This window comes from Canis lupus, chromosome 37, assembly GCF_048164855.1.
Source record: "Canis lupus baileyi chromosome 37, mCanLup2.hap1, whole genome shotgun sequence".
Taxonomy (NCBI): Eukaryota; Metazoa; Chordata; class Mammalia; order Carnivora; family Canidae; genus Canis; species Canis lupus.
Window position 1 is genome coordinate 18,977,108 of NC_132874.1, and position 144,179 is coordinate 19,121,286.

The following is a 144,179-nucleotide window of genomic DNA, read 5'->3' on the forward strand; positions in this document are numbered from 1 at the left end:
CAGAGGCAATCTTAGGAGTGGTCTAGGAGATTGCTGGATTGTAAAAATCGCATTCTGAAAGTTTTCTAAAATGATCGCACAATTACACAGTCCCGCCTAGCAATAAACGAGAATTCTAGTTGTTTGGCATCCTCGTCAACACTTGGTACTATCAGTCTTTTAATTTCAGCCATTCTGGGATGTGTGGAGTTACTTCATTGTGGTTTCATTTCCCTTCATGATGACGTGGAGTGTCTCTTTCTTGTGCTTATTTACCATTCATATTATCTTCCTTTGTCAAGTGTCAGATCTTTTGTCCATTTTGGGGCGGTTAAGAGTTCTTTATAGATTCTAGATACGTCCTTGGTCTGCTATATACTTGTAAATACTTACTCCCATTCTGTGGTCTCCCTTAACAGTGTCTTGTAAAGAGCAAAAGTTCAATGTGATGAAATCCAACCTAGTGGTTTCCTGCTTTCTCTGTGATGTGTCTTTTTTTTTTTTTTTAAAGATTTGATTCGTTTATTCATGAGAAACACAAAGAAGAGGCAGAGACACAGGCAGAGGGAGAAGCAGGCTCCATGCAGGGAACCTGATACAGGACTCGATCCCAGAACTCCAGGATCATGCCCTGAGTCAAAGGCAGACGCTCAACCACTGAGCCACCCAGGTGCCCCTCTATATAATTTTTAAAATCAATTTGCCAATGAAAGAATGGAAGTAGGTCTAGGTAATTTATGTATTTCAAGGAATTTATTCATTTTCTTGAAGTTGTATTTAATTTATTGTGTTGCATAGTATTATAACACTCCCCTCCCACCCTAAGCTCATCCATATGATTAACTTTGGCCAATGCTATGTCAGTGGACTTTTTTTTTTTTTTTTAGGTTTTATTTATTTGAGTGGAAGAAAGAGCACACAAGCAGGGGGGGAGGGGCAGAGGGAGAATTTTATTTATTTATTTGCAGTATCAAGAATATCTTATTTAAATTTACAGCTTAATGTGATGATGTCTTCTGTAAGCAATTTGGGCAACTTTTTTCCCCCTTCCCCATTGGTAAAAATAATTTCTTTTGGGTTTTAGGATGGATGTCATTAGTTTCTAGGACTTCCTCTTCGAACAGATGATCGGGTCTCAGGTTATTTGGTAGCCTCCTCTTTTTCAACTGTTGGCAAACTGATTTTATGATATTCCTCCTGCTACCCTTTTAAAAATATATATTAACTCAAGTCCATTTTAAAAATGTACTGGAAGCATGATGATGTAAAGGAAAAGACATGGGCCTCAGAACCAAGTCAGGTAAGATTTTGAACCTAAGTTCTATAGATGAGATTCGATCCATCTGTCTAGATAGAAGCTTGTCAATTTTATCCATCATTAAAAAAATTTTTTTTAAAGATTTATTTATTTGAGAGAGAGAGAGAGAGCAAGCATGGGTGGAAGGGGCAGAGAGAGGAGAGAGAAACTTTAGCACTAAGCGTGGAACCTGATGCAGGGCTCCATCCCAGGACCCTGAGATCATGATCTGAGCCAAAACCAAGAGTTGGATGCCTAACCGACTGTGCATGAAGGCGCCCCTCATTTTTTAAAAATCTGCTTTTGGTTTCATTTACTTTCTCAGGCTTTTCAGTTTTCTATTTCATTGGTTTCTGTTACTGTTTCCTTCGTTCTGTTTAGTTTGATCTTTCTCTACTGTTTCAGGGTGGGAGCTTAGATGATTAATGTGACACCTCCATCTTTTCTTAGTCAAGCATTTAATATCATAAATGTCCTAAGCACTGCATTAGCTACATCCCACAGATTTTAATATGCTATTTATGTTGATTCAGTTTAAAATACTAACTTGCCTTATTATTTGGACCTGAATCATTTAGAAGTAGGCTGTTTAACTCCTAAATACTTGAGGATTCTTCAGATATGTTCCGGATTTCTAGTTTAATTCTGTTGTGGTCACTTTATGTGATTTCAATCCTCTCCAATGCATTGAGTGTTGTTTTATGGTCCAGAATGATCTTGGTCACGATCACAAGTGTGTATGAAAAGAACATTCTGCTAGTTGTCCGGGCAACGTTCTACAAATGTCAGGTTGGTTGACAGTACTGTGCGACTCTTCTCTTTCCTGACGTGCTGTCAGCTTGTACTATGAATACTAAGGGACAAATGTTGGAATCTCCACCGTGAACTGTGAATTTGCCTTGTTCTTCCTTCAGTCTCGTCAATCTTTACCGCAGGTATTTTGAACCTCTCTTATGACACGTATATTTAGGATTGTTATGTCTTCTTAATGAACTGAATTCTATGACATTTTGAAATGTTCCTCTTTATCTCTGGGAACATTTGTTTATTGTTCTGAAGTCTACTTTGACTGTAATACAGCTTTTTGGTGTTAGCATGATACATTTCCCCTTTTTATTTTTATTTGTACTCTCTTATTATTTATTTTTCTTTTTTTTTAATTTTTATTTATTTATGATGGTCACACAGAAAGAGAGAGAGAGAGAGAGAGAGAGAGGCAGAGACATAGGCAGAGGGAGAAGCAGGCTCCATGCAGGGAGCCCGATGTGGGATTCGATCCCGGGTCTCCAGGATCGCGCCCTGGGCCAAAGGCAGGCACCAAACCGCTGCGCCACCCAGGGATCCCTGTACTCTTATTTAAAACGGGTTTCTTATAGACAACATATGGCTAGGTCTTGCCTTTTTATCCAATTTGAGAATCTGTCTTTTGAATGCTTAAGAACATTTACATTTAAGGTTTAGTAAGGTCGATATGGGTGGTTTTAAATCTACCTTCTTGCTATTTGTTTTCTATTTATCTTATCTGTTTTTTCTCTATCTTCTTCTTTTGGATTGCTTTTTAATGATTCTGTTTCCTCTCTACTATGGCTGATTAGCTATTCCTGTTTTATTTATTTAGTGGCTTCTTGGGGTTTATTATATACATTCACTTACCATAGTCTGTATTCAAATATTATGCATATAGAGTGAGGCCCTTACAACAATACACTTCCAATTTCTCCTTCTACACTTGTGCTACTGTTGTCTACAGGGAGCTGTGGCTGATTCAAGTATGTATAACCATGTCCATGATCAGTATTCCCACAATACAGCAGCCTGCACACAGAACCCACTCTATAGGGTGAAGAGAGAAATGGATGATACATCCCATGTTAACAATGACATCACTTGTTTGGAGGAGAGGCCGACTGCACAGTCACCAATTAATAAGAACAGCTACCAACCAGCCATAGCTCTGGAGCAGAGCAATTAATCAACACACCCGCTGGCTCAATTATAACAACTCAAAAGCAAGCTACATAAGAGGAAATTAGCCTCATAAACATACCCAAAAACCCCAAGTAGATTGTTTTTTTCCAAGGCCTCCAGCTGTGCTAGACATCAGCCCTTTATTTGCTGGAGCATGGTGGTGCCTAGGAGAGAGTCAGGAATTTCCATGGCAAAGGCTGGGGAGACAGAGGGGGCTGCTGGAAGGTGAGGCTTGGAACAGCAGTTATTTACCAAGCAGTTTGGAGGCATTTCAGTATTTTTACACTGGACATCCATTCACGTGCGTGCCAGCTGTGCATATGCCCTAGAGGTAGATAATGTGAAACACTCTCCTATATACACTTCTCTATGGAGTCTTCAATGATATATGGCATATGTGCTAATATTACAGTGGGATAGAGTTCTCCGAGGGCATGAGAGGGGTATCTAGGTTGGTCCCTACGGAAAGCCAGACATAGGAGGCACAGCAGAAAGAAAACATTCGGAAGTGTGTTACAAATTGTAACGGCAGGTATTTAGTACTTGCCATCTACAGGTACTGTGTGGTGCAAGTCACAGTCACTATCTCTAAACCTCACTGCTACCCTTGAGAGCATATTGTTATTCACAGTCTACAGATGAGGAATTGGAAGCATGGAAAGATTTGCGCCAGGTCACAGTGAAGAGGCAGACGTGTATCCTATTCATCCCACTCATTGCAGTGCTCCCTCTGATCAAGGCTATTCCTTCCATTATGTGAAGAATTTGTTACTTACACGGGTTTCATTTGTATTAAATAGTGTCAGCAACAGCAAATAAAGCCCAGGCTCATGCTTTCTCTCTCTCAATTCCTGAAAGCTCCCTTTAACTAGCTTTCTCATTCTAAAAGACGAATCATGGCTTGGAGCTGGAGGAACAATATGGGTTACCCAAGCTCCATGATTGTGGGAAATGAGCCTCATAAACATAGTATGCAAGCAACCCAACCCCAAATCCCTTAATTGGTGCCACAAGGTATGATCCTCAGAAGGCAGGCCTCTCCGGAGCCTGCAGTCTTCCTTAATTTGACATTGTCCAGATGGTGTGTGCAGCAACTCTTTAAACTGGAAGTGCCTCCTGCCTTTTGATACTAAAACAAACGACTAAAAATAAGCTTAGAATTTTATATTCTATTTTATGGCTGCATCTTTTAGTGAGTGTGGTCTTTTGGATGGGAAACTGACTCAACTTGCTCAGTAAAGATCACAGCTTGCAGCCCCTTGAGCCAGACAAATCTTTCTTTCCTGAAAAGGAGCAACAGGAACTACTGGTCCCAACTCAAAAGCTTTGAGGATTTTCCATAACAGCAAACTCCCAAGTCTGTGGCCAGCATAGCAAGTACAACCACTAATGTAATAAGCGAGGTTTAGTTTAATAATCGACACACCTACTGGCTCAATTATAACAACTCAAAAGCAAGCTACATAAAAGGAAATTAGCCTCATAAACATACCCAAAAACCCTAAGCAGATTTTGATGTTTTCATCCTCAATGCAACAAAGCTTCACACAAGAACTCTTGGGACCTTTATGAACTCACTAAACATAAAAAAGTATCCTCAAAGACAGGGGTAAAGACCCTTCACATACTTTTACAGTATTAATACTTTTGTGTGGCCTGATATATAGGTGATTCAAAAATATTTTTCAAAACCAATTTATTATTTTTTATTTTTATTTTTTTATTTTTTTTTTATTTTTTAAAGATTTTATTTATTTATTCATGAGAGAGAGAGAGAGAGAGAGAGAGAGAGAGAGGCAGAGACACAGGCAGAGGGAGAAGCAGGCTCCGTGCAGGGAGCCCGATGCAGGACTCGATCCCAGGACCCCAGGATCATGTCCTGGGCCAAAGGCAGGCGCCAAACCGCTGAGCCACCCAGGGATCCCCCAAAACCAATTTAAAACATTTTATGTAAAATTTACCATTTGACAACTAATTTTCACTAAAAGGCTTGAGATGATCCAATCAGCCTTACTCTAAAGTGGCAAATACTTGGAGAGCACTGATCTCATTAAACCTGAGTGATGAGTTTATTTTCCAATTGAACATAATCAGTACTCTGGGCTCTGCACAGCAGCCACCTTGACAACATGTAAATTAAAGTGACCAAGACCAGTCTAAATATTTGAGAAGCTTCCTTAATTTCTTTTTTGCTCACAAATACCTCCTCTCTTAAACTTCAGCATAAGCACTGTTCTCCTATGGCAGATGAAAAAAACTATACCCACAAACTCTTCAAGAGGAGCAAGGGATGGGAGGCAGTAGATGAGGATAGAACAGGTCTTAATTTTTCCTCAGCTGCTTCAACTTCCTCATGTTGGTTAAGATTCCTCCAAGAGGGATCCCTGGGTGGCGCAGCGGTTTGGCGCCTGCCTTTGGCCCAGGGCGCGATCCTGGAGTCCCGGGATCGAATCCCACATCAGGCTCCCGGCGCATGGAGCCTGCTTCTCCCTCTGCCTGTGTCTCTGCCCCTCTCTCTCTCTGTGACTATCATAAATAAATAAAATCTTAAAAAAAAAAAAAAAAAAGATTCCTCCAAGAATCTGGCATTTAACTGTTAAGACATAATTTCAGGATGTACCATGAAATTGATTTTTATGTCTTCATGTGAAATGTAAAGTTGGTCAATGCAATGAACTCTGGTGTATAAACAGTATCAAGATACAAAGTAAGTTCATTTATGGATCTGTTTGAATTTAACCAAATGGTAGGTGGAAAAATAAAATGGTAGGATTTTAATTGTTTTATGATTTTATTTATTGGGGGTCAGGGAGCACAACTAGGGGAGCAGCAGAGGGAAAAGCTGAGTCCCTGCTGGGCAGGGTATCAGATGTGGGGCTCAGCCCCCAAACTCTAAGATCATGACCTGAGCAGAAGGCAGAAGCTTAACTGACCGAGCTGAGCCATCCAGGAGCCCTATGTTTGGGGGGATTTTATAAAGCAGTTCAGAGAACATGGTGGATATGCAGAGATGGTTATGAAATGGCAGACGCTACCATGATGTAAACTCATTCAAAAGTGTCCACAGTTAATAAAGGTCTGTATGGGGTGCCTGGCTGGCTCAGTCAGTGGAATGTGCGGCTCTTGATCTCAGGGTTGAGCACAAGCCCCATGATGGGTGTAGAGATTACTAAAAAAATAAAATAAAATCTTAAAAAAAATAAGTCTGTATAGTGGTTAAGAGCAGGGGCTCTAGTTCCAATCTTTGTTGCATTATTTGTATGACGCTGGGAAATTAATTAAGCTTTTCTATGCCTAAATTTTCTCATCCATAACATTTATTACCTACATCATTCAAGAAATCATACTAAAAACACTTTGGGGATTCAAAGATAATCACATATATTTTACTTTCAAAAAATGTTTAAACTTAGTTGGAGACAGAAGCAGTTGAGTAATTATAAGAGGGATGTACAGAAAGAGCATGGACCCTGGGGCCTCCAGTTCCAAGACTCTTTGAGAACTAGAGCAAGTTATTTAATTCCTGGAGCCTCAATTTCTTTGTTTCTAAAATGGTGAAAACACTAGTCTTCACATCTCAGAGTGTTTCCCTGAGAATTAGATATGTTCAATACAAAGAGCTCATCAAAATCACAGAGATACCACTTCGCAGCCATTAGAAAGGCTGTTACCAAACAAAACTAAACAAAACAAACCACCAGGAAGTACAAAGGGCTGCCTAAGGCATGGAGAAAGTGGATTCCTGGGGCACTGCCCACGGGAATGAATGTAAAATGTACAGACTCTGTGGAAAACACTGCAGTGGTTTCTCAAAAAAAGAAACATAGCATTACCTTATGACCCAGCGATTCCAATTTTAGGTATACATCCACAAGAACTGAAAACAGAGACTGACTCAAACAGACCTCTGTATAGCCACGCTCGAGCAGCGTTGTTCACAATAGGCAAAAGCTGGAAATAACCCAAATGTCCACCAACAGATGAATGGACGAGCAGATAGGGAATATACCAACAATGGAATATTATTGCAGCCTTAAAAGAAATGTGTTCTGATACATGCTATGACATGGATGAACCTTGAAAAGACTAAGTAAAATAAGCCACACACACACAAAATATTGTATGATTCCACTTAGAACAGTTAAATTCATAGAGACAGAGAGTGGAGTGGTGGTCATCAAGGGCTGGGGGAAGGGATAAATGGAGAACAACTCTGTTTAATGGGTAGAGATTCGGTTTGGGATGATGAAAACATTCTGGAAAGGTACATTGGTGATGGTTGTACAATAGGATGAATGTTAATGTCACTGAACTACATGTTTAGAAATGGCTAAAATGGTAAATTTTGTTACGTATACTTTTTAACTATCCTTAGTGCTTTTAAGAGTTCAGCAGAAAAAACTGTTTATAGCCAGTAGACTATAAATGCAGGCAAGGGATCCCTGGGTGGCGCAGCGGTTTGGCGCCTGCCTTTGGCCCAGGGCGCGATCCTGGAGACCCGGGATCGAATCCCACATCGGGCTCCCGGTGCATGGAGCCTGCTTCTCCCTCTGCCTCTCTCTCTCTCTCTGTGTGACTATCATAAATAAATAAAGAAAAAAATAAAAAAAATAAAAAAATAAAAAAAATAAATGCAGGCAAGAAGATACCATCGGAGCTAGAATTTAAGAAATGGGTAAGATGGATAGCAGTTATAGTAATTAATAATATCAGTATTTAATGAATCAAAAATTAGATGTTAAGTGATAGGGTCTTGCAAATGCTTTTGTCGAAATTAAAAATAATAAATTGACAACTACTGTGCTAGGCATAAGGGTTATATTGATAAAAATATAAAACCTGCTCTGGAAAAGCTCAAAATCCAGTGAAGGAGTCTGAAACACAAATAGATAAGCATGGAAAATTAATACATTCAAGGATCAAGCAAAGCCTCTTATGATCTAAATCTACATTTTATTGGACAGTTTGTAGTTGATATTATACTTAAAAATCTGTAAAGAACTCTCGTTACATTTTACACCTCCTCCTTTCACAGGGGCCATGCTAATTTCTGTATGTTCCAATTCTAGTATATGTACTGTTGAAGCAAGCACGCTGGTTACATTTTAGATCTGCTTTTCCCACATCATCCTATTTTTCCCTAAGTATTCACACTTCCCCTTCACTTATTTCTCTCTTCTACTAAAAACCCAACTATGCCTTTCAATCTTACTCTTTAGTTTCAGCAAAATCACTAAAATCACATTGAAAAAACAGAATAATAAATTAAGTTACAATATATAAAAATTGCTGATTAATTCAAATGGTTTTGACCTACAAAAGCAGCAATTCTATATGGCTCATGATTATGGTAATGCCAAACTCCTTAATATTTTTATTTTTTAAATTTTTAAAAAGATTTTATTTATTTATTTGAGAGCATGAGAGAGAGCACAAGCAGGGGGAAGGAGCAAAAGGAGAAGCAGACTCCCCGCCAAGCAGGGAGCCCAATGTGGGACTCAATACCAGGGTCCTGGGATCATGACCTGGGCCGAAGGCAGATGCTTAACAGCCTGAGCCACCCAGGTACCCAGTCCTTAAGATTTTTATGTCTGAACTTTATATATTTAGAAATTAAGTATAACAGCAGTAATAAAATTTCATATTGGTTAAGTGAACTGTTGATTTCCAACTTATAAATCTGAAGGCTGTTTTTCATACCTAAAGTCTAATGGCCAATCTGATCTATATCCAGTCAACCTTTCTGTCACTGTCAGTTACTTATTAAAATAATTAAAGTTTCATTTCTATTTGGAACATACCTTGGCATCTCTATCCTCAGTTTCTAAAGATTCAAGATACTGCTATTAGACAGGAGATGATTAACATTTAATGCCAAAGTTTCACCTGAGTGACCATCAGACAACAGAACATAGTACAAACACAAAGGAAGAGATGACTGACATATACAACATGATTAATCTCAAAAATATGTGGAGTGGAGGAAGGTACATATTATAGTATTGTTTATATGAATTCTAAAAAAGATACATCTAATCAACAGCAACAAAAACCAAATCTGTGGTTGCCTAGAGGGACGGTAGAGAAATTGAAGAGTAAAAGGAATACATGGGGATTTTGGGTGGTGTTGGAAATGTTCTCTATCTCGATCAAGGTGATGACTTCACTGGCAGGGGTGTAAATTTGTCAAAACTCAATGAAACATACATTTAAAATGGGTGCATTTTATTAAATATAAACAGTACCTCAATAAAGATGATTTACATAAAAGAAAATGACAATATTTTTAATTAAAATCTATTTTTAATTAACAAGTGAAAACATGAATACCTTATTTTAAAAAATTAAATGTTAAGGATAAAGCTAAAGTTTTCTTTGACCATCACTTTGACCTTCACCACTTCCCACCTCTCCCATCTATACTCCTCCCCCAAATAATTACTGTTATGAGTTTGGTATGGGTCCTTCATGACCCTTTAAAAACATATTTACATACATATATGGTCACAGAAAATGTATATTATTTTGTACATAAATATAACTTGTATATATCTTTCTGCACTTTACAATTTTCACTTAGTATTGTTTCTGAGATCCATCTAATGTTAATATAAATAAAGTTCATTTCTTTTAAATCCAACATAGTAATCTATCACAATTATACTATATTTTATTTAACCAGGCCATTCCCCTCCTGACAGTTATTTACATTTTTCCCTATAACATTTCACCAGTGTAGTAGTAAACAGCAGTTACTGAGGTGGCCACAGGAATTATAGGTGGTTTTCCAAGGGAATGATAATCTTAGCTATAAAGTTTCATTTTTTAACATGAGGATGTATTCATGTATTATGTATACAGTTTAAGTATTGACTTTAAGAATTTTTCTGATACATAAGTTATCACAAAGAATGAAACAAAATTAGTAATAGGAAGCAATCATCTATTAAAATGTAAGTCAAACAAAGCTATAAGGCATAATAGTGTACTCATGGTTTGAGACATAAGTACTTACTGAAAATTAATGTTCTGACCACTAAGTGAGTCATATAAACAGTCTCCTACTCAAAGCAACTGTAATTAAAATATTGGCATACTGGTTATCATGGCATAAGCATATTTAATACATGCACAAATACCTCATTTATATTTTTTGCTTTCTTCTTTTATGACTATGATGTCTGTCCCCATCCCTGAAATGACAGGAGTGAAAAAAACTATTACAGATGGTGGACATTTTAATAACAGAACTTTGAAATAGTAACTCACCAGAGTTAAAAGATGCATTCAGAACTAAAGAGTATTTTTTTTTTAAGTTTTTATTTATTTATTCATGAGAGACACACACACACACACAGAGGCAGAGACCCAGGCAGAGGGAGAAGCAGGCTTCCATGCAGGGAGCCGGATGCGGAACTCGATCCCAGGACTCTGGGATTAGGCTCTGGGCTGAAGGCAGTGCTAAACCGCTGAGCCACCCGGGCTGCCGCAGCATTTTTTTTTTTTTTTTTAATTAAGCTCTATGCTCAATGTGGGGATTGAAAACCTGCCCCCAAGATAAAGAGTCACATGCTCTACCAACGGAGACAGCCAGATGCCCCTAAACAGTACTTTTTTTTAAAGAGTAAATATGCAAAAAACTAAAGGACAAAATTGACATGGGGATAAACAAAATGAAATTTTTAAAAAATTGAGCTTTAGAGTTCCACTTTAAAATTAACTTTGAATATAAAGAGGGCCAGAAAGTTCATTTCAAATAGAATGTTAAATTCATGGAAAGAATTCAGAAATTTTCTGATACCCTTATGCTGGTTCCTATCAACTCCATTCAATTCATTCCACCTCAGGAATGGATATCAAAGATTAACCCTGCACTCTTTTGAGAAGTATTTCCAACTAATACTATTTAAACTCTAAATATAACCCCTCTAAAGACATATTATTTCATGTTTACATTTGAGGCTAATGTATTTAAGTCAATAAAAACTGATCAGAGATGCCAAAAATTACTTAAATGGAAAAAGCAGTTTTGTTAATATAAACCAGAAAGAAGTAAAAAGCACAATAACTGATAATTAAGTTATTTGTGTATAATCATTACAAAATATCATTTATAAAAAAAAAAAACAAAAAAAACCCAAAATATCATTTATATATGAATCAAAGGGGATTAGTAAGCAGATATTTCATTTTTATAACGGGATTAAATCACACCTAGCTTTAAACCTACGAAATGAATAAGATGAGCAAAATTATTAAACCAATAAGCATTACTAATTCCTGATCACCAGAGGCCCTAGAGAAGGACAAGATACCATTTGAGAGGCTATTTTAGACATACTGTGCATATACAACTAAAGAAGACATGGACTCAAGGAGCTCAATCTAGTAGGGAGAGTAATAACTTCAATAAAAAATACATGGTAGGCAGAGTGCTGACAAAATGGAAAGATCAGCTCTGCCTCAGTGAGTGAGAAGCTTCCTGGAAAGGACTAAGCTGGGTCTCAAAGGACAAGAAAGAGTTTACCAAGCAGGCTTTAAAAAATTAAAATTAGGCAGCAGAACCTAACATAAAAAGGCATAAATGTGACACAGTTTAGAAGAGGAACTGTAAGTAATTCAGGCTAACTAGAGCATAATTTAGGCATTTCATGTGGGAGTGGCAATATACAAGGATGCGTCGGCAGGAGCCCTGATCGTAGAGGTCTTGGGAACCATTCTATACAATGTGGATTTTTACCCCCAAAGAGTTTTAAGAGTGAAAATTCACTCAGGCAGTAAAGAAGGGATGACTCCATTTGGGGTAAGCTTATAGGTGGTTAGAACAATGAGGAAAACTATCATTTCCCAGATGGAAAGCAGTAAGGATAGAGACAAGGAGGTGCATGCAAGGTATACTCAGGTAGAACCAAAAGCAATTAGAACTAACAAGAAGGTAGGAATAAAAAAGGAGCAACTAAAACAACTCCATGATTTCTGGCTTGGGTGAACCAATGATGGTCATCCCATTATCCAGAACAGGGAATGCTGGGGAAAGAGGGTCAGAATGAAAAAAGACAGTTAAGGACCTAACACTGAGATCCAGGTAGATGCCCTTTAAGCAGGTAAACCACCAGAACAGACCACAACTGATTTAATTTTATTCTTTTAGGGACCCCTGGGTGGCTCAGTGGTTGGGCGTCTGCCTTCGGCTCAGGGCGTGACCCCAGAATCCCAGGATCAAGTCCCACATTGGGCTCCCTGTGTGAAGCCTGCTTCTCCCTCTGTGTCCTCTCACAAATAAATAAATAAAATCTTAAAAAAATATATATATATAAATTTATTCTTTTAGTATTAGTTATATCTTTCCAGCTGTCAAAAATCTATCAGAGATATTAACAAGGGCAAAAGTGACTTGACAGTAAAGTTTGGATCTTCTCTCTGACCCCTGAATTCAGGAATTAGCAAGAGAAAGAAATGATAAGAAAAAGGATGGTGGAAGGAGCAGAAGAGTTAACTTCCTACCTAGACATCGCCTCCATACATCCTGGCTAGGAAACAAGGAGTACAAGAGGGAAAGCCATATCCAATCAGGCACACAGAAAACTATGCCACCAGAGCTGTGGGTACCTGAACTGAAATCAGATAAATGCTAAGAATTCTCATCAATTACTCTCTTCACTGTAACTTACTCTTACAATCCATTTTCTTAAGGTTGTCTACAACAGAAGGCTCTATTAACTTTTCAAGAGTAAATAGTTCACCATCAGATGATGCCGTGTTAGACTTACCTCTCTTTCCTTCTTCTCGAGTCCCAGTTTTTATCCTTATCTTTATTTCTTTTTCGCTTATGTGGGCTCCTACTCCGATCCTTTCTATGTCGTGAATATTCAGTATCCAAATAACTTCCACCAGACTGCCGTGAATCTACCGAAGCTGATCGCCTTTCTTCATTCCTGAAACACAAAGAACAATCAGTTTCAACCACCCGTCTCCACCAAACACACACAGACACAGCAGCTTAAGTTGAATATTCTGCATAAGAACAATGACAGAGCCGAGAAATATATTCTGTGAGAGGACAAAGAAACATAGCTCTTATATGTTTTACGTTCTCACTATTTCACTAGTATATTAGTTTCCCCAAAATTGTCAAAGGGCAATGCTAACACAAAATCTCTGGTATAATAATCCTGAACAATGACAACATGAAACAATTTAAGTATTTTATGAATTATGGTGTGCTAATATTAATGTTCTGAAAAATGTTAAAATTTTATTAAATAATTATAATGTAACTGATTAAAAAGAGATTTTCACTGGTAAACACCATGACATACTTTTCAGCACCATCCTCTGCTCTCTCCTGCTCTTCTTGCCAATGACTGCTGAGTTCTTCCATGTGCACATTTATGACATCCCGAATCACCTCAGAAGAGATAAGCACCCAATTTCAGGTAAGAAAGTTTTTTTAAAAAAATTATATAAAGCTAGAAAAATCACTGTTAACAATCATCCAAATATTTACTAAGAATTATGACAGAATGGACTGTGGGACATGAGCAGTTTAGAGAACACAAAAAAGTCAATGGTCAAATTGGAATATAAATGGTAGATGAATAATTAATGATAAACTTGCTAGTTGATCACTATATAACTGTGTTAGGAAAAATGTCCCTATTCTTAAGAAGTATATACCAAGAAGCAACAAAAAAAAATCATGGGGTATGTAACTTACTCTTAAATAGTTTAGAAAAAAAGATAATGTACAGATAGAGATCAAAACAAAGAAAACTGTACAGGTAAAAAGAGAGCACAAATGACAAGCAAATGGGACAAAATGTTAACAACAGGTGATCTGAGTAAAGGGTATTCAGGACTTCTTTGTACTGTTTTTAGTTTTGCAACTTATTCGTATGTTTGAAATTATTTACAAATAAAAATTTTTAACAACTTTATAATTAAGTCAAGCTGACAGCCCAAATATGAAACATTCTAGTCACTTCACAGATACTTTTCCTAAGAGACTACATAAAATCCCTTACCTCTAGGAACCACTTGAAAGTTTTTTCTTTCCATGCCATCAAGCACAGGACTAGTCAACTGGGAGGCACAGATGAAACTAAAATAGAAGCTTGGGACTCCTGGTGGCTCAGCGGTTTAGCGCCTTCAGCTCAGGGTGTGATCCTGGAGTCCCAGGATCGAGTCCCACATCAGGCTCCCTGTATGGAGCCTGCTTCTCCCTCTGCCTATCTCTCTCTCTCTCTCTCTCTCTCACATGAATAAATAAAATCTTTAATAAAATAAAATAGAAGCTTACACTTCCCTCATGCCTAATTAGGTGATATTTTAAGAAGGTACAGGGGACAAGGGGCACTCTCAAAGACGCACACTGTAACGTTCAGGACAGATGGGAGTTTCTCCTCATGTCAAAGAAACTTTCAAGGGCTCCCAAAGTAAAATGGAACAATGTCCAAAATCCTTAATAGGGCCTCTGAAGCCTTTCATGATTTTATTACATCACATAATTGAAACCAGCCTTATCTCTTACTGGATAATTGAGGTAAGTAGCTAAGAGTAGCCACTCTAGATTACTGATGGATCTCTGGAAAACTCTTGTACTTTTTTTAAGGAACACTAGCCCTTTCACCTGGAATATCTTTATCCATCATTTCCCCTCCCCTACCATATTCTCTTGTGAAAATCTAACACATGTGACATGAGTCACGCATACCTAAATTCCAAGTCCAGCTCCAGCACTTCCAGAGTAGCCCTACATGAGCTACTTGAAGCCTGAATGTTACTGGACAGTTTCCAGATTTACCACACAGGAAAGAGCTAATGAACAGACATTCTTTATCCTTCCTGCTTCTCCCTTTCCTTCAAATGCTATCTTCTCGATCAAGCCTATAGCAATCTTAACTTTTAAAAAGAATCACTCCTTTCTCCCACAAACTTTGATCTCACTTTATTTTAGCACTTAATGCAATCTGTATTTTGAAAGATCTGTTTCGCTTGTTAAACTACACTAAGCTTCTTGTGGGTGGGGTCTGTATGCCATTTATCCCTACCGACAGCAGTGTGCTATGCATAATAAGTACAGTAAGTAATAAATTTTTTTTAATTTGACAAAGTTTAGGTTCTAGTCCAAATTTAAAAAAAATTATACAGGATATGAATGAAGCTAGAAATAGATAAAATGTTGAAAGAGCTGTGATCAGAAATATGATAAATCACTGAAAGATTTGTAAACACTGAAGCTTTTACAGGTGAAAGGTGTTTTGGATCCGCTTCCAAAATTATCGGTTTGGAGGAAGGAGAAAGTAAGAGGTAGTGAGTGAGAATATAAATAAAATGACAAAGCCACATGTTGATAATGGTTGAGGCTGAGTGACAGTGACAATGGGGTTCATAAGACTATTCCATTCACTTTAGTATATGTTTGAATATTTCCACAATAAAAAATTAACCATAAAATTGTGAAGAACACTAACACTTGATTACAAGGTATTGAGACTAGAGAAGAAACAACTGATGAACCTCCAATATGTGAGGGACTGTAAGAATACTTAGCTAAAAAAAAAAAAAAAAAAAAAAAAAAAGAATACTTAGCTAGTATGACATGGTCCCAGACCTCTACTAGAAAACGTAAGTATAAAACATATACTTTAAGTGTGAAAAGAACAGCATACAATTAAGTACTAAGCTATGTGGTCCAGAAAGCATAAAAGCAATAGAACAGCGAATGACTGGGTCAACCAGCACCTCATGGAGACAGTGGGCCTTAAACTGATCAAGATTTAAAAGCATAACAATAAAGAGCATTTGAGGTGAGAAAACGACCTGTTATTTGGACACAGAGATAAGAGTAAATGTGTATAAATAATCAGATACAGTTTAAGAGACATGCTAGATTAAAGCAAAAGAAAATGTTTGGTAAAATGAGGCCAGATTATGGACAGTCACAGAAATCAGAGCAAGAAGAAAGAAATAATGTGGTAAGAATTCAGAGATTCAATGAGGAAATTATTTGTAAAGTATGGACAAGGTAACTCACGTATCAAAAAATTAATCAGCTGTATCCACTAAAGGATGTCTGAAAATAAGTCTAGACATGTATCAAGAGATTAACGTATAAATAACTTATGCCAGACTTTTCTTAAGCCCAAGTATTTAGCAGAGTACATAAAAGCACACTAAAATTTCTGTAAGGCAAAGACAAAGGTCATTTCTTGGCCAATTTCTGTGTCCCCATGCATTATCTCCATCAATTCTTATAACCCTACAAAGTTGTATAAAATGATAAAAAGTTATAGTTAAAATGGTGAAAAAAATAAAATGGTCAAAAAACTTGTTCAAGTCAAACAGCCAATGATAAATAAGCAGCAGGATCAAAACTCTAACCCAGGTTTAAGGCCAAAATCTACACTCTTATCACGACGTAATACTACTCTCTCAAAAGTAAGCATTTTTTTTACGATTGTGCAGCCTCTCTACCTAAGATTTTTGTACCTGAAAAGCCTTTGCTTGGCACAGTGGATCTGACAGTAATGGAGCAAATACAAATCAGGTGTGCTGCCCTAAAGGCACCTTCTTTCAGATAACCTCCAAGGAACTGTGGAAATCCATAGAGCTGGCTTGGAGAACTACCTAAGGGAAATTTCTGTTTTCAACAAACCACTAAAAGATTATGTAAAACTTACCTCGGTATAGGATTTCTTGGTTATGTGAACATTCTTAGCTCTATAGGACTGGCGTCTTCTTTTATAATCTCTCACTTCTGCCAAGATTTCAAGGTAAGATTTTGGACTTTTTCTACTATTATCTAATAAAAAAAATAAAATATAATTATTATATCCTTGGAAGCTTTTAAATCTTATGAATTAACAGGAAGAAAGACTACAATCATCCCATATTTCAACATGTTTCCACGCATCCAAAAACACCCAAAACTTCTATATTATAGAAATAGGCTAAATCTTATATCATTCTTTTTCTCTAGCCATTAGTTGAACCTCACGTTGTTAAGGTACAAAGACCAGCACAGCTTTAAGTAACGATCTTACAGAAGGAGAAGGAGTGTGCTTAATGTGAAAGGGAGCACAATTTCATGCACTGAGAAAACATCTTTATACGCGTGTGAATGTTAGATAATGCAAAACCATCCTATTCCAGTTCAGAGTAGTCTGACAACTAAAGCTTAATAACACGCACAGAATGAAATGACAATTAAGAAATATAAAACTATAAAAATCCATCTCAAACCTTGATTGACTTTGGCAGCCAAGTCTACAAAGAGATCACTGTCATTTTCAATAATTTGTGAATCAGAGCGCTTTTTCTTCGTCTCCTCCATTACAAAATCATAGAGGGCAAGACGATCAGCTTGGGTTAGATCACAAACGCACCGTTTGTGATTCAGAGGAACTTCAACAGGTAATGAAGAATAAATCCCTAAAGTAAAAATAAAATCACAAGAATAAACAATACATGAAGCATTGTGGATTTAAAATCTACTCCTTATCTTTAAACATGTGCTGTAATAATGCGATATTAACACAAATGTTTTCGTAATAATCCCTTAACATACAAAATGTCCATCTATGTGATAAATGGTAAACAGTGACTTTATCCTCAATGTTATATCCACAGAAGGGATGTATTGTGGATGTTTGCTATCCTCTCCAACAATATTAAGTCAGATCCCATGAAGGCAGGCAGTAATAACCAGAGATAATTTAATTTGCTCATAAGAAAACCTTCTGGGTAACAATTTTTAAAAGGCTACCAGTATTATAAAAGTAGATACTAACTTTCTTTCTGTTTATAGGCTTTCCCCATAAAAGCAGGGGGCGGGGGGATGCTTTCAATAGGTAATACATATTGTAGTCCCTCTGAAAATAAATTATGGAAATATGAAAAATGTGTAAAAAAATGTCTTTACATGAGACAGCAACTTAGGTATTCCATACTCAAAATATATCCCACTTGTGCAATGACTTAGAGCTAAAGACCAAAACACAATTACTTAAGTAGGAGAAATCCCAAACCTCCTCAGACCAGAGAAAGAATAAACTGAGACTAAATTTTTAATTTTCTGAAGAGGAAGCATATTGGTATAATCAATTTAATTTTAATAACTTAGCAGCAGTGCCCCCCCAATAGTCATAGAACTTTCTAAAATCTGCTCATTAATGAAAGAAAATAAATACAATACCTTGATATGATGTATTAAACATTGAAGAAAATTTTTGCTTTGAGATTCAAATTTTCTCAAAGAAATAAAAAATTATTGTAACTGTAAATAAAGCAATTGTTTTAAAACAATTCTTTCTAGCCTTCATTATTCACTTGATGCAAACAATGAACATGAGCTACTAATGTTTCCTAGGTTACTCTGAAGTAATAACTCTGGTTCATAGAACAAGGTTAAGATCAGTAGCTCTTCCCAGATACTTTTATTTGATAAAGTCTAACCTCATTGATTTCCTAGGTAGAGGCAAAAGAAAAATTTAAATAAGAGCAAACTATGAACTAAGCACTACAACATAAAAAGAGAAACGACTTTACATTTGTCTACAAATTAAAAGGAGTGTTACATTGAATATGAGTTCGTGAATAGCCATAGATAACAATACATGGTCCCTTGTATTAGTCAAAGGGTTCTGAATTAGTGGAGAAGGGTTTCCTTTCAAGTCAATGAGTTTCACTCTTAAGTCTGACAGACATTAGGAAAAGCCTTTTTATCCAGGCAAGTGTTAGAACATTTAACTTCGTACGATAAAAATGGTTAACTTTCATAAGCCTAATTCCTTTGAATATAGGCTCTAAAAAGCTGGGAGAAAAATACAAAGATTAGAAAACACTGATATAAGCAAGCTCCACATAAACCTCTGCCTGTTACTTTTAGACAAAGCAATATAATTTCCTCCTTTAAATATTTTGGAGTTGTCTTTACTCATCTTAAATTTCTGTATGGTGAAGATTGATACTTCAGTTCCTTGAAATTCAACTAAAATTCCAAAGACTATAATATTGTGACAGTGGTTAAGATAAAGTTTAGAAATTTGAGTGATACTTTTAAAAGGATATCATTTGCAAAAAGGATACTGCATATCTTTAAATAAGGAGTATATTCAGGTTCCTAATTCCTCTTTATACTCACCCCAATTACTGAAAAAGAAAAAGTACAGGAAAAGTTAAACAACAAACTGCATTCAAATCATTCAGAACATAGATATTTCTGACAAAAAAAAAAGGATACACACAAATAAGCTTACATTTCCATAAAAAGTAAGTTTTCAAACACAAGCTTCTATATGACTTAAAAGTACATCTGAATGCACTGTATTCATATTAAATTCTGTGATCCTCTACTTTTATTTTGTAGTAGCTTTCCTAAAATTGTGGTATAATATACATAAAATTTACCATTTAGCCATTTTTAAGTGTACAGCTCAGTGGCATTAAGTACATTACTGTTTTGCAACCATCACCTCTGTCCATCTCCTGAATTTTTTCATCACCCAAAGTAAAATTCTAATCTAGCTTTTTAGTAACTCTAATTCTTCCTTTTCAGTCACTTTTGCCATCACAGAGCATCTTAAACATATGACATATAATACTAAATATTAGTAGAGAGTACTGGCTTAAAGCTACAAATTCAGAATTTTAGGGAGAATTCACACAGAGTCAATTTCCAAACATCATAGAAAAAGAAATTAAGGCCCATAGAGGTGAAATGACTTGCCGAAGCCTCACAAGTGGTAGGAATAGATTAGGCCTAGAACTACTCCTCTTGGGTCTCTTGAGGGTTCTTTAGTATAATACACTGATCTTCAAATCATGGCCCTGATTCTAATATATGTCATGAAAACATATATTAGGAAAAAGATAAACCACTAAATATAAAATGACTCTTTATGATTAAAATTAGCATTTTGGTTATAAAACTAACCAAGGTAATCACATCCGAAAATAAGTAGGTAGATCTAATGGTTGTTTCAAGCTTTCACAAAGGTTAATGAATTGAGAATTCTGTACACTGAGTGGTGACCTGGTATGAGTGATGAAATGGAAACATAAATTAACTCATCAAAAAATTCATGACAAACAAAATATTAATTAAATGGAAAACTAAATTGCTCATGTTAGTCATTCTTCCTTCAAAGTTAACAAATCAGTGAGATATAAAGAGACTCTTGTTCTGGGCTAGAAGATTTTAAAATGTCTGAAGACATAAATGGGCCTCAAAAATAATGTCTATTGAGAAACTGCAGAACTCAACACAAAATGAAAAAAGGGTTTAAAAAGAGGGTGACAAATAATATAACAAAATTCTTAAGTTAAATCTTAATTTAAAGACAGTGCCACAACAAAAGTGCCTCTTAATTTTCTACTGAAGGAATTATTCAAAATAATTCTTTGCTTTTGTAAAGAACTAAATTCAAGGTCCAAATCTACCTTATGACTTAGTCAGAAAATAAAAAAAGAAAACTTGAGAACATTCTCTAAATTACATATATAAAATTCACACCCATTTCATTATCTTAATATCACTTTCTAGACATTAATGTGCTTAGAAATTAAATTGCTTAGACATTAGCAGCCAATTATTAGAGCTCCATCTAGTTTAGCATTCATTATCTCCATTACCCTAAACAACACTACAAGATAGTTTTATACTACAGACAAGGAAACAAAACCTCAGAAAGACTGTCATTTTTTCCAGGCCAAGCAACTAGTTTCTTTCTTTAAAACGGGCTTACACAAACCAGAATAAACAAGGAACAATACTAATAATAGCAAGCAGTGAGTAGATACAGATTTGAAAGTTTGTGGTATTCTTCTACTTAATTCTGACATATTAAATAATGAATATATTGGAGCAGTATCTAGGTTCGTAATCTGTAAGTTTCACTAAATGTAGTTTCTAACAGAAAAGAGAGTAACTCCATTCAGAATGTGTACCCAAATCCAGAACTTGGTTCTCAGTCCAGCCCAGCTATTACCAAGTCTTGCTATTATTATTACCTAGCAAAGGAGTATTAATTCATTTCTCTGTGCCTCTATTTCTTTACCCAATAAGGAGGAGAAAATACTCATCCAGTCTATGTTAAGTGTGTTACGAAAAAGAAATGAATATATAAAAGAGCTATGAAGAAAGAATCTCTTTTAAAAAAAACTTAAGTATTGGAATGCCTGGGTGGCTCAGCGGTTGAGCATCTGCCTTTGGCTCAGGGTGGGATCCCGGATTCCTGGGATCAAGTCTCACACTGGGTTCCCTGCATGGAGCCTGCTTCTCCTCCATCTGGGTCTCTACCTCTCTTTCTGTGTCTCTCATGAATAAATAAAATCTTAAAACAAAATAAAAAACTGAAGTATTGACAGACTTCAGAACAAACACACCAGAACCTTATCATTACTCTCAGGGTGTGTTTCCTCACCTCTAAAACACAGGCGCTGGATTAGATGATCCTCCAGTTCTCTTTCAACTCTAGCAAAACAAATTCAGTGAATCTAACTAGTTAGGTCAAAAAAGGCCTTTAACTATTAACCCCTCCAAAACACAATAGCAAAAATCTTTTACTTTTTAATGGTTCATTAAGTAAACGGGAGTAGAGTCAATAACAGGAGCCAAAAAAAGACTTGTCTGATCACAGCTCAGTAATCTCTTCAAATAAGAGCCAAATGTCTAACCTCAAAGAAAAAAAAAAAAAACCCTGCAATTTGGCAAAAAGTACATAAAAATGGGAGCTTAAAAACAGGAAATACAAGAAAATGTGCTTCTGGCTGCTCTATGGAACCACTGTAATGTACAGGAAAGGTAAGAGAGTACCTCCTGGAGCCACAATGCAACGTAGGAAAAAAAAAGTCAAATCCAAATACTGGCTTAGAACAATGGGTGAAGACTCTGAACTTCAACAAAGGAGAAACAAATCCTAACCATGGACTAATGAATATAATTTGGCTAGAAAGAATGAGAGGGAGAAAAAGGTAAGATATCAGAGAAAGCTACCTTCAGAAGGTTCAAAGACAACTCAAGAAATGCTTATAAGAAGAGTCAGTCATGTTGTGGCTACATGTTATATCTAAGTTCAGAAATCTAGTAACTATTTACTCATTTACTTTTGTGTTTTCAATGCATTTTGTTTTCATTTCCTAAATTCCCATAGTTAAAAATGCTAACCTAGTTTTCTGCTGAAGTAAGTCCCAGGCAGAAACTCTTAACTCAGCTCCAAAGTTGGGCACAAAGGGACCCACAAATTTTCTGACACTCTATGTAAAACTTTGTGTTTCGACTGTATTTGAAGGGCAGCTGTGAAGACCACTCTTAGTATAGGCCTTTCCTTTTACATTGCATTTCAATATTCTGATATTTAACAATGGACTGATGAGAGAGAGCGAGCGAGAGGGGAAATCTCAGGGTAAGACAGTCTCAATGGGATTTAGATACCAATAATCATAATAAAAATTTTCTACAAGGGAATCTCACCTATTAGGTGATTGCAAAGCATGAACCCCTAGCTAAGACACGGAGTGGTCTAATGAGACTGCTGTATTTGAGCAGAAAATATCCACTTAATGAAGCTGATACCAAACACATTGGTCCAATGTTAAGTGTAAAATGAACTTTTCCTATGTAACTGTTTCCACAAGACTTTTCTTAAAAATTAGTAACCTCTGCTTGCGGGACAGAAATAGTTCAAATCATTAATTAGCTCAAACTATGATGCCACTTACTTTGATTATAACAATCACCATCTTTTCCAACTGCCGTTCTAGCTTGTTTAATTATCTGGAATTGTGAGTCCTTATCTGTCAAAAAAGCACCCATAAACACAATATGAATCATCAGTGCCCATGATTAATTAACTTGTTTCCAATCCAAGCTCTTTGGGCATATTGACAATCCTTCCAGAATCTTAGGAGTGAAAAAACCCACATCCCCACCTAGGTAACCTGAATACAGAATTCTTTCAGATTTAGCTAAAGAACCCAGTAAGTAACCGGACTTCAGGCAGTTTAGAAAACATTATTACAAGGCATGCTGCAGTAGCTGCTACAACTTTGAGCAACCAATAAGAGCTACCATTTCTTAAATCCAGCTAAGGGTCAGGCATTATTTTAAGCATTTTACATATACTATATCATTTAATCTTCACAAAGGCGCTAAAAGAAATTTAGGCAACAAAAAAGGTGTAATTACTTGCTAAAAGCCATGAATCTATTAGTGATAAATCTAGGAGCTGAATCAGAGCATTCTGATTCCAGAGCCTGGGGTTTTAACCTCCACACAGGCTGTGAACACTTGGAATACATTTCCAGCCTCAGTCTGCAAACCGTGTTTTATGGCCAGAATTTTGCTATATGCAAGAAAAAAGGTATCTACTTACTGTACAAAGTTTTGCCGGCTTTTCACTGCCTATTAATATAACACTGGTCTCTAAATTCCAGATTAAGCAAACTAGTTTGACTGTATATTAGTTAATCCTACATTCTCTTAAGGTATAAACATCCTTCTTAATCATAAACATACTTATAAAATCCATTCTTTTGTTAATTCGAAAATGAAATGTCAATGTCTACACTAAGATACTTTTAAGTTATATTCTATTAAATTATTACTTACTCAAAGTAATTGATGGTATCTTCACATTCTCATAGAAAAAATCAGAATTATACATTTGATCCTAAACAGTAAAAACAAAGTTAGTATTCATGTAACAGATAACTATTTTAAGATTTTACATGAACAAAAGATTAGTATCATTTAAATATTTCTTTAAAAATTTTGCAAAATTAGGCAAGTACCATTCTACCCCACAAATGACTAGTATTTTATTTATTTTTATATATATTTTAAATTTTTATTTATTTATGATAGAGAGAGAGGCAGAGACACAGGCAGAGGGAGAAGCAGGCTCCATGCACCAGGAGCCCGACATGGGACTCGCTCCCGGGTCTCCAGGATCACACCCTGGGCCAAAGGCAGGCACCAAACTGCTGCGCCACCCAGGGATCCCAATGACTAGTATTTTGGATCAGAAAACCTCACACTATACACCTTCGAAATATTCTGAATTTATTCATGCATGAATTGCATGACATATACGCAATAAATATATGGTACCTCTTCTTCTTTGGTGTAGCCCAGTTTCCTCAACCTACAGGACATCATGTGCTTCGCTAAAGATGATTTAGGCATGTGATGATTAGAATCATAAGGGCATATCACAACTTCATCCTATAAAAAGGAAACAAAAGCAAAGAAAAAAGGAACAAAAATTTTTATTTTTTTTAAAAGATTATTTGAGAGAGAGAGAGTGCGCGCGCACAGATGGATACGCAGGCAGGGTGGGGCAGAGGGAGAGAATCTCAAGCAGACTCCCCACTGCACACTGAACCCAGGGGAGGCTCATGAGATCCCGACCTGAGGAGAAACAGAGTCGGAAGCATAACCAACTGAGCCACTGAGGCACCACAAGGGAACACATTCATTCATTCATTCGTTTATTAAAGATTTTATTTATTTATTCATGAGAGACAGAGAGAGCGAGAGGCGCAGACACAGGAAGAGGGAGAAGCAGGCTCCATGCAGGGAGCCCGATGTGCGACTCGGTCTCCAGAATCACGCCCTGGGCTGAAGGCAGGCACTAAACCACTGAGCCACCCAGGGATCCCCAAGGGAACACATTTAAATGATTATACCATTAAATGTTTACTACTTAAAAAAAAAAAAATTTTATTTATTCATGGGAGACACAGAGAGAGAGAGAAAGAGAGAGACAGAGACACAGGCAGAGGGAGAAGCAGGCTCCATGCAGCGAGCCCAATGGGGGACTCGATCCTGGGTCTCCAGGATCTCGCCCTGGGCTGAAGGCAGGCACCAAACCGCTGAGCCACCCAGAGATCCCCCAAAATTCAGATTCTTTAATACGACTGAAACAAACTTTAGAATTTCTGTGATGCCTTTAATACAGTAAACAAGGGCAGCCCGTGTGGCTCAGCGGTTTAGCTCCACCTTCAGCCCAGGGCCTAATCCTGGAGACCCGGATTGAGCCCTGCGTTGGGCTGCCTGCGTGGAGCCTGCTTCTCCCTCTGCCTGTGTCTCTGCCTCTCTCTGTGTCTTTATGAATAAATAAAATCTTAAAAAAAAAATACAGTAAAAGAACTGTTTGTGCACAAGTCACATATGCCTTAAGGGTCTTTGGGGGAATCAATCAAGTTAATTTAAACCTGGGAGAAATAATGACAGTGTAATAAACCCAGAAAGAGGGCAGCCCAGGTGGCTCAGCGGTTTAGCGCCGCCTTCAGCTCAGGGCCTGATCCTGGAGACCGGGATCGAGTCCCACGTCGGGCTCCCTGCATGGAGCCTGCTTCTCCTCTGCCTGTGCCTCTCATGGATAACTAAATAAAAATACTTTTTTAAAAATAAATAAAAATAAAATAAACCTGGGAGAAATAATGACAGTGTGATAAACCCAGAAGGAGCACCAGAGATTGTGCATTACCCACACTGAAGCGCTTCCCTCCTCCCACCCCATTAATAACCAACCAAAAAATCAGGACTGTTGAATACTCCTGCCTACAGTTTTTTTTTTTCTTCTTCTTAAAGATTTTATTTATTTATTCACAGAAAGAGAGAGAGAGGCAGAGACACAGGAAGAGGAGAAGCAGCCTCCCTGCAGGACTCGATCCTGGGACTCCGGGGTCACGCCCTGAGCCCCCCAGGTGCTTCCTGCCTACAGTTTTTTGTTTTGTTTTGTTTTTAAGATTTATTTATTTATTCATTCAGGGAGAGAGAGAGATGCAGAGGCACAGGCAGAGGGAGAAGCAGGCTCCACGCAGGGAGCCCGACGTGGGGCTCGATCCCGGGTCTCCAGGACCACGCCCTGGGCTGCAGGCGGCGCTAAACCGCTGCGCCACCGGGGCTGCCCCTGCCTACAGTTTTTAAAAGCGCTTCTAACGCTCGGAAGAGTCGCAGCCTTCTTGGTGGCACTTGGTGGTACCCTCTAGTAATCCTACAGCGGGTGCTGCCGCTGTCAGAAGTGGACCTAATTTTTTAAGGCAGAGAAAGGTGAGGGGAACTCCCGCGCTCTGCGGAGGCCGAATCCGGGGCAAGTCGGCATCCACGTGACACGGGACGAAGCGGACGGCCCACCTCCACCCCCGCGGCAACACTCGGCCGCCCGGTCCGCGCTCCTCCCGGCAAGCCCCCCGCCCACCGCGGTTCGCCTCCTCCGCGCACCGCACTTCCGGCGCTCCGGGCCCCCCGCCCCTCCCCCTCCGAGGCCCGCTCCCGGGCCCCCCTCCCCCCTCCTCCCCCCAGGCCCGCAGGCGTCCCGGGCGCCCCAGGCCCAGTCCCGGGCCTCCCCCCTCCTCCCCCCCCAGGCCCAGTCCCGGGCGTCCCCCCCCCCCACGGCTCCCCCCACGGCTCCCCCCACGGCCCCCCCGCCACCCGGGACCGCAGCCTGACGGGCTGACGGTCCCCCTCACCTCTGCCGCCCCCTCCGCCCCGGGGTCCAGCCGATCCAGGCTCCAGCCCAGGGACGCCGTCACCTCCTCCAGCTTCCGGCAGCAGCTCTCCACGAAGTCGCTGAGCTCCTGCTGCAGCCGCCGCCGCTCCTCCACCGGGGGCGGCTCGCCCGCCGCCATGGCCGCGCCCGACCCGCCAGCAGGAAGCCCTCGGACTGCCGGCGGCGCGCGCGCAGGCTTCTGGGAGCCGGGGGCGGGGCCAGCCGTCGTCACGTGCTCGGGAGGGCCTATGGGGAGAGGGCGGGGGCGGGAGCTGTCACTGGGGGAGGCGTTCCCGGGTCCTTCGCAGGCTCGTGCGAGTGCTCCGGGATGCTGCATTGCCCAGCCTCCCTCTCCCCACCAAATTTATTTTATTTTATTAAAAAAAATTTTTTAGTTTTATTTATTTATTCATGAAAGACACAGAGAGAGGCAGAGAGGCAGAGACCCAGGCAGAGGGAGAAGCAGGCTCCATGCAGGGAGCCCGATGTGGGACTTGGTCCTGGGTCTCCAGGGTCACGCCCCGGGCTGCAGGTGGCGCTAACCGCTGAGCCACCCGGGCTGCCCCCAACTTTAAAAAAAAAAAAAATTGGTTTATTCGCCCTCCCCTCCGCTGCCGCTGAGATGTTCAGTCCTTCCGATGAGGCCAGGCCACGCTGGGGTGAGGTCTTCTTGCAACAAACAGCTCCCGGGGGCGCTCCCCCGCCCCATGGCCTCCCCCGCGGAGCCTGCCGGCGTCTGCTCCGCCCTCCTCTTGCACGACTGTGAGGTGGCGGCCACGCAGGAGAAGATCAGTGCCCTCATTTAATGTTGAACGATCCTGGCCAGGCGTCTTTGGGAAGGCGCTGGCCACTGTTGGCATCGGGAGCCTCGAAGCAATGGAGGGGCTGGTGGACCTGCCCCAGCGGCTGGCGCTGCACCAGCCAAGGTCCTGCCCGGTCCGCCCCTGCTGCCCCTGCTGGGAACAAAGTGGAAGCAAAGAAGGAAGAATCTGAGGAGTCTGATGATGACGTGGACTTGGTCTTTTTTTTTTTTTTTTTTTTTTTTACTAAACCTCCTTAACCATGTTCAATAAAAACCTGAACTTAAAAAAAAAAAAAAGGTTTATATCCACAGAGAAGTTTAGAGTGTACAAGCGTTTGCACAGCCATCCTCTAGCTCATTAACATTTGTTTTCTCTCTCTCCACATACACACACAGCCCCACGTGCTTGTTTTTGCAGAATTATTTGAAAGTCAGTTGCAGCAGCTTCAACCCCCAAATATGTCTGTATGCATCACCTTGAGAATAAGGACATTGTCCTAAATAGCGACCATACATGGTCAAACCTAAGAGAATAATTTCGGAATATCACCCGATGTTCAGTTTATATTCAAATGTCCCTGGTTGTCCTCCCAAATTCCTTTCAGAGCCATTTCCACTTGTTTTTCGACCCCACGAGCTGTAATTGGCTCTTGTCGCCTTTAACCCGACAACGTCTCCCCATCCTCCTTTTCAAATTAAATCATTGAATTTTTTTGTCTGGAGCTGCAGCCAGGTGTCTTGTAAAATGTTCCTCTTTCTGGATCTATCAGGTTATTTTGCCATTATGATTAGGTTTTTTCCCAAGCATTTTTGCAAGGAGATGTGTGTGACCCTTTATTACATCTCACAGAGAACATCTATCTTAAATTCTTCTTCTATTAGTGATGCTACATTTGATCATTTGGTAAAGGTAGATGATTTTATCGCTCTATTGTAGGACATTTCCCTCTGTGGGATGATACTTTGAGGCCGTATGTCTTATTCCCCAACAGACTCAGTCCTTCAGTGAATCTGTCATTATGTTAGGAGTTATAAATGATTCTCTAATACATACTGTCATGGCTTCTATATTTGTTAACTGGCATTCTTACCATAACTCGATTTTGTTGTTCACTATGGAACCAAGGGATTTTAAAAATTATTAATATAAGGTTTTAAATTCATTATCACATACTCCATTACCATCATAATTCTTGCTGATGCTCAAATTGTCCCAAATTTGACCAGTGGAAGCCACTTTAACCACTTCGTGTCTCTTTGATGTGTCCCAATAGTACTGGAGTACCTCCTTTTCCCTGCTTTGATTAACCCAAGCTTACTTTGTACATTTCCTATCCAAGACCTGGAATCAGCCCTTTTGATTTCCCCAAGTGGCTTTAACTCCCAGAATCTAATCCCTCTTATATTATGTATCTTTACTTTTTTTTCAAGCCTCATGCCAAATCTTTGCTTCCCTTTGGGCCTGCCTCTATCAGAAGAAGAAACTGTGGAGGGAATTTTAGTACAATTCTCTCACCAAAAAAAAAAAAAAAAAAAAATATATATATATATATATATATATATATATATATATATATATGTGAGTATAAATAGGCAGATAGGCAGTACCCAAAAATACGGAAATAGGCCAATAGCTGCAAACAGATGTGGGGTAAGGGAGGAGTTCCAGTTTACTCTGCCTGCAATATCCCTACTTTTTAACTGTATTTACATGGCTAGCCCAGCAGCATTCTAGAAAATGTGAGACTTTTTAGAGGTGTAATGACAGTCATTGAAAAACTATATATATATATATACACACACACACACATATATAATACATATATGTATGCACATATATGTGTTTATATGTAACACTTTAAATATATATCTTTAAATATATAACCTTAAATATATATATATGTATGTATTATGTATATACATAGAACTTTTCTGTGGAGGCACGCTGTAGGTGAACCAAATCAAAATTAGCCAAGGATGTCCTCTGGGACAGACCATCTCACCTCAGAGCTTAATGACAACTTTGGCAACAGCCTGGAGGTATATTCTTTCAACCTGAAGAACTGCTTTACATTGATGCTTATTAATCTGTTTAATTACCATTTTTCTAGGGACTTCTGACCTGTTCTAGGATTCTATTATAGGCTGAATTGTGTGTCGTCCCCATCCCCACCCCAATTCATGTTGGAGCTCTAACACCTAACGTAACTGTATTTGGGGATAGGGACTATAAGGAGGTAAAGTTAAATGAGGTCATAAAGATGGAGCTCTAGTGTGATAATATTCAAGTCCTTCTAAGACACACCAGAGCTCCTTCCGTACCCCTTACTACCTACAATCCAAAAAGAGTGCTTTCACTAGCAACCAACCTAAGACTACCTTGGTCTTGGCCTCTGCAACTATGAAAACATGAATTTAACTCACATGGTCTGTGCATCTTCTTATGGCAGCCCAAGCTAACCGACAGTCTCCTAGCTCTAATACGAAAATCTTTCTTCATTTTGCCCAGCACAGCGCTTACCACTTATTTTTCTCTTCCTTTTATTTTTTTTTTTGGGGGGGGGGGCTATTTTTGTACCATGTGTCTCTACCATGGGATCCATAGCTTCTGGCACAATGTGTAGCACACAGAACTCAATACTTAGTGAATGATGTTAATTATAAGTCCTCCAGATTGGGAGAGGAGAAAGGAGAAGAAAAGGAGGGGAGACAAGAAATGAATGCTGGTTTCGTCCGAAGTCCAAAAAGCCCCCAATAATTTAAGTATTACCTTACATATGATCTTTTTTGTTCTTCACCATTAGCATTTCACTTGTTTTCTTACTTTCTGATCTGTACCATAAAATGTTTGATTAATACATACTGCTGATATATGAAGGTTGTCCCTCTGATTGCTTTTTTTTTTTTTTATTCATGAGAGACACAGAGAGAGAGAGAGGCAGAGACACAGAGGGAGAGGCAGAGGCAGGCTCCATGCAGGGAGCCCGACATGGGACTCGATCCCGGGTCTCCAGGATCACAACCAGGGTCGAAGGCGGTGCTAAACCGCTGAGCCACCAGGGCTGCCCCCTCTGATTGCTTTTTATGTGTTTCCTGTCCCACCTAGACTATAAATGTTTTGAAGTTAGGGGGGGCTGGTAAAGTCTATCGAATCCTCATAGTACCCAGCCTAACAACTAGACATAATAAGTATTCAGAAAGGTCATGTTGATTTAATGACAAATGTCTGAATTTCAAAAGCTTCTCTTTCATACAAAGAGCAGGCTTATATCTCATTGTCTTTCAACAAAGAGCCAAAACCACACCAGGATTCATTTTTATAGATTCAAGGACAATTCTTTCCTCTTAGGGGACAAAATGAAATCCCACGTATCTGGAGAATATTCAAAATGGAATCTATCTAAGGCACTTCATTTTTTTAGTGGTATTATGGTGACTTTTGCCCATGCTACTTAGAACTTATTGACCAGAATAAACAAGAACTGGGTATTGACGTATGGCCTGGCCTCTTTACACAGGGTTCTTTCCGAGAACTCCACCTGACACACCAGGGGGACTTGAGAAATGTCAAAGAAACTACAAAAGAGCAACTTCCAGCAAGAATTCAGAACTAAAATAGTTTTTTTTTAATGGTCTTTCTTAATAGGTACTTGGTAAACAGAAGTTTTGGACATCTTTTACAATGAGCAGAACTATGCTGATAAATACCTTGTGTGTATAAAAGTATGAAATGAAAACGCAAAAATTTCAAAAGTCTAAAAGTTTATTGCCAGAATAGCAAACTTCATAAAGACACCTTTTTAAAGTACATAGTAAATGACAAGCAAAATAAACAGAAAACTTTGACCAAAGAAAAGCAAAGATTGCTGCTATCATGCACATATAGTCAAATTAAGACCAAACCAAACAAGTGCATTTAAGAGTATATGGGTTACACAATCCACAATCTAAGACTAAAGGAGACTCATTCCAAAACGTTTGGGGTGGAGTATTCTAGGGAGAATGGGAGGAAGAATTTGCTCCTAATACAGAAAATGGAAATATTTAGATGAGACACAGAATGATGACTAAAACATCAATGATCAGCTTAATTTCATCTTCAAGAATAGAAATCTGGATTATAGGCCAAAAGAAGTACAAGAATCGATCAAAAATCGAAACATAGAAGGAACAAACTCAGATTCAATTTGTGCTATCCTTACAACTGATTACCGCTTCATACACACTACAGCCACTGCGTGACATACTCCGGGTGAGCTAAGGAGAGAAAAAGCCAGAAGAGCCTTTACTATTTGATTTCGGCCAGGGTTATGTCTTCTTAATCATAGAAAGCTCTATCACTATACTGCAAGCACTATAGTATTTGCCTTTTGTTAGTATTTAGTAAAGTGAAAAATTCACATAAACAAAGCCAAGGAAATAACAACTGACCACTAGTGCCCAATAGAGCTACTGCTAAAGGAGTAGGAGTAAGAGTAGGAGGCATTCCCAGTTGCATCAAAGCTTCCTCTCCGGGACCCACTGCGGGAACCAGAGCGAGAGCCGGAGCGGGATCCAGAGCGGGAGCCAGAGCGGGATCCGGAGCGGGAGCCTGGGGCAGAAGACATGTTGTAAGGGCTAGGCAAGCCCTTAGACGAAACAGAGGCGGCCTCCAGGAGGCGAAGGCCGGTGATATCTTCCACCATGGAGCGATTCATGGCATCCTTATAGGAGATTTTCAATTTGGTTTTGGGGCAGGTCAGGATTTTGGCATAGGTGCTGGTGTCTTGCAGCCTTTGAGCTGCTCTGCCGTCGATGAACCCCTTCCTGATGGCTTCTTCCGTGCTTATCCTCCCATGTACTTCCGGATCAACAAGGCCCCCAGTGAGGTACTGGAACTCCAGGAAGCGCTGACCTGCCTCATAGGGGAGCCATTTTTCTTTCACTGCCTCTGCGGCTGACATCTTCTTCTTTCCCTTCACGCCTTCGAAGCCAATGAAGGCTTTCTGAGCGGGCTTCAGCCTGGTGGCCATATCTTGGTCAATCAGGCCCTGGGAGACTGCATCCTGAAGTGACAGCTTCTGACCGCTGGTTGGGTGGATGATGCCACCTGTGCAGGCCTGAGCCTCCAGGAGCCTCTGACCGGTGATGCTATCGACAATGCCCCTCTCTATTCCTTCCGTAATGGAGATCTTCTCTAAGTTTTCTGTGTCAAAGATGGCGGCAATGGGGCTCAATTCTTCCAGGGGGTCAGACAGAGAGCTACTCCTGATGGTTATGTTCCTGACACTGGATATGGTAGAAATCTTACTTAGGGACTCGTGTCGGGAGTTGCTAAAAACATCATCGCTGATGCTACTAGCACCAATGCCACCGCTGTTGCCGATGCCATTTTTCAAGGAGATCATATCAGCAAACTGAGTGAGGCTGAGGCTGCCAGATCGGTACTGATCAAAGAACTTCCTGTCAATGAGGCCCTTGTCAATGGCATCTTGAATATCATACTGACTGCCTGTCTTCCTATCGACCAGGACCACCCTGGTGGAGCCGTCAGATCCAGTGATGGTTATTTCTTCCCACTCACACTCCTGCTCACACAGTTCTTTGAAGGTTTCGTAATCAATGAGGCCCTTCTTATAGGCCTCCTGAACAGACATCTCCTTGTTGGTTTCTGGGTCAACAATGACTACTCTACGCTTCCTGAGGGTATTCTTTTGTGATGTCTGGACCTCCTTCTTCTTTTCTTTCAAGGGCAGAAGACAGAGCCCTGTCTCATCATCCTTGATACATCTTTCTTTTAGTTGCAGATAGGTCAGATTTTCTTCTGTGTTGGGGTCAAAAAACCCTTTTGTATCATCACTTGGGTCTGAGAGAATTTCACTGAGCTCCTCATTAAAGTAGCCCCTTTTGTATGCCATGTCAACTGGCAACCGATGGCTCTCCTTCGGGTCGATGATCCCACCTGTTGCGATCTGTGCTTCCAACAAACGAATGCCGTGGCCCTTTTCGATGAGTTCCTTGTTCATGGCTTGGAACAAAGAGATGATGTTTCCTGTTTCAGGATCGTTATACCCCGTGACAGCTCGTTCCGCAGACAGGAGCTTCTCTTTGAACTCAATACCCACCAGGCCTCTTTTGTAGGCTTCCTCCACCGGCAACCTCAGGTTGCTAACAGGATCCACTATAAAGCCAGTGGCTGCTTGGGCTTCCAGCAACTCCAGAGCAGTACCAGGTCGGACCAAGCCAATTTTCATGGCCTCATAAATGCCAAGCTTCTGTTTCGTGGTTTCATTGTATATGCCTGCTATGCAACTTGAACCCTGAAGGAAGTCTTTAATTCTCTCACCAACCTCATCATAAGAAATCTGACCTGATTCCAGTTCGTTTACAGTGGATGGTCTCAATATGCCAGAATCGACCAGCTCAGAGACGGTCACCTGTTGTCTGATTCCTTGGAAGGACATACTTCTCTTCTGCACCGACAGCAAGAGCAGGCCGGTGTGTGGTTCGATTCTACACCGTTCCCTCAGCTGCATGTAACTGACTTTCTTTTTGGTGACTGGATCCACAAAGTTTTTCTGACTATCTCGGGGATCATTCAGGGACCGATACAGATCTCTGTCAATCAGTCCGCGGGCCAGTGCTACATCTTTTGGCAAAAAGACACTATTCACGGGGTCCACTACACCTCCTGAGGCAATCTGGGCTTCCAGCAGGCGCATGCCGGTTTCTCTGTCGATCAAATTTTTCTTGATGGCTTCCGAAACAGATACTGTCTTGCCCGAAAACGGATCATCGAAACCTGTGACCGCTTTCTCTGCTGTGTATATCTGCTGACGGTCATCGAAGTCAATGAGGTCCCGAGCGATTGCATTGTCAACAGTCAGCTTCTCGTTCCTGTGGGGGTCGATGATACCGCCTGTAGCTGCCTGGGCCTCCAGGAGCATGACTGTGGACTCCGGGGTGATTAACTTCTTTCTCTTGGCCTCTACTAGAGAGTACTTTTCCTTAGGGGAGGCAGAGGCTCCGGCGATCGCTCCGGCACCCCGAAGGAAAGGCTGGATTTCAGAAGCAACTTCTTCCACTGATTTTTTCCCTTTCAACAGTTTGTCCAAGGTTGTCTTGTCAATCAGCTGGCACTCATAGAGCTGCATCGCCGTCACCTTCTTCCTCAGCCCATCGAACACCAGCTTGGAGGAGTCAACTGTCCACTCGTACTCCGTCTGGGTCTCCCGATGGGACCCGTAGGGGCGCTGCTTGAGCTTGTCGATTTCCCTCTGAAGGCGGGAGCGTTCGGTTTCCAACTGCGACTGCGTCTCCCTGGTCGAATCCTCCAACTTGCGCCTGTAACGCTCCTCGATCCTCTTGATCTCTGCCTGCAGTCTTTCGATCTCACTCCTAAAGCTGTTCTTCTCTCTCTCACTCTTCTCTCTTTCCGACTCGATCTTCCTAATGGTCTCTTCCTTGCGGGAATACTGGGTTTTCCACTGATTGAGGTCATTCTGGATTTGCTGTTTCTCACACTCCAGGCGTTGTTTCACCCTGCTTTCGGCCTCTAGTGTGGCCTTCAGGCGAGTGAGCTCATCCTCCAGCCTCTGCAGCCTGCTCTTGTCCTGCTCCAGAACTTTGATTTTCACTAGGAGGCTCTCTCTTTCCTGCACCACCTGAGTGCACTGGTTCTTTGATTCCTGAATCCTATTAGATGCCTGGAATTTAAAAAGAAAGAAATGGGAAGAATAATGTTTTGATTATATCATATGGCGATCATAATTCAACTTCTTTCCCCACATTTAAAAAAAAAAAAAACGTATTCATTTATTTGCCCTTCATCTGTGTTCCCTGGATACACTGCTAGTTTGTTATCTAATTACTTTATGGGAAAAAAATTCTATAGATATATGCTGCCACTTTGATAAATGGCTTCATACTATGTTTTTAAGGAACTAGGAGAAGTCGTAGACCTCTCTTATTCCTAACAATAATTATGGTTTGAAAAAATACAGGGAGTTTTGTTTTAGGTTATCACACCTGCTACACCTACATCTCACCTGTTTTATCTATACTAGTATGTACAATAAAGCAAAATAAATCCATAGACGTATATGGATCCCACACCCAGCTCCACACAAATATTGTCTATAGAAATCAAATTAGAACTTAAAAGAGGTATTTTTTTAAATTAGGGGTTAAAAAAAGAGAAGGCAAACAAAAAGAAACATATTAGGGTTGTGATCAAAAGGGAATAGAATAATTAATGCAGGAAAATGCATGCAGAAAAATCACGTAAGCAAGAAAGAAAAAGGTGATTTTAAAACTGCAGAAAAAGCCCCTTTCATATGGCTTTTACTTAGAAAAATGTTCATTAAAAATGCAGTTCATAGCTCACTAAGAGCTATCTTCTAGAAAATAGAGTGGAACATACAAGAGGACAAGCTCCGAGGTGTCATACTCGTGCTAATGTTCGAAAAGCATGGCCAAACAGAAGTTACACGCAGATCGACGTCGATGCAGGGACAGAACAGAACGGCAAACAGCACTGAAATTACTTTAAAGCAGCGGCCTGGGTTATGACAGATGTTAGCACAGCAGTAAGAAAAAAACTCAGATTTTCTGTGAGCATCCAGTCCCAGCAGCAGGAGCACAGGTGAGACTAGAAGAAAGAGCAGCAAATTATTTGAAAGACAGTGAAGCTGTGATCAAATATTTGTGAATACCTCCAAAGCCTGCTTTTGGAATTTCTCAATTTCCTGTCTCAAATTTTCCCTCTCTCTCTGTAAATCATTAATCAGCCCCTGCAGTTCCAGGGTCCGGTTGTTGCTGATCTGCAGCTGGCTCCTGAGTTCAGAGATGGTTGTGTTTTTATCGCTATCCGCCTCACTCCGGCTCCTCCTGAGGTCGTCGTATTCCAGCCTGAGGTTCCGAAGCTCTTCCTCCAACATCAAGTGCTCCTTGGTCAGGTTCTCCGTGAGAGACTGCAGCCTCTCGATCTCGATTTTGCTTTCGTTCAAGCTCCTACTCTTTTCCTCTATCGCCTTCTGGAAATGCTCGTTCCGCAGGTGAGCCTGCTTGACATTTTCCTGCTCCTGGAGCAGCTGCCGCCTCAGGGCCTCGACCTCCGAGGAGAGCCTTCTCAGCTCCTCCTGGGTCCTCTGCTTGTCCCTCAGGTGGCCGTCCAGCACGTCCCTCTGCTGCCGGAGATCATCCTCGCTGCGTTTCTTGACGATGGAGGCCTGCTCCAGCTGCTGGGTCAGACTGGTGATTTTTATCGCCTGCTCCTTCAGAGACCTCCTCATGCCTTCCAGCTCGTCCTCCAGCTTCTTCCTTTTTGACGAGTCTTCCGACGCAGTCCTCCTCAGCCGGTTCAGCTCCTCTTCCACCTTCTGCTTCTGCAGCTGCAGGTCCTTCAGCGAGCTCTGGAATCGCACAATGTCCTGGTCCTTCACCGTCCTCTCCTGGGAGACCCTCTCGTAGTCGATCCGCAGGCGCGTGAGCTCCTGCTCCTGAACCTTCAGTTTGCTTATAGTCTCCGTGGCGCTGTTGTTTGCTTTCTGCAGCTCATACTGCGTCCTCTGCAACTTAGCGTTCTCCTCTTCCAGGCACTTGCGCGCACTCGTTTCCGTCTCGATCAATTGTTTCAGCCTCTCTATCTCCTTGTTCTTGTCCTGGATCGTCTTGGCAGCGTCGTCAAGCGACTGCTTGTATCTCATGCTCTCCTCTGTGCGCATCTGAGTGACCTGCCGCAGCTCGATCTCCAGCTGCTGTTTCCTCTGAGACACTTCGGTGCCGGTGGCCTTTTGCTGCTGGGCGTTTTCTTCCACCCTCCTGAGATTCTCCGTGGTCTGGGCCAAAGTGTTCTTCAGCCGTTTGACTTCCTCTGACAGGCTCCGGTTTTCCCGGGTGAGGTGGTCTATCTGGGCTCGGTAGCCACTGGTGTCCTCCTCCTTCTGCCTGGTCAGCTGGTGGATGGTTGTCTTGGTGATGTTGATCTCCGTCTCGAACTGGTTTTTTAAGCTAATGATTTCCTCATCGTAATTGTTCCTTACCTTAGCCAGTTCATTCTCATATTCCCAGCGGCGCTTGGCCTCCTCCTGAAACTCAGCTTTGAGTCTCTCGATCTCCTTGTTTTTGTCCTGAATGGTCTTTGCAGCCTCCTCCAGGGACTGCTTGTGTCTCGCGTTGTCCTCAGAGCGCTGCTGGATGACCTGCTTAAGCTCGATCTCCAGATGCTGCTTCTTTTGCAGCATCTCGGAGCCACATGCTTTCTGCTGCAGGGCATCTTCCTCCGCCCGCCTCCGCTGCTCCGTGGTCTGCAGGATGCTGTCATTGAGCCTGACAATTTCATCCTTCAGATCTCGATTTTCCCTTGACAGTCGATCAAGCTGGTTTCTAAGATTCTTGGAATCGTCCTCTTTTTGCATGGATATCTCCTTGATGGTGGTCTTCGTAATGTTAATCTCTGTTTCATACTTGTTCCTTAAATTACTCATCTCCTCATTATAGTGGTTTCTTACCTTTGCCAGCTCATTTTCATATTCTCTCTTCCGGGTGCCCTCCTCCTGCAGAAGAACCCTCAACCTTTCTATCTCGTACTCCTTCTCTTTGATGGCTTTCTCAGACTCCATTTTCTGCCAGCCAAGGCTCTCCTTCTCACACTGCCTCGCCTTCTGCAGCTGGTCATAGTCATTCTTCTGCTGGTCAAACCTGTCTTCCACGGCCTTCCTTCTTCGCTTCTCATCTTCGATCTCGTAAGTCAGCCTCGTGATCTTCTCGTTGAGTTCCTTTATTTGGCCGTAGCACTTGTCCAGGTTTTGCTTCGCTGACTTTCCGTCCAGCTCCGCCTGCCTCTTCAGCTCTTCCAGGCTCACAAGCTTGGCTTTGAACTGGGAACATTCCGCCTGGTATTTCTGTAGGTTCTGATCCAGAAATTTGTTCTTGTTGCAGTTTTCAGAGTTGGCATCTCGGGCCAGTCTGAGCTCCTCTTCCAAAACTTCAATCTTGGTATTTTTCAGCTGCGGAAATGAAAGCAAAAATTGTGTTGAAAAGAACACATCTCAGGCCATAAGAAAGGACTTCTCCCCTCCCAGACCACCACGTGCTCTCTCAGTTCTCTCTACATGCCTGCACGTGCACATGCACACACCACACGCACATAAGCACACATATAAAGAGTGATACGAGGCACAAGTTACTAGACAAAAATTCATAAAATCTGTATTCTCTTCATAATTCTTCCATCAACTGTATGATCTTAGCACATGGTACAACCTTTGCGTTTTCCCCTGCCTCATCCGTAAATGAGGTAATTTCTTCCAAGATGAAAAGCTTGAGGTTTCATAAATTATGTTTCCTTTGTATCAAGATACAAAGTTTCCATCTAAACTCAAGGCATGTGTTAGAAATGAGGAATAAATAATTACTCAACCTAAAATTAAAATCCAAATCCAACCAGTCCAGGATGTTTTCTTCCTTAATTTAACATACAAACAAATAAAGCACATTCCTTGACCAAACAGTAAATGAAATTAGCTTTTTTCATAAGGTAAAGGAGCTAGAATTTTATAAATATTACTTAACTCCAATCAGAGCAGTATCCCGGATCACAGAACTACCACATGACTTGTGAACAAACTATATACCAGTGAGTGTGTACCAGTGAGTATGTCTAAATCCAGGTTATAATGAGGCAGTAATAATAAGGTTCTATTGCATTTCTTTTCTGATTTGCCAAGGAAATAAAGTAAGTAAATTACCTTCAGATCTTCCAAACTCTTCAGCATCTCACTTAAGAATCTATAATAGTCTCCAGACCTTGTAAGTAGTTCTATGTACCGAGCGTGCAAATCTGCAGCCTTGCAAAAAAGGAGTGAAAAAAATTATAATTTAAACTTGAAACTATAAAGAGTGAATTCCTTTCATTCATGTGTGCTAATCCCAAAATCTAGAAGTATAAGAAAGCAAAGGGCTGATAACAGTGTATTCCAACCTAATGACTCTAGGTTGTTTCTCCTAAGCTACCAGATAAGTAATGCTCACACCTTTAGAAAGAAGCTGTCTTTTAAAGACCTACTACACATTTTCCACTTTTGAAAAGCCTCTCTCATTAATCTCAAATTTCAGTCCAGTTTCTGCAAACATTCTAGCATATATACAATAGATTCAGACTCCCACTGACCATTTCCTAAAATGCATAAGGGAGCATAACCTGCTATTAAGCCTGTTTTGAGTGGATACCCTCTAAGGGGTGAATTCAGAGTCTGCAGGGAAGACGGGAAGCAGGCAGAGAAAAGAGAAGATGCAGGAGGGGCATTAAGAAATATGTCATGACATATCTACCTCTTGCAGAATCACCCCAGAGGGAGACTGAACCATGGTTCTCTTGATAGGTATGTTCAGGAGAGTTTCCAGTCCTGAGGTGTACGATGCCAGCTGGAGTTCATAATCCTGCTCAATAAAAAAGCTTAAGATAAACATACTTAATAGACTTGAAAGAGTCTTTGACAGCTACGATTCCATGGCTTTAAATCATCTAGCTGTATTTCTTTTCTTTTTTTAAGATTTATTCATGAGACACAGAGAGAGAGAGAGGCAGAGACACAGGCAGAGGGAGAAGCAGGCTCCACCTAGGGAGCCTGATGTGGGACTCGATCCTGGGAATCCAGAATTATGCCCTGGGCCTAAGGCAGGTGCTAAACTGCTGAGCCACCCCGGCGTCCCATCTAGCTGTATTTCTAATGACAACCCCAAAGGCTATCATGTACTGATAGTGTCCAAGTAGCTAATATCACATTAGTACACTAAGTAGTACATCTTTATACACTAAATGAAGATTTTTGCACATACTATCAGTGTAAAGAATGAAGACCAGCCCATTCCCACAGATAACTGCCAATGTGCAATGAATTCAAGTAAATGCATAACAAACTTTTTACAGTTTGTTCAGGAGAGAAGACACAAAAGCCATAACTGCTATCCTCAAGAAGTTTATAGTCATTGGGGAGCCTGGGTGGCTCAGTCAGTTAAGCACTCAAACTCTTGATTTTTGGCTCAGGTCATGATCTGGGGGTCATGAGACTGAGCCCCACATTGGGTTTCGTGCTCAGTGTGGAGTCAGCTTGAGATATTTTCCTTGCCCTCTGCCCTACGCCCTGCTCATACACATGCACACCAGTGCTCTCTCTAAAACAAACAAAAAACCCCTCTAAAATACAGAGGTTTATGCTCTTTAAAGTAAATCATAGGGATCCCTGGGTGGCGCAGCGGTTTGGCGCCTGCCTTTGGCCCGGGGCGCGATCCTGGAGACCCGGGATCGAATCCCACGTCGGGCTCCCGGTGTGTAGAGCCTGCTTCTCCCTCTGCCTGTGTCTCTGCCTCTCTCTCTCTCTCTATGTGACTATCATAAATAAATAAAATTTAAAAAAAATAAAATAAAATAAAGTAAATCATAAAAATAATGCACTTAATATTATATGTTTTAATATAATGGTACATTTCACTAATTTGCATGGCATCTTTATGCAAGAACCGTGCTAGTATTCTCTGGATCATACTTTGTTTTTGTTTTATTTTTTAAAGATTTTGTTTATTTATTCATAAGAGACACAGAGAGAGACAGGCAGAGGGAGAAGCAGGCTCCATGCAGGGAGCCCAGGATCATACCCAAGCCGAAGGCAGATGCTCAACTGCTGAGCCATCCAGGCATCCCTCTCTGTATCATTCTAATTTCAGTATATGTGCTGCCGAAGCAAGCACAGTCAATATTATTCTTGACGAAATCCCAACATTCTTTGTGAAACCAACATACCTTAATCGAATTTGCACAAAGTTCAGCAATTTTTTGTACTTCTTCTGATTTATCTCGCTTGCCACATATTTCATTGTGCAAGTTCTACACAGAAAATAAAATATTTATAAACACCAAAGTGGAAAAATAATTTTACATAAATGTTATTTCATTGTTGAATAACTGTTTTTCCTCAGTCTATTAATACATTCAGTAACCTCACATTCTCACAGTTAAATCTTAGGAGATGAGCGTGTTTTCTATTCAAAAAAGAAGCACGCTCTTCAATTTTTCTCTAAAAGGAAACTTTCTAATCTATGCTCTTTACCACAATGTTACATTATTTCTACATTCTTAAATGATTTTTTTGTAAATATAACAATTGTTTTTTTTTTCCCCTTGGGGCTCTATGCAAGCATTCACAAAATGAACTAGTAATATTAAATATCATTTTGAACCTAGGCACTGCTATGAAAACCAGAGGAAAATACAGCTTACACCCAGTGTTATCTAAGGGAATGACAAATTGGGTTGTACCTTCTGCTCATTTAAAAATCGCATGACCGTGTTAGAGTCACCAAACTTCATGGATTCTAAGGAATCCTGGCGGCGTTTGGCATCGTAGAGCCACTTGCAGAAAGCCTGATAGTTATCGCGGTAATTCTTCAGTTGCTTGATTTGTTTCTCCAGGTCCCACAATCTGGAGAAAACAGATATGATAAAATTACTAAAGCAATGCTATCATTCCTGAAAGTATGAAACAGTTATTACATGGTATCACCCAGTAATTCCACTTGCTGCACACTCAGGAGAACTGAAAACACACATCCGTACGAAAAGTTATATTTGGGGATGGCTGGGTGGCTCAGTGGTTGAGTGTCTGCCTTCAGCACAGGGTATGATCCCAGAGTCCCAGGATCAAGTCCCACTGCTTCTCCTACCGCCGCCTATGTCTCTGCCTCCCTCTCTGTGTCTCTCATGAATAAATAAATAAAATCTTAAAAAAAAAGTTATATATGAATGTTCCCAGTGACATCTTTCATGATGGCCAAGAATCATCAATAGATGAAGGAATAAAGGAAATGTAGTATAGCCATATGATAGAGTATCATTCAGTCATAAAAAGGAATTAACTACTGACACATGCTACACCATGGAGGAACCTTGAAAACATTGTACTGGGTGGGAAAAAGTGACAAAGGATTCCATATTGTTTGATTCCATTCATACGAAAAGTCTGAAATAGACAAACCTACAGAGACAGAGGGAAGACTGGTGGTTGCTTGGGGCAAAGGGTTGGGAGTTAATGGGGAGTGACTGCTAGTGAGGATGGGGCACTTTTTTAGGATAAAGAAAATGTTGTAGACATAGATTCTGGTGATGGTTACACCTTTCTGATACACTAAAATAAAATCCATTGGACTATACACTTTCAATGGATAAATTATATGACATATGAGTTAATTACCAATAAAGATGTTTGGAATTTTTTTTTTTAATCAATAAAGATGTTTGATAAAAGTAGTAAAAGGAATTACATAAAAATTCAGGATGCTTTTAAACTCTCATTTGGAATAAGGCACTTATTTCTTTTGTATAGTATTTAATTTTCTTAAATTTCAGAAGAACACTCACTCAAAGCATCTACTCTCTTCAACAGTACTAACAAGTCTTTCTAGAGGGCCCCAAAAGAGCCTGATCAATGGCTTCCACTTTTTCCTAAGAGCCTGGGGAGCACCTGGTACAGGTTAGTTTAAGCAGCTCATCTATTGTGACGTACCCACTTCCCATTTCCAACAAAGCTACCTCCAGGCAGTCCGTGAACAAAGCACCTCTTATGCCTAACTTACACTCTAAACCAAACCACTACTTTTATAGTAACATTATCCTGGAACAACCAAATGGGAAGAAAGTAAGGGAAAAGGTTGGCACACCTGTAGTCTATCTGTTTATCTATTTTTTGCCAGCGGTCTGTCAGCTGTGTGACTTTGTCACTGAATTTGCCCAGATCCAGGTCATAGAGAGGATACTGCTGTGAAGTCTGGGAGTGGATCTGCTGGGCTTTCTGCAGCTCCGTCTTCATGGTGGCCAACAGTGACTTCTTCAAGTTCAAGTCATTCTTTATTTTCTGTCACAAGAGACAAAAAGTACAGATTAATCTCTTGTAATAATCAATCCAGGAAAATATATCTACTGATTGCATTTCCAATATTTACGTCCATAATCTAGTTCCTTAGGCTACCACATTAATAAAAGATGCAACTTGTAAGTTTGTTTGAGAAATGCTAAATACCATACTCTATTCCATTCCTGAATAATTATAATGCATAAGAATGTACTGAAGAGGAAGAGAAGTCCTGTAGTAAAGAATCCAGTTTAATTATATTCAACTCTGCATTCCTCAAACTAATCTCATTACAAATCAGCTTTGCATATAGTTCCTGCTAGCACCCTCTAGAAAACAATGTCCTAGAGATAACGACAGCCATCAACCATGTGCGACCAATGAAATCCAGTAATCCTTCAAACTCACAAAAATTTACTAAAGCCTCAGGATTGGGGACTGAACAGCCCTGCATTATTTCCCATAAGCCGGGGCACTGTGATGACTGAATACAACTTCCGGTTACCTTCAGTCCACAGCGGTAAGCTTCCACTTTATCCAGATCCAGGTACACGGTTTCCTCTTCGGTGAGTCTGGCTTCATACACCTTCAACATGTCTTCTGTCTGCAGGATAGCCTGGAGCAGAGCTCTCACTGTGCATAAGCTGTAAAGAGCAAAGAGGCCAATAGCATCGCCAGTGACACAATTAGACTTTGAACATCTGGCCCTGGCCACAATTAACAAAAAAATGTTAAAGCCAATAAAAATTTACTCTGCCTATTTTACAAGCTGCAGGAGCAATAAACTCCGCCCCCCATCCCTGACCCCACAAACTCCAATCCACCCCCCTGACCCCTGCATCATGATTCAGACAGCCATTCTGAATTAACTAAAGATTTCGAAGTCCAGGCTCTTACAAGCATATGCCTTTAGCTGTAAGATATGTGAGATTTCACCACGGTGGAGTTAACGCCTAGGCTAGAGCCCCTCTCTCAAGAGCTCAGAAGAATGTAAGTAAGAACACAGAAAACTGGAAGAAGGCAAGGCTGCAGTGAGTCGAGCAGAGAAAGCCAACACAGTCTGACAAAATGAAGCTTGAGGAAAGCAAAACGTCTTGAGATTCGGTCGTGTTTACCTATTTAAGTAGCCATCTGTAACACCGTTGATGTTTTCCAGTTTCTGGAACAGTCCAAATACCTCATTCTGTAAATAGCAGTATTTTTCTGAGCCTCTGAAGTTAGCCAGCATATCTTTAAGCTGGTTGAGAACTTCAGCGATTGCTTGGGAATCATTCTGCACACTCTGTTCAAAAAAGAAGGAAAGTGCTGGGGTTAGCTGTGTGATTCTTATGATCATTTTTTTTTTTTTTTTTTTTGGTCTCCAGCAAGCCACTGAATGGAAAAGAGACAGAGTGGGTATTTCATCTCCTTCTTCAGGGAGGCCTTAACCGTACTGTGTAAATGTGGCCCTCTTACTTAGGATAGAGATCATGCATCTGCCCGTGGTGCCCAGGTGTGACTTAGCAGAAAAGATCACGGAGTGGGGAGTTGAAAGGGCTGTAGCCCCAGCTCTGTCAAGGACTTTGAGTTTTTACCCCCACCCCATCAAGTCCCTCCGTGTCAGTCTCCTACGTATAAATAAAAATAATTCTACCTGTTTAGCCTGTATCATAGGTGGCTTCAAGAAGCAACCAGATTAATGTTTACGAAAATTTTAAAAATGAACACAGTACTATGTCGCACAAAGGGAAAACACAGTAGCCTGATTCAGCAACCCACAAGTCAACACAAAAGTGGCTTAGTCCCCAGCCTAGTAACCTTCTACAAATTTGGAAGCATGGGAAAGAAAAAAGGAAATCCTGCCAGAAGCAGGACTAATTTCCATTTCTTAGAAATTAGTGCTTCTTGTCTATATTTAAACCAGGAGGTTTTTAAATTAATTTGCAGATACACAAATAGAGCTGGAATCGGGCAAAATAGCACTTGGACACCTACCTTTAGCTCATTTATTTTCACTGTAATGTGGTGTGTAGACCCCTGGTCTGCCAGAAGAAGGTTTTTAAGGGTCATTCTGCCTTCACAGAGCTCCATCTGCCTGCGAACCTTCTGAAGCTCCATCAGCATCCACGTTTCCTGCTTGTCACTCTCTCTGTTGGTTTCAATCACTTTATTATGGTTGACATCTTGGCAGGAACTATGAGTGATTTCAGTTGTGGTTACTGTAAAAATATGTTAGGGCCACAAAAATCAGAGAATTTCTACCTGGAAGGGTACTTGGCCTCAACCTCCCTACTGCAATGAACTATAGCTCCCTCCTTTGATTTGATTCTGAAAATGTATAGATGACTTTTGCTATGTTATTTTTCAAAGAAATGATTCTGAAAATAGTTGTATGCAAACTGCTTTCTGCTAAAGCTGTGTGTGTGTGGCTGATATAAGGAGAAAGACGCTCCCAACCTGTCTGGTGCTGGGGGTGGCCAGGGAGCTGAATGACCAGGGTCTGGTAGTGCTTCTGGGCATCCGTGAACTGAGACTGCATCTTCCGTTTGTCATCATCTCCAAACATCTCGGAGCCCTGGCTGTTTCTAATGAACTCTTGGTAATGCAGCTCAAGGTCCGATATCGTCTTCATGTAATCTTCCTGACGCATCGTTTTCAGCTGGAAGTGAAACAGGCAGGAGTGTCTGATTACTCCCATAGCATGACCGACAAGAGAGCCCCCAAACACCCTCGGCTAGAGGGGGCTTACGGCAATCCTTGTCAAAGGTCCACTGAGACATAAAATAAAAGGTCTTTGGGGCTCCTGGGTGGCACAGTCGGTTAAGCATCTGACTCTTGGTTTCAGCTCAGGTCATGATCTTAAGGTTGTGAGACTGAGTCCTGAGTCAGGCTCCAAGCTTAGTGCAGAGTCCACCTGAGATTCTCTCTCCCTCTCCCTCTGCTCCTTCCCGTCTTTGGTCTTTCTCTCTCTCTCACTTTCTAAAATAAATAAATAAATCTTTAAAATATATATTATATATATATATATATATATATATATACACATATATATATATATATATATATGTACTTGAGAACTCCAAGATTGCTTCTAAGAGCCACAGCAGTGGGTTGCCTATTTTCTTCCTACAGAATTTGTCAAAGGAAATATTGCTCAGAAGTTGCAAATCTAAAGCAGATCACAGCAAAGCTGCCCTGATTGAAAACAGAAAATGGGGAGTAAAGGGGAGCCCCAGATTTATACATTCTGTGCCTCTCTCCTCTCTGCTGGTCCTGTCATCCCTAGGGGACCCCCCTAAAGCTGGGATTCTTACCACAACTTGAAAACCATGGATCTAGAGAACTAATGCTTTGGGTATTATTCCACGAATTCTATCCCACCTTTTACTTCTGCGATATCCAGTTAATAATTTGTGACCTAGCTTTCCATTACATCAAAGGAGAATGAGATCCAGAGTATTACAGGACTGTCTGCCTTTTTTGTGAGTACTTCTGGCTTGTCAGACAACTTGAATTAGTATTTCTGTTTGTACCGGACCAGCCAGGTGTGAATCTCTCCCCTTCTATATGGGATGGACCTGAACCTCTCAGGCAGGCTGAGCTAACTCTTGATGAGACACCAAAGCATCAGCTGCACTGCTAGAAGGTCTGCCTGGCAGAAACAAGCACCACAGGGAGCAGCTTAGCGCCTCCTCCAGGCAGCCAGAGTAGTCCTGAGGATGTACCTTGGCGATAGTCATGGCTCTGATTTTCTCGATGTCGATCATGCAGTAGTGCCAAGACACCAGGCTCTTCATGTTGATGTACAGCTGGTTCCACAGAGCCAAGATGGCCTCGTAGTATTGCTCGATCCTAGAAGGCACAAGGGGAAAAACGCACTGGAGCCTGGCTTCCAAACTCTGACCCAAACAAGAAACCTGGCCATGCTTACACACTGCATAAAAAACTAAAACAAGAACTAACGGAGTAACAGGCAAACATATACTTTTCAAACACTCAATATTTCATTGGATCTGGATTAATTTTTCATTCTCAATGATCTCCATTAACATAGATAATTCACTTTGGGTCAAACATACATTTGTCATTGTGTTGTTTGTCAGTAACTTTTTAATTGACAGAGGTCTAACACCATGCAGAATGGTAGGGAGACACCAGTCATGGAATGCTGATAGCTGTAATAGCTTGGAAGTAAGCACGTGGGCTCATCACACTACTTTCCCTATTTTGTGTGTGGTTGAGGATTTCCAAAATAAAAGGTGGAAAAGAATCTTCCGTGGATGATCTGTACAATGAATGCTTTACCTGCTTATTGATGAGCAGGTATTAATATGAAGGGTGTTTTATATTTGTGGCTACCTGCAAAATTACTGATAGTCTAAGAAGGGAAGAAGAAATTTGAAGCAATGCCTTCAAGATACATGATAGGACTTGTTTCCTCACAGACATCCGGATCCAGGAGGCATAGAGAACTTCCAAAAAAATCAACAAAAGCGGGCCAACACCAAGACATACTACAATTAAATTCACAAAATATAGTGATAAAGAAAAAAAAAATCTTAAAAGCAGCAAGACAAAAGAAGTCCTTAACTTACAAAGGAAAACCCATAATGTTAGCTGGAGATTTCTCAACAGAAACTTGGCAAGCCAGAAGGGAGTGGCATGATATATTCAAAGTACTGAATGGAAAAAATCTGCAGCCAAGAATACTTTACCCAACAAGGCTGCGATTCAGAATAGAAGGAGCTATAAAGAGTTTCTCAGACAAACAAAAACTAAAGGAGTTTATGACTACTAAAGCAGTCCCACGAGAAATATTAAAGGAGACTCTTTGAGTGCAAAGGAGAGACAAAAAGTGACAAAGACAAGAAAAGATTAGAGAAAATCTCCAGAAACAGTAACAAGCAATAAAATGGCAATAAAACTTATCTATCAATAATTACTTTGAATATAAATGGACTAAATGCTCCAATCAAAAGACATAGGGTATCAGCATGGTAAAAAAAAATAATAATAATAAAAAAATAAAAAAGACCTATCTATATGCTGCCTACAGAAGACTCATTTTAGACTGAAAGACACCTGCAGTTTGAAAGTGAGGGGGTGGAGAAACATTTAAAATGCAAATGGATGTCAAAAGAAAGTGGGAATACCAACATTTATATGGGACAAACTAGACTCTTTTGTTCTTATAGTATTTTTATCCTGCTTTGGTCAGGGTACTAATGGCCTCATGGAGTGATTTGGACTGTGCTTCCTCCTCTATTCCATTATTTGTAAGATTTTGATAAAGATTGTCATGAATTATATATTTTTAAATGTTTGGCAGAATTTACCAATGAAGCCATACAGTCTTGGGCTTTTCTGTGCTCAGAGATTTTTGATTCCTAATTCAATTTTCTTCTTGTTATTGGTCTAAGAAGATTTCCTATTACTTGGATTCAAGATTCGTGATTCAATCTTGACAACTTGTACAGTTTTAGGAACTATCTGGGTTTTTTTCCCCTAAGTTATCTGATTTGTTAGTATATAAATATTTACAGTAATCTGTTATCATACTATGTATTTCTGTGGTTATCTGTTATACTGTTTTCTTTTCCATTTCTCATTTTGATTTTTGAGTCTTTTTTTTTTTTTTTGCTTAGTTAATACAGTTACAGCATTCCAACTGTTCTGCTTTTTGGAAAAAACTGGTAATTACTTTCAATGTTATGTTATTGTTTATTCTGGTCTCTATTTTATTTATTTCTGATTTTTCTTTATTCTTTCCTTCCTCTACTAAATCTCAGCTAAGTTTCTTCTTTTCCTAGTTCCTTGTTATATAATGTTATTTATTTGAACTTTTTTTTTAATACAAACATTTACAGATAAATTTCACTCTAACATCTGCTTTTGCTACATCTCATAGATTTTAGAATATTGCAGGGGTTTTTTCTTTTGTTTTGAGACATACTTTGATTTGCCATTTGATTTCTTATTTGGCCCATTGCTTGTGCAGTAGTGCATTGTTTAATATTTACATATTAAATATTTAATATTGAAAAAAAAGAATCGTTTCCTCCGACCCCCTAAACAGTCATTCTGTTTTATCTTCCAATACAAACTATAGTACCTTCAACATAAAGTTGCACAAAGCAAAGGGAACTTCTTGAGGCTCCTTTTTACAAGGGAGGGAATTTTAGTGAAAAAGAGTGTGTCTGTGTTTCTCATATAAGATTTTGCTCTATTTCTCCATATTTGCATTTATGTTGTGGCTACTAAGAACTTCAACAACTTACTTGCATGAGAGGTCTACGGCCAGAGGATTTGGAGGAGGGATAATCAGACCAACAGAAGGGACAAGCATGTCCACACCTCCGGGACCAGTCACATACCACTTGCTGCGCTCATTATTGTCTTTCAGGATGCACTCATCTCCTTTGTGTACGATTTTCTGTAAGGCAAGTGGCCCCGTGTTTTAGGTTTACTCATGAGTATATATTTTTATCTTTTTTTCTCAAAGAGAGAAATAAGAGATTAAAATGTGCAAACCATTTGAACTTTTATTTTCTTCATTTTATTCTTTTAAAGTAGGCTCCAAGCCCAGTGTGGAGCCAAATGTAGGGCTTGAACTCACAACTGTGAGATCGAGACTCAGGCTGAGATGAAGAGTCAGATGCTTAACTAACTGAGCCATCCAGGCACCCCTTATTATTTTCTTTAAATGAAGATAATCTTTACACACCCCAACAATACTGCTGCTTTAAATAATGCACAAGAGCCTAAAAGGTGTGTATCCAGCGAATAACTTTCCAAAGACAGCCTGGGGAATCCATCAGTAAAGTGAGAAATCCTTTTGTAAAGCAAAAACCCACCACATGGCTTTCCTATCTTTGTGAGTTCATATTTTACATATGAGATTTACTACGGCAGGAGTCACTTGTCTCATTCACTTGCTCTTAACGTTTAGAACTAAAAACAAAAAGTCTGGCATCAGGTCCCCAAAAAGATAACTTTCTCAATTAACTCCACTATCTGAACACCTTAATTTCTATAATAATTCTATAGCTTCTTGAAATGGGTACACTTCAAATATGAAAATTATCTTCACTAATGAAATGTAACAAGCCTGATATTTACATATTTCAATCTCTACTTCAATTTATTTCTGCTCCCCATGCAAGTTCTTAAAACATTTCTTTTGCCAGAATAAATTCCATTGTTTTATAACATTTATCTAAGCAACTAATCATATTTCTTAAATCCTCCATAATTTTTACAAGAAATCAGAGCGTGGGAATTACATAAATAATCAGTAAAAACAAGTCATCTTTCCATATGAATGCCTGTATTTACCAGAGCCCACAGAACTGATGTGGTCAGTTACTGGAGAAAATCTGCAATGATGTTCACTTCACATGCGGCATAATGGTCACATTTCTCATTTCTTTTATGTCAAAAATTTAAAGATCTTTCAAGAAATTTAAAGATTTTAAAACTTAAGATTTAAAGGTTAACATTTTGCATATTAGAAGAAAAGAAGTATTAAGACTTAAAATGAATAGTTTAGGGTCACCTGGGTGGTTCAGTTGGTTGAGTGTCTGCCTTCAGCTCAGGTCATGATCTTAGGGTCCTGGGATCTAGCCCCACGCCCACTCCCCTGGGGAGCTTCACTCTTTCCCTCTGCCTCTTCCCCTCCTTCCACTCCTGTTCTCTCAAATAAATAAATAAAATCTTTACCAAAAAATAAAATAAATAAAATAAAATAAAATATAAAATAAATAAAATTAAATTAAAAAATAAAATAAAATAAAATGAATAGTCTATAAATTAACTGCTGTCCTAATTATTGAAAACTCTGATAGAACTCAGAACAAAACTGCTATATTTTCATAGCTTGCTGCTTTATGTATGAAAGAAAGACATTGGGGATCCCTGGGTGGCTCAGCGGTTTGGCGCCTGCCTTTGGCCCAGGGCGCGGTCCTGGAGTCCTGGGTCCCGCGTCGGGCTCCCGGCGTGGAGCCTGCTTATTCCTCTGCCTGTGTCTCTGCCTCTCTCTCTCTCTCTCTCTCTCTCTCTATGTCTATCATGAATAAATAAATAAATAAATCTAAAACAAAAAATGAAAGACATTTACCATGCTGCTTACTGAAAACTGAATTAAACTCTACTCCCTCTATTGGCAAAAATCTCTATGTAAAGAAAGGGAAAACTTTTGTATCATTCTGAATAACTGAGTGCACACCTGGTCTTGTTTGTAGTCACAGAGAGCCCTGAGAATGATGGGTTTGTTGCTTCTATAGTCTGGGTTCCGAGGTTTCAGCTGCACGATCTTCTTAGACTTGTTTACCAAGTTCTGTACCTGACGTTTATATTCGAGGATTTTCTCTCGTTCTTTCTGCAATTGCAAATAAGATCATACTTTCATCACATACTCTGTGAATTTCAGATAAGAACTGCAGGTGACATTAATATAGCTGCTATGACATGACAGACTAGATATTGCTACAGTAGCACGAGCTCCAAAAAGCTACAAATTCCTCTATCTGCAGGATCTTTAGGGACCTTCCATAATGAGCCACTTAGGAAGCTACAAAGCCATGAATTAAGTGGACAGGAAAGAATATCATTGAAAAGACTATGTCGATTGAATTTGAAGTATGCTTTTCCAAAGGAACTTTTGTTAAATTATCAGTATTCTTTCTGTTTTTGTTTTGTGATGATACCTCCAGCTCCTTGATCTGTTCCAGTAGGCGCTGCAGGGGCATGTTCTTATCACAAGGGTACTTCTTTCTGATGGAGTCCTGAAGGCCCTTCAGATAGGCTTCAGTTGACTGGGCCTCTTCAAAAAACTATAAAGATGAGCATGATCACATGTTAATGAGAAGGAACTCAGTAAGCAGCAGCATCTAGTATTTCCATGTCAAGGACTATCTTCTCGAAGTCTATCTAGTAGGTGGTTAAAGAAACGGTATTAACTTATGTGACAGCAGGAGATAATCTGAGTAACTGGTTACCAGGCTACAATCTATGCTCCTCTAAACTAAAAGCCAATAAATAGTACTCATAAAATATTTTGAAGATTGTTTCCAGTGCTTTTAAAAATACATTCAAAAAATAAGGTATTAAGACCTAAACGACAATTAAATTACTACAAAGCATAAAAACCTGAAAATAGGCTGCATTTTCTTTGAGGTGAACATCAATGCATTTGGTGATCTGAAGAATCCAGCTCCACTGCGTCTGAAGAGTATCCATATAGGCCTGAAGCAAGAAAACATTAGCTGTTCGTTGATAGATATGTGAGCCAGAGTGAAAGCTATGAAACATTTTTTCTCGAATACCAAATCAAGCAAAGATTTTTAAAAAGTGAAAATAGATTTCCCAGTGGGAAAATGGTAGAGATTAAACTTTAAAACCAGTTTTAGCAAATAGATACCATTAGGAGTATTAGTCAAAATATGCACTCAAATGGCATAGCTACTGACCAATCAGGATTAGAACAGACACTAGGGGTAGCACTGGAGCAGGACCCCTCCACTGCACCCTGATCCTATATAGCTGCTAGATGATGGGAAAGTCCGAGGAACCCCTGCAGAGGGCTTGAGGGTCTTAAGGCAGGGACTCTCACCAACTGATATGAAAATACTTGTTATTTTAACAAACAGTATGGCCAAACCAGTTGATGTCATACCAGCTGATGCCAGCCTTGAGTACAGCCCACAGATGGCAGCCTAGGACAAAGGTCAGCAAGCCATAACCCAAGGGCCACATCTGGCCCACTACCTGAGTTTATAAATAAAGTTTTATTGGAACACAGCCATGCTCATTCACTTACATATTGTTAGGGTTACTTCCACACTATAATGGCAGAGTTAAGTAATTTCAACAGAAGCCAAATGGTCTGCAAGCCTAAAATATTTATTGTTTGGTCCCTTCCAGAAAAGCTTGCCAACACCAACTGCCAGCCTTGGGTGTTGATCCCAAAATATATAAAATAAGCTTGTCATGGCTTTATGATAGATAAGAATCATTCATCTGTATAGTCTTACTTTATAAGAAGTTCCCCTTTTTTTCTCTAATAAAAGTATAAATCTTATGAAGCCTACCTCAATTTTGTCTGAAGCCGGATGCTGATTGAGGACAAGTTGGTCACTTTCTTGTTTAAGCTTATTGAGCTCTTTTTCCTTAACTTCCAGTTGGCTCATGCGTATCTATAAATGAAAGGAAAGCAAACCCTTCAGAGCAAGTCACCATTAGCCTTCCAGCACTGCTGCCACATTTAAGGGAAGCTGGAACACAAAGCTACGTTGTGCCAATGAACGACGTCAAAGAATCATGTTACGGTTTCCTCAAGAGGCATAGCATTTTTAAGACCAAAAAGGATGGGCAGCCCGGGTGGCTCAGCGGTTTAGCGCTGCCTTCGGCCCAGGGCATGATCCTGGAGACCGGGGATCGAGTCCCACGTCGGGCTCCCTGCATGGAACCTGCTTCTCCCTCTGCCTGTGTCTCTGCCTCTCTCTCTCTCTGTCTCATGAATAAACATTTTTTTTTTAAAGACCAAAAAGGATGTCTGAGATCATCCCATACATGGCAGAGGCCACACTGGTGACATTTCTTGTCCAAATCCACACAGGTAAAGTGATAGCGACAACTAATGCTGCAATTTTCTAATTCTAGGTTTTAATCCACCATCCTACTGTACTACACACACTCTGGGATATCTGAATGCATAATTCTGACCCTATCTACTCTGTTCCAGGATGTTAAGCAATGCATTGCCCCTCTGAAGTCACCAAAAGGGACACCTGGATGGCTCAGTGGTCGAACTTCTGCCTTTGGCTCAGGTCATGACCCTGGGGTCCTGGGACCGAGTCCCACATCAGACTCTCCGTGGAGGGCCTGCTTCTCCCTCTGCCTATGTCTCTGCCTCTCAATCTCTGTCTCTCATAAATAAATGAATAAAATCTTTAAAAAATAATAATAATAAATAAATACAGTCACTGAAAATCTTCAGAAAGAAATGGGTTTTCGTGACCATTTCAACAGAGGCTGAATTACAAGTAGCTAAGTAATTGCAAGGCCATTCATCCCCACCTTGGGGCCCTCCCATGCGAGAGCCCCACATCCACAATCAGGAGAGGCAAGCTTACAGAGAAGGCCTCCTGCTTCTGGGCAATGTTGGTGTTGCGGTCACTCCAATCATAGAGCAGCTCCTCTTCCTCACAGTCATTGATCCACATGATCTCTCGGGACGTGGCCTGGATGATGTTCTGCAGCTGTCGTAGGTGATCCATCCTCTCAAAGGATGCTTTCTGCACAGGAAGTTCAAAAGTAGCATTAGGATAAAGCAATGCACGTTAATGGTGTTCTCTGCAGATTCCATATATAAATCTGTGTGGTCCCTTTTACATAAATTAATCAATCAATCACACGAATCAAGAAAATGTTCACTGACTACCTAGTACGTAAAAGACCCATCCAAACTTATAATGAACAAGGGAACAATTTTAGATTCAATGGAATAGCCTAGTTCAAAAGGGTCTTGATTTAGACACTGATGTTTGGGTTCATTAATTAGTTTCAGACTACAAAGGGAAAAATGGAATCTTAAAAAGATAAATCAAGCTTTCCTGCCCTTTTCCACAACCCCAAAATTCAAGGTACCATTAGTCACATCCCAGATGTAAGAGGACAATTGTGTCATTGCTAGCCACATTATTTAAAAAAGGATCACTGCCAGGGTCCCTGGGTGGCTGAGTCAATCGAGCGTCCAACTCTTGGTTTTGGCTGGGATCATGATCTCAGAGTCCTGGGATCAAGCCCTGAGTTGGGCTCTGCACTCAGTAGGGAGTCTGCTTGAGGATTCTCTCTCTTTCCCCCTCTACTGCTTCCCAAATCAGGCTCTCTCTCTGTCCCTCTTTAAAATAAATAAATAGGGGCGCCTAGGTGGCTAAGTCGGTTAAGTGTCATGATCATGCTCAGGTCATGACCCCAGGGTGCTGGGATCTAGTCCCACATCAGGGGTCCCTGCTCACTGAGAAGCTTGCTTCTCCTACCTCTTCCTCTGCCTGCCATTCCCCCTGCTGTACTCTCCCTCTCTCTCTCTGTCAGATAAATAAATAAAATCTTTAAATAAATAAACGAACAAATAAGGATCACTGCCAATGAGAAAATATTGAAAAGGTGAAGATAGGGTGACAAAAACAGGCCAAAAAAATGGCAATAGCTCTTCTTATCAGACAAGTGAATTGATTGATTCCTACTTTGTCATAAAATGGTGATGATGGTCTAAGAAACCTCTACCTAGGGAATCAAGTCTTATTTCTGCTTATACTCCCTAGATCACAATTCACAAGTGGAAAAGCTTTATTTAACTACAAGTATTTAATAAGTGCCATCAACATGACACTCAACTTACAAATAGAACAGCACCAGGTACTGCCTTCAGGAAAAAAATCATCTAACACTTAACTCACTTCTACAGGAAACCCAGCAGTAGAAATGAAGGTAGCACCTACAGGCCCTAAGTATATTTCCAGGTGCTCCCACGGTCATTAGGTGCCTCAAGCCCAGGCAGTCTCCATTTTTTTTACAACAGAACTGAACTGAACACAGAGACATAGAAATAAATCAGCTCACCAGCAGGTTTTCATACTCCTCTTCCAACTGGTAGATCGCAGATTTCTCACGCTAGAAGACGACAAACGGCAAGTAATTATTTAACTCTCCTTGTGGGTTTGTGTACAAACAGCAGTCCTTCTAAATCTCCTTTTTATCAGATAATGACTTCAGATCACTCCATAGAAAGTAGTATTTGCTCTATAAAATCTTTTTCCCACAGCAACCTTTTCCCAGTTGGATTTAAAGGCAAACCCCCCACTGGTCTGGTGGTGCCATCCCCACAAAGTAAAGAAAGGGGCTCATCACTGTCACTTAAAGACTCACTTGTTAAAAAATGTTAAGTTTGACAATACAATTTAGGACTCCCTAGGTCTTAGAGAAAAGAGGCAGAAATGTGGTCAGATACTCAGGTGGACAAAAATAAAGGGAGCAAAAAAGGCAGAAGAAGTGAGGCTATCTCTGGTTTAAGGAAAGAAACGTAAGGGATTTAAAAGCACGGAGATCTAGGGGCAACCAGGCACTTAAAATCAGGTGATTATTTCAGGCTGTAATTCTTAATTCAGCTTCAAGCCAGCCCTTTCAGCAAAAAAAAAAAAAAAAAAAAGGGGGCCAGGAAGAGACACAATTTCCCTTACTAGAAATACATTTAATTAGCACATAGGAAAGGATTCGCCAAGCACACAAAACTGATTGTTGTGCTTTCTCTATTTGAAGAGATATTATGCTTTCAGAAAAAAAGAAATAAAAAAACCTACCATTCCCCAAAAATATTCACCTACAAACTACACACAAATCCATATTGTATGTACCCTTTGCGTTTTGTTCACCTCCGGGGTGAACACAATCTCTTCTGGGTTTATCTGAGTCCACTTCCTCATTTATGAAATGGGATTTTTAGAAATTTCCAGTCTGTTGGAGAAGAAATCTTAGGCTAACATTTCAGACAAAAACACCCAGGATTGAGTAACTACATAATCCTTTAGTATGCTTTTTCAAGACTCTAAAAATAAAACATTTCAAAGTACCAGGTCAGCCTTGATTTTGTCCAGCTGCCAGCGATAGTCCCCGATGGCATTGTGGATGCTCCTGTGGCTGTTGATGTGCTGCTCCACGGAGGCCAGGTCCACGCCCCAGGCCACCATGTCCATCTCCGCCTGCCAAGGGAAAGTGTGCCCTTCATTTCCGGTCCTTTGCAACTGATTCACCTTACCCCCAGCATCAGGGGTCAGAGCAGCAAGGGACATACATAGCTTCCATTCAGATAAAACTGAAGGTGTAGATATTCAATATTTTCAAAGCCAAAAAAAATTTTGTAAAGGCTTGGGATTCTCAAACTGCGAACAGAGCTTGCCCAATCCGTCCCACAACTTGTTGGACACCAGCTCAGCATGGCCGAGGAGAGATGATACAGGAATGAGATCCCTGAAAGCTAGATCATGTCCACTGAAGAAAAAATAAAATCTACCTGTGAACATTCAAGTGATATGTGTGTGTCTAGAACAGATGTGCGTATATCTACATGACACAATGTTAGAAATTACTAATAGAAGTTTCTATATTATTTTAATCTATTTTAATAGATTTTAGATTTTTTAGAACAATTTTAGGTTCACAACAAAATTGAGCAGAAAATACAGAGTTCCCATATACCCCTTGCCCTACACACGCACAGCCTCTTCTACCAATATCTCATATCAGGGTGGCATATTTATTACAATCAATGAATCAACACTGACATATCTCAATCACTCAAAGTCTATATATGCATGTAGTTTCACTCTTGCTGTTGTACATTCCATGGGTTTTATATTTAATTTTGAAAGGCAAAGTGATACACAAAAATGAGATCTTCCCCCCAAGATATTATAGTATGTGCTCAGAAAACAGATGGATACCAACTGAGCAAGCTGAGAGTCTTCAGAATAGATACCCAGGAACCCTACACAGCCCACTGATCAGTTCTGGACACATCGCAAAAATGTGTATCAAGAAGAATAAAGAATAAGCTCGCAGAGAAGTGCAGAACTTCATGGTCATTCTCACTGGCATGACTCAACCACTCTAACTCCTTTCGCACTGAATCCACAAACCATATTCAGTCATTTTAAACTGTGCATCAGAAAGAGCTCATTAAGCTCAGTCATGTACTATGTCCCAAGCTAAACAGCTGACCTAAACCTATCTCTCATTGTTTATTTCTTTAAATTGTTTTGATTCCCATAACTGTTGACTCTTTAAATTCAGCATTTGCCATGACCTTTCAGGATGCCAAACTCCCAATGGCCCATTTCAAAGAGGAGTTACTACACAACATACTCAAAGCTCATTGCAATTCATGTTGGCAATATGAAGGGAGTGGATTTATGTCAGCTCTTTAAAAAAAATCAAATCGGACTTTCTAATTTGAGTCTCCCCTACCTCCAATTTAAGAATGCCACCCAATAAGAATCACCCATTCTAGTCCACCAGCCTATTATCTCATCTTTCTTTTGCATGAGCTCATGTAAATTTCCAAATCACCTGTGTCATCTCTTAGAGCTGCCAAGGGCAAACATTCCAGTCTGGTGTTGCAGCAAGAACATAACACACATTGTTCTAAGCCACATCCATGTTCTAATACACTTGGCGGGCCTTCAGAAAGGGGAGCCATTTCAGTCAGATCACCTAGGACTTTGACCTTTCCCTGGGCTGGCTTCGGCTTTAAAGCAAAAACAGGTGAGCGCACTGGGACGTTAATGAGATGAGCCTGACCAGGCTCCCATGCATGCCCCTCATTACCAGCCAGGTGTATAGTATCTGACCTGTGCATCAGCAGAAACACAAATCAGGGAAACAAAACAAAAAACCTGGCACAGGAGATGTGTGACTGCCTACTGATTAGTGGCTGGGGACGGTGCTCCCTTATCAGCTGGCCGGGCCAGCAGCTCAGTCTCTGGGGAGTGAGAAAGAATGCAGGCTATGCTAGGGGGAAGAAGGATAAGAAGAAAAGGGCCCCAGAGAATCCCAGAGCAAACAGGCGGTTAAGTGATAAAACTACTTTTAGTTCCTCTGGAACCCTGGAGGCCAGCTGATCTGAAGTGCATTGCTCATCGATTGCACCTATTAAAACATAAACACAGAACTGAGATGATCCACGAGATAATGCCACTCTCCAAAATTTAAAAATGCTGAGCCTCTGAGACCTAGGGTTCTCACCATGCTACACTCAACGTGAATGCAGAAAATGACCAATTAGGAGCTGTCATTTTCTATAACTGTCATACTAAGAAGAAATGAAAGGATTTGATGTTTCGTAAGTAATTTGGTTCAAAGGTTGTCTCACCTACCGTCGCTTAAGATGTAGTTCAAGCCCTATCAGCTCTGCTGAGCCTGCTTTTCAGGGCTCCTTTCCAGAGACTGGAGCACCACCCCCCGCCCCACCCCCCCACAGCCCTAGCTGAGCAGGATTTTATTGCAGCTCAAATGCCATTAACCCCACACTGCTCTGGACAGAAATGTGGCATGTGGGGGTACATGTCTCGTTCTCGATCATACTCATTGTCAGGACTACAAAACATTACTTCTGAACACATTTTCTGCTAGGGTGCCAATACATATAAAAAGCTCATGAAATATGTGTTCCAAGATCAAAAGAAAACCTGAAAACACGCCAACAGGACTGTACTTTAGGTTTCTGGGATTATAACTTTCTCCTCTATAAGCCCCACCGTCTCTAACAGTATTGTACGGTCTTTGTATTAAGTGGAAGAAAAACTTAGCTGACTGAACACACGGCCAGACCCATAAGCCTTCACCACTTAGGAAAGAACACATACAAACAATTTTAAGTGGTTGAGAAACTTTAGAACCATTGCTCAACTGGTCCAACAACAAGCAATAAAACCAATACTTCTCACAAGCACAACCACACGGCATCACAAATGATGTCTGCACAACTTATCAATCTAACATATCCACCTTCTCAAGAGAAGGATGGCTCATGAACACCAGGTTTTCATTATACATTTCCCATCTATGTGATTATGGCATATTTCTAATGCCACCTGTTCATTAGAGGGCATAATGACCACATAAAACAAAACAGTCATTAGCACTGGAAAACACTTTGTAGAAACCACAGTTGTGGGGAAAGGCTCAGCATATACTTTGGTCACCATTATTTCACTCCCCTCCCACAGCTGCGACGTAATGATTGCACAAGAAGAACTGATACCTCAAAAATATAAGGTAAGCAGCCAATGAGCCCAAACCAGAATATCCAGTTTTACTGTGTTTCCAGCTGCTCTGATTTAACATTTTAAATGAACATCCACAACATTTGTTTTTTAAGTACCTGTCAGTAACACAGCTGAGGTCACTTACTAGAAAAATAAAATATTTTAGCCCATTGACTCCAACACATTTTCAGGTTGTGAATGATAAGGGTTAGATATTCAAAATCTACTAATCAAATTATACAGGCTAAATGTTACCTGTGCCATAAGTTGTGACTAGTAAACAATGAGGCTGATTCCCTAAGCCATAAAAGGAAAAGGGAAAAAAAAAACAACTGTATGAAGTTTTATATGAATATTTTTATGTGAATATATTCATATTTTATATGAATATATATATTTTTATGAAGCCTACAATTTAAAGTGTGTATGAGGTGGGGTGCCTGGGTGGCTCAGTGGGTGAAGAGTCTGCCTTCTGCTCAGGTCATGATCCCAGGGTCCTAGAATTGAGCCCCATGTCAGACTCCCCACTCAATGGGGAATCTGCTTCTCCTTCTCCCTCTGCCACTCCCCCTGCTTGTGCTCTTTCTCTCAAATAAATAATTAAAATCTTTTAAAAAATAAAGCATATATGAGGTAGGGCGCCTGGGTGGCTCAGTCGGTTAGGCATCTGACTCTCTGGCTTAGATCACGACCTCAGGGTCATGAGATTAAGCCCCACGTCGGGCTCCACACTGGGCAGAGAGCCTGCTTAGGATTCTCTCTCCCTTCCCTCCCCAACTTGCTTGCAAGCACGCACACTCTCTAAAATATAAAAGATAAAAAATAAATTGTATAGGAGGAAAATATGGAAAACATCAAGTTTCTGCTGCTAGCTGAGGCCCCAGACCACCCTTTGGCCAAACCACTGGGGCTGACCCTGCCACATTCTATACACCTGCGCCACTTGGGCTTGGAACATTCGAGAACCAACCTCATCTGGAAGGCACTTACCCTCTGCTGCCTCATCCACCCCAGACATTCACTGGTGAGGCGCTTGGTGAATTCATCCCACCCGGAGCCACTCTGACAGGTGTACCCTCCGCCACCCTTGGAGCTGGCCCTTCGGACTCGAGGGACGCTGATGGCTTTATAAAGAGCTCGCATTTGCTCCTGGAGCTGAAGCAGTCTGAAAAGAAAGGAAAACAATCACACCGTGGCAGGAAAACAGCCTCTGACCACACATTCTGGGCAAACGTCCCCCTTTCTGAGTCTCCTTTGCTGTCAGTACAGAGGTCACAAATGTTTTATTTGAAGAATTCTTTTCCTTACCACATGACTTGAATCTCCATCACATACACATACCTCAGCATTATGATGCTCAGAGCCTGAAGCATCACAGAAATCATACCTGGCTTGGCCTAACCTGATAGCACCTTCTGCTTCCCCTTGAGTTGCACCCTGGGCATCTGCCTTGTAACCTGGGCCCCAGGTACGGTGACAGCAAAATCAAGACTGCCTGTCTCCACTTTAAACTGCTCTCTGACTCTACGAGTCTCATTTTTATATGCGTGAAACTGAGCTCGGCTTGGTATTGGACTCTTGAAAGTCAAATGCTGCACCAGAGGCTGTTGCTACTCCCAAATGGAGGCCCAGTTAACATCTTATGATAAATTCAATCCTTCGAGTCTTTTCAAGGCAGCTTTGTGATTCCCCATAAAATGGAGGCAGTGAGTTTAGTCCATCGGTACACAGTAGCTACAAAATACCAAGTAAAGCGAGCCCTCGCTCTGGAAGAGCTGTGCTTCCTTCAAGGGAAGACCAGGCCGTGGGATGGAGCATAAGTGGGTGTTATGACCTTCTCTCCATGAGGCCTGCCTGCATTTGGCTCAGTGGTAAAGGAGATACCTTTTCTGATAAGCATCACAGGGCTGGCCCATCTGTCGCATCTCTCTGATCAAGCTATCGGTAATTTCCATCTGATCATTGGCCTGGGCAAAACATTCATCCAATTCTCTGCTCCGAGACAGCTGTATTCCATCTCCATATTTCAGCTCCTACGTGAAAGAAACATGTGGGGAGAATGCTTCACTTGTGTTAATGCTGGAGAGAAAAGCTTCACTTTTGTTAATGGAAGCAAAAGCTTCTGCTGTGAACTTAAAACAGTCTAAGTTTCCATTTTGCATGTGACCGGAAAAAAATTCCTAACTGGAAATTACCTTATGAATTCGAGACAGGGAGGTAAATACAGGAGGCTTCATGAAGCAAAATTTGCGGACTGTATTTTAAATCTTTACTAGGCTTTTAAAAGTATATTTACGGGACACTGTCCTTTCCCGTCCTTCAATGTGTTAAACGCTATCTTTCATATTTACAAAGAACCTTCAACCAATGGGAATTGCACAGGAATAAGAACACTGTACTATTATACTGGATAAGGTCTTTTACAGACAAACTAAGCTTTTCCAGAGTCTTATAGGAACACAGCTTTTTAGTTCATAAAAAGGAAGCTATCTAATTCATTGCATTGGGGCAATCAATTTCCTGCTTCTGATGATGCATTACCCTTATGTGAGATGTCACTTTTGGGGAAAGCTAGGTGATGATGGGCACACGGGAGGGCTCTGCATTATTTTTACAACTTCTTGTGAGTCTATAATTATTTCAAAATTAAAAATTGTTTTAGAAATGGAAACCTTCTTTCCATTGCATTGTCGATGCAAAAGACTGCTGCTTCGGGGCCATATAGGAGCTTGCTCTAGAATTTTACATTTGCCGCTTTAATTGGGCTTCAGCCAAATGAACTTTCTCTTAACAGAAATGGTCGCAAATACGCTATATTTCCCTGACATTATTACACTTCAATGCGTGGAAGTAAAACTACACTGAGAACACGATGCCATGTACATTTTTAGAACCACATGTAAAACGTTTCCATAGCCACTACAAATCGTGTCCAGGTCTGGGGTATGCATGTGTTCGATATTAACTTGCTGGAGCCTCCCACTTTGCTTTATGGAAAGGAATCACAGCTCTGTGATGAGTAGGTTTCTAATCAGACACTTGGTATAACCAGAACTAGAACCAAGCTAGTTTGCTGAGCCCCAAATATCCTTTTATATAGACTAAAGTGAAGTTATTTTTTTAACTGGGTAAAATAAACCAGAACCCACCCCAATCTGTAATATTGAGAAATTAGAACTGTAAGATATTCTCTAAACAGAACACATAAAATTCACTTGGCTAAAATCCCTCCTTTATATTTAACGGGGACTTTGTGATGGGCCAGATTCCAGGTTTAACTCCTACATCACTGTCAGCATCCAGGAGCCTGGCACCCAAGGCTTTCATGGGAGATACAATAAATCAGGGGAAAGAGAAAAAAGGCACTTATGGCCCCACCATTCTCTAGTCTATTTTTAGTAACCCCAGAGCAAAGGTGAATGCTAGCTACCGTATTTTAAAATAAACACTTGACACATGCAACAACCCAACATCCATGATTTCTAAGCCTGTTTCAATGAGAACCTAAGCTAATATCCAGGAACATCACAGGGCTTTACCACCATTTTTCCTCAATTTTCAATTGCATATTTTTTCTTTCTTTCTTTCTTTTCTTTTGTATGTGTGTGTGTATTTCTCAAACGTTGTTCTCACAATATGTTAATTTTTCCTGAAGAAGAAAAAAAAAAACCCCAAACTTCTTAAATTCATGGTGTACATCACAATCCAGGGACATTAACCTGCATCTCTAGGAAGGGAAAGCATTACAACAGTTACACAAATAACAATAAATGAGGGGTTGTTGCAAATCCAGAAGGGGGAGGCAATCTGTCATGTCAACATTTCTTGGGGAAAAACTATGTGATAACTGGTCCTCCTTGTTAAACCAACATTACAAATAGGTTAAGAAGATATATATCCCCTCTCTAGTCCATTTCTAAACCGTTAAGAATACGAAGGATGGTAGTGAATGAGGAAGCACAGGTCAGGACAGTAAGTCTACGCTAACTGGGAACAAGTCACATGTGGATGACCCTCCAGCTCACCGGCTGCACGATCAGCTCTGCCCGCATCAGACAATCCGAGCAGTTCTGTAGAAGTTCCTGGATAGTGTTCTGGTTCTGGTGCCTGGACATCGTACCGGTTTGACTGAGGAAGCAAACACAAAAAAACAGACATGAGATTTTTTTTCCCCTGCCAATTTGGATATAATTTCAAACTTTCAGAAAAGTTGCAAAAATGCAACAAGCGCACAAAGGTCCTGTAGGTCTTTCAGCCAGATTCCCTGTTAACATGTTTGCTTTATCCCCCTCTCCTTCCCCTCTCTGTATGTGTATTTATGTATATGTAGACTTGGCTGGACTATTTGAAAATAATCATAAACTTTTACACCAAAATATTTCAGCATCTGTTTCCTAAGAATGAAGACATCCGATGGTATAATTGGTACAATTATCAAAATCAGGACATTTAAAACTGATTGAATACCGTTTTCTAATCGATAGACCATATTCCAATTTTACAAATTAGCCTGATAATGTCCTTTACAGCAAATTTGTTTTTTCCAGGTCCAAGATCCAACCCACAAATATTCCCTTAAGTTGTAAAAACACGTTTCGAGCAGCTTATCTATCACCTTTTCTGCTTCATCTCACAATAATCGACAATGTGGGCTATCTGCACAAGTTCCTCCAAAGGAAAAGCCTCAAGGAATCCGACCCAGAACATCAAAGTTTCACTGGCGAGTCTGGCTGCAGAAAACAGTAGGAGGTGCAAAAAGAGCTCATTCTACAAAAATATCTTCTGCAATCACAGTACAAGAATGATAGAGAAATACGGTGTCAGGAAATTGATGGGAAATGTAAACAACTTGATTGCAAAAGCAAGCCACTTTTCCTTTCAGGATGACCCTAAGGAATATTTTTCTCTACAACGATAATCACCCAAATGTACATCTCAAATGAAACACTTTTTTTAGAAAAGATTTATTTGAAAGAGAGAGAGAGAGAGAGGGACACCTGGGTGGCTCAGTGGTTAAGTGTCTGCCTTTGGTTCAGGGCGTGATCCCAGGGTCCTGGGACCTGCTTGTCCCTCTGCCTGTGTCTCTGCCTTTATGTGTCTGTTATGAATAAATACAATCTTAAAAAAGAGAGAGAGAGAGAGCACGCGCACAAGCAGGGGGAGCAGCAGAGAAAGAGGGAGAAGGAGGCTCCCGCTGAGCAGGGAACCTGATGTGGGGCTCCTTCCCAGGACCCTGGGATCATGACCTGAGCCGAAGGCAGAGGGGGAACCCACCGAGCCACTCAGGCGCCCCGAGACACGGTCCTGATAGATGAATGGCAAAAACCTTAAAAAAAAAGGTGGTAAAAAAAAAAAAAAAAAAAAAGGTGGTAGATATGGATGTTTCATGTTTTAAAGAAACAGACTGCAAGAATTTAACATGCTCCAGATAGAAGTAAAAAGAACAATAATAAATTAATAATAAAAAAAAATCTTACTTGTTAATTTACCAAGATACATTATGTCACAGCACGGCCTCCTATAGCTTAGTTCAAGAGAGACTTCAGACATGTTAAATTCTTGTCTAATGTTCAGGAAAAGGCCCCTGAATGCACTCCAAGAAGCCTGAGTTCATCACAGGGCTCCAGGGCCACCCAGGCCCCTTCAGCCAGGGTCGGCCTGTGCACCTGCACATAAAACTGATGCCTTGGGATCCCTGGGTGGCGCAGCGGTTTGGCGCCTGCCTTTGGCCCAGGGCGCGATCCTGGAGACCCAGGATCGAATCCCACATGGGGCTCCCGGTGCATGGAGCCTGCTTCTCCCTCTGCCTGTGTCTCTGCCTCTCTCTCTCTCTCTCTCTGTGATGATCATAAATAAATAAAAAATTAAAAAAAAATAAAATAAAATAAAGCCCCTTGTGTGATAAAGCTCTACCCTCCACCTTTAAAAAAAAAAACTGATGCCTCTTTCACATACTGGACTTTTTCTTATGCGTGCAGGTACCTGCGTGTGGGGATGGGATGGGGGGGGGGTCCTGTGTGTGCTGTAAAGAAACATTTTTACTGTTTAAAAAAAAAAGGGAGGGAAGTTGCAAAACCCAGGCTATATGATGCACAGATGGGGTGAAATCGCAAGAAATTTCTCCCACGGGGGCTGATTCTGCATCTCCTCACACTGGGGAAGCACCAACTTTCTCTGCCACCTCTCTGCAGTTGCTCCCTGGAAGCGAGGCTCCTCAACAAGCCAGCACTAGCTGATGTTTGTGGGTGAGGAATCAAGCTTTCCCTGGGAACCACTCCCGGATGATGACACGGCTCCCGGGGCAGGCCTAGGCAAAGTGCCGCCCGAACTGCCCACCTCCCAAAACCAGCACACCCCACCCCTCACCCCCCTGAATGCAATCTTCTCTTCCTTCCACGCAGAATTATACAGGAAATCTGGCACATTAGATCGCTGAGATGTAAGCAGGGCTGCCTCAGTTGTCAAAACTTGTACAAAATTCCAATAGACTTAGAATCACAGAAAAGAAATTCAAGAGACAAAGGAAAAAAATGAGGACATGGGTAAGGAGTTAGGAAGGCCCCGTGGAATTATATTTGTTTTCTTTCTGGAAGGAGGATGAAAGTACCTTTGTTCTGAAGCCTTCAGTGATTGTTTTCAGCAATCTGGTTCAGAGAGTAAGTCCCACAAAGAAAGCCAGTCCCCAGTAATTAAATGAAAGGGCTACCTCTTAGTGTGATGGAAAGTCAGAGTCCCTTAAATGATTTAATAACGGGCTGTTGTAAAAAGTATCACAAACTGAGCCGGAAGACAGAGCTGAGAGGGGAAACTGGGTGGAGGGTATGTGAAAACTCTCCAGTAGCTTTGCGACTTTTCTGTTAATGTGAAATTATTCCAAACTAAAAATATATTAAAAAAAAAAAAAAGCAAGGAGGCCAACTCAGCTATGAATGAATGGACCAAAGTGTACATCTAAGTCTTTTTAAAAGTGAGTTTATGACACTAAACTCTAAGTTGATTGGACAACAAAATATAAAACTCACCAGCTTCTTTTAAACTAGCTATTAGAGTAGTAACATGACACAGAAATGAACTGTATCCAGCAAAAAAGGAGGTGAGGAAGTTAAATAGTGGCTTAAAATACTGGTGGACTTTCTACATTTTCCCCCTCCTACTTTTAGAAGACATTTGTCCAGAGACAACTGACCTCTCTATAAATTTAGATGCCACCTTAACTGCTTCCTCTCCCATATGTACATCTGAACTTAAACAAAACAAAAACCAGGTAATTGCATATGTTGCTAACAATTCTAAAAAGAATTCTTGATGCTTCACTAAAGGACTTGCCTATGATCACCACACATGCCCTAGATATCCACTAAAACCCTATATGTGTTGCTTGGCAATTAGGTGAACAGATCAACAACGGAACAGGAAAGAGAAATGCACAAAAATCGAGGCTTTTTAAGGGTCAAAAGGAAAAAAAAGGAGAAAGCTAAGTGTGAGAAAACAATGTAATGAAGAATCTTTGGTCTTGCTATTTGTTTATAGGAACACAGGCTCTGAAGAACCAGATTCCATCCTACACACAACTTCTCAAGACTTCACCTGGTTCTTAAAGCAAGATCTGCGCATCCCAACTTTCATCTGTAAGAGCCTCACTTCAGTCTGAGGTCTGGCTAAGTAAGAATGACCTTGGGAAATAGGGCTAGGTAAGAAAGGGAACCAGGTGTAGGCTTTTTCTAATAGGTCGGTGCACCTGTAAAACAAGACAGAGGAAGGGAGACTCAGGCCCACTGACATTTGGTGACTGGGGGGAAAGAGAACCCACTTTCACATTCAGTTTGCTTCTCTTTGGTCCAAAGGAAGATCCAACATAGAAATAGTTGTACGTAAGTCAAGGAGGAAGTGCAGGCAAAAAGACTGTGACTCATGGAGTCTGTCCAGCGTCACACACTCAGCCTTTTGCAGCTCATGACAGCCAGGAGAGCTGGCTTCAGGGAATGTGTGTGTGTGTTTGAATGCTGTGTGCCATTCAAAACTTTTTAAGTCAAATGACATTTTTTATCGACCACATAATAATTCTAGAACTTTTGTTTGTATCAGGAATTTCTAGACCTTGGTTTTTCTCATCTGTTAGGTTAGGTGATACCTAAGATTTCTTTAGCTCACTCTTCTGTAACTCTGTCTTGTGAAACTCCAAATTCAATCCTATGGAGAATACTACAAACATCTGTTCTGTCTAATGGCAACGAAATTTCCTCTTCAGTTCATCGGGTGACTGGGAAATGCAAGATTCTATCAGAGATGAAGAAAGAATTTTCAAATAAATGTACACATTTAGGAAGCATAGAAAGATTTCTGAAACCCTTGGCCTCAAAGAACTTTTCAATAGTCCTATAGGTGTGCGAGTGCAGAGATTTTAAACTGTGGTGGGAATTGAACTAACAAGCTCAAAGTTCAATTTTTAAATCCCATTTCAGTGGCATGGAAGATGAAAAATGTCATGGGAACAAAAAAAAAAAAAAAAAAGCCCACAAGGAAACAAAACTCTCTTGGGTCAAGTCTATCAAAAAAATCTTGACTTCTAAACTAAAATGAATAGCTGTCCTTGAAAAAAAATAACATTTTTCCTCAATAGTTTTTCACCTTTCTGAAATTCTGGGTGTTATCTTCAAACTTACGAAGGCAAATGATTCATACTACAAAGAACCTGCCTGCACAAACATTTTTTTTTTTTAATTCATTCTAAGACTTGTTTAAACAAGTAATGGCTCTAACAGTTTACATAAAGATCCTTTCAACAATGGCTGAAAGGAAAACCCGTTCTGGATTTTAATTCAAATTTTAAGAACAGAGCACACAAATATATCAACAATGTTAGAGAGCTTTCTGTTGTATTTTAGTACTGCCAAATAAGTCTTTTTAAAAAAAAAAATAAGACTTCAAAATTATTGTTTTAAGATATTAGTTTAACACCTATTGCCAAAAATATTATTGGGAAAAAATACAAAATCAGTATTTTGAACAGAGGCATGCAGCATTACAAGGTAAAACATTTTTTTTCTAATGCTTACACTTTTTTGTTTTTAAAAGTCATTTTAGGGCAGCCTGCGTGGCTCAGCGGTTTAGCACTGCCTTCAGCCCAGGGCGTGATCCTGGGGACCCAGGATCGAGTCCCATATCTCACTGCATGGAGCCTGCTTTTCCCTCTGCCTCTCTCTCTCTCTCTCTCTCTCTCTCTCTGTCTCTCATGAATAAATAAAATTTTTTTAAAAAGTCATTTTATAATAATCTGTACTGTTCATTACACAGGTGGCCCATGCCAACAAATTCTGCATTTCTTTTTGTGAATATAGTTTCTCTCCTATTGGATTCCTTCTCTACTTCCCCCCCCCCATCTCCCCCCACCATCTTTATCTTTTGCCTTTCTTTTGTTCATTCCACCAACACAGGATCCTGAAAGGGTACCAGCAATGTCTCTTTGTGTATTCAGGTTCATAGAATAATGGCCTTAGAAAAGCTCGATAAATATTTGTTGGAAATTAAAATGACATGATGCATTAATATTGATCTTAAGGCCTAGTTGCTTAGCTCTTAATAATTTTCAAAGCATTTTAACATATACTATTTTGAGTTTCTTTAAAGAATCTTAAGCAAAAAGGGGGAAAAGTAATTGTTTTTACTTTTTCATTTAAGGGCAATCTCATACCTCCAAGAAACACCAAACACTACGCATTCGTGGAAACGTCAAATATCCATCCTTCGGAAGTCACAGACCAAATGCTGCCTCCTCTGGAGCTCACTGTGTTCATTCACACCTCTGCCCTCATTCTGTACTATATTACTCACACACCTGTCTATCCCACTCCTGGAGAGCAAAGTCCTACATCTAAGTCACCCATGACCCCTACAAGCACGTACCAACCCAGTTTCGCATACAGAAGAAGGTACTTAATGCATAATGGTTTGGTTTAGTAAAGGTGAAGGAAAACAAAGGTATATAAAAGACTGGTCCAAGGCTATACGACCCCCATCCCCATCTCATTACCCGGATTTCCAAAGCCAAGTCAGGTAGTGTACTTGTCGTGTCCCCTTACCCACCCCCCATTCCCACCCCGACAAGGTGCAAATAGGGTTTCTTTTCTATTAAGTTTTAGAAAGGGAGCCTCCTCTGAGCTTTGTTTTTCTCCTTACCCCGGGGTTTTGGAAGCAGCCTCTAATAAAAGCTCCACTTCCTTCCCATGTTTATTATTTTCACACTGCTTTCGGTGGATTGAAGCACATTGTGGGGCAAATGGATCCCATACCATGGACTTCATAAACACTTTGAGGTCAAGTAGACTAAGAGTCCATTCCCTGCTCAGCCACTTCTGCTTGTATAGCCTGGGACTCTGAGCAAATGACTTAGATACACGGTGCCTGGAGTTTCTCCATCTGTAACAGGTAGGAACACACCCACCTCCTGGGGTTGACAGAAAGCTTAGGAGGAGCCAAGAAGATCTGCAAAGGCCCGCAGAATTCCCAATTCCCACCGCTGCTGCTGCTGTTGCTGCTAAGATAGGATTCTCAGATTTCAGTTATATTTTTCATTTTGTGTTTTTAGTCTCAGTGAATCATTCTGAACTTAACCCAAGGATGTTTTGCATCAAATTAGGATGGGGTGAGAAGGAAAAAAAAAAAAAAAGATGAAAAAGAAGAAATGGATTAGGTGTTAAATATGAGGCATTTCAGAGGTTCCCAAAAATTATTACAAGACCTGGAAATAACAGTCTGAGGCGATTCAAAGAGTGACACATTTTAAGAGCACGAAAGAAACTTAAGAAAGGGATAAGAAAATTCAGGAAAGGATGCGCTCTTTTCCTTCATTAACTGGGGATGACACATGTATACGTGCTCCTTATAAACTCAATGCCACAATAAGGATTTCCATTTTGAACTGTTCCCCTATGGAAAACCTCCATTCATTCTAAGGCCTAAAAAAAACAAAGTCATTTACAGGTTATCTGGTTATTTATGAAGAAGCCAGCTCCTTTTTAACTTTTTCAGGTGCCAGAAGCAAGGGATGTTAAGTTCGAATGTCAAAAAGTTTAATTCCAGGGGCACCTGGCTGGCTCAGCTGGAAGTACTGGGGATTCTTGACCTTGGGGTAGTGAGTCTGAGCCCCATGTTGGGTATAGCTATTACTAAATAAATAAATAAATAAACTTGAAAAAAACACAAATAATATAAAATGGATTTTTTAAAATGTAATTCCAAGCAGGAACTTGGGCCTAATTGCTAAAGCATCATCATTTTCACGAAATGTAGATTTCACCTCACATTCGTGAGGTCCTTGCAGGTCCTCAACAGGTCCAGTCCCAGGTGCTGGTGATAAGATGTAAATCGTCGGGCTGCACTAACATTTTGCAGGATGCTGCCTCTAAGGAGAAGAGTCTCAGGGTCTTCAGGGCGGTGCCTTCAATATCAGAACCACACCTATCACCTCCCATGAAGCGAAAGAGAAAAGTGAAGGGTAGGGCAGTGCCCTGAGCACCTGGCCTCCAGACTGAAGCACTCCTTCTAGAACCTCCTCGTCCGGAAAGACTGGTTGGCTAAGGAGTGAGACTCCCCAAGTCACACCCAAGCTCGCCTGTGCTCCACCCTAAGCAGTCAGCTCTGAGGCACCAAGGGGCATCAGCAGCGTTTTTCCTCTTTCCCAAGATATTTTCAGTCACCTGAACAGCGATGAAACTCTGCCCATATTTAGAGGAAAAAACTCACTGCTGTTGAAAGCTGTTGTGTAGATCTGACCGACATGAGTTGGCTCAATGTGGCATCATACTGTGTTTTTTCCTAAGCAGATGGAAACCCTACTGGAGCATTAACAAAAGAATATGACGGTTATGCAATAAATATTTCACAGGAATGCAACCGACTGGAAGAGTTTATAAGCACAAGAGATGAATTCTAATAACCAAGGTGTGATCTGGTCTCGATCCACTGTAGTATACTGGATTCAAAGGTAGCTCAACCAACTAACTATCTGTGTGACCTAAGCCAAGTCATTAAGTGACCACTTTAACCTCAGTTTTCTATTTGTAAAATGGGAAGTTTGTCGAGGCTTCAGGTAACAACGTGCGTAAGATACCAGGCGCATCACAGGTGTTTGCCAGGTAATGGTAACTCTTATTAGCCACCAATCTGGCATTTTTATAAAATAGGTAACTTACTCAAAGTTAATAACCATGTTAAGTGTTATCTGCCATAGATTAAGCTAAACTGAATCTCACTTTGCAATCGCTTCCCAGAAAAATATTTAGAAGATCCATGCTGTGAGTCACTCGACTCCAAGCCTGCTTTCTCAGACTCTCCCTTGGCCCTGCCCGTCCAGCTCTCAGCTGCAGCTGCCAGTCTACCTGGCCCCATCTACTTTCCTGTCCCAAGGCTAGGCCACCACCCTCAGACTTTCATCACCTCTCTCCTTCACTGCGCGATTGCTTCCTGAAGTCAACTCCCTCCCCTTCATGCCACCCTGCACACTGCTGCCACAGAAACAGGCCCACAGCTCACTAGGACAGTCTTATTTCCCTGCTCCTTCAAGGCAGGAGACTCTCCCTGGCTAGGGTGAAAACCTGCACTGGCTCCCCTCTGCCTATGCACACTCCCCAGCACGGAGTTAAGGTGTCCCAGGCTCTGGCCCTTCGTCCGTATGTCTTACTGCTTCCCACTTACAGCAAAGGCTCAGAAAGGAGACTTGAACCTGTTCCCGGGTTTGTCACCTCCCAGACTTTTCTCATACTTCCCTCCCCCTGGAATGCTCCTCTGCTCACCCATCTTTACCAGCTGAAACACTCACAACTCTAATTCAGCACCACTTTCTTTATAAAATGTCACTAGTGCCTTGGCTATACAGATGTTATTTTTTTTGGAAGCCTTTGAGTCATTGGTACCCTCCTGTCTATTATCCTTTTGTATTATACTGTTTGTTTTCCTTTAAAGACCTAGGTTCCTTTCAAGAAGTCTGTATTTTCACCTTTGACTCGCCTAACACACAGCAGATGTCTAGTATTTGCTGAATGAATGAATGAATGAGTGGACTTGAGATACTTGCATTGTTTAAGTACAGGACTGTCCAATCTGCTGCAAAAAGATACATGGTCTAGAGGCACAGGCTGACAAGAGGGCAGAGGTGAGTAGCCCTGGATAATCCCGTCAATGTAGCCATGGCTAGACTATGAGATTTAGGGCAAGTCTTACTCGACTTATCTCCAAAGTAGAAGAATGAGGTTTCTTTCTGTACACCTTTGCACTCTCTCCAGCTCTGAAATTCAATGCAAATAGATGTGAGTAGCTCTTGCTAAGAAGCTTCTTTTTAAAAGGTAGTTTACAAAAAGAAAAAAAAAAGGCTTCTTTGTAAAAGATGGTTTAAAACAAACTTTATATCAAGTAGAGATCACATGTATTTTGGTTTTGAAATCATGAGTTCTGGAGAAAAGTAAGAATTTTATAACCACATATTTCTGAAGGTTAATGACTATATTTGGCTTCTAATCCTCCTACAATATCCACACTTTGATCAGTGAAAGATCCAATTGTAGCACTGTCACTTGGCCACCGAATTTCACTACAGATTTGTCATTTCTTTTAACCACAGGAACAAGGCTATGGTAGTTCTGCCTTAATTGAAAGCCCATATTCATAGAACATCCTATACAAGCAATATCCACAGTTTAAATTTTCAACAGTGTTCTCTCTTACATCATCAAGCATGTAACATTTACCAAACTTTAAAGTATTAAATAAAGCAAAAGAAATGAAAGCAGCTGTGATTGCATGCAGCCTAAAATAAAGAAAACATGAAAGACAGGTAGGCAGGGAAGGAGGGAGAACCATCAACGAAATAAAGTCTTCAGAACTGGCAAGTGTTATTCACGTAAAACGCAGATGCAGGAAGATGTTTTAAAATCCTCTTAAAAAGCAAATTAAAATTTGAGCTCTTTACACACTCAAATTATATTTAGGGAAAGGTTAAATACAAACACTAATTATTTCAAATGTTTTAAAATCCTCTTAAAAAGCAAATTAAAATTTGAGCTCTTTACACACTCAAATTACATTTAGGGAAAGGTTAAATACAAACACTAATTATTTCAAATCCCGATTATTTAAAAAAAATCAGACAACAAAGTGGCAGTTTTTTAAATAAACAAGCTTAAATTCAACCGGTTTTTGTGCTTTAGAAACAAACAAAAAACCCTTTATTTAGAAGAACTTTTGGCCAGAAAAGCACTTATTAGGTTCTTAATCCTCATTCAGAGGGCAGTGGGGTCAGAGATGGCATCCCACTTCTTCAAAGTAACCTGCCCTGAAACAACAAATCCCTCTGCACAAAACCATGCAAAAAGACCAGAAAGAAAAGTGTGGGCACAAGCCCCGTCTCTCTCCAGTCAGTCATCGTTTTTAAAATGCAGAAGTCAGCAGTTGCAGGCAATTTTTTGTGTGTGCTAATTTTCTAATTCCAGAAGATTCAGACAGCACCAGTGGCCGGCCAGGAGTGCTAGGAGAATCCCCATTCCTGGATCAAGAAAGAACGGCCCCACGCTGACTCCAGCCCCCAAGCAAGACTTCCTGCGGCCTAGGTCAACATCAAAGCAAAGAAACACCAGTCCCCCCAAATTACATAATTCAAAACGTCAGTCTGTTTTCCCTTCCTAGCGAGATGTAAAACTTGACATCATTTATCAACAGGCTTTCGATCGGAAATACAGAATGCAAGAAATAATGCTCTGGGACAACACTGCGCCTCCTCAAAATTTAGTGTTTCAGTGAAGAATCGTCAAAAACCATGTATCTGTACTCAATTCGTTAGCTGATATAGTAATTTCATTACAAATTTACCTCCACAGGAGGCCGAGGGAGTGAAATATTCCATTAACAGTAATATTTATTGTCAACCTAAAAAAATCAGGACTCTAGATAAACAGAATCATAGTTTAAAAGAAAAATACAAAAGATAAATAAATAAATAAATAAATAAATAAAACACTTGGTTCACAAAATGCCAGAAAAAAATTGCTGCTGAAGATTCCTTGCAGAATCCTGACCTAGGTATAAACGTGTGGGCTAAAGGAAGGTGCTTCCCAAGTACAAAAAGTCTAGGAGGGGAGATTAAAACTAGATTTAATTGGTTGGCCAAGTTTTAATAAAACAGAGAGAGAGAAACCAATTGTCAAGATGCTGGGGGAAAGTACATCGAGGCCGGAAACAGGTCTTAACTTGAGTCGTCGCTGCCTTCAAAAAGTGCTGGGAAAACAAAAAAACTCCTGGAGCGTGTTCAGGTGGCTCCTCCCCAGCCTCAGGCCACAAGGCAGGGTGAGTGACTTTCTGGAAGGCGGGGCGCAGGGGGGCAGGGAGGCAGGGGGCGGGCAGGGCGCAGGGGGCTGGCGGGGGCCTGGGGGGGCGCGGCCCGCGGGCTGTCCCGGCTCCCGTGGGCTCCCCGAGTGCAGCCCCGCGCCCCGAGGACCTGCAGCCTCACGGTTGCCCCCCATCCTCCCAAGGGACCCCCGCGATCGGGCGCCAGGAGGCCCCGGAGGCGCAGACCCTGCGCGCATCCCGGCCCCCTCCCCCCCCACGGGGCACCTGGACCCGGACAGGCCCCCGCGTCCCGCGCCCGCCCTCGGCCACCAAGACACCGAGGTCCTTCCTTCTGGGCTGTTTCTAAAGGAGGGAACAAAGGGCGCAGGCGCTGGGCCCCGGGGCGCCCGGGAGCCGCGGTGCAGCGAGACCTTGGGGACCCGCGCGTCCCGGCGGAGCGCGAGCAGCCCCGGGGGTCGCGGGGAGGCCGAGGCGGGGCCCTCTGGGGCCGGGAGGTCTCGGGCTAAGCCCCCAGCGGCGGAGGCGCCCCGAGGCCGAGCCGGGCTGCAGGACAGGCCGGAGCCCGCGCTCCTTGGCTGTCGCGCCTCTGCGTGCAGTTCCCCCGACCTCGCACCTGCGGCCGGGATGGCGCGGGGGGTGCAGAGCCGGAGGCGGCGACCCCGCGGGCAGCCGGCCCCGTGCGCCCCTCGCCGGCCGACCCCTACCCGGCTGCAGGCAGGGCCCCGCCCCCGCCCTCGCCCTCGCACCTGCGGCGGGGACAAAGGGGTGCCAGGCGGGCCGGGCGCGCGGGGGCGGGGTGCCCAGCGGGAGGCGGCGACCCGGGCAGCCGGCCCCGTGCGCCCCTCGCCGGCCGGCCCCTCCCGGCTGCAGGCACGGAGCGCTCCCTCCGACGTGGCGGGCTCGGGCGCCCCCGGCCGCGGCCGGTACCCACCAGTAGCCGTCCGAGGTCTGGTCGGTGACGGTGCAGCGCCGGGAGTAGTACATCCTGCTGGTGCCCCCGCCGCCGCCGCCGCCGCCGCCGCCGCAGGTCGCCTCGTAGCGCAGGTCGGGGCCGGACTCGGCGCGGGTCATGCGGCCCAGCGTGTTGATCCGCGGGTGGGAGCCGCCGTTGCAGCTCATGTCGGCGCGCGCTCGGAGGGCGGCTCAGCGCCGCGGCATAGGCGAGGCGGGGCGGGCTCGGAGACGGCGCCGGGCGCGCAGGGAGAGGCCCCGCCGGGACGGGGCGCGCGGGGCGCAGCAGGAGCGGAGCTGGGGCTCCGAGGGCGGCGAGGGCGCGCGGGAGCCGGCGGCGGTGCGGGTCGGTGGCGGCGCGCGTCTGCTCCCCGCTGGCACCCGGCGCCCGGCCACACCTGGCGGGTTTCTTCCCGGGGCGGGGTGCGGCCTCCCCGCCCCGCGCGGGTGTCGCCGACGCGCCCGGGCCGCCCCTCCCCACCTGCGCCCGCGCGCGGCTCCGCCCTGCGCCCCGAGGCCGGGGGCCGGGCGGGGGCGGGAGCTCGGGGTGGGGGGGGCGGGGGCGGGGGCGGGACGCGCGGCCCCGGCTTTTCAGGATTCCCGCGGGCCCCGGGGCGGAAAGCAGCCGCGCACCCAGGCCCCTTCGACGGGACGGTTACTTATGAAACATTTACTTTTTGCCAATCCCTGGAAAACAGTGCCAGGCCCAGCTTTGCACAGAAACAGAACTGACAAGAGCGTGCTTAGCTGGTGAGGTGTGTTTGTTTTTGTTTGTTTGGGAAACTTTTTTTTTTTTTGAATTTTCCTTTATTCCCGTGATGCAGAAAAATTGTCTCCGAAATTCGATTTCCGACGTGTGAAACGAACCACCACTTGCTGGAGAAGGTCTTCACCGTGAATGATTAATTTCTTTGGAGTGAAGGTGAAGAGGAAAACATGACCCATTTTTTTTTCCCCATGCAGTAAAAAGGGGGAATATACATGGTGATTTATTTTATTTTGACTGCTGATGGTCATTTTGAACAAGAAATTGCGAAAACATCCACCTCCGGACCCGGTTTTCAGGTTTTGTAAAAGAGCCTTAGGAATGTTTGTCTCAGGCGCCTGAGCGCCTTCTCCCTAGACCCATCCCTTTGAAAAGTCAGCTTTTCCCACAAGTCAGTGGCCTTCCTGGGACTTCAGTCTGAGAGCAGCAGCGAGAACCCTGGACAGAGATCGTCTGCTTGGTACAGATGAGTAACTCTGAGCCAGAACATTCCAGCGACTTGCTCTGGGGCCCCTCCCAGTTAGGTGTGAACCACACTGTAGTCTTTGTGACCAGGGTTGAGGTACAGACCCAGTCCCAGTCAGACCTATCCATACACACACACACACACACAAAAACTGCTTTTAAAATTTGGAAAACTAAAAAATAAAAATAAAAAATAAAATAAAATAAATAAAATAAAATTTGGAAAACTGTTCAATTACACTTTAGTAAACACCACTTAAAAATCTCCATAATAAATATTTGTCACCTTCCCAAACAATGCCCGTGAACCTACCTTCTTTACAACATATTCTGAAATGTTTGTAAACTGAAAAAGAATAAAAATGGAACTACATTTGCATGTCCTAAAGGGAGTGGGGGAGTTTTCTAAAGGTTAGCGTGTTTTAGCACCCTTAATCACACCTCACTTTTTAGGTGTAAATCTTCCACAAAAACGTGCTCTTCTTTTTCTTCCCTATTGCCCACAGAGTTGACCAGATTAAATACAATGAGATAAAAGTTTGCTGCTGTTAGCACACTCAGTAATTCCCATGACTGTCTCAATTTCCACTCCTTTTCAATAAATGCGAAAGTGATGAAATTCAAATGATCATGCAAACTCTGATGTACAGACAAGAATGGTGTTTCTTCTGAAAATTGAATCAATGGCTGATAGTCAGTATCAGCACAAATGGTCCAAATAACCATTTGAGGTGTCAGTGCATAATGCACATAATTTAATTTAGGGTGTTTTGTTGCCTCTATGCATCTCATTTGTCCAGCAAATAATTATAACCTACTATATGGGAGGACCGATGTTAGACTTTGGAAAATACAAAGATGAGTGAGGCATAGTCACTGCCCTGAAAAATATAGTAAACCTTCAATTAAAAAAATTCAGGGACTCCCTTATTCTATAATGTGTAACGTGTAACAAGAAGGTCATGCAATTGCACAAGAGAATTCTCCTTAAAAACAAGACATAGGGCAGCCTGGGTGGCTCAGTGGTTTAGCGCCGCCTGCAGCCCAGGGCGTGATCCTGGAGACCCGAGATCGAGTCCCATGTCAGGCTCCCTACGTGGAGCCTGCTTCTGCCTCTGCCTGTGTCTCTGCTTCTCTGTGTCTCTCATGAATAAGTAAATAAAATCTTAAAAAAAAAAAAAAAGACTTAAGTAATTCTACTTCTGTGATTAAATCTTCCTTTTAAAAGAAAAAAAAAAAAGACATATTGGGGCACCTGGATGGCCCAGTCGGTTAAGCATCTGCCTTCGGCTCGGGTCATGATCCCAGAGTCCCGGGATCAAGCCCTACATTGGGGTCCCTGCTCATTGGGAAGCCTGCTTCTCCCTCTTGCCCTGCCTACCACTCCGCCTGCTTGTGCTCTCTCTCTCAAATAAGTTAAAAAAAAAAAAAAAAAAAGAACAAGACATATCTACCTAATTCACATTGGGTAGTCCGGAGCCTGGCTACACATAGACCCAGCCACCACCCAGACTCACAGAGCTGTTCAATCTGTTTACAAAACAAGTAAAGAGGTGGAAAGTACAACCTACCAACTATACACCTCTGGCTACCATTACTTGGTAGCCTGTCCTAGAGCTTCCTGAACTCCTTTAGGTATTCCCAGGAAGGCAAATGGCTCCCAGCTAATGAAATATGCCAGGTTTGGGAAGACAATGGCTTCCATTTATCTTTCTTTAAGGATAAAGGGAGATAAAAGGATGACATAAAAGATTGACATGATAGATGGAATCCAGACATATACACATTAGTTGTCTAAACTGGCTCCTCTCATGGAAGGCCCCACAGTGAAGGTTGAGAATCAAAGGACCAGAGTTCTGATCTTATGCTACAGTTTACTTGGGCAAGAGCTCAATTTCTTCATGTACAGAAGGGAAATACTACTACTTACCCTGCCAACATTATAATATGTGAATATTCTTGAAAACGGAAACATTACATAAAGCTGAGGTGTCACCCAGTAAACCAAAAGCTCTTTGCTAGATGGAAACATTAGCCTTTAGCGTTTTTGTCTTTAATCTCCCATGAATCAATAAAACTCCTTCTTGCAGACATTTAACATTCATTCACTTAAAAAGCAGTTGTTATTAAACATCTACTATGCGCTTCACAATAGGCCCAGCACTGATCATATGAAGATGAATAAGGCAGGGCTCCCTTTCTGTAAGATGTCAAGCCTGTGATAGGAAAACAAATAATTCCTGCACATTCGATACATTATTACAAAGGTATCTTTATAGAATAGTGGGGTACAGCAGAAGGGTTCAGCTTATTTCTTACAACCAAGTTGAGAAAGTGCCCAATCCAAAATCTGGCAAAGTCCTCACCAGCTCACCTGACCAAGGTCAGCTGTTTTTCTTCCTGCCACTTGTAGATACGTCCCCTTGTACTGTTAGAGACAGATCACTGACATGTAACTTTCTCTCTGGCTGACCTTGGAGATAACCTTGTGGTTAGTAAGAGGCATCCGTCATATCCTGAGTATTATTTTTAAAACTAAACAGAGCACCTTGATTTCAATGAGATTAGGAGGGATCATTTTCTTGCTCAAAATCCCATGGGAACTCCCTCATCTCTCTTTGTTGGTGAAATGATATCCCTTGGCCACAGAAAAGATTTACAGCTGGTGAGTTAAAATAGCCTTCCTGCCTGCCAGGGGAGCAGTATTTGAACAAATCCAAAGTACCAAAGCTAAGATTGGAACTATGATGTGAGGTAGAGAAAATGCCTATTGAAATAGCAGATGACTTAATTGGGGGGTAATTATACATATCTTTGTCCTTTCTTTCTTATGAATAAATTAGAAACCACCAGAAATAATTAAATCTAGGTCCTCAGTATCCCCCAAATAAGACTGATCTCTCATTCTTAGAGTTGAAACTGCCCATTGAAAAAAAAGCAATTTGATACACCACATAAATTTCATTCCAGAAATAGGAAAATGTTGGCAAAACACATACATTAGCTCAGAACTATCTTTATTATCCTTGGTTCAAAGGTCCTTCAGGAACAGGAGAATTCTTCTGTTTGTAGTGGTTTTTTGTTTTTACCAGGGGAAGAAGACTACCTTTTAAAAAATTAAAAAGCTGAGAGAAACTTCTCAAATAGGTTTTCTATCACTGTAGTGAGAGGATTTTGTTGTTGTTGTTGCTCCTTGTTTTGGTTTTCTGCACAGGTAATATCTAATAAATGGTGCTATCCCTTATGTTTTAAGAGTATGTTTCTTTGGGGCACCTGGGTGGCTCAGTGGTGGAGGGTGTCTGCCTTAGGCTCCGGGCCTGATCTCGGGGTCCTGGGATCCAGTCCCACATCAGGATCCCCGCCTGCTTCTCCCTCTGCCTGTGTCTCCCATGAATAACTAAATAAAATCTTTAAAATTTTTTTTAAAAGAGTATGTTTCCTTGACTGCCTCTAATTGAATAGCATATCTATTGGGGATTAACCCATGCTCTTGCCTGATCCTGTTTTTCATTAAGAGCTCAAGCTGTTTCACTCAGGAGAAGGACAAACATTATATGGTCTCATTCATTTGGGGAATATAAATAATAGTGAAAGGGAATAGAAGGGAAGGGAGAAGAAATGGGTAGGAAATATCAGAAAGGGAGACAGAACATAAAGACTCCTAACTCTGGGAAACGAATTAGAGGCGGTGGTAGGGGAGGAGGGCGGGGGGTGGGGGTGAATGGGTGGGTGATGGGCACTGAGGTGGGCATTTGACGGGATGAGCACTGGGTGTTATTCTGTATGTTGGCAAATTGAACACCAATAAAAAATAAATTTATTATTAAAAAAAAAAAAACCTCAAGCTGTGAGGCTGAGGGGCTGGAAGTTAAGGGTATGGATGATGGTGAGCGGAGCTTTGGACCACATAGGGGCCACCCACACCCTTAACCAAATGACTTCTAACCCGCCAAGCTAAACAGTAACTCACATTAATTTTTAGTGGGTAGGCCACAGAGTCAATGAATATAATGCAGGTGCCAGTTAAGTTAGCCTTTTTAATATAGTCTCAAAGTAATTTTTAAGCTTATCATGATTGTGAGGAACTGTCGATCTGTCATGTTGGGACTGGAACACTTACTCAAATTTCCATAAATATAAAGTCAAGATGCAGATTATTGCCAGTAAACCCAATTATCACCAAATGCCACATGGATATATAATGTGCTAATTATAACGTGAGGAAATTATGGGGAACCTGGGTGGCTCAGTGGTTGCAAGTCTGCCTTCCACTCAGGTCGTGATCCTGGGGTCCCGGGATTGAGTCCCGCATCAGGTTCCCTGCATGGAGCCTGCTTCTCCCTCTGCCTGTGTCTCTGCCTCTCTCTGTGTGTCTCCCATGAATAAATAAATAAAATATTTGAAAAGAGAGAGATTGAGAATTATGAATAGGTACTTAGCCTTTTCTGAAGGAATTCAAACATAAAATTTGAATTTTATGTTCTACAGAGAATTTCAGAAACAAAAGCTGCCTTAAAGGATTTTTATACGAGTTGTTTTCAAAACTTTTAGAGCCTTGGAACTCTTTTTTGTAAATGAAACTCTGAGAACAGTCAACAGCCAGAACAGATCATGATAGTGCCAGGCTGGTTGTAGCTTGGTGGGAACCCAGTGTCTACCCACAGCATCTGCATCAGAGATGCTGCAGCCCCCCAGAAAGATTTCACTAACTAAAGTGCCATATAAACCAAACCCCAAATTTTATTTTTTTTTAAAGATTTTCCATTCATTTATTTGAGAGAGAGAGAGAGAGAGAGAGAGCTCCCGAGTGCTAGCTGGAAAGGAAAGAAAGCAGGAAAGAGAGAAGCAGACTCCCCATGGAGCATGGAACCCGACAGAAGGCTGGATCCAGGACCCTGAGATCATGACCTCAGCCAAAGTCAGACACTCAACTGACTGAGCCACTCAGGTGCCCCCCAAACTCATATTTAATTTAAAAAAAAAACAAACAGTGAGTCGCAGAGGGGTTAAGAAACTTTCCTGAGTCACTCATTATCTAAAATATTAGAACTCTGTTTTTGGCCTCATGCCCTTTCCACGATGTCAAAATTCCTGTACAATCAGACATGAATGAATACATTTCTGAGCAGTGATTTGGTATCAATTTAAAACCAAGGAACTGGAAAAAACAAACAAACAAGGAACTATGCTATTAATTGTTATTGTTCTACACCAGACACATAGGATGTCTGGAAATGTAGTTAACTATTAAATCATTAGCCTGCACTGCAATAGCCCCACAAAAAAGCATTATTTTTAATCCTATCTTTACAGGTGAGGCAAATGTTTTTCCTGGTGTCATCAAATCACAGTGCATATTTTTGTTTTATTTTGGCTATTTTTTTTTAATACAGCTTCCATCATTTAGAAAAAGTGAAATTAGAAATTCATATACAAACAACATAAAATCAGGACAGAAGTGAAGCCATACCTTACTTCCATAAAGTAAGACATCTACCTTTGGGTAGAGTGTAATGCAGAGGACATGTCACCTAGTCTCTGAAGTGACCATCTTTCAAAATTACTGATATTCATAGGTAAAATTGCAAGTTCCTGAAACCATTATCGTTTTATCATCTGAAGGATTTATTGCACTTACATTGTTTCCCTGCTGCAGAGAGAAATGTCCACACAGGGGAGTCTAAAGAATAAGTTCCTGTCTTTCATTATCTTGACATCTGAAGCATCTAACACAGGAGACAGAACACGAAACATAAACCAACTGCTAGTATTAACAAAAACACAAAAACTGAGCATCCAAATAGAGCAGGGCCTGGAGGGGAAAATTCTCAGCTTCAACAGACTCTCCTAATTTAGGATTGCAATGGTTTCATTTTGTGGAGTCTTGGTAAAATTGCAGATCCCAGGAAAGAAACCATTCAAACTCCTCCATTGCCTCAGAAACAACAGAGGCAGCGAGACATTGCATTCCTTATCAGGGTCCCAGCCTGTGGGGGAGCAAAACCTAGATTAGACCTGAGGAGGGCACTTGATGGGATGAGCACTGGGTGTTATATGTTGGCAAATCGAACTTCGATAAAAAAAAATTTTTTAATTTAAGAACGACATGAGAGTTTGCTAGCAAACGAAGAAAAGGGTTTGCTTAAAAGGATGAATCTAAACTTGTAAAAGTAGGTTTGTTGGCTGTTAAAAAAAAAAAAAAACTCAGAAAAGGTGGGATGATGCAGAGAAGCTAAGAAAATTTCATCTATAACTACACCATCCAGGTGAGACAATCACACCATGCATTTTGGGTAGATTTCCTTCCAGTGTTTTTTTCAATGAATTTTTTTTACCCGATGTCAAACTCTATATACACATTTGTATCAGCTTCTTAATTTAGCATTATACCAAGAGCGTTTCCCAGCCTCATTTAAGATGTCTTGTCAGCATGGCTTTAAAAGGTGCATACCATTTTGTTGTTTGTTTTTCAAAGGCTCTTTTAAAGTGTCAAGGTACAGATCCTAGAGCTTTCTATAGGAGTGATCCATCCCGTTCTAGAATTTTCCAATCAATAGCAAATAGCATCCACTGCAGATAGGGAGAGGCCGAACTGAAGGAGTGAGCCATCATCGCATGGAAGGCAGTCACAACTACCAAACACGTTTAGGAAAATAATCCTGCCCTGTCGAGGACCAGCAAGCCCTTGCAGGGTCTTCTAGCAATCCTTCTGTAGCCCTCAGTGTAAGGGTTGCAGACATCAGACACCAGAGGGTTTTCTCCTGAAATCTTTAGTAATCCGTGGACATTCCTATTTGGGAAGCCCTAAGAGACTGGGCTCCTTCTGGTTTCTTTAATCAGCATCCCAGGATTTAGTGAACTGAACATACAACTCCAAATGAGAAAACTTCCCTTCAACGAGATTTGGATTAAAAGAAAAAAAAAATCACACAAATCAGGAGGATAGCCTACAGGACGGTTTCTTCGGCCATAAATTAATGCCCATTGCAACAAACCTAACTGGATTTGATTTGTGCATTTTTAATGATTTGCAGGATTTTAACCTGAAACATTTAAACCATGCTGACATTGGACAAAAACGTTTCAAATTTAGGCAAGAGTTGTAGCACGGTTCCACAGCAGTTTCAACAAACCTGTGGAGCAGTTCTGTCTTGCAAAGGTGGGTGTGGAGAGGTACACATCATTCTCGTTAAACCTGTCTGGCGGCTCCCTGAAGTTTTTAACTGCTTAGCAATTTGGCTTCAGGTGGAATCAAGCAAAGCATCTGGAGTCCTTTCCCACCATGCTACTGAGGAGAAATGTCACCTGTCATCTCTAAATGACCTTTTATTTTGCTTTACCGAATAAGGAAAACATAACCTCATGATTTAAAATTATAATTACTGCATTCTGAAAACAAACATCAATATTCCTATTGGTATTATAGCCCTGAGGGAAAAAAAATGTAATATACAAAAGGAGGGGTTTTAATTATTTTATTTTTTTTTTCCAAAAGGAAGGTTTTTTGAACCTCCTTTGAACTACAGCAGGATTTGTCTTTGTAAGAGGGAACTATAGTATCATGGAATACATCTCGATCCAATTGTTATCATTAAAAATAAATGTTAAGGGGACATCTGGGTGGCTCAGCAGTTGGACGCCTGCCTTCGGCCCGGGGTATGATCCTGGAGTCTGGGGATCAAGTCCCGCATCGGGTTCCCTGCATGGAGCCTGCTTCTGCCTCTGCCTATGTCTCTGCCTCTCTCTGTGTGTCTCTCATGAATAAATAAGTAAAATCTTTAAAAAAAATGTTAAGAAAATAGGTGTAGTCCATTTATATAATCATGGATGTAGAAAGAAGACAAATGTAAAGTTAAAAAAATGGGGGCCCTTTGCTGGCTCATAAATACATACATACATAAAATTTTAAAAAGTGACTCACTTAAAAAAAAAAGGCAACTTTTAAGCCATATATATAGTGTGGTCAGATTGTTTATATTAAAAAGTATGTATTAGAGGGGTGCTTGGGTGGCTCAGTCTATTAAGCATCTGACTCTTGATTTCTACTCAGGTCATGATCTCAGCCCCGCGCAGGTCTCCATGCTTAGTGAGAAGTCTGCCTGAGATTCTATCCTTCTCCCTCTCCCTCAGCCCCTCCCCCCTCTCTCAAATAAATGAATTAATTTAATTTATTCTTAAAAAACAATGTGTTAGAAAAGGCATATAATGGGATCTTAAGGGGTAAAGGTTATTAATGAAAGATGGGTACATAGAAGACTTGTTAGCATATACATTTCTAATAATAGATCCATAAAATAAAGGTATGCAATTTCATAGAAAAAAAGGTAGCTTTCATATCTGGGTTTACAAGGGAAGTTAAATTTCCCAATACCTGAGTCTTAAAAATTTGGTATTCATCAATATGAGAATAATAATTCTCATTCTATTTATTTGTGCCTCAGGGGTTTTCTTTATTTTTAAAAGTTGTTATATATATATATATATGGCATATATATATATGGCATAAAATTTACCCTTTTAATCATTATGTACAATTCAGTGGGATTAAGTACATTCACAATGTGTGCAACTGTCACCACCATCCATCTGCAGAACTTTTTTGTCATCTCAAATAGAAACCCTGTCCCCATTGGACACTAATGCCTTCCTCCCCTTGCCTAATCCAGCCCCTGGGAACTCCTGTTCCATTTTCTGTCTCTATTAATTTGACCAATCTAGGTTCCTTCTGTAACTGAATTACACAATTTTTGTTATTTTGTGTCTGGCTTATTTCACTTACCATACTGTCTTCAAGGTTCATCCATGTTGTAGCCTGTGTCCGAATTCCCTGTTTTTTATTTTTATTTTATTTTTATTTTTATTTTTTTAACATTTTTTAAAAGATTGTATTTATTTATTCATGAGAGACACAGAGAGAGAGAGAGGCAGAGACACAGGCAGAGGGAGAAGCAGGCTCCATGCAGGGAGCCCGATGTGGGACTTGATCCCAGGTCCCCAGGGTCACGCCCTGAAGGCGGTGCTAAACCGCTGAGCCACCCGGGCTGCCCAATTCCCTGTTTTTTAAAGGCTGGATAATATTACACTGTATATATAGAACACATTTTGTTTACCCATTCATCTGTTGGTGGACATTTAGGTTGCTTCCATCTTTTGGCTATTACAAATAATGCTACTATGTTGCTTTTTTAAGTACCAAAATTATTATAAACTTTTTCTTTCCTTTGCAACTTCTCCCTCCTTCCAGAATTAATAACTGTCCTTCTTCTTCTTCTTTTTTTTTTGCTTTTGCTTAGTTATCTGCTATCATTAATTTATTCCCAAACTCTCTTCTAGTTGAGTAAATATTTTCTCAACACAAACATTCACAACAGGTATTCTATTAATTTCCTCTGCTTAAAAACATCCTTCCTGGTTGGAGGATGGGAAGTGGGTGAAATGGAAGACAGAGGTCAACAGACACAAACTTCCAGTTGCAAAATAAATAAGTCATGGGGAGTCAAGGTAGAGCATAGTGAGTGTAGTTAACAATACTGTGTTGTAATTATAAAAGTTACTAAGAGAGGGGCACCTGGGTGGCTGGGTGGTTGTGCGTCTGCTGTCCCAGGGTCCTAGGATCCAGTCCCGCATCTGGCTCCCTGCAGGGAGCCTGCTTCTCCCTCTGCCTGTGTCTTTGCCTCTCTCTGTGTCTCTCATGAATAAATAAATAAAATCTTTTTTAAAAAGAAGTTGCTAAGAGAGTCGATCTTAAAAGTTCCCATCACAAGAAAAAAAAAATTTTAACTATGTATGGTGTTGGATGTTAACTAGCCTTGTTATTAAAAAAAAAAAAAAATCCTTCCTGGAGCCTTCTGACTTGCTTCAATCTGAGCTGACAGTTCTTCAGATCTGCTTCTGCACAGTTGACCTGGAAGCTCCCTTCCCTGTCATCCTAAGGCTGCCTTTGCCTCCTGTGTGTTGGGTGTACCTTCTGTTTTCTGGATCGCATGTCTTTCACTCTCCTGATTTATTCCCTCTTTTTTTTTTTTTTAATTCCCTCATTTTGATAGCACTCACTTTCACCAACTTTACTGAAAAAAAGTGCATGGGAGATTCATCTTTGGAGAACTTATGTGACTGAAAGTGTCCTTAGCCCACCACATACCTGTCTGATAATTTGGCTAGGTATAGAACTCTAGATTGGAAATCATTTTCCTTCAGGTTGTTGGAAGCATTGCTCGCTTCTGTTTGCAGAATTGCTTTTGAGAGGTCCAAAGCCACTCTGATTCTTTATGAATTTTATGAAACTTCCACTAATCAGGACATTCTATAATTTTTAGATAATAAAATTTAGGGAGTTCAACACCCTTCTTGTTTGGTCCCCAGGGCAGGAGATAAAGAGTACATTATGGTCAGTAATGAGAGAGACTTAGAGAACAAAGTCAGTGGTCAGTAAACATGGCAGATATTGGAAAAAGAGGAAAGTGAATTTTTAAAAATTTAATAGATATGATAAATAAATGAGTGAATTCTCCCTAAGAGTAGGAAAGAAGAGGGCCCTTTACTTTTTTCCTTTCATTATTTTTTCTTTCTTCTTTCTTTCTTTCTTTCTTTCTTTCTTTCTTTCTTTCTTTCTTTCTTTCTTTCTTTCCTTTCTTCTTTCCTTCTTTCTTTCTTTCTCCCTCCCTCCCTCCCTTTCTTCCTTCCTTCTTTTTCTTCTTTCTTTCTTTGTATTTCTTTCCAAAGATGGTTTCTTTATCTGGGGAAAATAATTTCCTCCACAGAGACATACCTCTTTCCTGAAAATGTAACAAGACCAACCAGCCTGCTCTGACTCTGCTTCCCAGGCTCCACCTGCCTGCTCCTGGTCAAGTGAAAATGGAGTGGCAAAGAGAGGTCGATGAGGCTACCCTACTGACAGGAGAAGGAGGCGTAGCCCAGCCTGGCTCTCACCTCACCTGGCTTCACCTGCACTCTCCATCACCAGGGGAGCCATCCAGCTCCTGCTCTCCACCTCCTCTTAGCAGGTCAGCCCTGTCCCTCCAATTCCCACCTGGCTCCCACTCTATCTAATCTAATTCACCTTTCTCCATGCAAGAGAGTCTCACCAGTTGGCAATTTAGCCTTCTCAGATCAGTTACACATTCCATAGATCAATCCATTTCCTAACCCTAACTACTGTTTATCTTCTAAAGACTCTAAGAAAATAAAACCCAGCCTGGTCCTTAAATCACCTCTACTTCTTGACTCAATTAATGCTACATGCTCCATACCTCTCATCAATCTAACCCTCCAATTTAAGCTTGTCTCCTCTCCAGCTAAACTTTCACCTGCAATGATTTTCAAAAATGTTATCTTGTATATTTCAAGGGTCAGTATACATGTTGGTAAATGGTTTAAATGGCCACATTAAGAATTCATAAAAATAGAGAAGACACAGCAACTACTGCCCTTTCATTAATCTGTCCTTTGTCTCTCAATGGTCAGGGACTTGACCATGTCCCATTTAGAGTGGATTGCCCTATTCCTTTCTCCCACTCCATACCACACGCCATCACCAAACTAACCTTCTGGAAAGTTCTCATCATGTCATTCTCCTCCTCAAAGTCTTCACTGACTCCCCACTCTCAGCAGATAAGATACACAGTCTCCAGCCTGGCATTCCAAGCCCTCTACAACTGTATCCCAATCTCCCCTCTACATATATTGTGTTTTCTCACCTCTGTACCTTTGTTCATACCCATCACCAATTGTAATGCCCTCCTACCTTTTCCACACATTCTTCTAAATTCACTTCATGTCTTACTTCATCATGAGACCCTGCCAGGTCACCAAAGCTTATACTTCATTTTAAAAATTCTCCTCACCATCTACCTCTCCTTTCATCCCTTCATTTAGCAACACTGGGGATTTTTTTTTTTTTTTGGAGGGGTTACTTATTATGAGTCAGGCATTGTGCTTGTATTAGGTGGGGAAACAAAAATAAGTAAGTCATCCTTCCAATGGTGGCAGGATTGACAATCTAATAAAACAAATAATAACTACCATTCATTTTGCACATACTGTAGACCAGGTATAGCACAAAACATGGAAAGCACTTTGTAATAGTCATCTTTACAATAATACTGTGAGTGAGGTATTAAATTCTGATTTTATTGATGATAAAATGGAGGCTCAACGGGGTCAGGTTGTCTATCCGTGGTCATTCACAAGTAATTAGCAGAGCCAGGAATGTGAGTCTATAAAAACCTGTCCTAATGTCCAGTCTCCCAACTGACACACTCTCTCTCACCACACTACCCACACTCTCTCTCTTTCCCCATTCCTTCCTCTCACCCTTTCCTCTGAGCTCAAAGCACTTGACAATTGATCACATACTACATGAGGTTTTTTTTTTTTTTGCATTTTCTTAGCTTGTTATTTAATTTTTTGCATACTTATACTATCTTTCTCCAATTAGAACTACAAATGTCAAGAGACGGAATTAGGAAAGGATGCGGTAAAAAAATATTGTGACTTCTACAGAGTAGGAATATATTTGTTCCATTTGCAATAGTTTTATAATGTTAACATTTCAATATTTTATGGAGCTGAAAGGAGCTCATCCAGGAATTAAGGGTAAATCACTAACACTTCCAAACAATGACCCCCAAACTTATAAATTATGAGGACCATTTTATTGTTAAAAATTGCAAACCTGGGGCACCTGGGTGGCTCAGTGGTTGAGTGTCTCTGCCTTTGGCTCAAGGCATTATCCCAGGGTCCAGGGATCGAGTTCCACATCAGACTCTGTGCAGGGAGCCTGCTTCTCTCTCTGTCTATGTCCCTGCCTCTCTCTGTATCTCTCAATGAATAAATAAGTAAAATCTTTTTTTAAAAATTGCAAACCTGCACATAAGCAAAATTATGCTTCTGACAGCAACTGATGGAGTAAATAATGACAAAAAAACTTCTATGAATTTACCAATGCTTTTATACTTATGCATACTTCATTCATAGCAATTTCACACCTCCATACTTTTGAAAAATAATACATGTGTTTGACAAACACTTCTCATCCTTTCAGGCATCTACATCCCATAGACTAGAAACCACTGATCCATGAGTTTGCTGACCCTGGGCCAAGAGTGGACAGGATGATGTCACCTTGTAAAGGAGCATTCTTCCCTTCAGAGTCCAGAATTCTTTTATGGGGAGAAATCTTAACTTAGGGCAGAACTCTGACATTTATCTGTCTTCTGTATTCAACAAGAATACAAAAAGGGGGTTGGGTCTCAGCTGGCTGATTATGCAATACGATTAGTAGAGGTGTTAATGGGATTAACAGTAGTGGATTCAATGGGTTGAATTTATATACAATTCAGCAAATTCATTTTAACCGGCTCTTACCTCTCCATAGTGCAGAGCTCAGAAAAATCTGGGCTAACAGATATGGGTTCAGTTAAAGCTGAAAATGTGCCAGATGTGAACTGATAACAGAATACTTGCCATGGGAAGAAGAAAAGAGAATCACCCTCCCACCTCATGTCTTCTGTTGAAACTTTTATCTTAAATCTTTGGATTTTATTTAAAGGCAAGGCTATATTATCTGGTTAGAGAGTGATTCTGGATGTATCTGTAAGAAATCATTGGAAGCATCAAATATAGGACTTACTGTATAACAGGAAAAGGATATTAAATACTTATTTTCATCCAGCTACTTAATGCTTCCTTAAAGAGGCCTAAAGATCCTCCTGACATGAGACTTTAAAACATAAGCAACACGCAAGTGTTGGCTATGACTCTTACATCGTAGAAATGCTGAAAGGAGAGGAGGTGGTCTAAAATCCAGTAAGCAATTACTCCCATAAAGAAACTGACCAATTCAAACAGGGCTGCAATACATTGTTGTTACTTTTTTTAAAAACATTTTATTTATTTATTTGAGAGAGAGAAAGAGAACGTGAGAGAGAAAGAGAGAGGGGGCACGAACAGGGGCAGAAGGAGAAGCAGACTCCCCACTGAGATGGGAGCCCAACATAGGACTCTATCCCAGGACCCTGGGATCATAACCTAAGCTGAAGGCAGAGGCTTAACTGACTGAACCACCCAGGTGACCACATTCTTGTTAACTTGATTGGTAAAGAGATCAGTTTTAATTTTAAAAGTAATAATGATCTAGATTTATTTAAACCTAACCAACCCAGAGCTTATCCTTATTTTTTATTTTTTTATTTTATTTTTATTTATTTATGATAGTCACACACACAGAGAGAGAGAGAGAGGCAGAGACACAGGCAGAGGGAGAAGCAGGCTTCATGCACCGGGAGCCCGGCGTGGGATTCGATCTTGGGTCTCCAGGATCGTGCCCTGGGCCAAAGGCAGGCGCTAAACCGCTGCGCCACCCAGGGATCCCCTTATCCTTATTTTTTATAAAGAAATACGCACTCAACTATTATCTTCATCCCAAAATGCATTTAGAGTTCTCATTATGTGCATGCCATAATTGAAAGCAATAATACTCTATTTTAGGACACCACTTGTTTCTTGTACTCTAAAGGTCAGACCTATAAATATCCTATTTGGGCTTCCAAGTCTACTCATAGGAAGAGTAGAACTTCTCCTTGGAAAGTCCAGCCTTCACACAATGCCTGGCACATAACAGGGCTCAGGAAATGAATTAATGAATGAGCTAATGATTGGGATGTCCATGGTTTCAGCAAACAGATGTATAAACACAGACATCACACCCTCATTCAAGGAAAGCAAAGCCTCCCACTCAGGTTGATAAGCTGAAAAGCTGTACATTCTAAAAGTTGGTTTTCTACTCATTTTCCCCTTCCAGGTATAGATTTCTTACAGGTTTTTGTTTTTGTTTTTTTTAATCTTTAGGGGCACCTGGCTGGCGTGGTTGGTGGAGCATGCAACTCCTGATTTGGGGGTTATGAGTTAAAGTTCCACCTTTGGGGGTAGAGATTACTTATAAATAAAATCTTTGGGGGCACCTGGGTGACTCAGTGGTTGAGCGTCTGCCTTCGGCTCAGGGCATGATCCAGGGTCCTGGGATTGAGTCATACATCTGGCTCCCCACAGAGAGCCTGCTTCTCCCTCTGCTTATGTCTCTGCCTCTCTCTCTGTGTCTCTCATGAATAAATAAATAAAACCTTAAAAAAAAAAAAAATAATAAAAATGAAATCTTTAAATAATTTTTAACGTATGTTTCTTTCTCTTGTATGAAAATATGACTAATTAATATTAAAATGACACCATGGAATATTAAATTCATTGACTAGTTTTAATAATAGGGATTTAGACTAATCATAGGTTGTCCTTTTAATTGGAAAACTTAATTGATGATGACATAATGGGTTTTTGTAAAACATGGAAGATAGTTTTTTTTTATTGAAGTATAATTGACATACAATATCCTATTAGTTCAGGTGTACATCATAGTGTTTGATATTTGTACACATATGACATGTTCTCCATGATAAGTTTAGTCACCATCTGTCACCATACAAAGTTATGGAAATATTATTGACTCTATTTCCTATGCTGTACTTTTCCTCTCCATGACTTATTTTATAACTGGAAGTTTGTACCTCTTAATGCCCTTCACCTATTTTGCCCAACTTCTCACCGCCCCCCCCTCCCCTCTCTGGTAGCCAACAGCTTCCTGTATCTATGAATCTGTTTCTGTTGTTCATTTGGTTCTTTTTTTTTTTTTTTTTTTTTTTTTTTAGATTTCATCTGTAAGTGACATCATACAGTATTTGTCCTTCTGTATGATTTATTTCACTTAGCATAGTTGCCTCTACTTCCATCCATGTCATTGCAAATGGCAAGATTTCATCCTTTTTATGGCTGAGTAATACTCCATTGTGTATATATCGTCCTCATTCATTTATCGATCAATGGACCCTTGGATTGCTTCCATATGTTGGCTATTGTAAATAATGCTGCAGTGAATATAGGGGTGCATATATCTCTTCAAATTGGTGTTTTCTTTGCATAAATACCCAGAAGTGGAATTGCTGGATTAAAAAAAAAAAATCTCCATACTGTTCCACAATGGCTGTACAGTTTGCATTTCTACCAACAGCATACGAGGGTTCCCCTTTCTCCATATCCTCACTAACATTCTTTTTTTTTTTTTGTCTTTTTGATTATAGCCAATCTGACAGGTATGAAGTGATATCTCAGTATGGTGTTGATTTGCACTTCCCTGATTATTAGTGATGGTGAACATCTTTTCATGCTTGTTATCCATCTGTATGTCTTATTTGGAAAAATGTGCATTCAAGTCCTCTGCTCATTTTTAAAAACTGAATTTCTGGGGTTTTTTGCTGTTATGTTGCATAAGTTCTTTATATATTTTGGATGTTAACTCCTCTTGGATGTAAGATATGCAAATACCTTCTCCCATGTAGTCGGTTGTCTTGTTGGTTTCCCTTATTGTACAGAAGCATTTGCATTTGGTGTAATCCCATTTTTTATTTTAGCTTGTGTTGCCTTTGCCTGCTTTTACATCAAAAGCAGAAGGGACGCTTGGCTGGCTCACTCGGTGGAGCACACCACGCTCCATCTCAGGGTTTGTGGGTTCGAGTTCCACTTTGGGCATAGAGATTACTTAAAAATAAAATCTTAAAAAAAAAAAAAAACAGAATTAAAAAGGGAATTCTCTGAGGTTTGATGTGACTATTGTGTGATAAACAGTAGAATCAATTCAAGGCAGTGTGCACAGTGGTGATTAATTCCGGAGAGCAGGGTGTGTTGAGGAAGGTTTGTATGCAAGGATAGCACAGGTAGAGAAGGCTGTCTACGGAGAAAATAAAAAGAGAAAAGAAGAAATTGAGGCAGGAAAAAAATAGGAAGGTGTACACATATGCATCTTTCCTCCTCAGTGGCTAAATGATTAAACAAAAAGGACTTCCTCTGTCTATGGGAAAGACTTTTAAGCCTTTGAGTTCTATGGCTTTATATCAAGCTGGTCCAATGTATAAGACACAAAGGAAAAGGCGAAATAGCTAGCATTCTTTAGAATCGAGATTGCTGAGGTAAGAATATTACCAGGGAAGGCCTCTGTCCATGGGACAGAATTATTTTTTTAATTAATTTATTTTTTATTGGTGTTCAATTTGCCAACATACAGAACAACACCCAGTGCTCATCCCATAAAGTGCCCCCCTCAGTGCCCGTCACCCAGTCACCCCCACCCCCCGCCCACCTCCCTTTCTACCACCTCTTGTTTGTTTCCGTGGGAGCAGATTTAAACAGTTAAAATGGAAAAGTTCAAAGGCAGAAATACCAGTGTATGGTGTTAGAATTAGGGCAGTGGTTACCTTGGGGAGTGACTTGGGGGGAGGGGGTGCCAAAGAAGGGGTTTTGTCGGGTGTTAGGAGGCTTCTATTTCCCAATTGGGAGACTTGGTGTGTATGTAGGGGTGAAAATTCACCCAAATGCAACTTTTATGATCTATATATACTTATGTATGTATACTACACTTCAACAGAAAAGCCACTTAAAACTCCAATTTCAAGACATTTCATTGGTAATCAAGTCTACATAAAAGACTAAACAATTTCATAGCTACCTATATTTTTCTTTAAAGAAGGTGCCTGAAGGATAGATACTAATAATTAAGAGGAAAAAGTGCTTGCTCCCAAATCAAGTGTTTTGAGCTTCCCAAGGAGATGAGATGCTGGTCCCATGTCATTGAAGGAATTATGGAGCCACCCTGGCTCTAGGGCCCAAATCCACAGGGTAGGAGAAAAGTCTAGGCCTCTGGAGGTCATAGGGTCAGCTGGCCCAGTACTTTGCTAATTGTTTCCTTCCCTGGTATTATTAAAGGCCTTTTCAAGCTGCTGGTAAACAATGAATACAGATTAGTGGTCATTAATCAGGGACTTGGATCACCTAATGGGGTTGGCTCAGCGGATAGTTTCTGTTGGTCTCATAGTTGATTGATCATCAGGGATGACGAGGCGTGACTACAGCTGCATGGCAGCCACATTCTCACTCTAAGGGAAACACTCCTCTTGCTCTCCTCCCCACACTTCATGGATGAATAAGGCAGACCCAACACAGGGACTTCCAGGTACCACACTTGGACCGAATAGACCTTCAGACTGACTGGGGCCCTTTTACTGGAGCTGTTCCATCCAGGGCCTTCCTCCACGGCAGGGGGCTGCAGCCCTAGGATAGCTGTTAGCTCCTAAAGCCTTCCCTGTCAGTGCATGCCTTACCTCACTTTCTCTAATCTCCAGAATTGGCAGAAGTAAATTAAAAAAAATGTTTTTTAATTGTCAGAAGAGACAAGTAATTCCTCTTTATGGGAAAAAAAGAAACTCTAAGGATGCCTGGGTGGCTCAGTGGTTGAGCGTCTGCCTTGGCTTAGGGTTTGATCCTGGGGTCCTGGAATCAAGCCCCGCATCTGGCTCCCCACAGGGAGCCTGCTTCTCCCTCTGCCTGGGTCTCTGTCTCTCTCTGTGTGTCCCTCATGAAAAAATAAGTAAAATCTAAGAAAGAAAGAAAGAAAGAAAGAAAGAAAGAAAGAAAGAAAGAAAGAAAGAAAGAAAGAAGAAAAAGAAAGAAAGAAAGAAAGAAAGAAAGAAAGAAAGAAAGAAAGAAAGAAAGAAAGAAAGAAAGAAAGAAAGAAACTCTAGAGGATTTTTATTATTTTCATACTGAAAGGTAAAACCCTTGCAGCGGTACAGGATGGTGGGACTCTCAAGGGAAGTCTACCAGCGTTCCATGAAAACACACACCTGCTTCAACACGGCCCATCCCCTCTCTGTCCCTATGACATGACAACTCTGCACAAGTTTTCACAAATACAAAGGAGTTGTGATGTTTTTTTACAAAGTTTGGAAACAGGGGCTCTAGCAGCTCGGAGGTGACAAGGGTGGCGATGTGCAGCCGGCCCAGCCCCTCAAAGGCTGTGCCCTCCTGGCAAACACACAGGTGCTCCCCAAGGTACCCTCCAGATGCCTGGAGAAAAAGGCAGTGCAGCTCAAGAGGCAGTAAAGGGGGAGTTCCAGGACCCAGAGGCCAGACATCATCCGAACCTTCTCAGGCAAACACTGATTGTTGTAAAAAAAAAAAATTAAAAAAAAAATCATCAGGCAAAAACAAATAAAGCTAACATTAGGACAAGTCAGCCTGTGATGAAGCAGGAGAGAAAGAAGCCAAATCTGATGAACATCCCTAACTTGTCGGTATCAATTGCATCATACCATGCTTCTTGTACAATCCGGAGGCATTGTAGTCTATAAATGAAACCACTTCATAAATGAAAGATCTTAATAGTACTAGAAATGCACATTTAAGGAGTAGGAAACTCTATGCCTTAAAAACAATTTTTATAAGTATAAATGCTTTTTAAAAAAAAAAAAAAAGAAGTGAGGTCACAGGCCTGTTGTTGCTTTTTGAGGACAACCAGAAATTAATAAAATACCAAATTAAAGGAGGCTTTGATCATAGGCTAGGGAGGAGGAGTGTGTTGGCTGGTTTTAATCCCGTAAGAAGAAACCTAATCAAATGGTAATTTTTTTAATAAATTTATTTTTTATTGGTGTTCAATTTGTCAACATACAGAATAACACCCAGTGCTCAACCCGTCAAGTGCCCCCCTCAGTGCCCGTCACCCATTCACCCCCACCCCCCGCCCTCCTGCCCTTCCACCACCCCTAGATCGTTTCCCAGAGTTAGGAGTCTTTCACATTCTGTCTCCCTTTCTGATATTTCCCACTTATTTTCTCTCCTTTCCCCTTTATTCCCTTTCACTATTTTTTATATTCCCCAAATGCATGAGACCATATAATGTTTGTCCTTCTCCGATTGACTTACTTCACTCAGCATAATACCCTCCAGGTCCATCCACGTGGAAGCAAATGGTGGGTATTTGTCGTTTCTAATGGCTGAGGAATATTCCAGTGTATACATACACCACATCTTCTTTATCCATTCATCTTTCGATGGACACCAAGGCTCCTTCCACAGTTTGGCTATTGTGGCCATTGCTGCTAGAAACGTCGGGGTGCAGGTGTCCGGGCATTTCATTGCATCTGTATCTTTGGGGTAAATCCCCAGCAGTGCAATTGCTGGGTCGTAGGGCAGGTCTCTTTGAGGAACCTCCACACAGTTTTCCAGAGTGGCTGCCCCAGTTCACATTCCCACCAACAGTGCAGGAGGGTTGCCCTTCCTCCACATCCTCTCCAACATTTGTGGTTTCCTGCCTTGTTAATTTTCCCCATTCTCACTGGTGTGAGGTGGGATCTCATTGTGGTTTTGATTTGTATTTCCCTGATGGCCAGTGATGTGGAGCATTTCCTCCTGTGCTGTTGGCCACGTCTGTGTCTTCCTCTGTGAGATTTCTCTTCATGTCTTTTGCCCATTTCATGGTTGGATTGTTTGTTTCTTTGCTGTTGAGTTGAATAAGTTCTTTATAGATCTTGGAATCAAATGGTAATTTGAAGTCATAATCATGCATTTAACTTGTTGTAAACATCTGATATGACTTAACTTTACTCCCCTGTTGTCTTTTAGTAGAGTTATTTATAAAACTGCTCCCTGACCTTGGCTTCTCCTGACAAAATTGGATGCTCTCTGTGACATCGTTGTTATTGGGTAGCTCAGCTTTTCCTGATAAGTTTGTCAACGTGCTGTGAAAGATCAGAAGTGTCTGAGCCCGTGATGTGTGTGATATGAAGTCACGAACTTGTGGCATGTGAGACCTAACAGATTATCAACGCTTTAAGACAATAATATTTGAAAAAAAAAAAAAAAAAAAAGACAATAACATTTGAGCGCCTCTATTTTTCCCCAGATTTACCGATCTATAATTGATGTACAACAATGCGTGAATTTAAGACGCACAGCATGGTGATTTGATACACACATATATATATTGTGGAATGATTACCACGATAGGGTTAGTTAACATCCCCATCACCCCATGTAATTACCCTTGTGTGTGTATGTGTGTGTGAGTGGTGAGAATGTCTGAGATCTGCTCTGCTCTCTTAGCAACTTTCACATCTATAAGCTCCTCCAAACAAACAAACAAACAAACAAACCATCTATAATCCAGTATTACGGTCTGTGGCCATCATGCTGTATGTCAGAGCCCCAGAACGTATTCATCTTATAACTGGAAATTTATATCCTTTAACTTATATCCATTTCCTGCACCCAAAGCCCCTGGGCAACTGCCAACCTATCTCTGTTTCTATGAGTGTGCTTTTTAGATTCCACGTGTGGGTGAGATCACACAGTATTTGTCTTTTTCGGACTCATTTCACTTATGCTAAGTCCTTTAAGAGCCTCTTTTTTTTTTTTTTCAAAGATTGATTGATTGATTGATTGATTGATTGATTGATGAGACACAGAGACACAGAGAGAGATAGGCAGAGGGAGAAGCAGGCTCCCTGTGGGGAGCTCAAGGTGGGACTAGATTCCAGGACCCCAGGATCACGACCTGAGCTAAGGGCAGATGTTCAACCACTGAGCCACTCAGATGTCCCTAAGAACCTCTTTTTAAGAACAATTTGTCCCCAGATTCTAAGCTGGAAAGTCAATAGAGTAACTGTTTGGATAGAAACTACAATAATGTAGCTTTTTGTATACATTTTAAAAGATTTTATTTTTTAAGTCATCTCTACACCCAACATGGCTTGAACTCACAACCCCAAGACCAAGAGTCACATGTTCTACTGACTGAGCTAGCCAGGTGCCCCTAGTTTTTTTTTTTTTTAGTATCAGCACTTGCACTAAGAACTATAAACAAGTTGATCGTCATGTTTATGTACTGATCACCACATAAAAGCCAGTAAAACATCAATTAAGGAAGAAAATCTGAAAAAACTAGGCTGGTAGCCATCATAAGCAGGTGAAGAGGGGTTCCTGACCCTGAGAGGTTGTGTGACTTGTCTGACATCACAGAGCAAATGTTCTATAGCAAACCAAGACTTGAAGCATGCCTTAAGCGTCCTTCATGACTTCACAGCCCTGTGCCGTTTCCATAATCCCACATGGCCTCCTGGGGGTAACTCATGGTCCTATAGCCATGCATGGCTTGCAAAACCAAACAGCCAGAAATGGGTTCAAATCTAGATTTTTTCCCCCACTCGCTAGATTGCTTATAGTAATGATTCTTAGCACTCGTTGGGTACCAGGCTATCTGAAAAAGCTTTGAAAAAATACAGCTGCCAGATGCCTTTTCCAGACATTCCGACTCATTTGCTCTGGGGTGGGCATTTTAATTTTAAAAAACTCTCCCCAGGTGATTCCAAAGTGTAGCAAATTAGATGAAAATCACTGCTCTGTGGCACCAGTTCTCATCCCCAGGTACACACTGGAATCATTTGCCAGAGCTCTGAAAACTATTTGCCTGCGTCCCACCTTCAGGGATGCTGATGCACCTGGGCTGGGGTGCAGCTTCAGCACAACAGCTTCCCCAGGGAATCTAACACCTAGCCAGAGACAAGAACCATTGCTGGTGGGCTCCCCAGCCATTCATCTCCCAGAGAGGATTTTAGGGCCCCGATCATTGCCATTCTTAAAATTCCAGCACTATCGATGTTCAATAAATGCTTGATGATAGGATTGCCTAATGAGGATCGGTGTTAATGAACAGGCAAGAAGGAAAGGGGAAGCTTAAGAAATAATGAGCACGTAGTATGAAAATATCCGTAGGATGGGCTATGCAGTCAGGCAAATATTAATATCTTACAAATGCACAGAAGGGGTTGCCATCCTAAGCTTGGGATATCCTTATTTCCAAGGATATTTGGAGATGGGAGTAAGCAAATTCCACCTACCTTAACTAGTTCCTACAACAGACAGAACTACTTTTCACCAAGTCTAAAAACCATCTAGGCACAAGCCTCAGGAGAGCAGGCTAATTCTGTTATCAAATGCTGTGCCTAGGTGAGCACCCAGACCCATTTTTTTTTTAAGATTTTTTTTTTTTTTATTTTTGGAGAGCGAGAGAGAGCACAAGGCAAGGGTGGAGGGGCAGAGGGGGAGGGAGAAGCAGACTCCCCGCTGAGCAGGGAGCCCGATGTGGGGCTGGATCTCAGGATCCTGAGATCGTGATCTGAGCCTAAAGCAGATGCTTAACCAACTGAGCCACCTAGGCACCTCCTCAGACCTGTTTTAATGGGAGATAAGACCCATCAGTGTGAATTTATACCAATAAGAAGATCCGTTTTTCCTGAATGGATTTGAGTACTCTAAGAAAGACAAATGATTTTCACTTTGAACGTGATTTAGCAGGAATGTTAAGTGAACATTTAGGACAGCAAAGCTGTCTATGTTGCATAACCCCACATTTGTAAGAAACATGGCTAGAAGAAGAAATTTATGAAAATATTTACCTTCTCTTTGGAAAGGGGGACTATGGTGACTTATTTTCTCCTTTACACTGTTCTGTGTTTTCTAAATTTTTATCAAGTGCATGTATTACTTTTTCATAAGAACAAAGAAATCAGTCACTGCTCTGTGGCATTGGCTCCCATCCTAGGAACAGGCTGGAATCACTGGTGGGAGCTACCTGCCCGACTCCTGTCTTTTTTAAGAATTTAAAAGACCTGAGACCCGTTTTAAGAATTTACTTGTGCTTGAGCCTGCGGAATGATTGTCAAAGGCTTTTCTGAACCTGTTGGTACATAGGTGAGGAGGAGCAGGTTTGGCCTGCAGTTTGAAAATTCAGCAGGTCTGGCTGTGGTTTCATAAGCACTTGGAGATTTTGCAATCCTGGTGATGTGCTTGCCAGGCTCAGCAAAGTTGGTATCAGACAGGGGAGTGATGAAGATGAAGTTCCCAATAACCAGGCAGTCTATCCATTTGTTGCCAACACTGACAACATAGGAATGAACTAGACACTCTTTATATTGGCTTGCCACCCCTGATTGATAATGTGACGTACAGGGAGATATGAAGAGACCATGCTTACAAAGAGTCATGGGCTAGCATCCCTGGATACTGACCCTTGACCAATTTGGCCACAACATTTGTAAATCAGGATGCAAATAACACGATGGTTTGAAGCCAGAAGATGCAAATGACATGTGGATGAGCCTTTTAGAGAAATTCCAGGGCTGAGTTTATGTGCTTGCTTTATCTGCTAAGCCCAGTAAATAAAATGGGCCAGTGGAAGCTCCCAAATAAAACCTCAAATCCGAGCGAGGCCCTCTTACCTTCAAGCAACAAGGTTCTCCTTCCTCAGGACCCTCTAAATCATAGCAGCCATCTCTAGACTACTTTTATTTTTTCTTTTCTTTTTTTTAATAATAAATTTATCTTTTATTGGTGTTCAATTTGCCAACATACAGAATTACACCCAGTGCTCATCCCGTCAAGTGCCCCCCTCAGTGCCCGTCACCCATTCACCCTCACCCTCCCGCCCTCCTCCCCTTCCATCACCCCTAGTTCATTTCCCAGAGTTAGGAGTCTTCATGTTCTGTCTCCCTTTCTGATATTTCCTACCCATTTCTTCTCCCTTCCCTTCTATTCCCTTTCACTATTATCTAGACTACTTTTAAAAACCCTGGAAGCTCAGTTTCCTTTTCCTGTTCATTTCTTCTTTCAAGAATTTTCCAGCCCATTCTGTTGCGTCACACAGACATTCTTCATTCAGTACTTTCCTGAAACGAAACTCTTTCTCTTAACATCTTCCACCCCAAACACCCCTCGAGACCCATCCCATTTCACTGCCATCAGGAAACCTTACAGTCAGGAGGTTTTAATTTCTGACTAACTGAATGCCATCTATTATAAATTGAATTGTAAACAACTTGAGGGAAGGAATCTACTTATTCATCTGTGTCCCTCCAAAAGCATCGAGCTACTATAGGTTATCAGACATTTGTTGAACAAGTGAATTTCAAACAACAGCACTGGCACTTGAAAATGATATCATATGTTTATTCAAATGGAGCCATTTTGAAAGCACACGAAGCTACAGCTCCAACTGGGGGCACCCCCTAGAACTGTGGAATCGACTGTCTTGGGGATTTCTCAGAAATGCAGTTATCTTCGCCCCCTACTTCCTCTCACTCCTCCCTCCCTTATCCACACCCTACCAAATCAGATTTTGAGTGTTAATAAAATTCCCAGACAATTCCTGTAACATTCAAGTTTAAGAAACCTTGGTCTCTCAACTTTGGCTGCTCATTGGAATCATCTGGGGACTCGAAAAATACAAGATGTCTGGGCACCAGCCCCCAAGATCCTGATTCAGTTAGTCTGGGATAGAGCTGGGAAGTAGTATTCTTAAAAGTGGTCCCAAGGGGGGCACCTTTGGTGGCTCAGTTGGTTAAGTGACTGACTCTTGATTTCAGCTCAGGTCATGACCTCAGAGTTGTGAGATCCAACCCACGTTGGGCTCCGCACTGAGTGGGGAGTCTGCTAGAGATTCTCTTCCTCTGTCCGCTCCCTACTTGCTCTCTCTCTCTCTCTCTCTCAAAAAAAGAGTCCCCAGTGTGCAGCAGGATATAAGAACCATTGTGAATGTTCTTGCTGAAGCTTCCCCAAACTCCTGCAATATTCTGTAAACCCAGAGCCTCACGTACATAGCGATTTCTCTCTTTATGATTCAACCTTCCTTTCAGATTGTGTTGCTTCTCATCTTCCAAAACTTGCTCTGTAGATTCATCTGTCGATGAATGTGTGGTACGCACCTAGGATCTGTGTAAGCACAAAGCCTGTCCTTAAATTTGCTTTCACTGTGAATGATCTAAATTCTTTCTTGGCTTCTTTCTCCACTACCCTATTCTCTAATTTTGTAAGCATTCTCTGGTGCTGCTCTAAGTATGGCTTGTCATTTCCAGAGTAGAGAAAAAGAATTGTCTTCCTCCAGTTTTAAAGCAACCCAGAGATTGAGTCACAGAGACACCAACAAAAGCTGATTATATTTAAAAGGAAATATAAATAAATAAATAAATTAATTAATTAATTATTTAAAAAAGGAAATATATTCTGTTCCTTCACCTTCACCGGCATGTTCCACTTTGCCATCCTCACTGGAATGCACAGCATTTCTAGAGGGCTTACAAAGCCCCTGGCACCATGCTTTTCCTGTCTTAACTATGTCAGTTAATCCACCCAGCAACCCTGCGGGGTATAGCGTGCTGTTATCCCTATTTTGGGGGCGAGAACATAGCAGCACAAAGAAGTTCAGAAACTTGCCCAAGGTCACAGTTTGTCTGCTGAAGACAAGATTGCAATGCAGGCAGGCAGACGCAGAACCTGCTTGCAGCTATGCTGCTTCTTCTCTTGAGCCTGGTGTTTCGGGAACATACGATGATGCGGTTTCGGATTCCAGGCCATGGGGGAGCCTCTCATTCTGTGCTGGCTCTCCGCAGATCACTTAGAGCCTTTTTGCACACCTTTTTCCCACTTTAATCTGTGGCCCATAAAGCTGTTTCCCAGGTGTAATGCATTGTGAAGTTTAAAGGGATTTCATGTTTGGACAAATTCCTTCTGAAAGTTGAGCAAGATAAGAAACAAGTTCTGACTAATATAGCGAAGGTCTAACTCAAGAAGTCTTGATAGTTTGTAATGAAAATCTCCCTTCCCTAACCAAATCCATTCTTAAATTTTAATATCTCTATTGAAAACAAGGAGATAAATTAGGGCAATACCTGTAGCGTCAGCTAGGAGATGATTTCTTTTCATCTTTTCTGGTTCTCAAAACTAGATTTCTCAACCTTGGCACTATTGACGTTTTAGCCCAGATCCTTTGTTCTGGGTGCTACTCTATGCATTGTAAGATGTTTAGCAGCATCCCTGGCCTCTACTCACTAGGGTGCCAGCAGCACCCTCCCCAGCCTGTGAATTGTGATGACCCGAAGTGTCTTCAGATATTGCTACATGTCCCCCCCACCCCTGGGGGAGTAGGGAGTAGAGGGGCAAATCCTCCCCCTACCCCAGTTGAGAATCATTTTTCTGAAAATATTCATTGGAATTGCAATACTACAATTCATATTTTGCATATTTTACCCCTAAATATACTCTCAAATCTACATAGTAGGCCTTTCTAGTATTTATCTGCTTTTCTCCTTGTCCTTGGCTTCCTGAGCCTTCCTCAGATAAACTTTACCAGCAATTTCCAGAAGGCGACAGGGTGACTGCTGTAGTGGGGAGCATCAAGAGGGCCGTGGAGGGTCCAGAAGAATGATTCTAGGAGGATGGGGAATAGAGGCGGGCCCTGCCTTCGCTCCTGCCTTGACTACAGACCCAGCTTGGTCACCATGGGCCATCCTTGGAAGCTTATGTGGACAACATCACAACACCTCAGATGTTATTCCAGCAATTCCTTATCGAAAACAAAGGTCTAATTTTGGATAGTGTTGAGAAACCTAAAACATCTCTGCCTAAATGCAATCTGCCCAAGGGCAAAGCCAGACTCCAATATCTTAGTAGAAAAGACAACTTTGGAATATATGAAATGAGTATGGCGAATGGCGTCATTAATCATCTTTACTCCATGTGCGTGTGGGCCTTCCTGGTGCATATATTTATGAATATGAATACATGTGGTGGGAAATCATTTGTTTTCTTCTTTGGATCAAGTTTATTTTAAAAAAAAGATTTTATTTATTTATTCATGAGAGACACAGAGACACCAGTAGGCTCCATGCAGGGAGCCTGATGTGGGACTTGATCCCAGGACTCTAGGATCACACCCTGGGCCGAAGGCAGGCACCAAACTGCTGAGCCACCCGGGGATCCCCTTTGGATCAAGTTTAAAAGGACAAGTTACACAAGATTGCCAATAGCCAGCTTCTAGTCGACCTTCCACCATCGATGCCTGAGCATTCGATGGTAGAAGTAGCTACCGCTGAGTGCTGGCTATGTACCAAACACAGCGCTGAGTGCCTCACCTGGGCTGTCCCACTGAAACCTTACAATAGCCCTGAGAAGTGAGTCTCATTGTCCTCTCCATGGGACACATGACAAAGGCTCAGGCTGGTCAATATTTCCAGCCAAGCTCATATTTCCCGCAAGCCATGAAACAGAGATTCAAATCCACAGAGTTTGTCTCCAAGATATGTGTGTGTGTGTGTGTGTGTGTGAATTTTTTTAATTGTGGTAAAATGCACAACAATATGGCATTTACCATTTTAACCATTTAAGGCCCTATAGTTCAATGGCATTGTCGCGCACACGTCACCACCACCCATCCACACACAGTACTTCTTTCATCTTCCCAAACTGAATCACCGCACCTATTAAGCACTACCTTCTCCTTCCTCCCTCCCCTCTAGGCCCTGTCAATCACCACTCTGCTTTCTCTCTCTATGGAATTTGACTACTCCAGATACTTCCTCTAAATGGAACCACACAGTGCTAGTCTCTTTGTGATTGTCTTATTTCTCGTAGCGTAATGTCCTCACGGTTCATCCATGCTGTAGCCTGTGTAAGTGTTTCCTTCCTTTTCAAGGCTGAGTAAATTCCATTATCTATATGGATCACATTTTATTTTTCCACCTACCCATTGATGGGTGCTTGGGTGCTTCCACTCTGTGGCTACTCTGAATAATGCTGCTGTGAACATGGGCATACAAATGTCTCTTTGAGGTCCTGCTTTCAATGCTTTTGGATATATATCCAGCAGTGGAATTGCTGGTCATGTGGTAATTCTATGTTTAATATTTTCAGGACTCATCACAACTAATTCCCCAGCTGTTGCACTGTATTTTTGCATTCCCACCAACAGTGCCCCCCCCGCCCCCGCCCCGGTTTGCATTCTCCACATCCTCAAAAATAGTCGTTTTTGTTTTTGATTGATAGATCCTGATGGAGGTGAGGTTTGAAAGCTAGTTATATGCCAAATCTTTCCCTTCTAGACTTTCTTCTTTTTCTTTCTTTTTTTTTTTTAAATCTATTTACTTTAGAGGGACAGAGAGAGAGAGTTGGGGGAGGGGCAGAGGGAGAGAAACTTCAAGCAGATTCCTAGTTGAGTGTGGAGCCTGATGCTGGGCTCTACTCTCAGCTTGATCCCAGGACCCATGAGACCAAGAGTCGTCTCTCTCTGCCTGTGTCTCTGCCTCTCTCTCTCTCTCTCTCTTTCTCTCTCTCTCTGTGTGTCTCTCATGAATAAATAAATAAAATCTTAAGAAAAAAAGAAAGAAACCAAGAGTCAGAGGCTTAACCAGCTGAGCCACCTAGGTACCCCTAGACCTTTTCTTCTCAATTCCGTATTGGTTGCAGGCACCTGTGTGCAGATGCGCGCGCACACACACACACACACACACACACACACATAAAATGGAAGATCCTGATCATACTACAGTAACTCATGAAGATTCATGCCCTTGCACTCCTCACTGCACTCAGCTTGGTTTCTTTAGCAAGCTGGTGAGGAGGATGGGAGGGCAGGAATGGATAATATGAACTGCCCCACCACCCACCACCCACCTCCATCTGCCAATCTCCAGCCCCCTGGATGTCAAAGTATGTTTCTTCCTCTTTTCTGTCATCTAACTTTCAGGGGTCCCTGTAAACACTTAGGAAACAAAAAAGAAATACATAAATCACATTTCAAGAGAGATCAGCTTATTTTGATTCCATTAATTTAATGGGAATGATCCCTTGGGAAACCTGTTCCAACTTGATCAAGGGAGCTTGGTGCAGGCAAATTCTCCACCTGGCATTCAAAACTTGGGCAAAAGGTGTGGCTGCCAGAGGAGACAGGAGTGACTCACACCGGCTGACGACTCAGCATGAGCCCTACCCTAGGCATGTCTCCTTCTCCTCCCAGTTTTTTCTCTGCTCTCTGCTCTCAGGCCTTCCTCGCTTCCAGGCATCCTGGGAAACAGTGGCTGAGATCACATGGTGATGAATCACAACCCATCTGACCACTTGGCTGAAGGCAGGAACAACTCTAAAATGACTCCTGGAGTTTCAAGACCCAGGTCCCCACTCCCAGGCCATGAGAGCTTCAGAATGCTTTGAGTTCAAAGGCCTCTGACCAGAGCTGCTTGTTCAAGAGGGAGGATAGCTCCAAATCTGGACCAAAGCCACCTTCAATCAGGATGCCAGCGAACTTACGCAGCAAGTGAGTGCTGTGAATTAGGTTTTGGGTGTAACCTGACAATTAAAAAAAAAACCATCCAGTGTCAGAATCATAGAATTGTGGCATTGTAAGGCTGGAAGGGACTTTTAGATCTATAATATCAAAGAGTATCCGGATTAAAATATGTATATTATTGATCTTATCCAAAGTTGTATTAAAACTGATGGGTGCTGTCTCACCAGGGCCCAAGGCTAAATTTTCAGGAAATTTATAAGCCAGTTGACTTTGGTGGGATATTTACACCACAGAAATTAACAAACACTACAAATCAGGGCTTCTTTCTCCCCGCCTCTTCCACCAAGAGCTAGTTATTAAAGATTTACTAGCACATCATTGATTTTACCCACGCCTTTTATTTATGGATGAGAGAATTGAGCCCCAGGGAGAGGACATGACTTACCGAGGCTCATCTATTCATTAGTGTCAGAATTTAGAATCCAAATCTTTTGCATCCTATTCCCGTGAGTGGCTACCTAAAGCATAGCCCTGTCACCCAAGACCCACGAGAGCCACAAGAAGATTTACTGCAATAAGCACAGGGAGTAAGAGACAAATAGTTATCTTAAAAATAGTTCTCAGGGGAAAGAGAGAACTGCCTGCTACTAGACACATCCTGGAACTTCCTAGAGGACGTTGAGGCTGAGAATGAGCACTGGTCTTGTCATACTTACGTGGAATGTGACAGCGAGACCTGGACACAGTCACTTCTTTGTAACATCTTCAACAGAAAGAGGCTTGGTAGCCCTGGAAGAAAGAGTGGCATGACTGGTAGATTTGGGGTAAACAGCCTGGCTGTTAGTAAGAAGAAATTAAGATCCGTAGCCCGAAAATCCATCGTTTAGTAAACGTTATCAGATTTGCTCTACTGTCTCTTGTGATAACATGGATTCCAAAACAGAAGCAAAGGAAACTTGTATGCTTGCACCTTTTTTCCCGTTGTGATTCTCCTGTCCTTGCACAGCTGAACTCAAAGTCCTGGTTTAGGACTTCCACGGGATAGCAGAAGCAGAGGCCGCTGCAAGCCAGAGGAGCAGGCCAGGAAAGGACAGATGGAAAAGGATGGAAACTCTGACCGGGGTGTACATTCCAACCGGGCCTCGAGAGCTGGTTGGTGCTCAGAAAGGCAGAGGGATTCCCCACCTCGCAGAGGGCAGGGAGTCCCCGAGGACCGGAAAGGTCTCTGCTTCTGCCTGGCTGAACCACCAGGACCAGTGACCAGGAGGGACTGGGAGAGGCCGTGTTGCGGGGGGTGTGGAAGAAGGAAGGAATCACAATACTTCCAAGGTAGGAGAGAAGAGGCCAGATGTCTCCGGCTTCCACGGCCTCCACGCTCCCTCTGAAATCCCTTGCAGTTGCTCTGGTCAAGCCTGCCTTCCTACCAGTCCCCTTCTATCATCTTCCAGAGGCTCTTTCTCTGCTCCGGCCTCCTCAACCATGACAGTGGCTGCTACATCTGACTCTGAGGGAACCCTGCCTTCTGTTGTCAGACATTTCAAGCCCACGCTCTATTATCTCATCCCTTTAACCCATCACTGTACTCCTGGCCCTGGGGAGAGTCAAGGTCTCATTGGAAGAGTGATGTGATTCCTAGTGTCACCGACCAGGACAAGAGGTCACTCATGATGGGAAGAGAACTGAGGCCCCAGGGTGGGCAGCCTTCCTGTCCAGACTTCAGATGCCAAGAGTCAAGGAAGGGACTCCTGTGTAAGGCAGCCAGAAGGAAGCCAGTCAAGTAGGAATAGCCAGTCAAATACTTGGAAGACGGGAGCCCAAACAGGGACCCGAAGAAGCTATACCACCTTCAAGGCCATGGTATGGAGAGCCCTCCTCCCCTTTGGGAGGAAACCCACAAGGCCCTCGGAATAATCTGGTTATACCGAGTACCTCGCAAATCTGCTGTTTGCTGTGTTCTCTTTTGTTCTCTGTTCGTACTTGGAAAAGTTTCTTTCTTTCTTTCTTTCTTTCTTTCTTTCTTTCTTTCTTTCTTTCTTTCTTTCTTTCTTTCTTTCTTTCTTTCTTTCTTTCTTTCTTTCTTTCTTTCTTTCTTTCTTTCTTCAAAAGGTTTCATTTACTTATTATTGGACGAAACTACTGGTGCAGAAGCATAGTAGTAGAAAAATCATTTCCCCAATAAAACATGTCTATTGTTCAGGTATAGGATAGGAGCACGTGACCTTCACGCAGTACAAATATGTGTGCCATCTCATGTGCCATCCCCTCGGACCCCAGTCTTCTCCAATGCCTCCTCTTGGAGTTGTACCTGATTTTATTTCCAGTTTTCATCCAAATCCACTGGAGGATGCAACGATCCCGCTTTGGTTTCCTGGCCAGGAATCGCTTGATCCTGAAAGTCTTGTGAGAAGACATGGCAAGGAACAGTCGACTGGACACATCACAATGGCAGAGAAAAGGAGAGAGAAGGAAAAAGTCTTTTAAAAGAAGTCCCAGTGAAAAAAAAAAAAAAAAAAAAGAAGTCCCAGTGTGTCGTAACAGTATAAAGGAGAAAAGATCCGTACGTACCCTTAGGTGGACGCGCTAGAGCAATGGCAGCATAGTGAATTGTCAAAGGTCTGGGTTTTGAAGTGACGTTTTCTTTCTGTCACCTCCTCTTTGCAGTTCCTCTTTCAGTCTTCTGAACCTCCCCACTGCCCTGATTCTCCTCTCCACCTCCTTCTCCATCCACGGGCTGAGCCACCAGGCTGTTTCCGGCCCCTTGCTCTGTGTCTGTCCACTCAGCGCTCGACAATGTGAACCCCTGTCATGACTTCAGTTGTGACCTCCATGAGGATGACCCCAAACCTTTACCTCTGGTCTTGACCTTTCTCCAGACAAACTTCCAACCTTCCTCTGGCCACGCTGTCCAGAGAGGTGATCACTGTCATAAGTCAGGGTCGCCAAAACAGAATTGAATTCTTTCAACCAAAGCTCAAAACTTTCAAAATGATCTTGGATGACTTCCTCATTCTTCAGCCTCACATCTAGTCATGAAAGCATATCACTCCATGTGCCCTGATCTCTTCACACCGCCCTCCTCTGTCCCACCTCCATGCCCCCACCCAATCCCACTCTGCTACCTCTTCCTGGCACTGTTGCAAACCCTCCTAGTGACTCCCCACTTCCATTCTCCACCCATTCCAAATCAACCTAGATCAACCCCGACAGATTTCCCTTCCTCAAGGCCAGTCAAGGATTTCTCCTCGTTGGCCCAAAGTGCCTCACTCTGCTGTCATCGAAAGCCACAGAGAGTGGGTGCACCTTCCTCAAAACCTACCCCTGCCTTTCCCTCAATATAACCTCATGCTTCGCTGTTTCTTCTCTCTAGAATGTTCTCCCTTGCAGTGTCACCTGGCCAAAATGCTTTTATCCTAATCTAAAATGACCTGGCCTACTTGGACCCTTCCCCAATACCTTTCACCAGGTGCCCTGCCTCACTTTTGTGCACCTGCCTGGTGCTGTGCGCTCCCCATGGCATCCATCCTTTTCTGCCCTGTAACATTGTGCAGCCTGTGCTCCTTTCCTTTCACCGGCCCCCGCTTCCTTCTCCCACCACAGCAAATGCCACCACCTCTCATTGTTCAGGTCAGAAACTTTGGACAATTCCAGATGCCTTCTTCTTTTTCACCTCCTACTGGGGTCCTCAAAAATCTGCCTTCGAGATCACTCTCATTTCTGTCCTCTCTGGTCGTCCTCCCTTGCCCTGAATTAGCTCTGGATGTTCCCATTACGGGAGCTGGAGCAGAACTTTCCATTTGGCACCGAGGCAGACAGCCTGCAATCTGCACTCTGCTTATCACCTGTGTGACTCCGGCAAGGTTGCTCAGCTTCTATGGAACATCAATTTTGTCACCTGCAGAAGGTAAACAAACAAAATTAAAACTCTCCAACATTTTACACAGAAATCCTAGCATATGTGGTAGACACTCATAAAAGTAAACATTTATGATTTTTTTTTGCTTGAATTAATAAAGCAATTTCCTACCCGGCCCCTGGCTGTGGTGACCCAAGAATAAAGCCCAACGTTCTCTGCACCACCAATGAGCTCTATAAAAAACCCATATGATCCCACTCATACTTTTCAAAGGCAATAACCGTCAGAATAAAATTTTGTTATTGGTTGCTTTTATTTTATTTTTTGTTTAGCCTATAAGGCTGTACATGTCATGGCCCAGCTACACCTCTTCCTGCTCTGAGGAGCCCCCAAGATAGAAAAGCTAGCAGTCTACCAAGTGTGGCAAACCCTTGCACAGACCCAAGCCTTGCACACGCTGTTCTTTAAGCTTCTAATCATCCTGACCCACCTCCACTTCACTCCTTGATGCTTTCCACATCTACTAACTCCTCATATTCTTCAAGACACAGCCCAGCTGGCACCTTCTCTGAGAAGCCTCCCTGGCCCCCCAGGAAATGTAGGGAGCTCCTCTCTTTATTCCAATCATCCCAACATGTAGTCCGAGTGTGTGCTCCACGTAGGGCTTGATCTCACAACCCTGAGGTCATGACCTGAGTCAAAACCAAAAGTCAGATGCCCCACTGACTGAGACACCCAGGTGCTCCAGTCCATGCTACTTTCTAGCTAATTTAGCTGGCTCTCCTCCCTCCTGAACTCGAGGTCCTTGTCTTGTTGGCCTTGATTTCCTCAGTGCTGCACTCTGGACCTAGAATGAATATGCAGATAATAATTTTTATTGAATGAGTGAATGAAAGAATGAATCCTACTCCTCACCCCTACTCTTATTTTCAGAAGTTCATCAAAGACCAGCATTGTATTTCTTCTAACGTCTGCCAGTTGATCCTACACTAAATAGATTCTCAATCGATACTTGGCTATTGGGATGCGCGGGTGGCTCAGCGGTTGAGCAGATGTCTGCCTTTGGCTCAGGGCGTGATCCCAGAGTCCCAGGACCGAGTCCTACATTGGGCTCCTTGCAGGGAGCCTGCTTCTCCCTCTGCCTGTGACTCTGCCTCTCTGTCTGTGTCTCTCATGAATAAATAAAATCTTAAAAAAAATAATTGGCAGTTTAAAGAACAGCAAGGAGGACAGTGTGGCTCAGACGGTGAGCAAAATGGACAATAGGTGAGCCATAGGGACCAGGTAGGAATGGATCTTTGAGGCCGTGGGAGGAGTGTGGGCTTCACGTAACAAGAAGCTATTGAAGGGACTGAAGTAGGTGAACATTGTCAGACTTATTATTTTATTTTTATATTTTTAAGTAGGCTCCACACCCAGCATGGGGCCCAATGCAGGGTTTGAACCCATGACCTAGAGATCATGACCTGAGCTGAAATCAAGAACTGGATGTTCAACTGACTGAGCCACCCAGGTGCCCCCAGATTTATGAATTTAATCAAAGCCTGACAATCAAGCCCACATACTATATGATTTCATTGTATGACATATTTATCATGCTCAGAACCCACCCCAGGATACATCAGTTTGCTCATCTACAAGATGAGGTCAGAGCAACTGACCTCTAGGGTCATATTTAGTTCTGTCTTTTTAAATTTTATTTCTTGTTAATAAAAATGACATTAGGCTAAAGGAATAGAACCCAGCATAGCAATCCCAGGGAAGGGATGCTTGGTCTCTGTTTTGGCAGCGCTGTGATATAGCGCGAATGACCCGGGAGGTTTGGATCCTTCACTGGTTTGAGCATTTACCACTGGAATGACCTTGGAAAAGTGGTGAAATTCTCCAGGTCTTTGTTTTTGTATCTCTAAAACATGGGAACTCTAGGGGGTGGCTTCTGTGGTCCTTCCCATATAAAGTTTGAGTTCTAATCCTCCCTCTCTCTGAAGGCAACCTAAACCAGTCTTGGAATAAAGTATATATTCACCCACCTTATACATCTTAAGAGTTTTAAGAAAATTGATGTCATTGATGTTTTTCTGCTAAAAAGACTGAGAGAAATACAAGGAATACTGTGCATATTTAAAAGAATGTGGCAGCTTCTCCTCCAGGAAAACACAGAATGGTGGACGATGCCAGTGCTGTGGGAGGGCCCTGGAAAGGGAGGTGGTGGGGGCAAGGCCGAGGACAAGGAGTGGACCCCCATCACCCAGCTGGGCCACCTGGTCAAGGACATGACGTTCACGTCTGGAGAGGAGATCTGTCTCTTCTTCCAACCCATCAAGGACTCTGAGGTCATTGACTTTTTCCTGTGGACATCTCTCAAGGATGAGGTTTTGAAGAGTCTGCCCATATAAGGCAGAGCAGTGCTGGCAAGGCATTTTTTGCCCATCAGCTTTCACAATGGACACATCGGTCTGGGTGTTATGTGCTCCAGAGGTAACCATTGCCATCCGTAGGTCCATCATCCCGGCCAAGATCTCTATCATTGCCATTTGGTGAGGCAACCAGGGGAACAAGATTGGCAAGCCCCACACTGTCCCAGGCAAGATGACAGTTGCTAATCCCTTACTATGTCTAATTTATAAATTAAATTTCATCATAGGCATGTGTGTATAGGAAAAAACAGTATCTATAGTGTTGGGTGGCTTCAGTCATCCACGGGGTTCTTGGAACGTATCCCCCATGGATAAAGAGGGACTACTGTAGAGTATGATATCATTTTCCTAAGGAAGTAGTGTATGCACATATAAGTGCCCAAATCTTTTCCTCACTCAGCCTTTACTATCTTACTATGTATGCACCACCATCCACCCAGCAGCTCAAGGCAAATGCACAGAGATGAGTCACTCTTGGTTCCTTCCTTCACACCTTAGCTCTCTCTCTTCATGGGAGATAAGGGAAAAGCCACATGTACATTGCTCTTGGGAAGTTTTATGATCCCGAGGGAGAAGACAATGCACAAGAGAGGATGAGAGAATAAATTGGAATAGGTGTTATAGAATTGGAGGAGAGGGCACCCCACTGGCTGGGGTGGTCAGAGAAGAGGCATGAAAGGGTTGAGTTGGGCTTGGGGAGGGAGTCAGGCTACATGAGGACAGGCCAGAGGAGCAGTGGAGGGGAGTGGAGGGAAAAAGTGTGGCGTGAGAGTGGAAAAGAGTAGCTCCTGCAAGGCAGGCCTTGCAAAGGTGCCCGTGTCCACCTTCTAGGGCTGTCACAACAGAGTAGGGAGTTTAAACAACACAAATTTATTTTCTCAGTTCTGTTGGCTGGAATTCCATGATCAAGTCCAGGTTTTTCCTGAGCGTCTCTCCCTGGCATGCAAATGCCTTCTTCTCCTGGGGTCCTCATGTGGTCTTCCTTCTGTGCATGTCTGTGTCCTAACCCCCTCCTCTTAAAAGCACACCAGTCAGATTGAATTAGAGTCTACCCTCCTGACCTCATTTTAACTTAATCACCTCTTTAAAGACCCTGTCTCCAAATACAGTCACATTCTGAGGTGCTGGGGGAGACGACTTTGATGTATGAATTTTGAGGGAACACACTTCAGCCCATCACACCGCCTATGCCAAAGGTGTAGTAGATGGCCAGGAAATGGTTGAAAAACTGAATAAATAAAGCCCAAGAGATTTCTTTGTTTATGGCACAGTAGGAAGTTTGTGGAACACATAAAATGAGAAAGATCATGGAGAGAAGTTCAGATCCAAGCCCCAGACACTCTGGAGCAAAGGAAGGCCATGGCATTGATGTCGTTGCAAGCACATTAGATGGCAATATCTGCCCTGTGGTTTGGAGCAGAGGTGAGCCTGGGGGCAGAGAGGTCAGGTGAAAGACCGTTTCAGTCATTCCAGGTGTGGAATGATGAGAGTCTTGACCAGGGTGGTGACCACAGAATAAAAGCTGGAGACAGATGGGTGTGCCTGGGTGGGGAGGGGTTGTGTCAAGCACTTAGACCAGCCAAAGCATCTGTGAGGGCCATTTTCTGCCTGGAGAACAATGAGTCCTCTCGAAACTGGAAAGGCAGTGGTTACCAAAGCTGCATAATATGATCTCATAGGTCCTGGGACACCAGTGACTCCAAACAATTCCTTTTGATTCAGGGCCTTCTCAATTTGTCCCCACCTTGCAGCTGGGTCTACCCTGCACTTGAATAGGAGTGGGTTGCACTAAGAAAGATTCTTATTGGTTAGCAGAGGAATTAAATTCACTCCCACCATGTCTTGGATTCTGTGGTTATCTCCCCTAATCACACCACTTGAACCTACTAGGATGTCCTCTCCCTTCTTCTCTGCCTCTGAAATTCTATCCCCCTTTCAAGGCCCAATTTATATACTCCCATGTCCACACACCTCTTGTGGCACTACAGCTTGTGTGGCACTCTCCCTTGCTGAGTCCTAATCACACATATTTATACTACAAGATGCGTATGACATTAAATAAGGTATCATGCCCATGCTTGAGATGTTTAGAATATTCGTATGCCATGCAAACTCCCCCATGAGACTCTAAAGTCCTTGAGGTTGTGAATCTGGAACTTCTTATGTTGCACCATGAACACCAGTGCATATTAGGTGCTTAACAAGTTAATGCTGAGACAATAGCCAACACCCCAAAGGTCCATATAACTGGAATTAGTGGGCAAAAAGGGCAGGGATGAAATATAAGATATTCATTTCAATCCATAGAAATGGCCTCTAAGTCCCAATCCCACCAGTTTGCCCTGTGCTTCCTTAAGACTGCTCAAAAAAAAAAAAAATTAGGGGATCCCTGGGTGGCGCAGCGGTTTAGCGCCTGCCTTTGGCCCAGGGCATGATCCTGGAGACCGGGGATTGAATCCCACATCGGGCTCCCGGTACGTGGAGCTTGCTTCTCCCTCTGCCTGTGTCTCTGCCCCTCTCTCTCTCTCTCTCTCTGTGTGACTATCATAAATAAATTTAAAAAAATTAAAAAAAAAATTAGCCCCAAGTTAGAGGGGATTCTTAACCCTCCAAAAGGAGCTTCATATGTGGGAACTCAAAGTTGGCTTATCCTTATATGTACAATGTTGATAAAAGGGTTGAATGGACCAACCCTTAGCAGTCCGCATCCAAGGAGATGATTAACCTGTCCTGGGAAGCGAGTGAGACTAGCACCTGTGATAAGGATCATGCAGAGGGCCTGAGGGGAGCTGGCACCGGGGTGGCCTTTGGGGAGGAAGGCAGTTGTTTGAATTCTCCTCAAAGGATGAGAACAAAGAAGAATTAGCAGGTTTTTTTGAAAAAAAATGTAAAAGCTGATCCTCAAGTTCATATAGAGTTTCAAGGAGCCATGAAAAATTAAGTCTTGAGAAAGAACAAATAGGGAGGACTCACATTTCCAAACTTATCACAAAACTACAGAATTAAATGACTATGGTGTTGGCATAAGGATAGACATGTTGACCAATGGAATAGAATTGAGAGTCTAGAGATAAGCTCATGTACCTATGGTCAAATGATTTTCAACAAGTGTGCCAAGTCCATTCAATGGGGGAAAGAATGGTCTTATCAACAAATGATGCTGGGAAAATTGGATTTCCACATGAAAAAGAATGAAGTTGGGCTCCTATCATACACTATATACAAAAATTAACTCAGATGGATCAGCTCCTTATATTGATTTATTTATATTTTTTTTAGGGAATATTTTCTGTGCTTTATTCAGAAAGTGAAACTGTATTATAGTCAGCTAAATTCTTACTTGAGCTTAGAATGTGTTCCCTCCTACAATTTACTCTGGAGAAATGAAGCTTCTTATTCTTTCTTAGAATCCTGGACCCTGAAATTGGCAGTTACTAGGATTCCACACACAGGCAGAGTAATGCCCAAGTGGAGGCTCTGAGTAGCTAGCCATACAAGTTGACTTTTCTGTGCATTTGTATCGAGGAGGATCCAGCTCAGGCTGATGTCCTGGAAACCAGTGAGGCTCTCTCTTAAATCTATGAGTTGAAAGTGGCCTTTTGTTGTTATAGCTCATATCATACGTTGTTTCAAAATAGTGTCCACACTGGGAAGGCAAGGGTTTGGGCTGCACGATATTCCTTAGGTCATATCTTTCCTGGTTCCAGTTTCCCATCAGGGTATGATTTGAATAGGAATTCTCATTAGTGGTACATCTCCATCCATATTGGAAAAACTTGGACATATCATTCCAATCTGTCCATATTTCAGCATGTCCATCTGCATTAATGAGGCTGCCATAGTGTGGGTTTGCAAGGAAATAGGCAAGGGACTGTCTCTGGAGAAATCTTGAGCAGCAGAGACAAAGGGAAGCAGCCATTTTAGAAGGTTGTTCTAAAACCCACCGCCCAGCTCCTTATATTTAGACTTAAATATAAGGTCTAAAACCATAAAACTCTTAGGAAAAAACCACAGGAGTACATCTTTATGGCCTTGGATTTGGCAATGGATTCTTAGGTATGACACCAAAAGCACAAGCAACTAAAGGAAAAACAGATATATCAGATCTATCCATTAAAAAATAAAAACTTTTGTGCACCAAAGACATTATCAAGAAAACAAAAAGACAACCTATAGAATGGAAGAAGATATTTCCAGATCAAATATCTGATAGAGGTTTACTATCTAGATTATATAAAGAACTCCTAACACTCAACAAGACAAACAACCAAATTCAAGAAATGGGAAAGGACTTAAGTAGACATTTTTCCAAAAGAGATATACACACGGCCATAAAACACATAAAAAGATGTTGAACATCATTAATCATTAGGGAAATGTAAATCAAAACCACAGTGAGATACCTCCTCCCATCTATTAGGATGGCCATTATCAAAAACAAACAAATAAAAAAACAGAAAACAAGTGCTGGTGAAGATGCGGAGAAATTGGAATGGGAATGTAAAATGGTGCTACCACTGTGAAAATCTGGTGTTTCCTCAAAAACTAAACATATAATTACCACATGACCCAGCAGTTGCACTCACAGGTTTATACCCAAAAGAACTGCAAACAAGTGTTCAAACAGATATTTGTCCACCAATGTTTATTGCAGCATTATTCACAATAGCCAAAAGATAGAAATAACCCAAGCATCCATCAGCAGATGAATGGATAAACAAAACATTGTATATATATAATGAAATATTATTTAATCCTAAAAAAGGAATGAAGTTTTGATACAACACGGACGAATCTTGAAAAGATTACACAAAATGAAATAAGCCAAACACAAAAGATCAAGTATTGGATGGTCCCACCGATATGAAACATCTAGAACAGGCCAATTGATAGACACAGAAAGTGTGGTGGAGGTTACCAGGGGCTGGGAAACAGGGAGAATGGGGCGTTATGACTTAATGCTTACAGAGTTTCTGCTTGGGTGGTGCAAAAGTTTTGGAGACCAATAGTGGTGCTTGCACAACATTGTGGTTAAGATGGCAAATGGCAAATTCTGTTATTGATCTATATCTTACCACAATAAAACAATTTCACAAAATGAAATGAAACAAGAATTGGCAGGTCCGAGGAGGAAAGAGAAAGGCAATGGAGATATGGCACTCTTTGGACTGGGTGGTTACGGGGACAGTGAATGGTGAGGGCCAGCCTTTTATTCCAAAGATGTTTTGTACTAGGCTCCAAAATATGTCTAGACACAAAATCATCATCATCATCATCATCATCATCATCATCATCATCACTGGCAGGGAAGATTTGCTCCAGCAAATATGGGAGAGCATTGACCCTTAGAGTTATGAGACTTATCCCTGGGCTCTCTGGGCCACCCCTAAGATGCCAAGATAATGGCTTGAAGGTGACTTTCTCTGCCCAAGTTTTATCATACTGGTGGCACTTATTTCCTTTGCCATGTCGAAGCTAAAGTCCCGTATCAAATATGGGAATGTTATTTAAAACTGTCTCAGCTGGGGCACCTGGGTGGCTCAGCGGTTTAGCACCTGCCTTCGGCTCAGGGAGTGATCCTGGGGTCCTGGGATCGAGTCCCACGCCGAGCTCCCTGCACAGAGCCTGCTTCTCCCTCTGCCTGTGTCTCTGCCTCTCTCATGGATAAATAAATAAAATCTTAAAAAAAAAAAAAAAAAAACAGAACTGTCTCAGCTGACAGATGCCCAAGAGCATGCTCAGCTCAAAAATGTTTACTCTTCCAGGCTCTCTCTGTGCGCGCACACGTGTACACACGAGGTAGTATGGCTTGCATACCCTGTTCATTTGCTTTTTAAGACAAAATACATCTGCTTCCTATTCTACATCATTACAAACTTTGCTATCATGAGAGAAAGTGACACACAGTCACACCCCCTCCACGATGGGATGTGCCTTTAAACCTTCCCCCAGGGGTGCAGGGGTTCACCAGCTGTACCAGGGTAGCGCAGCCCAGCACCCTCCTCCATCTCCTGGCTCCCAGCACTGTGGTGTCACAACCCGTCTCTAGAATGGCATGAGCACTGAGATAAAGTACTTTGCAGTGCTTGGCACATGGGAGATACTCAAAATATGCTGGTGGAGTCCAGAGATTTCCAGTTCACTCTAAGCTGGAGAAAGAAGCTCGAGGTGGGGACGGGGAGAGGAAAAAGCGACCCCCGTGGAACACTAATGAGGTCTAAGTTCAATTTTAAGACAGGGATGTGTTGAAAAGAGAGCACACATGGTCCTTTTGCTTCAGGCCTCTTTGAACATATCTGCCATTTCATCCGGATGATTTTAAACCTTCGGTTGGATGATGAACCGATTTCCAGGGCTATCCACTGTTGAACTGAGGAGCGATCTGCCTGCAAATCGGACCTGTCCTTAAAGGTTTAAACCTACTAAATGAAATAGGCCACCTGAGGGGCACCTGGCTGGTCCAGTGGGAAAAGCATGAGGCTCCATCTCTGGGTCATGAGCTCGAACCCCAAGTGGAGTGTAAAGATGACTACTAAAAATAAGTTAACTTAAAAAAATAAATGAGGGCAGCCCCGGTGGCTCAGCGGTTTAGCGCCGCCTTTAGCCTGGGGTATGATCCTAGAGACCCAGGATCGAGTCCCATGTCGGGCTCCCTGCATGGAGCCTGCTTCTCCCTCTGCCTGTGTCCCTGCCTCTTTCTCTCTCTGTGTCTGTCAAAAATAAATAAAATCTTTAAAAAAAATAAATAAATGAAATAGGCCACCTGAAAAGCACAAATAAAAAAGGAGTAATGAATGCAGTCATACTGGTGAAAAATTAAGAGAGGGCCTTAAAAAAGGACATGTACGTCCTTCAGTCTAAGTGGCATTTGGGTAAATTTGATATGACGGCTAGTTTGCTTTCTTCCCTTTCTTTCCTTCCATTTTCATGAAATCAGCTTTCTTCTGATTTAAACTGTACTCTGCAGCTACACCCCACAGCTGGCCCTAAACACTAATTGCTAAGAGACACCCTTGCAGGGAGGTAGATTCAATTAGCATCACATCTTTAATGATCCAGCATATTACATACTTCCCATGTGTAATTATTTTATGGTACCATGCCACCCTATAGATAAATAAAAACTGAGAGAATTTACTAGCTTTTTGGGGAGTGTCCCCCAAAGGGTGTCATTCTCATTTTAACAGCAATAACTAAGATGGGAAAATCTCCACTCTGGAGGGTTAACCTGTGGAGCTACATTTACGTTCAGAAATGCCCCTCCTGAGTTTTTTTTTTTTTTTCTCTTTTTAACATAAAATTGCAGAAATGTCTATCACACCCACATGTACAAGGGACGGCCTAGCATTGGGAATACACATTCTAATAGTCCAGAGATTTTGTATTCAGGGAACTCTTGGTAAAGCATGGGAGACTGCCGCCGGAGTAAAGAGTCTGATGAGGGCACAGAGAGCAGAAGTGAGTAAGGGTCGGAGGGTGGTGATAGCCTTTTATGTGAAAATGAAATGTGAATACTGAACAATGAGTAGACGTTCTCATGGCATTCCAACGTCAGGACAGCATTCCAGGGAGAGCGAGCAGCATGTGCCAAGGCATGAAATGAGGGGTGGGTTGGGGATAACTCCCTATAGGTCTACGTTGCTGTGCGTGGGAGGTGAGAACAAAAATGGAAAATTTGAGGGAAAGCCTGAGATTTCTCCACACTACATATGTAACAAAGGAAGCCCCTGCACAGGCAATTCCTCTTCATCTTAAAATACGAACATAAATTGGGTTAGTTTATTGTAAAATAGGATTGAGGCAGAATGAGCAGTCCCAGGAACAACTGAACCAAAAGTCTTCAAGCTCAGCTGTACCCTTCAGAGAACCAGTAACACCAAAAGAAGAATGTCTCTTGCCAACCCCATCTCCATTTTTAAAAATTTGTCAGTTTAGGACAAGGTGGGTGAGCCTGGGTGGCTCAGTTGGTTAAGTGTCTGCCTTGGGCTCAGGTCATGATCCCAGGGTCCTGGGATGGAGCCTGAAGTTGGGCTCCGTGCTCAGCGACGGGTCTGCTTCTCCCTCTCTCCCTTCCCCTGCTCATGCTCTCTTTCTCTAATATACAAATAAAATCTTTTTTAAAAAATTGTCAGTTTATCACGAGCAAGCCAGGCAGAACAAGGACAATCAGAAGTGGAGGGTATTGGGGCAATTCCTAAAGAGCTGGGGGACCCAGCTCTTGGCATGCTGGTGTCACGACTGAGAAGGTGAGGAAGAAGAGTGAGGCGTGTGGCAGAGAGGGCCTGCTGCACAAGGAAGAGCATTCTGGAGAGCTGGCGAGAGGTCTGATCTCTGCTGCCTCTTCACTAACTTTGTAAGAAAGGCAGCTGCTGGCAATTCTCATTCCACACCCACCGCTTCCCCCGCTACTTTCTCTTCCAATGTCTTCCAGCATCAACATGTTTCTGCTCTTCGGGGCACCAGGGAGGCCCAGTTGGTTGAGGGACCAGCTGCTGATTTCAGCTCAGGTCATGATCTCAGGGTCATGAGATCGATCCCCTCAGGCTCTGGACTCAGCAAGGAGTCTGCTTGAGATTCTCTCTCCTTCTCCCTTAGCCCTTCCCCTCTCTCTCTCTCTCTCTCAAAAAAAAAAAAAAAAAAAGTTTCTGCTATGCAAGATCTCAGGATGATGATTCCACACAAAGCTGTTTGGTGTTTATCATGAGCCACAAGAGGTGCTCTGCCTCTCATTCCCTACTCTCCCCTCCCTCTACTCCCTACCAAAAAAAAAAAAAAAGATCAGAAATTGCCTCTGACCAAGACATGGCAAAGTTCATTTGCACACTCAACGAATTACATTCTTTTTGTATAACAAATATAATTTTGGTAAGTTCTCACAGCATCTAATTGAGGAAAAGGATGAAGAAAGGAGATAATATTCACAAACCTGCCTATGTTCCACTCTGTGGGGGGTGCTCTCAATATACTATCTCATTTAATCCTCTCAACAATCCTGTGAAGAAGGCTTGTTCCATCCATTTTACAGATGTGAAAATAATCACAAAGTCCACAAACTCTAACAGCCATCTTTATCCAGCCTAGTTTTTTATTTTTATTTTTTATTTTTTAAAGATTTTATTTGTTTACTGATGGGAGACACAGAGAGAGAGGGAGAGAGGAAGAGACACAGGCAGAGGGAGAAGCAGGCTCCATATAGGGAGCCTGATGTGGGACTCGATCCCGGGACCCCAGGATCATGCCCTGGGCTGAAGGCAGTGCTAACCTGCTGAGCCACTGGGGCTGCCCAGCCTAGTTGTTTAATATACTGATCTAGGCAAGTTTCTTGCACAGTAGATGACTAAAGAATGGTAGACAGGTCCCACTGGATCCTTGTTCCTGATCAAGTTATTAAAGGTTTACCTAGGTTTTCCTGCCTGGTCCTCTTACCTCATCCAGTTATCATGTCTTACCTGGGCACTCCAAACATATATTAATGGAGAATGGAAAGTTCTTCACACTATATTTGGCTCTCTAAATGAAAAGTCAAAGTCTTATATGCATTTATTAATGCCCCACTTTTTCCCCCAGGAGTTTAAAGTGATTTACCAGAAAGAGGAGCGCCTGGCTGGCTCAGTCAGTAGAGCATGCAACTCTAGATCTCAGGGTCATGAGTTTGAGCCCCATGTTGGGGACAGAGCCTGCTTAAAAAAAAAAAGTAATAAATAAATAAATAAATAAATAAATAAATAAATAAAGTGATTTATCACAAAGATAGCTACAGTAACATGACCAAGTATAAATCTGAATAAGATGATAGGATCATAGATAACATAAATATGAGTAGTTAAAATAAAAGATAATAACAGAAAAGGAAAAGAAAAATCATGAATTGCAGGCTATAAGGAATTATATAGTTGCTGTAATTAAATCTTGCTTATTTATTTTTTGTTTACTACCAACCAAACCAAAAAGGAAAACCTGGTCAGTTATATAGTTCTAATTGTTAGAGAAGAAAAGAAACTTTCGCAAGGGAAGCTTAGCTTTTCTGAAAATTTAGTTTTAAAATATCTACCTCATGTGCAATTTCTTAAAACTTCTACCTTCCCCACTTCATGATAGAGAAGACACTATTTGTATCATATATTCCTATAGCAAAAGCAAAGCATTAAAGTAAAACTCTCTAGTCAAGGTCAGACCCTCTAGAAAGGTTCTCAAACTGGGATACACATTTCATATCAGTTATCTATTGCTGTGTAACAAATCGCCCCAGCAGTTAAAACAACCACCATTTCATTTGCTCCTTATTCTGAGAGTCAGCAAATTGGACTGAGCTTAGCTGGGCAGTTCTTCTAACAGTGCTCCAGCCTCATATTATAGAGGTTCTGATTTAACTGGTCTTGGATGGGGCCCTTTATTGGTAGCTCCCTAGATGATTCTATAAATTGCCAAGCTTAAGAACCACTGGCACAGTGCATAACCCTAAATCACAACTGAGTGATGGCAATTATTCCCAGGTGACAAAGTTAAAAGGACTTTAAGAAATGCCAGATGCAAATTATCCAAAACAATAGTGAAAAAGAACAAAGTTGGAGGACTCATACTTCCTGATTTCAAAACTTACTACAAAGTTACAGTAATCAAAACAGAGTGTGGCAAAGGATAGAAATACAGAGCAATGGATCAGAGCTGGGAGTCCGGAAATAAACCCTACTTTTACAGTCAATGGATTTTCAGCAAGACTGCCAAGATCTTTCAGTGGGGGAAAGAACAGTCTTTTCAACAAACGGCACTGGGGAAACTGGATATCTACATGCAAAATAATGATTCTGAACACCTTCCTTTCATCATATAGAAAAAGCAATTCAAAATAGCTCACAGACCTACACATAAGAGCTAGAACTCTATAACTCTTGGAAGCACAGATTACACACCACGGCCCAGTAAGATTTATCCCCAGAAGGCAATGTTGTTTTAACATCCAAAATCCAACTAACATAATTCACTATATTAATAGAATAAAAGATAAAAAAAACTCACATGATCCTCATAGCTGCAGAAAATCATTGCTCAAAATCCAGTTATATTAATGATACACTCTCTCAATAAACTAGGAATAAAAGAAGTCCCTCAATTTGGTAAAGGACACCTATGAAAACCTGACAGCGTGATAGTTGAGAGTGAAGACTGAACATATGATGGAATATGGTTCGCCCTTAAAATGAAGGAACTTCTGACACAGGCTGCAACATGGAGGTAACTGGAGGACATTACACTCAGTGAAATAAGCCAGTCCCCAAAAGATAAATGCTGTATGATTCCACAGATAGGAAGTTCCTAGAACAGTATAATTTGTAGAGGCAGAAAATAGCATGGTGGTTGTCCAGGGCTGGAAAGACAGGGGAGTGCAGAGTTAGTGTTTAATGAGGACAGAGTTTCAGTTTGGGGGGATTAAAAAGAGTCCTAAAGATGGATGGTGGTGATGGTCGCACAATCATGCAAAGGTACTTAATGCCACTGAACTGTACACTTAGAAACGCTTAAAATGATTAATTTTGTTATGACTTTTATACACTTGATCTTAGCCAAAAGGCTAAGAAGCGATGTTACAACTTTTATATTTCACCACAAGTTAAAAAGTGAAAATAAGTAAATAAAACAGAAAAAAATAATGTTTTCTCGCTGAAACTGGGAGCAGGGGAGAATATTTTCTCTCACCACTTTTGGTCAACTTTGTACTTCATGTACAACATGAACCTATATGTAGAAAACTCTATGGAATTTCCAGAAACATACTAGAATTAATAAACCAGATCCGCGAGGTCACAGAATAAAAAATTTTAAAAAAACACAAAATTAATTGTATTTCAGTATACTAACAATAAACAATCCAAAAATAAAATTAAAAAATAATTTCATTCACAATAGCATCAAAAATAAATAAATACTTGGGAATAAATTTAATAAAAGAAGTATAAGAAATACACAGTAAAACCACAAAACTTTGCCCAGGTATTTATCTGAAGACCTGAATAAATGGAGAGATGTACCACGTACGTAGACTAGAAATCTCAATATTGTTAAAAGGATGATCCTTCCTAAACTGATCTAGAAATTACATGAAATACCTATCAAAATTTCAGCTCAGTCAATTAAGCATTTGACTCTTGATTTTGGCTCAGGTCATGATCTCAGGGTCCTGGGATTGAGCCCCATGTCAGGCTCTGTGCTCAGCTGGGAGTCCTCTTGAGGATTCTTTCCCTTTCCTTATGCTCCCCGCCCTCTCCCCCATTTGTGTTCTCTCTCTCTTTCTCTCTAAAACAAATAAATCTTTAAAAAAAAAAAAAAAAAAAAAGAGGGCAGCCCGGGTGGCTCAAAGGTTTAGTGCGGCCTTCGGCCCAGGGCCTAATCCTGAAGACCCAGGATCGAGCCCCACATTGGGCTCCCTGCATGGGGACTGCTTCCCCCTCTGCCTGTGTCTCTGTCTCTGTTTCTCTCTCTCTCTGTCCCTCATGAATAAATAAATAAAATCTAAAAAAAATTTGAGAGAAATAAAAAAAAAGAAGAAATGCAAATAACCTAGAAAAGTCAAACAGTTTTGAAAAAGAACAAAGTGGGAGGACTTATACTACCTGATTTCAAAACTTACTATAAAGCCATAGTAATTAAGACAATCTTGTATAGGCATAAGTAGAGACAGATGCGTCAATGGAGCAGACTAGAGTGTCCAGAAATAAACCCTTACTTATGATCAATTGATTTTCAACAAAATGTGAAGCAAAAAAAAAAAAAAAAAAGATATACATATGTGCATGTGTATACCCTTACCTCACGGTATACACAAAAATTCATTAATAGACCTAAATTTTAGGAACTAAATAATATTCTATACCAATGCCAAAATCTACTAAAAAAAAAATCCTGACTAAAATAGCTCTTTGCTTTATTGCACTGAAGCAAATAACTGAGCTAAAGATGGGCCAAATATCTTGAATGGTATTGTCTATTACTGAACAGCTTCACCAATATTTTTCTTCCAGTGACCATATTTGTCAAGCTGAGTCCCTTGGCAGGAAACACCCTATGACAGCATCCTGATGGACACCTGCATTGAAAAGAAGGGCAGTGGAACTTTTAAGTTGACCCCTAGATGGGTTTTAAACTCAGATTTGGGCAGCCCGGGGGGCTCAGCAGTTTAGCGCCAACTTCAGCCCAGAGTGTGATCCTTGAGACCCGGGATCAAGTCCCACGTCGGGCTCCCTGCATGGAGCCTGCTTCTCCCTCTGCCTGTGTCTCTGCCTCTCTCTCTCTCTCTCTCTCTCTCTCTCTCTGTGTCTCTCATGAATAAATAAATAAAATCATAAATAAATAGATAAAAAAATAAAATAAACTTAGATTTGGTTTTATAGAAGAAAAATGTGGTTTCCATCAAGAGAATTTAATTAAAAGTTACTCCAATCAGTTCTCAACCTTAGCTGTAATCATTCACCCCAATTTATTCTGAAGACATGACAAGGAAAGGAAAGCCTCCCCAGGGCTTTGGCTCCTGGGTTTTTTAGGACCCAAAGTGTTGAGAGGGTCTACAAAGCCTTAAGTCAACAGCTGTGGTTTTGGGGATCTTACACATGAGGTGTGCAAGTGTGTGTGTCTCTCCTAACAGCCTGGAACATTGCTGACCCAGGGCTGAGCTTGCCTCAGTGAAATGCCTCCAAGGCAAGCAGTCCCTCAATTATTCTTCTCAAGGCTTCAATAGACCTGAGAAATGAAAGAACACACCTCTCTCTCAAGGGAGAGCTGCGGGTTTGTCCACATCTTCTGGATTCCTTCCAGCTTCTGGCTAGGTTTTCTTTCTTGCAAGTCTGGAATGGGTGTGGAAAACAGCAAGCTCCTCTTCTCCATCAGCGGCAGCGTGTGTGTCCACCTGCCAACACAAGCAGCAACTTGTAGAACCAACACCTTGTTTCTTTTGTTTAGAGATTTGGTACAAAGCAAAGCAGGTCCCCTTCCCATGAGGCTAACAAAAGGGAATTTGTATTTAAAACAAGGATCTATACCCCAGACATGATTTCCATCTATCACCCTACCTATCCAGAAATACCCATTAAAACTGAATTTAAGAATAGCCATGCGTGTCTTTTAAAATATAAAATTCCTAGGGGTTTTAGAGGCTACCTTTGGCTCCAGTTGTAATCCCAGGGTCCCGGGATCGATCCCTGCATCAGGCTCCCTGCTCAGTGGGGAGCCTGCTTCTCTGTCCCTCTGCCTGCTGCTCCTCCTGCTTGTGCTCTCTCTGTGTGTCAAATAAATAAATAAAAATCTTTAAAAAATAATAAAAGATCAACTCCCCTCTCAGCAAATTGACGTTTAAAACTCTATTCCAATTAATAGCGACCTTTCTTCATTTTATTTTATTTTTTTTAAAGATTTTATTTATTTATTCATGAGAGAGAGAGAGGCAGGCAGGCAGAGACATAGGCAGAGGGAGAAGCAGGTTCCATGCAGGGAGCCTGATGTGGGACTCGATCTGGGGACCACAGGATCACGCCCTGAGCCGAAGGCAGATGCTCAACCACTGAGCCACCCAGGTGTCCCCTTTCTTCGTTGTATTTTTTTTCCCTTTCTTCATTTTAGAATCTCACTCTCTCAGCAGAGACATCAAATCTTTTTCTTCTTAGGAATAAAGATGTCACAATTTAGGGGCATGTGGGTGATGCAGTTGGTTAAATGTCCAATTCTGGGCTTCAGCTTGGGTGGTGACCTTAGGATTGTGAGGTCAAGCCCCAAGCTGGGCTCTACACCCTTCGTGGATCTGCTTGAGATTTTCTCTCCCTCATGTTTTCCAATAAACAAATAAATATTTTTGTTCATTTTATTAAAGATTTTATTTACTTATTTGAGAGGGAGAGAGAGCATAAGCAGAGGGAGAGGCAGAGGGAGAGGGAGAAGCAGACTCCCCACCGAGCAGGGAGCCTGATGCAGGGCTCGATCCCAGAATCACAATCTGAGTAGAAGGCAGACGCTTAACGGACTGAGCCGCACAGGTGCCCCATAAATAAATTTAAAAAAAAATGTCACAATTAACAATTATAACTCTTAATATTTGTTTGCCCTCATGGTACACTTTCTACCTGGGAATTTCAAGATGAAATGACATATCACACACACGGTCTCTTTCAGATCTATTCCTCAATTTAATGATAGATTGTAGAAAATGACAGGATCATTCCCAGTGTGTGACCAAGTTAAGCCTGGCATGCGATCCTTGCTTCTCCAGTTATGAAGCAGAAAACTAAGTTATCCATAATCCCTCCACCAAGAGATAATCACTGTTAACATTTTTCGTGTATTTCTCTTTAGTATTTTCATGTATGCGTTTTTCCCTCCAAAACTACAGAGCAAATAAATCAATTTTCCCATTCTTAATGGATAAGACCACTTATGTTTGGTCTTGAACTTGTCCCACAGTGCCTCCAGCCCCGATCTTCCAGTCCCTGCCTTGTGGCCTGTGTCTCCATCCACACTGAGTTCCTCGGCTAGGGCCCCACTCACACTGGACTCCACGTTTGGGTTTTGGCTGTTTGCCTTCAATGCTGTTTGACCCCTTGGACCTTTGGGATGTGAATTGTCAAGGCAAAAACCTCATGCTATTCTGTACCCAATAAAACAAAAATTACGAAAGTCTCCATTCTTTGTGCTTTGGAAACTAACCTGGAGTTTACTTTGCCTTTTTTTTTTTTAAAGATTTTATTTATTTATTCATGATAGTCACAGAGAGAGAGGCAGAGACACAGGCAGAGGGAAAAGCAGGCTCCACGCAGGGAGCCCGACGTGGGATTCAATCCCGGATCTCCAGGATCGCACCCTGGGCAAAAGGCAGGCGCCAAACCGCTGCGCCACCCAGGGATCCCTACTTTGCCTTTTTTAAGGGCATTTCCAAAGACATGAGATACTAGAGAACAGGTTCCGTGCTCATTTATATCTATAACTCCAGCACATGGCCCATAGGAAGTGTTCAATAAATGCCCACTAAGTGATTAAATCACATTTATTGAACTCGTGCTTTCTGTCTGGGGGAATATAATCGAAGCTGGACGTCAACAATAGCAATAGTAATGAATGTGGTTGGTGGCTCTGCAACCATTACCAGCCAAAATCACTGGTCTTTAATCACTTAAACATCTCTGTTCTCTGTTCTCAGGCAGGGTCTCCCCTTCCTGGCCACTGGCCTCCTCCTCTCGCCTGGCACCTTCATGCCTGTGGCCTCCCCCTGACCTCCCCACCTCCCCACCTCTCAGGATGGACTGAGACTTGGCCCCCCCACCAAGGACAGAGTTGCCCTCCCCCTCACTGTCTCCTAGCCCCTCTTCTGACCTCCCATCACCCCCACCTAGTGTAGTCACCCCCATTCTTGCCTGGCTGCATGACCACCTATCATCCTTGTCTTACTGAACCTCTCCCAGGCAGTTGACACACCTGCTTTAATCTCCTTGAAACTCCATCTTTGGAGAGCACATTTCCTTCCTCTGAGTTCTCCTCATACCCCTGGCTGCCCCTTCTGAGCCTCTTCTGCAGAGTCCTCCTCTAAACCCCCACGCCCTTCCTCAGTTCTCTGCTCTCACCCTGCAGACGCCTCTCTGGTCTCCCCTGCTTCCATGATTTCTGCACCAACCATGGATCCTGCATGCCCCATGGAGTGGAATATCATAGAGCTCCTGCTGTAGAATTCCACTCAAATGTCCCTCCAAATCAACACATCCCAATGGAGCTTACATCCTCCATCTGAAACCTGCCCTTCTCTTATTGTTTCATGACACTCACGTCTGAAACTTGGGAGTTCCCATGCTCTTCCATAGCCCCTGATCTAATGGTTCACCAGGTCCTGTCCATCCTACCATTTTACTGTTTGTCCAATTATCCTCCAGCCTGGAATCATTCCAAGAGGTCCATCTGACCTTCCTCTCAATAAGATCGGCTCCTCTTATACTAATAGGGCCCAGCCTCCTTCATGTGGTTGGCAGGCCCTTTGGAATTGGGTCCATGCTTACCTCGCTAGCCTCATCCCTTAACAGTTCCTGTGGTCTAGTCATGCCCAACCTTTTAATTCATTCAGAAAGCCCCGATGTCTCTCATCTCTGAGTGGTTGCATTTACTTTTCATCTGTCTGGAGTCCTCTCTACCCTTTCCTTCATCTGGCCATCCTTTGCTCTTCCTTCAAGTCTTAGTGGAGACATCATTTTTAGGGAAGTTTTTCAAGAAGTCCTTCTGAAGCTCCAAATCTCTTAGAATATGTTCTTGATACACGTGCTCCAGAAATACTCTGTATGATCTTAGCACTTACACACTAACTGTGATTACCTTCATACCTTCCCCGGGTGGCCAAGTGAATGTTCAGTTTGCTAAGAGGCAGACACCAAGTTTATCTTCCCTGCACACAGCACAATACGATGCTAGCACATAGTACATGCTCAGTAAAAAATACTGAGGGAATGTCAAATTAGTGAATGAAGGAAGGAAGGAGTAAATGAGTGTTCTTTTCTCTTTTATCTCTTTTTTTAAAAAAAAAAACATTTAATTTATTTATTCATAGAGACACAGAGAGAGAGAGAGGCAGAGACACAGGCAGAGGGAAAAGCAGGCTCCATGCAGGGAGCCTGATGTGGGACTCAATCCCGGGTCTCCGGGATCACGCCCTGGGCTGGAGGCGGCGCTAAACCCTCTGAGCCACCAGGGATGCCCTCTCTTTTATCTCTTTTACCAGTGCTCTTTTCATCTCTTGCCAGGATGAAGCAGAAATTCCTAAGAGACCTCCTCACACTCCTGTGAGATTTATGTTCTACATTTGGGTACAAAAGATCATTCTAAAAAGAAAACCTAATTGTGTCCTGCCCTGTTTTAAAATCAATGGCTATGCATTCCTCACAAGATAAAGTGCAGACTTTAGCCTGGTTTTAAGGCCATTTAGGATTTCGCTCCTCCTTACCTCCTCACTAGAGCCCCTCTGAACAGTTGATCCATTGAAATACTCATCTCCAACCCCACTGAACCCCTCTTGGCTCTTCCCCCAGGCCAGGCTCTCCTGGCTCTGGGCCTCTGCATATGCTCCTCCTTCTTTTCCCCTCTGCCCCACCTACCCCCCTTCAGCCTCAGGACCCAGCTTAGGAGTCACTTCTTAGGAAGCTACCTCTGAGCCCTCTGCTCCCTGGCAAGTAGAATGAGGTGCCCTAATGTGCTTCCTATAGCCTCCAATCAGCCTTCAGTTATAGCTTCATTGGCCTACAGGTGTCAGCCATGCTATTCCATACAATTCAGAAGGCCTTGTGACCCTCACATACTGAGAAAGGTAAGAGGTGGACAATAAGGTCAGTAACAGAAAGCTATTTTCAAAAATTTCAAGGACAACTGTGAGCCCCTAATGATAATCCTGTGTTAATAACTCAGCAGTCATGGGGCATCTGGTCAGCTTAGTTGATAAGAGCATGCAACTCTCCATCTCAACGTCATGAGTTCAAGCCTCTTGTTGGGCATGCAGCCTACTTAAGAAAAAAAAATTAAATACTAAAAAACAACAAAAACAAAATGCAGCAGTCGTATCACCTTGTCTGTGGTAGGAGAGGACAGACCTGCAAGGGGGACAGGGATGGGGAAGGGGATAAATATAAGAGGAGCTTTGTGAGACTCAGAATGAGACTGACCACAAACTGGGGTGAATAATGAACTTCACCTTCTGCCCCTAAGCTTCATCCCACCTTTAAAGTATCACCAAGGGATCCCACAGATTTTACTATATTCTTTTCTTTACACAGTCATTTCAATTTGGGGCACAAATTGTTTTTTGATAAATGGAATCGTATTTTTAAATGTTGCTGCTCAAAAGAACCCAGACATCTCACACCCAGTAAGATGACCTAATTGAAAGAAAAAAAAGGAAAGAAAGAAAGAAAGAAAGAAAGAAAGAAAGAAAGAAAGAAAGAAAAAAGAAAGAAAGAAAGAAAGAAAAAGAAAGAGAATGAAAAGGACATGTTGGTAAGGATGTGGAGAAACTGGAACCAATACAGAATAGTGGTTTCTCAAAAATGAAACATAGAATTCCCTGAAAATACTACAGTCTCACTGCTGGGCATTTACCCGAAAAAGAATTGAAAGCAGGTACTCAAAGAGATATTTGCACACCCCTGTTGGTACCAACATTATTCTCAATGCTCAAAAGGGTGGAAATAACTCATCCACAGATGAATAGATAAACGAAATGTGGTACATACATACATTGGAATAGAATATTATTTAGTCTTAAAGAGAAAGGAAATTCTAGGCGCATCTGGGTGGCTCAGTGGTTGAGCGTCTGCCTTTAGATCAGGTCATGATCCCAGGGTCCTGGGATTGAGTCCACATCAGGCTCCCCACAGGGAACCTGCTTCTCCTTCTTCCTGTATCTCTGCCTCTCTTCTGCATCTCTCATGAATAAATAAGGAAAATCTAAAAAAAAAGAAAGAAAGAAGAAAAAGAAAGAAAGAAAGAAAGAAAGAAAGAAAGAAAGAAAGAAAGAAAGAAAGAAAAGTAAAAAGACAGGAAATTCTAAAAAAAAAAAACAAAACAACCTGGAAGGAAACTGACCTAGGTTACAACATGCATAAAACTTGAGGACATTATACTCAATGAGATAAGCCAGGCCTGACAGAACAAACACAGTATGAGGTCCCTAAAATAGTCAAATTCATAGAGACAGAAATTTAAATGGTGGCTGCTGGTGGGGAGGGGGTATTTTTAACAGGTGCAGGATTTCCATTTTGTAAGGTAAAGTTCTGGAGATGGATAGTGGTGATGGTTTTACAACAATGTCAATGCGCTTAATGCTGCTGAATTGCACACCTACAGGTGGTGAGGATGGTATATTTTATGCTACCTGTATTTCCCACAATTTAAAAAAAAAAGAAATAAAAATAAAAAAATTTAAACAATTAAAAAAAAAAAGAGCCCATGAATGAATCCCTTTGTTGTTGTTGTTGTTGTTTCTTTTAAAGATTTAGTTATTTATTATTTGAGAGAGAGAGAGCGGGGGTGGGGAAGAGGGTCAGAGGGAGAGGAAGAGAGAATCTCAAGCAGGCTCCCCACTGAGCACAGAGCCCTACCCGGGGCTGGATCCCACGACCCTGAGATCATGAGCCGAAATCAAGAGTAGAGCATTTAACCAACTGAGCAACCCAGGGGCCCCTGAACCCAGGATTCCCCTTTGTAAAACCAAAGTGTGTGTATAAGGCGAGGAGTCACAGCTCCTCCTCCTAACTAATCTGTTTGGGAAATTCCGGTTTATGTATAAACCAGTCCCACCTGAGATATGTCTTGCTCCGTGAGCTGCCCAACTGTGGTCGCTTCTCCAAGGATATTCTGTGACAGTCATTTGCAGACAAACATTTTATTTAATACTCATGTTTAAAAAAAGTTACCTTGGGAGCCATGACCACTCACTCACTTCCATCCCACGTGTTGGGTGATGAGCAACCTGCAGCAGCTTACTAATGTCCTTCTGTCCTTGCCCCTGCCACGGGGAGACAGGGTTACAGGGACACAGGGTCCCCCATCACATCACAAAGTGAAGGGAGAAATTCAAGTTCCTCGGAGCCGTTGGTGGGAGCGCTGGGTCGGGTGACTAATGGATGGGACAGCCACAAATGAGGCTTCCTCTGACTCATCGGTACATGAAGCTGCTTTATCTCCCTGGCCCCACCCGCCTGCCCTCCCGGTCCGTCCCTCCAGAGAAGTCAGGGGCTGAGATAAAAGTAAGCACACTGCGCCCCAAGTGCAGGGAGGCTGCTGAATCAGGAGCCCGCCCAGTCCTTGCAGCCTGGCCCCAATAACGCCTGGGCCATGCCTTTAATCCAAGGACCTCAAAGTCCTTGAAAGCATCAGTTTATGAGTCCTGGTGCAGGCCCTAGAAAATGATCTTGACTATTTCAAAGTCAGAGAAACTAAGGCAGAATGGGGGGGGGGGGGTCATGGTCATAGCGTATCACACAAGGGGATGGCCCAACAGGAACTCAGCACTTCCATGTTATTTTTATTTTTATTTATTTTTATTTTTTTTCCATGTTCTTTTTAACCAGTAGCCCCTCCTGCCTCTTTCTGGGAATTGAGCTCATGTTTCCAACCGGCGAGGGAAAAGGAATAACAACTTTGTACAAAACATAATCCACAGGGACCCCTGGGTGGCTCCGTGGTTGAGCGTCTGCCTTGGGCTCAGGGTGTGATCCTGGGGTCTTGGGATCGAGTCCCACATCAGGCAAGGAGCCTGCTTCTCCCTCTGCCTGTGTCTCTGCCTCTCTCTGTGTATCTCTCATGAATAAATAAGTAAAATCTTAAAAAAAAAAAAAAAAAAACTCTACAAATAACCTGATAATTTAAGCCATCTCAAAGAAACTGTTGTTTTTAGAAAAGCTTTCCTTCCTGAACTTTCCTGGGAGTGCCTCTCCTTTTGGAAAATCTTCTTTCGTTGCCAGTGATCTTTTGGAAGGGAGTCACCCCAGGCTGTCAGACTGAGTGTTTCCCCGAATGATCACGTGGGAATCTATTAACCTGCAGAATCCGATCCAATAGCCTGGGTGGGGCCTTAGGTTCCTGGTCCCAGGACCACACTTTGAGTGGGCAGGAGCTAGACAGCGAAAGCCATTCGCAGACAATGCCCTTCTTGAAAACCAACACTTGGAGCCCATCCATTGCTCCCCCCAAGCACCAGCTTTCTGGGAGCCTAATTATTCTGAGTCTTTCATTATTCTGAGGTTAATTATTCCGACTCTTCAGAGCCTAACTTGCCAATCATGCTAAGGTCAGCACATCGGGGCCAGGAAGCTGTGCTTGTTTAAAACTACTGCAAGTGGGCAGCCCGGGTGGCTCAGTGGTGTAGCGCCGCCTTCAGCCCAGGGTGTGATCCTGGGGTCCCAGGATCGAGTCCCACGTCGGGCTCCCTGCATGGAGCCTGCTTCTCCCCCTGCCTGTGTCTCTGTGTCTCTCTCTGTGTCTCTCATGAATAAATAAATAAAATCTTAAAAAAAAAAAAAAACAAACTGCTGCAAGCTATCTCTGAGCACACTTACCAGAGTTAAGAGACAGGATCCTTTAAGGGAGGACAACCAGCATTCCCACGCAACAGACTGAAAAAGAGGAGTGACAAGAATACCAGGTCACTTGGGGGTGCAAAGAAGAATTCGTTTCAAAGCAACCGTCCCATGCGCCTGCGGTACAGAGTCCAGGCCCAGGACAGGTTTAGCTGCTTGGATCCATCAGTGTTTGACTTGACCTTTCACCCCTGCCGTGTTATTCCCGGTCCCCACCGTTGCCATGGGAACACTGATAAGCAGCTGAGGCTTCTGGACACCCGTGGAATGCCGCAGGCCTCCGGGCAGGCTCTCTGTCTGCTGCAAAGTCCCGGGGCTTCAACCCGAGGCCAGCCGGGCCCAGGACACTGTCGCGCTGGAGGAGCCTTGCCTGAGCTCCTGCCGGCCAGACACCGGGAGGGACAGACTGTGCATGTGCATCTGGCACCGTCCACTGCACGCCAGCAGCTCCCCCGGTTCCTGCCCCCCCCACCCCGTGGGGAGGATGGTGGAGAGAGCCTGACCGTGCTCCCTGGGTCCTCCCTGAGTCCTCCCCTGGGGTGGAGGAGGGCCTGGCTGGGACAAGGAGGGAGCAGCCCCTCCAGCTCTGGCTGCCGCCCTACAGATTTTCATCCTCTTCACAAATCCCTGCAGCCTGATGATGTTAAACCTCACTGCATCTTTTCCTTTCATGCTGGCAAATATTTGAAGAGTGCAGATCAATGTCACAAATACGTATATGCCAGCCTTACCCCACGTCGACATTAAATATTTTGAAAGAAACCAACGCACAGGGACAGTTAACGTTCCCTGCATACTCCTCCCTGGTCCTCTTTCCCGCCTCCTTCCTGAGCTGACTATCATCATGACTTTGCTATTCGTCATTTCGGGTGTACTTTATGCTCTCACTCCGTAGGTTACGTGATAACCAAAGTCTGTCGTTTTGCATGGCTTCCTATCAACGCCGGCCACTGAAGGTGTCTTCTTGAAAACGTGTTTTCACCCAACATTAGGTTTGTGAGCGGTATCCATGGTGATACGTGTAGTTGATTTGTACTAAGTTTGTACATAGCATTCCATCACGTGGATTTTTAAAAATTTTCTTCATTACATGGATTTAAACATATTTATCCATTCTTCTGTTTGTGGGCATTGAAGTCACTTAAAATTTTCACTCTTACAGATAAGGTTGCCACCATCATGATTTTATTTTATTTTTTTTTTAGATTTTATTTATTTATTCATGAGAGACACACAGAGAGAGAGAGAGAGAGAGGCAGAGACACAGCAGAGGGAGAAGCAGGCTCCATGCAGGGAGCCCTACACGGGACTCGATCCCGGGACCCCGGGATCACGGCCTGAGCCGAAGGCAGATGTTCAACCACTGAGCCACCCAGGTGTTCCGTGATCATGATTCTAAAGTCTCCTTGTGCACATGGCCCAGATTCTTTACCTAAGAGTGCAAAGGTTGGGACAGAGTGGGTGCCTTTAACTTTGCTGAAAGCACCCAACGCATTCTTTCAAAGTGACACTTCCTGCGGCCCTGGGACCAGCTTATATCTCTGGCGACATCTTCGTCTAACACACAGAATAGTCAGGCTTTTTACTTTCTGGTAGTCCAGTAAGAAGAAAATGCTATCCTCATCTCTTAAAAACAGCCTTATTGAGATACGATTCAATAATTCACCCATTTAAAGTGTGTAAGTTGGGGCGCCGGGGTGGCTCAGTGGTTGAGCGCTGAGCTCAGGTCGCGATCCCAGGGTCCTGGGACGGAGCCCCAAGTCAGGCTCCCTGCTCAGCTGGGAATCCACCTCTCTCTCTCCTTCTACCCTAACCCACCAGCTTGGGCTCTTTCTCTCACAAATCAATTTTCAAAATCTTTTTTTTTAAGTATATGATTTGATGACCCTCAGAAGTATATTCACACAGAGTTGCACATCCATGACCCCAATCAATTGCGGAATATTTTCATTACCCCAGAAGGAACCCCAGCTCCTCTTAGCCATCGCCCCCATTCCTCCTTCTCCCCATCTCCGTCACCCTTTACACCCTTGTCCCTCTAGGTTTGATGAAGTTCTGGAATACAAGTGAGGTCCAGAGCCGATGACCAGGAAAGAATTCTTGAGACGTGTATTGGTGCAAAACGGTGGTTTTACTAAAACACAGGGACAGGACCCGTGGGCAGGAAGAGCTGTTGCCCTGGGTCTATGTGGGGTGGGGGTGGGGGGCAATTATCACTTGCAGAGTTGGGGAAGGTAAGCAAAAAGATTTCAAAAAGATTTTCATAGGCTAAGGAGGACCTGCGAGATCCTGGAGGCCTTGCCATTGTCAAGGTAGAAATTGCTTTTCCCTCTAGCAGGGCATTAACATTAAGACAACTGGAAACTTCCTGAAGAAGGTCACGCATATCCCACCGTGGGTGGGGAGCCCTGCTCCCTCAACAGGTTTGCCTGTCTCTTCTGGACATTTTGTATTAAGTCGAATCACGATTTCGCTCTTTTCAGAGATTCCTACAACCTGACAACATAACCCTTTGCTTCATGCCTTTAGATTTCGAAATATTTCAGTATGTGGTTGGTGCCCATTTGAGTTTGAATTCCCCTAATTATTAGTAAGTCTCATGAGGTTTTCATATGCTCATTGGGCAACTGGAATTCTTCTGGAAATTACCAGCTTACATTCTTTCATCCGTTTCTAAATAGGATTGCTTGCCTTCTCCTGGCTTATGTGTAGGAGTCAGTTAAATATTCTGTATATAAATCCTTTTTTGGTTACATATGTTGTGGCGATTGCCGGGAGGCAATCCTCCCTGGATTTCTCAGTGTTCCTGCACTGTCCAGACCTTGCTGAGAAACAGATAGTGACATGCTACAAAGACAGAGAATGCCCTCTTTCTCCCCAGACCCATTTTCTCTTCATTTTCCAAAGGCGATAAACCCAGAGCCAGTTGTTTACATTCCAAACGGTTGTAAAAAGCCAGAGACCGTCCCCTCCTGTCCCCAGAGTGGATTTGTTGACATTGGAGAACAAAGGTCTCTCCTTCCACATCCAGGGTGGGAGGAACAGAGGTGCAGGCTGCTTCCAGCCATGCTCTGAGACCCATTAATTTTAGGGCCCTTCTCCGTGAAGAGTACGTTGAAGAATACATCTGGCTCTCAGTGTGTTGCCTGCTGGGAATTGGCACGAAGACCAATACGTGAACAAATAATAGGTTCTCTGCTCCAGAAACTTCTTCTTTCTAGTGAGTATAAATAAACGTATGCAGATATAAAAACTGAACGGATATCTTCTCCTGGTCTTTTCCCTTGGCGTCTGCTATCTTTTTTTTTCCTTGTGATAAAATAGACATACATTACATGTATCACTGTCACCATTCTTAGTGTACAAGTCAATGACATTAACATCTTCACAATGTTACACAACTATCAACACCATCCATTTCCCGAAATTTTTCATCTTCCCAAACTGAAACTCTACACACATTAAACACTACCCTAACCTCGCGTGCCCTCTCCCTCCAGTCCCTGGCAATCACCGTTCTACATTCTGTCCGTCTGAATCTGACGACCCCAGGAAACCCATGCCAGTGGGATCAGAGAGTATTTGTCCTTTCGCCGCTGGCCTAGTTCACTGAGCAAAACATCTTCAAGGTTCATCCGTGTTGTAGCATCGCCTGAGTTTCCTTCCTTGGCTTTTAATTGCAAAATGCAAAGAACAAAAATTTAGTGCCTTAAAAAAAAAACAAAAATTCAGCACCTTAACCATTTTTAAAAGGATGGTTGAGTGGAAATAAGTAGATTCACATTGTTGTGCAACCATCACCACCATCTGCTCCCAGAACTCTTTTCATCTTGCAAATCTGAAACTCTGATCCCATTGTTGAATGGTACTCAATCCCCATTGCCTTTCTCTTCCACTTCATTCCTTTTTTTTTTTTTTATGACAGAATAATATTATAACCATGGTAGGTACATATTGCTTAATCCATTCATCTGTGGGTGGACACTTGAGATACTTCCACCTGTTGGCTGTTGTGAATGATGTTGCTTTGAACAGGGGTCTGCGAACATCTGTTTGATGCTCTGCTTGTTTATGCTGTCTTTCGATGAAAAAAATTTTTTTTCCTAAATTTTAGCACAGTTCTTTTTTTTCACCCTTTCCTTTAGGGTCTTTTGTTATTGTTGTTGTTGTTGTTTTTTCAAGATTTTATTTATTTATTTATGAGAGACACAGAGAGAAAGAGAGGCAGAGACACAGGCAGAGGGAGAAGCTGGCTCCAGGCAGGGAGCCCGATGCGGGACTCGATCCCGGGACTCCAGGATCATGCCCTGGGCCAAAGGCAGGCGCTAAACCGCTGAGCCACCCAGGGATCCCGGGTCTGTGTTTTTTATATTCCGTGCAGCACCATTTTAAAAATAATACCATGCTTGGGACGCCTGGTTGGCTCAGTTGGAGGAGCGCGCAACTCTTGATCTTGGGGTTGTGGGTTCCAGCCCCATGTCGGGTATAGAGATTACTTAAATAAAACTTTAAAAAATATACATACACCATGCTTAAAGATATCTGTGTCTATATTTATCTATATATCTATATCTATATCATGCTTGCTATATAGGCCTGCCTGGCTTCTGGCTCCCGTTGCTCTGTAATCGTAATGCCGAGGCTGTTTATCTCCAACCCAGTCTCTAGATCACCCTGCCCAAATCAGGACAGACAGAGGGCTTGCTGGCTGGTCCTACTCAAACCTCATGGCCTGGGCCCTCCTGTCAGCACTCCTTGGGCCCAACCCCAGCCTAGGGACTCCAGCCTCTTTTCTGATTCCTCTTTGCTGAGTCCTGTGTATTTTCATCGGCTCCTCTAATGAATGGAGTCTTGTGGCTGACCTCAGTTTCAGGATCCATGTCCTTGTTGCACCCTCTGCCTGGACCACCAGCTTTCCATTTGGATCATCTGATTGCCTGAGTCCAAGTCACTTATCAACCTTTCTCCAGCTGCCTGCTCTAAGGATTTTTGCAAGCTCCTCCTCAGGCCAGTGAGGTCTTAGATGACCAGGGTTCGGGTCAGTGCCTCCTCCCCAACATTGCTGAGACTACAACCGGAGGTGCTGACATTCCTCATGTAAACAAACTGATCATTATTCACTCTATCTTTTTTTTTTTTAAACCACCTACTATGTGCCAAGCACTGCTTGGATACAGACAAGACCCATATCCTCATGGTGCTTACAGAGAGCAGACCTTAAATGCAGACCGGACAATAAATAAACATGTGAACAAATGAATGATTCTAACCTCTGATGAGGCTTTAAAGGTTATGAACAGTGTGTTATGCTTGAGAGTAAGGTGGCCATGGGGTTGCTGCTGCTGTGGTGGTTGGGGAAGGCCTCGTGGGGCAGGAGATAAGGGATTTCAGGTATAAAGGAGGTGAAAGAGCTGGAGAAAGAGCATGCAGACAGAGGCTCACTGTGGCCACAGGCTTCAGAGGCCAGCAAGGGATCGACACGGCAGCTGCCTGGGACTGAGCCTCAGCTAAGGGGCCCCACCTCTCCAACTGGGCCCCTCAGCTCAGCAACCAGCTCTGTTACCTCCAGGGTACAGACTGTGTGGTCCCCTTGGGCCTCTGGGAATCTTCAACTGTAGGCATCAGCCAACCTGCTTATGGCCATTCCCCCCACCAAGACATTCAACTAGATTTTTTTAACAAACATTTATTGAGGAGCTAAAAGGGGGCCAGCCCTGAAGATGCAAAAGCTAATAAGCAAAATAATTGAAGTCAGGGTCTTGAAACAGTATTTGTATACAAAATACATTCATAGCAGCACTGTTCACAAAAGCAAAATGGTAGAAATAATCCAATGTCCATCAGTGGATGAATGGATAAATAGACTGTGGTCTATACGTACAAGGGAATGAAATATGATTAGAGGGGATCCCTGGGTGGCTCAGCAGTTTAGCGTCTGCCTTTGGCCCAGGGTGTGATCCCAGGGTCCCAGGATCGAGTCCCACATCAGGCTCCCTGCATGGAGCCTGCTTCTCCCTCTGCCCATGTCTCTGCCTCTCTCTCTCTCTCTCTCTGTATCTCTCATGAATAAATAAAAAAAATATTTTTTTAAAAAAGAAATACGATTCGGCCTTAACAAGGAAGCAAATTCTGACACAAACTACTACATGGACGAACCCTGGAGAACATTATGCTCAGTGAATTAAGCCAGTCACAAAAAGACAAATACTGTATGATTCCACTTGTACCTGGAGTCAGCAAATTCACAGACACAGGAAGTGGATGGGTGGTTGCCAGGGCTGAGGGGAGGAAGGAATGGGGGGTTCGTGTTTAATGGGCGCAGAATTTCAGTTTTGCAGAATGAAAACACTTCTGCAGCTGGATGGTGGTGATGGTTGGTACAACCGTGTGCATGTACTCAATGCTGTTGACTGGTGAGAACCCCATAAACTCTCCACAGGCAAGACTCCATTCAAACACCTGTACTAAGAGACTTGACCAGACCCTGGCAGGGTTTCTAGCAGTCACAGCCCTCATCTCTGGGCCAACGCAGCCCCCACCTTGAGATCCTGTCTGGAAAAATTTAAGGGTGCCAAAAGAATTCACCCTTTCTTTCAGCTAACCTCTAATTAATACCTCCCTTTCTTAGAGTATGTGCTTAAAAAGAAAAAAAAAAAACCTCAAATCGTCAATCTTTCCTCTTTTGAGATGAGTCTGCTACAACCCAGGAGTCTCTTTCTCTAGGACCTAAAAGCCATTCCTTTTATTTATTTGACAGAAAGAGAGAGCATGAGCAGGGGGAGGGGCAGAGGCAGAGGGAGAAGCAGGCTCCCTGCTGAGCAGGAAGCCTGATGCAGGACTTTATCTCAGGACCCCAGGATCCTGACCTGGACCGAGGGTGGATGCTCAATCCACTGAGCCACCCAGGTGCCCCAAAGCCATTCCTTTTAAATGTAATCGTCCAAAAGGATGAGCCCTCTGGTTCCCAGTCGCTAGAGAAGAGTAGAAGCCTCTGAGAAATGCAGTTAGAGGACAGAGCTGGCCCAACTACAAGTGCATTGAAAACCACTTTTACCAGCTTTTTGTCATGTTTCACTTCCCAGCCCCTGCCTGAACCCCTGCTCTTCCCCACCTCCTCATTCTCTCTCTCTCTCTCTCTCTCTCTCTCTTTTTTTTTTTTTAAGATTTTATTCATTTATTCATGAGAGATACAGAGAGAGAGGCAGAGACACAGGCAGAGGGAGAAGCAGGCTCCATGCAGGGAGCCCGACATGGGACTCGATCTCAGGACCTTGGGATCATGACCTGAGCCAAAGGCAGATGCTCAACCACTGTGCCACCCAGGGGTCCCTCTCCCTTTATCCCTTTATCTTTATTATTATTTTATTCTAATTCCAGGTGTACAATATAGTGTTTCAAAAATTCTGTATGTTACTCAGTGCTCATCGTAAGTGTACTCCTGGCTCTCCCTTTAAAATGCTGGGTCATCCCTGGCAAATCAGGAGGGAGGCTCAGCTGTTTCTCCCATCACAGCAGTACTAAATAAAATTGTGAATAAGAAACGTTCAGCTATGTTTATCTTTGACGACTCTACACTTACACATGGTTAAGATGGTAGATTTTACATGTGTTTTACCACAGCAAGCGTTCAATTAAACTAAAAAGTCATCGCAAGAGGGCAGCCCGGGTGGCTCAATGGTTTAGCGCTGCCTTCAGCCCAGGTTGTGATCCCAGGGTCCCAGGATCTAGTCCCACATTGGGCTCCCTGCATGGAGCCTACTTCTCCCTCTGCCTGTGTCTCTGCCTCTTTCTCTCTCTCTCTCTCTGTGTCTCTCATGAATAAATAAATTTAAAATTTTTTTTTTAAAAGTCATAGTGGGAAAAAGTTTATTTTATTTATTTTTTTGGGGGAAAAAGTTTATTTAAAAAAAAAAAAAAGCAAACAAGGGGTTTTTATCCCAAGAGCTCGCCTTCCAGTAGAAAGAATACGAGGTCCGAGGAAGATCATGAGAAGTGTCATATCTGAGGTACAGAAAAGGGACAGAGGTGTCTGGAGGAGGGAAGGATCACTTCTATTGGCAGGATGGGGAGAGGGGCAGGAGTCAGGGAAG

General features: G+C 42.0%; 2 protein-coding genes, 1 long non-coding RNA gene, 1 other non-coding gene and 2 pseudogenes across 5 annotated transcripts; all 6 read right to left on the reverse strand.

Moving 5' to 3' along the window:
- Window positions 1-8,229: 8,229 nt before the first annotated feature.
- Window positions 8,230-8,337, reverse strand: LOC140626499 (U6 spliceosomal RNA). The gene has a single exon (XR_012025671.1). It is a non-coding gene; the product is annotated as a U6 spliceosomal RNA (small nuclear RNA).
- Window positions 8,338-9,448: 1,111 nt separating this feature from the next.
- SNRNP48 (small nuclear ribonucleoprotein U11/U12 subunit 48) lies at window positions 9,449-26,933 on the reverse strand. The gene is made up of 9 exons (XM_072814094.1): window positions 26,723-26,933; window positions 24,357-24,470; window positions 23,856-23,916; window positions 22,967-23,041; window positions 17,489-17,677; window positions 16,927-17,048; window positions 13,564-13,652; window positions 13,015-13,179; window positions 9,449-10,437 (listed from the first exon to the last, which is right to left on the reverse strand). The coding sequence occupies exons 1-9, from the start codon at window positions 26,879-26,881 to the stop codon at window positions 10,389-10,391; spliced, it is 1,023 nt and encodes a 340-aa protein (XP_072670195.1). The 5' UTR covers window positions 26,882-26,933; the 3' UTR covers window positions 9,449-10,388.
- A 4,356-nt stretch (window positions 26,934-31,289) lies between these two features.
- DSP (desmoplakin) lies at window positions 31,290-76,734 on the reverse strand. Of its 2 annotated transcripts, none has more exons than XM_072813650.1 (24): window positions 76,495-76,734; window positions 64,253-64,355; window positions 62,112-62,260; window positions 61,218-61,392; window positions 57,036-57,164; window positions 56,029-56,079; window positions 54,540-54,701; window positions 53,496-53,600; window positions 52,555-52,650; window positions 52,113-52,238; window positions 51,632-51,784; window positions 49,686-49,840; window positions 47,133-47,259; window positions 45,865-46,066; window positions 45,403-45,626; window positions 44,544-44,710; window positions 43,934-44,072; window positions 43,238-43,431; window positions 41,841-42,003; window positions 41,325-41,408; window positions 39,857-39,964; window positions 39,274-39,372; window positions 38,035-38,532; window positions 31,290-35,229 (listed from the first exon to the last, which is right to left on the reverse strand). In XM_072813650.1, exons 1-24 carry the CDS (start codon window positions 76,680-76,682, stop codon window positions 31,978-31,980), a joined length of 6,849 nt encoding a protein of 2,282 aa, XP_072669751.1. In that variant the 5' UTR covers window positions 76,683-76,734; the 3' UTR covers window positions 31,290-31,977. The 2 variants fall into 2 exon arrangements, with proteins under 2 accessions (XP_072669751.1, XP_072669750.1); XM_072813649.1 differs by having other exon boundaries at window positions 36,238-38,532.
- Window positions 40,997-41,272, reverse strand: LOC140626498 (U6 spliceosomal RNA; annotated as a pseudogene).
- A 33,179-nt stretch (window positions 76,735-109,913) lies between the features above and the next one.
- On the reverse strand, window positions 109,914-136,587 carry LOC140626051 (uncharacterized). Its single transcript, XR_012025302.1, has 4 exons — window positions 136,069-136,587; window positions 127,760-127,904; window positions 110,303-111,629; window positions 109,914-110,165 (listed from the first exon to the last, which is right to left on the reverse strand). It is a non-coding gene; the product is annotated as an uncharacterized lncRNA (long non-coding RNA).
- LOC140625970 (cilia- and flagella-associated protein 68 pseudogene) lies at window positions 117,325-117,941 on the reverse strand (annotated as a pseudogene).
- Window positions 136,588-144,179: the final 7,592 nt, after the last annotated feature.

What these genes read in the sequence shown, in the direction of transcription:
- SNRNP48 (XM_072814094.1), bottom strand. Translation starts at nt 26,881, where the DNA reads ATGGCGGCGGGCGAGCCGCCCCCGGTGGAGGAGCGGCGGCGGCTGCAG. An exon ending in GGGCGGAGGGGGCGGCAGAG is followed by an intron (nt 24,471 to 26,722) that starts GTGAGGGGGACC and finishes TCCTTTTTATAG; the next exon opens with GATGAAGTTGTGATATGCCC. An exon ending in TCGAGAAGAAGGAAAGAGAG is followed by an intron (nt 10,438 to 13,014) that starts GTAAGTCTAACA and finishes CTGTCATTTCAG; the next exon opens with GGATGGGGACAGACATCATA.
- DSP (XM_072813649.1), bottom strand. Translation starts at nt 76,682, where the DNA reads ATGAGCTGCAACGGCGGCTCCCACCCGCGGATCAACACGCTGGGCCGC. An exon ending in AGGAGTATGAAAACCTGCTG is followed by an intron (nt 54,702 to 56,028) that starts GTGAGCTGATTT and finishes CTTCCTGTGCAG; the next exon opens with AAAGCATCCTTTGAGAGGAT. An exon ending in CTGGGGTGATTCTGCAAGAG is followed by an intron (nt 39,373 to 39,856) that starts GTAGATATGTCA and finishes CTTTTTTGCAAG; the next exon opens with GCTGCAGATTTGCACGCTCG.